Raw genomic sequence first — 121,896 nt, 5'->3', positions numbered from 1 at the left:
GGAGGCCAGGGGAAGTTGGTCCAGTTATGCCTCAGCCTTCCTTTCCATCCCTTAGGGTCAGGTCTGTTTTCTGGCCCTCCAGGCAGGCATTCTTGCCCGGGGTGGGAGGGGCTAGGAGAGCAGCCCTTCCCGAGCTGAGAGCCATGACTCACAGGTAATTACCTGTCCTTGGGCTCCCTGCCAAGGCTGCGAGGGAGCCTGAGGGGAGACATTTAGAGTTCATTCCTGTTTATTCCTCTTAAGCTTTTCTTGGGTGAGTTGGGCTTTGACCCCTTCCTGATGAACCATAGCGTTTTAATCCCCCAAGAAACAGGGATTTTCCATTTTTTTGTTTTCCCTTGGGAGGGGTCTGGTGCTTTCCAGGGTCCTGGATGTTTGCATCTTCTCCCCTTCCAGCTCAGTGACTGGTCTGGGGCTATAACAACTTATATAGAAGCCCTGACTCTTGTGTTCTCTGCTTGGTCTTCTGTCCAGGGTGGTCCAGGACACCAGAGGAGGCTGACCTCTATGGGCCTTGGGAAAGTACCAAGCGCAGTGCCTGTCACAAATGCCAGTGTCCTTCCCCCCACCACCCCCCTGCCAGGAATCCTGGTCTCCAAAGATCACTAACATTCCCCCCACAAGGCACCCACAGGCAGGCGGGCACTGCTGAGCTTGCTGTGAGGGCTCTGGGACCGACCCACCTGCCCAGTCTTGTCTGGGGGTGAGGGTGAGGGTGCAGTGACTACGGATGGGTGTGCCAGCTGCCAGATTCCTGAGTCCCGCCCTGCAGGGGGTGACGCCCAGCCAGGGCGGCTCCAGAGGTGAGGCCGTTGTTTAAAACCTAGGAGCCAGGAGAGGGGACTCCCACATTCAAGGCGCGCTCTCAGAGAGGCGATCTGGAGAAAGAACCGCGGCAGCACAGAGTGAGGTATGTTACCTGCCTTCACCTGCCTGGTGGGGGCTGGATGCGGGACAAGGGTTGTGTATCTGGGTGTCTGGGGCCTGGTCGCAGGGCCTGATTCATTCCTCTTCCTGGGAGCTCAGCTGAGCCAGCTAAGATCCAAAGGCTAGGTTTAATGTCTGCCACTGTTTGGATTTCTTTTTCACATCTGATAAGCATCTCAGTGACTTAGAAGAAAGCAGGTTCAGAGCTGGGGCTGAACACAAAGAGACGAAGAGAGGGTGGGCTGGCCCGGCTAGAGCTCTTCTAAGGACTGCGCAGGATGCCTAGTTCCGGGTGTGGGTTTGGTTCCAGCCCCAGGATGGGAGAGCAGAGATAGCGCTGGAGGAAGCCAGAGGACGGGTCTCCCTCTTAGGCCACAACTGGCTGTGTGACCTCAGGCCACCTGTCTCTTCCCTGGGCCCCTGACTCCTCTGGTAGGGGATTGGAAGGAAAGATTTTGAAGCGTTAGGATGTAGGATTTAAAGTTGTAGGAGTGTCCCTGGTCCCCCCCTGCCCCTGCCTTGCCAACCCCCAATCCTTCCATCCCGGCCAAAGGAGTTTGTGGCCGTCATTGGAGCAGAGTGAGCAACTGATCCAAGGCAGAGGTGGGCACTGCATGAACAGGGTGGAGCATTTGCCTCTAGGACCCTTCGAGTATCCACCCCTAGCCTCCTTCAGAATCCTTGCTCTGTGGCCTCCCAACCCCCAACCCCCATGTCTCCTGTACAGCCCCAGCCCATCACTGGAGACATTTTGGGTTGCTTCCAGTTCAGATGAAATCCTCACTCACTTTTTTTTTTTTAATTTTCTTTTTTAAAGACTTTATTAGAGTATAGTTGCTTTATAATGTTGTGTTAGTTTCTACTGTAGAGCAAAGTGAATCAGCTATCCATATACATATATCTCCTCTTTTTTGGATTTCCTTTCCATTTAGGTCCTCACAGAGCACTGAGTAGAGTTCCCTCTGCTATACAGTAGGTTCTCATTAGTTATCTATTTTATACATAGTCTCAATAGTGTATATATGTCAATCCCAATCTCCCAGTTCATCCCACCGCACCCCTTTCCCCTTGGTATCCATACGTTTGTTCTCTACGTCTGTGTCTCTATTTCTGCTTTGTAAATAAATCGTCTATACCAGTTTTTTCAGATTGCACATATATGCGTTAATATACGATATTTGTTTTTTGCTTTCTGACTTACTTCACTCTGTATGACAGTCTCTAGGTCCATCCACATCTCTACAAATGACCCAGTTTTGTTCCCTTTTATGGCTGAGTAATATTCCATTGTAGATATGTGCCACATCTTTATCCATTCCTCTGCTTACTCAGTTTTAAAGACTGCTAGGCCTGCCTCTCTTTCCATCATATTCCACTACCTGCTCAGTCCAGAGATGTGGCCACCACAGCCTCACTCTCGGGGTGGCTCTGTGTGGTACTGAAGACCATGCCAATAGCAGGAGAGGGCTCAGCTCCAGGTCCTCAGCCTCTTTGACCCACTCATCCTTGCGCCTGTAGGTGGGCCAGGCCCTGAGAAAGGACACTCCTCTTTCCTGGGGAGGCATCAAGGCCCCAGACTTCTCCTGCAAAGGGTCCAGCCCTTTCCTGCTCCCCACGTTGTCCTTCTGACCATGTGGGGTAGGGCTGTGTCGACCCTCCTCCCCTCCATTTCAGAGGGGGAAGCTGGAGTCAGGGAGTGAGTGGCGTTATCCCAGGGCACCCTGGGAGTCACATGCCAGCTGGGACAGGGGGCCAGGTCTCTGGCATTTTCAAAGTTTTTGGCTACAGATGCACCTGCTTCTCCGAAGTGTCCTAGGTCAAGACCCTAGGCAAAGCCTTCTGAGAAAACATGAGTCCAGAAATAGAAAAGGGCTGGTGCACCCTAGGAGTCTGCATGGTTTCACCCAGGCTGCTTTGTTCTGTCCCAGGTGAGATCCTGGGTGGGGATCATCCCACTGGCTGAAGATGAGGCCGCTCCTTCTCCTGTATTTTGGTAAGTATCCCTTCCCATCCTTCCAGACCCTGTTATGTACCAGGGAGGGGACAGCCGTGGGTAGGAGGACAGTCTACCAAAGTGTGAGCATCACCAGTCACCCTGGGGTCTTTAAGTTTGGGACACATGTCTACCGGGATGTCCATGAGGTTTCTCTGTCCTGGGGGCCTTTGAAGAAGATGATCTTGAGAGGCTCCCAAATGTCTTCTTCCTACCTGAGGGTGGTCTGTGGCTCCCCCAGTGCCCTGCATGGTTTATTTCCCATCCTCTCACTCTCAAGCTGGTCCCAGAGCCATCATGGCTTGAGTTCTCGATGTTCAGTGAATTGCAGCTGGGTACTCCCAAAGTGTGGCAGGGTCACCTTTACAGATAAAGGAGCAGACAGAATGCAGGTATCTCCCAGTGTCCCACGAACAGCCAGCAGCCAGCGCTACTCTGGGCTGTTGACAGAGGCCACGCTGCAGGTGAGGAGAGCTGTGGGCCGTGTCCTGGTGGCTGAGCGTGTGTCTGCAGCTCTGTTCTAAAAAGCCACATATGGATGCTACATTTCAGGATCATCCCGGCTTTTTAGTTGCCGGTGTTTCTCCTCCTTTCTTTTTAGATTGGGGGCTACAGACTATAAAATCAGCTTTTTTAGCAAACAGCATCAGGATTGCGATTATTCCCACAACCAGCAAGTGGGAGCATGAAGAAGGTGGAGAAAAGGGTCTAGTCTTGCCGATCGACGTCGGCTTCCCTGGGCACGCTGGGCTGGCCGGCTAGACCCTCTTCTCTCTAGGCTGCACCCCTGTACCCCCTGTGATTTCAGTCCTGCCCAGCGTCCTGTGTGCCCAGCAAGCCTGCTCCCGTGGGGCCTGCTATCCACCCGTTGGGGACCTGCTCGTTGGGAGGACCCGGTTTCTCCGAGCTTCATCTACCTGTGGCCTGGCCAAGCCGGAGACCTACTGCGCCCAGTATGGCGAGGTAGGCTCTTCCTCCATGGCCTCCGGGGGCTGGAAGAAGGCGAGCTGGGGTGGGGGTGGGGAAGCCTGCCATCTGTTCACGGAATACTTACAGTGGACTTGCTATCGGCTTAGATCCATGCGCTGTGGGGAGTGCAAGAAAAGCGTATGACCGGATCTCTGCCTCTAAGGAATTTTCACCTTTGTTGGGCAAGAGAAAACGTACTCAGAACTAGCGAAATAGCTCCCTTCTCTCTTTTGCTTGATAAAGCTGGAGTTTTTCTCAGCCCTTGGGCCTGGGCAGGACAGTTTTCCAAGTCTCGGGAATAAGCAATCGGATAGATAGGGATCCTTTAGGTGTGTGGAGTGTAAGGCGCCATCTCTGGCGGACAGCGTCAAGGCTGGTGGAGCACAGATGCTGGGACGTGTGCAAGGCTTGTGTTCTTGCTGAAGGGGGAACCGAGCTGTGCCATGGCCACTCTCTTGCTGCCATCTCTTTGGCTAGTGTTGGGGAAAGGGTGTGGCTGGAGCTACCAAATGATTATAGGCTGGAGTTTATCCTTCTATGTTTTGCAGTCGTCACGTATGACTTACCTCTCAGCCTCTGCATGTTTGGTCCACATGTTTTACCACTCTGGAAGAAGTGGGAGACATTTTTTTTTGCAGAATTTTTTTTTTTTTGTTTAATTGATTAATTAATTAATTTATTTTTGGCTGTGTTGGGTCTTCGTTTCTGTGTGAAGGCTTTCTCTAGTTGTGGCAAGCGGGAGCCACTCTTCATCGCGGTGCGCGGGCCTCTCACTATCGCGGCCTCTCTTGTTGTGGAGCACAGGCTCCAGACGTGCAGGCTCAATAGTTGTGGCTCACGGGCCTAGTTGCTCCGCGGCATGTGGGATCTTCCCAGGTCAGGGCTCGAACCCGTGTCCCCTGCATTAGCAGGCAGATTCTCAACCACTGCGCCACCAGGGAAGCCCTGCAGAATTTTTTTTAATTAAAAAAAAAATTTTTTTGAAGTATAGTTGACTTACAATGTTGTATTAGTTTCAGGTGTATAGCAAAATGATTGAGTTACATTCTTTTTTAGATTCTTTTCCATTATAGGTTATTATAAGACATTGAACATAGTTCCTTGTGTTATACAGTAGGTCCTTGTTGGTTATCTATTTTATATATAGCAGTGTGTATCTGTTAATCCCAACCTCCTAATTTATCCCTCCTCCCGGGGAAATATTCAAATTGCTGTTAAAGGACACAGATCACTGAGACAAAAGAGGAAGTGACTTGAGGTTAGCAAGGAGGTTCAGTGGCTCAGCTGATAAGGAAATGAGCTGAGCAAATCCAGGCACTGGAACTCTTTGACCTACGTCAATTATCATCACCTATTTAGGCAACTGATTTTTTTCAAAGAACCTTTGTGATTTTTCTTCTACTTTGCCTCTGGACCTTTCTGGTAGGAACTTTGGTTTTCTTTTCTTTTCCCTTCAACAAGGTTGAGGTCTTTCCTTGCTCCTTGTGTTTACCAAGGTGGAAATCACTCAGTGTTTTCTTGTTTCCCAGCTGCCTGTCTCATTTGGCCATTTTCCTGCCCTCAAAACACAGGTTTGGACAAAGGGAAGAGTGAGGGAGTGGTTTTCCCTTGAGCCTCTGCATCTCTTGGGGTAAAAAGACAGAGAGAGAAAGGGAGTGAGAGAGATTAATGGCCATGAAGGAGGCTTGGGTTGTCTGTGGTTTCCTCTTTCTGGGTGGTCCTTGTCCTCAGGACCATGGAGATGGTATCTGATCCCATCTCTGGCCTCACTGCCTTTCCAGTCCCCAGTGTTCTTTTGGCCACTTTTTAATCATAGGTGGTACCGTATAGTGGCTTTGGAGGTGCTGAGCAGAGATGGCTGTGGTTTCTGCATCTCACCCACTTGGATGTGGGAAAGCCCATTTGACAGTGTTGGGTAAGATGGCCGGCATCAGGCGAGTCCTCCCTGTGAGCCCAGATTACTCCACAAGCATCAGGGGACCTGGCAGTATTGAGCTTTCCAGGCAACAGAATGGTTTTAGTTGCTGCTTTCCCACACATCCTCCAATCTTGTGCCACTGAGCCATGTCTAAAATTTTCAGGGAGTCCTCTGCTGATTCCCTTCCTTGGGCTGATCCGTATTCTGGGATGGGAAGCAAGGAGAGATCGTAGGCCCCTGTGTTGGGATGTTCCTCGGCCACAGCCCTTTCTGGACAGCCTCTTTCCCTCTAGGCTGGGCTTTTGGCTTCATCCTGACCTGCCCTCTGCCTCTCTCAAATGCCCCAGTGAGCCAATTGCTTCCCTTGCTCTTAAGCAGCCCCTTGAGAGAAAAACTGGGTGCTTGCAAAAGAGAAGTCTAGACTTTTGCAAGCATGGGGATGGATAAATCTCAGTTATTTTGGTGCTGTGAAAGTTGAGAAGCATTGGTTCTTTTTTTCCTTTTTCTATAAGGGGGAATAAATCCATGTAACCTCTCGCAAGAGTGGAGGATAGGGCATCTTGAGTGCAGTGTGTAGCCCCAGGTCTGCCACTAACTTGTGGTGCGATCGTGGGCAAAATATTACCCCTCTCTAAGTCTTGCTTTCCTCTTTCATGAATGAGTGTTAGAGAAATGGTCTTTAGGGTCGCTCTTTGCTCCAATTTTCTTTGGGAATGAGCTGCCTGCTGCGAACCAACTTCTCTCCCCCACCTGTCTCCTCTCTGCCTTTTCTGATTTCTCTTTCCTTCTCCCTTCCCTACCTAACCACCTAGAGGCCACTGGTTGCCAGCAGTGAAGATACACGCTAAAGGCACAGATACTCCTCTATACAGGTGTACCCTGAACCCTCACTTGGTGCAGGGGCAGCTGTGTGATGAAAATTAGGAATCCAGATTTAACTCTGATGAGTTCCAATTTCAGTTTTTAAGTTTATTTTATTATTAAATGATATTATAGTAACTATAACTTATTAAGCACATATTATATGTATCAGACACTATACTAAGAGTTTTATATAAATTATCTCAATTAATTTTCACAATACTCCATGAGGTGGCTCTTATTATCCCCGTGAGCTATTGGGAAAGTTTGGGTGTGTGCTGGGACTCCCAAACTTCTGATGGAAACACATAGGTATTGAGTTTTCTGAGTAGTTAGAGATGGAGGTGCAGTGGCCAGCCCCAGCTGGAAGGGAAGGTGGCATGGTGCAGAGGTGCATTCCTAGGGCCTGCCCCTTCAATCCCCCTGCATCCCTCTCTACCAGCTTCCACCTCCATATACATACCTTCCTTGAGTCATAGCCTCTGGTTACTGCCTCTGTTCTATTTTCACGCAGAGGTGACATGGTGAGCCCTGAGCCCAGTAAAAATCACCCAGCACCTGCTGCCTGCCTGTCTACTGGTATGGCATGAATGTAAGTGCATTAGGGATTTATGACTCTTGGACATTTTAGCATTGCTCGCTGCCCCCTGCCAACCCTGAAGAAACTCAGGAGCAGTGGGGACTCCTTCCTGTTCAAAAATTGTCTCTCCCAGCTCCTGATCTCAGAGTGCGGCTCCTTTCTTGTGGGTCAATCTTAGCCGGTTAACATGTCACCTCTTCTGCCTAATTTTGTCTCACTGGCTCAATCCTATTGTCCTTGAGGCCCGGCTTCTATGGGTTTTGGGTCCATATTGCAGCCTTTACAATGGACATACGACTCAGCCAGCTTTGCCTTGTGCGCCCACCCCAACCCAGCTTTGCCCTTCTGGGCCCACCTGCCTTGACTACTCGTTAACTGTCCAGGCTTGAACCCAGGCTGGTCTTTATCAAAATGGCCCGAGGCTGCAGTCCCACCGTGTCCCCTGGCTCTCTCTCTTCCAGCTCCTAGGTAAGCTCGGAGTAAACTCATTGCACCATTTTCCCCTAAAACCCAAGGCATGGATGAAAATGTCTGTGATGTCTCCCTGCCCTCATTCTCATCTGTGCTTCCTCTGAGTCTTAGTTCTTCATTTGAAAAATAGGAGTAATGACAGCACCCACTTCCAACAGTTGTTGTGAGGACTGTATAAAGGAAGGAGCCAAGTGACCACTGGGCTGGTGTCTGGAAGATGCTAAATGTCCCATCCCCCTCTCCCCACCTCCCGGGGACCTGTGTCTGCACGCAGGGGCCTCTGCATCTGTGAATCATGCTCCTGAGTGTTTCTTCCTGGACCAGGACACACACTCGCATACTTATTGAAATCAAACTGCCCTTGGGCCAGCCCACTTTCTGCTTCCAAGGCGACCGCTGCCCATCTGATTTGCAGTGAGCTGCTGGGAAATCTGGAAGTGGTCGTGGTTAATGAAGTCACCCGACTGGGGGTGAAGACTCTCTAGGTTTGGTCCTGGCTCTGACACTTAGAATAGGAACGTGACATCAAGAAGGTCATGGTTTCTGTCTAGACCACCATTTCCCCATTCATGAAATGAAGGAGTTGGGTTAGTCAGCCTTTGTCTGTTCAGCTCTAACATCTCTGCCAACTTCTGGCTGGGCTGTATGTGACCCTGAGGGTTGACCATCGTCTCTGTCAGGTGGGTGCTGGCAGGGGCTGAGCCATGACCTTCAGTCATCTCCGGGCTGGTGCACGCTCCTTGGGAACCAGTGGGTTTCACCTGGAAGTTTTCCAGCCCTGATTTCTGCTCCTGACAATGTCTTCTCCAATGTTGTGTCTGTTCCCTTAAATGCTTTATTTATCCCCCAGTCCCTCCCTTTCTGGGGGAAAAACTTAATTACCCAGCTGCCTTAATAACAGTCTTACACAGTGCATTCCTCAGGTTAATTAGCTGTGTAAACCAAACAGCTGTCATTTTTATCTCTTGGAAACAAGCTAAGGAGCAGTAGCCAGTTGACGTCCCCTCCTCCACACACACACACACACACACACACACACACATGCACAGAAGCACACTCACACCCACAGGCACACACCCCGACAACCACTGCCTTTCTGTGTTTGAAAGTCATCTGTTTTCTTGACGTTTTGCATGGCTAATGTGTAGGCAGAGGATGTGAGGATGTGAGGATGCATTCATATCCATCCTGAGGTCCTTGTCCTCCGCTCACAGAGGACTTTGAGCCTGTCTCTGACCAAAATATCTGCCCTCCTATTTCCCAGAAGTTCTTAGCATGTATGAAACTTTCAAAGCTCCTACCATTGGGGATTTATTCTTTTGGATGAAGCATCATTGAGCTCTTTGTTTAAAATGCAGACACCCTTGGGAAAGGCATCTTGTTAATCTATTATCATTTATATTTCAGGAAGGGTTTGCTTATCAGAAAATTAGCTGTGGCTTTTGCAAAGGGCCCTAAGAGAATAAGACCCAGAATGAGTATGTTTTGAGGGGATAGAAGAAAATGAAAAGGGATACTTAGAGAAAGAGTTGCTATCAGAGGGGAGCAAAACATGGGGTGTGGAATGTGAGATTTTTGGGTCCTGGTTGTTATGGGTTGGGGATTGTGGCTTGTGGGGTTAAAAGGAGGGAAGAGAGTGGAAAAGTGAGATGGAAACCTGGACACAAATCTGGGTGGCCTCACGACTTTGCTGGCCTGGCTTCTCACCACCTTGCTCCTTGGGTCAGGTCCCTAGAAGCTCTCTGGGCAGTGTCTTGCAGACCTACCTTTCTTCTTTGCTCTCAGGGGCTATAGGAATCATTGTCACTGGTAGAGCTTTCAGAGGTCCAGGAATGCAAACCAACCGTCTGCAATCAGGTCTAGGGGGATAATTCTGTTTCTGTAGAAGTCTGGGCTGAGGTTGAGGCTGTCCTTACTAGGGGAGAAGAGAGGGAACATCCTGAAAACCAACTCTAGTCCCTGCAATTTCCCATGGTTGCCACGTGACCGCTGTGTCCCTTGAAGCAGAGTACGATGAGAAGGTTTGGAGGCAGAGAGCCTGGGAGAGGAATCCCTCCTTCTTCTCTTCCTAGCCCTGTGGATTTGGACACATTTCTTAGCTTCTCTAAGACTTGCTTTCCTAATCTGTCAAATGAGGATACCCACCATTTAATATAATACACCTACCTCAGAGATTTTGGAAGCATAAAATGAGATAAGGTATGTATAGTGCTCAGGACAGAGCCTGGTGCAGTGTAATTTTGGGGTGTGTGGTATTCATCATCTCTGTCATCAGCTTTAGAATTGAGCTATCTAAATTTAGTTTAGATGGAGATAAGGGCTCTGCTGAGTTAAGGCTTTGGTCAAGATGTTACTTCATGACAGTGCCTCCTAGCACTGGGGACCTCCTCCCACCTGGCACCACAACAGGTCTCGATTTTTAAAATTTGCTGGCAGTATCCATTGACATAGAAATGGGAAGGCTTGTGGATCATAGTGCGGTCTAATGGAGGCCTTGCTGACCAAGGTCTGAGGGTCCCCTCTTCCCCTGCCCACTTTGCTGGGAAGAGTGTTTCTTTAGTACAGTGTTTGGCCAATGTCTTATTTTTCTCTTGCTTCTTTTGCATTGTTGTTTGGAGTGTCTTTAACCTCTGAGCAGATAAGCTGGAGTGGGGGAGAATTGTGATGCATGTTAAAACAAGAAGGAACTTTATTATCTCGTCCCACCCCTGCATTTTACCAATGAGGAAGGTGAAGTGGAGGGAATGTCTTTCTTGTAGGCAGCTGCTTTTTTTTTTTTTTTTTTTTTGGTGCTGGCTTTTTTTTGGCCCTGGCTGGCAGCCATGACCCTGACTACAGCTCCTTAGATAGACACAGGCAGTCTCTGACTTGCTTGTGGGAGGGAGTTGGACCACGTATAACCAGAGCCTGTTTTCCTATTTTCCCCCAGAATTAGCTCCATGTTCTGCAAAGGCACAGAGCTTTGATTTGCATTGCTTTCCTTTTTCCACCCTCTCCACTGTGATTCAGGCTCCCACTGGCTCTTGCTCTCTCCTTTGCCTCCCCCATAGCTCTCTGGGAGGGTTTGTCTTCCGGCCAGACTGCTGAGCTTCTAGAAAGCTCCAGGATAAGGGAAAAGGCCCAGTCTTTCCAGACTGAGGGGAGCAGGAGCCAAACTGGCTGGAAGCCTGACAGGCTGAATAGATAATAATGCTGTGTCTCTGAAGTAGCACAGCCAGGGGGATGCTGGCCAAATGACCCCAGAGAGAGAGGCAGCTGCAGCTGGGAGTGACAGAGGAATGTAACACATATGAAAGGAGGAGCCTCATGTTGAGAAACACACACACACACACACACACACACACACACACACACTCTTATACACATACTACCTATAGACATACAAGAATAAAATAGGAAGGGAAACTGAGGCCCAGAGAAGAGAGGGAAGAAATTGGCAACTTGCCTTCATGTGGGCTTCTGCCATAAGCCGCACTATTTCAGGCCTCCATCCCTCTAGCTGATTGACAAGCAGAGCTACTTAAAATACCTGTCCCAAGCCTTATGGCTTAGCCTGTCTCTGAGGATTGAGATAATCCCTCCTTTAGCTATGTTACTGTGATAAGCGGCACGTAGATGTTAAGCTCATGAGGCCATCTGATCCCTCCATCATTGTCTGTGCACGTGGAAGGCAGGTGGAGAAGGCGTGGGGTACCCCCGACTGACTGTGAAGACAGGGTGGAGGCAGGGTAACAAGCCCATGCTGAGTACCCTGGGCCTTTTTAGTTTGTTTTGCTTTACAATAATGCCTGAATATAAAAGTTAATATATATCCAAGGCATTAAAGTTTAAAATTTTTTATTAAAAAAGAACAAAGAAAAAAAGTTACCCGTAATGCCATTTCCCAGAGATATTAGGTTAAACTGTATGCAGTTGCCATTTTTGTTGGTCAAGATGGCTGAATATCAACCATTTCATTTGGTTCAACCTAATATATTGGTGTATTTCCTTCCACATATTTTCTATTCCTTCAAGAATATATATTTGTGATCATGACATGTATACAAGCTTATGCCCAACTTTTTTTCAGAGAACATGATAATTTTTTTCATAAAACATTATAATGTAAGCATTTCCCCCATGCAATGAAAATCTTTCTCTCAACAGTCTTTTTAATGGTACATAATATTGCATCATTTGGGACTATCAACGGCATTTCCCCAGTCCCAGGTTGAGTTGTTCCAGCTCCTGTGTCCCATGGCCCAGGGGGAAAAAACAGAGCCTTGTTTCTGGCATTCTCCTGGCCAGGGAACAGGCTGGGATCAGTTCCCAACAGAGCAGGGGGGTCTCTGGTGACAGGTCACCAGAAGGCAGCTGGCCCTTGTCTCTCTGCAGGACATTTGCTGAGTGCAGATGGAAGTTGGGGAGTGGAAAAGTTTGCCTCTGAGAGGCTGGCCAGAATGGGGAGAAGGGCATGCTTGCTGCCAGGGACCAAAATAGGATTCTGGAGGAGACTCAGATTCCAGCAAGAGGCGTCTTTTGCCCAGACAGGATTATTTTAAGTGCTCAGGTATTTATTTTAGCCACTGACACATCTGCAGTCTCCGAGTTAACTGAACTAGGTTAGCCTGACAAGCCAGCTTGCTTCCCAAAGTGCTTTCTCTGTCTGAGGCTAGGCCATGGTCAGCCTCAGGGTCAGACCAAGCCCTTTGGGTGAGACAGAGATTGTCACCCTTTACCGTGTTTCCCACAATGTCTGTGCACCCAGTTGGTTTCCTAGTGGAAATGAGAGGATGACAGAGAAGGAGGGAGGGAGAGAGAAAGAGAAGAGTAAGGAAGGGTTGGGGATGGGAGGGGTGGAGGAGAAGAAGAGAAGGAGGTAGGGAGAGATCCTGTCTGGTGCTGGTGCTGGCACTGGCTATCAATCAACAGGAAAGTCACATAGCCTCTTGGAGCCTCAGCTTTCTCACATGTGAAATGGGAATAATATTACCATGTAGGGTGGTTGTGAGGCTTAAATAAGTTATTGCACAGAAACTCCTGATACAGTACCTGGCACATGGTAAGTGCTCCAATCACTTAATACTGATGTTTGTCACCTCCTCACTCCCTCATCCCTCCTTTTAAACTCCCAGGAAGGGAGAGTCTAGTAATAATGTAAATGAAAATGCTAGCCTTTACTGAGCATTTACTATTCATTCAAAAAGTATTTATAGAGGGCCTACTAAGTGCTGGGCACTTTGCTAAGCACTGGGATACAGCATAAAGGAAAGTAAGTTCTGCCCTCATGGAGTCTACATTCTCACAGGGGGAGGCAGACAGTAAACAAACACTTTGAGCAAATAAATTGACAGTAAATGAACAATATGTCAAGTGGAGATAGTACCATGAAGAAAAGTGTAGCAGGGCAAGGGATGGGCAGTGGGTGCTGTTTTATATAAAGCATATGTGCCAGCCATTATAAGAGCATTGAACATCCCCCCAATATTGTTTTTTTATATTTCATAATCATTTTTAATTCTTTTTCGTATTCTTTTCCATTATAGTTTATTATATTTTATTTTTACAAGAGATTGACTATAGTTCCCTGTGCTGTACAGCAGGACCTTGTTGTTTATCTATTTTATATAGAGTAGTTTGTATCTGCTAATCCCAAACTCCTAATTTATCCCTTCCCCTCCTTCCTCTCCGGTAACCATAAGTTTGTTTTCTATGTCTGAGTCTGTTTCTGTTTCGTAAGTAAGTTCATTTGTATCATACCAAAAATTATTGTTTAATAAAGCACTTTGGGACATGATGAGGACACCTCCTAGTACCAGGAAGGGTGACAATCCTCTTGTTTTGCAGATTGGAGGTGGGAGCTGCAAAGTGGGGTGGGAAGCAGAGGCTCACAGAGCCAGGACTCCTGACTCCCCTCTTGCCTCCTCCACTGTTCCAGGCTTTGTCAACGGTGCAGGGGGAAGAGCGGTGTTGGGTGAGGAGTTTCTATAACTCAAGGCACAGACTCAGCGTGTTAACTTAATCCCTCTGGGACTGAGCTGTCAACTTCACCAGTTCAGCAGACATCACTCGTTCTGAACATCGGCTTCCTTAGCTTAGTGGCTTCCCTGGACAGGGCAGAGGTTCAGGGGCTAGAAGGCCTCAGAGAAGGCTGCCTGAGCTTTCCCCTGGCTCTGGTGGGTGGAGGCTTAGGGGAAAGCAGAGGCAGGAGGTGTGGGGAGGTACACTGGTCCCTACCCAAAGGAACTCACAGGTCAGGGAGGTTCTCGTCCAAGCCTTGCTTTTACATGTGGGTCAATTAGGAGCCCTCTGAACAGTGTTCTTTCTCCTGGGCACAAGGTTTGGGACCATGGTTACTCAGAGAAAATAGGTTTCATGTGTGTTGCATGAGGGACCTGGGGTAAGGTCATGGTGTCTCTGTGAGGTGTGCGCGTGTGCGCACGTGCACACACATTTGCGCACATATGTACAAACTGAAAGAACAAGGGCCATGTTCTCTGGTTGTGTTCTTTTTCTTGGTCATCTCTGCCCTGCTCTGGAGCCCATGGGGTTCAGTTCTGTCTCTTGTCTCCCTCCAGAGCATGGGCAGGCCAGGGAAGGTGAGATTTCGAGGAGACTTCCCCAGTGAGGCTGTTTCCTTCTTGGCTGCCCACTTTGACCCAGATCTTCATGGGGAAGAGCCTCTGCCTTCAGCCCCAGGACTGCAGACTTCCTCTGCCCTATGTCTTCTTGGCCTTGGGACACCTACCTACAGAGATCCATCTGTTTGGAGACCCTAGGCTTCTCTCCTGTGGGTAGGGGATGCCAAACCTGGGAAAGATCCTCAAGTCCCTGATGTCAGTGCTGGAAGGCCTTTGAGGTCATCTAACGTTACTAGAATGTTGGCTTCCTGATGGCTGGGTCTTTGTTTTGTTCACTATTATAACTCAACCCAGAGCAGGGTCCAGCATGTAGTATGTGCTCAATAAATATTTGTTGAATGATTGAATGACTCTACTTAAATCTCCACTCAATTTACAGAGGAGAGCTAGGACTGGAACCCCAAATTCCCTTGTTCATTTTTCCTGTCCCTTCTTCCTAACCCTTAGAAACTTGACTTTCCCCAGGCTGCCAGAATTAAGTGAGATGAGCTATAAAACTCTCTAGCCTACACATAGCACATAGCAGATGTTAAATTAATGTGAGCTTCTCTTTCTTTCTTCTTTTTGCTCTTAGCACCCTTTTCAAATTTCTCTTTGGAACAATGTCACATACGAAAATTAGTTTTTCTCTACCACCTCATACCACTTTCCCAATCACAACCTCTATTTACTATTTACTTAGCTATGTGTTAAGGGGGGGGACCCAAAGGACTTAAATGAAAAGATGAACAGTAACCTTGTTTTGAGAGGTTGATCCTTCCAAGTGTATTAATGAAATTAATGGATCCCCAAGGGTAGCATTTCCATGGAGAGAATGTTCTGGGCTCTCAGGATACAAGGGGGGAATTCTCACTGGTCCCACCTCTGAGTCTCTGGCATCTCCTTGTCCCACAGTGGCAGATGAAATGCTGCAAGTGTGACTCAAGGTTGCCTCACAATTACAACAGTCACCGAGTGGAGAATGTGGTCTCGTCCTCGGGCCCCATGCGCTGGTGGCAGTCACAGAATGGTAAGGACCTGCCACAGCCTCCAGGGGCCCAAACATATGGAGGCTCCCACAGGATGGGGAGGGTGCCCGGGAGCCCTTTGGGGTTCCCAGGGCTTTCTTATGGTAGTGGGACGTGGGTGGTTGACAAGCAGAACCTTCTCTCTTTGTATTTGAGGTCTTTCAGATGCTGTAGGTAGAAGAATTTATTGGAGGTTAATGAAAGGGTCAGAAGAGAGAGAAATGCCTTAATTTCATTCTACTTAGTCACAGTGGGCTTGCTGAAGGAACTGAGCTTTGGGAACAAATTTGTGTTGAACAGAGGAGTTGAAACTCTTTAAGGTTTTAGGGGCATCAAGTGATGGTGGGAAGGAAATTTGGCCAAGAAGAGATAGAATCTTGAATAGGTGATAGTAAGTAGAAACATACTGGTACCACTCCTCTCTGAGAGGGAAATTGGAAAATCAAGGTTAGAGAGTTTCTGATTTTCTAGAGCCTGGAAAGGTAGAAATACTCTGCTCTAAAGTTTCTACGTTTTGTCTTTCCAGATGTGAGCCCTGTCTCTCTGCAGCTGGACCTAGACAGGAAATTCCAGCTTCAAGACCTCATGATGGATTTTAAGGTGTGCTTCCTGGGCATGGCAGTGGTTAGGAGAGGGGGACTCTGGGCTATGTGGGCATGGACTCATGGGGAGCACAGGGTCCTTGTCTCCTCAGGCTGGAGGTGATGGTACCACATGCTGGGTGGGCCTCCCTTCCCCAGGCTGGGACGACACTTACCCTGAGCCTGTAGCATGGTGACAGCAGAGGTACCACTTACGGGAGAACAGTGGTGCCTCCACGTTCCCTGTCTTGGCTGTGTAGTGTTTATATATCCTCTCCCTCTTTGCATCCCCCACCCTTAGCCCATCTAATTTATTCAGCTCTGCCAAGACCAATTGTACAAAGCCTGGCCACTTATTATACAGTTGTGTTTTCTTGGTATACTCTGTTTTAATAACTTTGCTGATGAAATTGAGTTTAACAAACAGCCAAGAACTGGCCCATCCACATGTAAGATGTGCTTTTGGAGCAATCTGCTCATTCAGTGCTATTACTTCTCAGACTCTGCTTTTAGACTAGCCTTTGGAGATATGCCTTTTGGAGGGAACATTTTCATTCATTACTGACAGGTCTTTTTTTTTTTTCTTTTCCTTTTCCTAATATCTTATGTGACTGAGGAAGTTGCTCTAAGAACCTTGCCTCAAGAATAGGTCAAAAGTATTTTGAGACATTCTAGTGCCACTTGAACAAATGCCCAGTCTCTAACAGTGACAACTTCTAAGGGCAACATTCATTTGGATGGATACTGGTAGTCTCATTGCTTTGTCATCACTCACCCATTCATTTATTTGTCCATTCTTGCTACACACATATTGAACATTGATTATATGCTGTTAAAAAAGATGACTAGAACTAGATCACGATCCTCAAGTTGCTTTGGTATATGTAAGGAAGTCAAAGAACCAGTAGCAAGACAGTGGGTTGTGTGCTCTGATGTTGGTAATAAGAGGTGCTGGGGAGCCCAGGAAGGGGACATCCAGCTTGATCTGTCTTTGGGGGAGTGGATCAGAGAATACACCCGGGGAAGATGAAACTTCCTAGGCCAGTAATATCCAGGTGAAGGTTAAGTTCATTCCAGGCAAAGAGAACAGCAAAGTGCAAAGGCCAGGAGGCAAGAGGCAAGAAGGTATATAATTGGGGGAGGGGGCAAATGAATGCACGTAGGGTCTGGTGGGGCAAATGTGTATATGGTAGTGAGAGGTAGGGATGTGGAAGGTTACAAACTGACGAGAGATGAGTTTACAGATGTAAATGGGGAGGGAGGAAAGTAGGTGAAAGATTCATCTATTCATTCAACAGATGTACTAACTGCCTACTATGTGCTAGATGCTGGGGGTACACTGTGAACAAGACAGACAAGGTGGGGGAATTCCCTGGTGGTCCAGTAGTTAGGACTGTGTGCTTCCGCTGCACCACTGAAGAGGGCACATGTTCAATCCCTGGTTGAGGAACTAAGATCCCGCAAGCCGTGCAGTACGGCCAAGAAAAAAAAAAAACAAAACAGATAGACAAGGGGGTCTATGGTTTACTGTAGTGCTTCTCAAGCAGGGGATATTTGGCAGTTTATAGACAAATTTTTGGTTGTCACAACTGTCAGTATGCTATTGACATCTAGTGAGAAGAGGCCAGGGTTGCCGCTAAGCATCCTAAAATGACCAGGACTGACCCCATGGCAAGGAATTATTCACCTCCAAATATTAACAGTGTCAAGTTTGGGAAACCCTGGTCTGGTAGGAGGAAAATAAAAAGCAGGAAATCAACAAATAAATAATTGGAAATTGTGTGACATTTACGAAGGAAACAAATGAGATCCTGGAATAGGAAATGATGGAGTGGGGTGGGCAGAGTGTGGGCAGAAGAATGCACATTAGATAGGTATAAAAAGATCTCTGTGAGGAAGTGACATTTAAGCTGAGAACAAAAGATGTGAAGGAACCCACGAGGGGGAGGAGCATTCCAAGCAGAAGAAACAACGTGAACAAAGGCTCTGAAGAGGGAATGTGACTGAGGGCTTGAGGAGATGGAGGTGCACAGTGGCATGAGACGGGGTGAGGGAGCAGGGCCCAAGAGCATGGCCTCTTCAGTCATGGTCAGCAGTTCAGATTTATTCAAGAATAGTGGGCAGAAATTTTGTATCCTGCAACCTTACCAAATTCATTGATTAGTTCTAGTAGTTTTCTGGTGGCACCTTTAAGATTATCTATGTATAGTATCATGTCATCTGCAAACAATGACAGTTTTACTTCTTCTTTTCCAATTTGCATTCTTTTTATTTCTTTTTCTTCTCTGATTTTGGTGGCTAGGACTTCCAAAACTATGTTGAATAAGAGTTGTGAGAGTGGACATCCTTGTCTTGTTCCTGATCTTAGAGGAAATGCTTTCAGCTTGTCACCATTGAGTATTATGCTTGCAGTGGGTTTGTCATATATGGCCCTTATTATGTTGAGGTAGGTTCCCTCTATGACCATTATCTGGAGAGTTTTTATCATAAATAGGTGTTGAATTTTGTCAAAAGCTTTTTCTGCATCTGTTGAGGAAATACTCCCATTTACCACTGCAACAAAAGGAATAAAATACCTAGGAATAAACCTGCCTAAGGAGATGAAAGACTTGTACTCAGAAATCTATAAAACACTGAAGAAAGAAATCAAAGATGACACAGACAGATGGAGAGAGGTACCATGTTCTTGGATTGGAAGAATCAATATTGTGAAAATGACTGTACTACCCAAAGCAATCTACAGATTCAATGCAATCCCTATCATCAAACTACCAATGGCATTTTTCACAGAATTAGAACAAAAAATCTTACAGTTTGTATGGAAACACAAAAGACCCCTAATAGCCAAAGCAATCTTGAGAAAGAAAAACGGAGTTGGAGGAATCAGGCCCCCCGACTTCCAACTATACCACAAAGCAACAGTAATCAAGACAGTATGGTACTGGCACAAAAACAGAAATATAGATCAATGGTACAGGATGGAATGCCCAGAGATAAACGCACATACATATAGTCACCTAATTTACAACAAAGGAGGCAAGAACATACAAAAGAGAAAAGACAGCCTCTTCAATAAGTGGTGCTGGGAAAACTGGACAGCTACATGTAAAAGAATGAAATTAGAACACTACCTAACACCATACACAAAAATAAACTCCAAATGGATTAAAGACCTAAATGTAAGACCAGACACTATAAAACTCTTAGAGGAAAACATAGGAAAAACACTCTGACATAAACTACAGCAAGATCTTTTTTGACCCACCTCCTAGAGTAATGGAAATAAAAACAAAAATAAATAAATAGGACTTAATTAAACTTAAAAGCTTTTGCACAACAAAGGAGACCATAAACAGGACAAAAAGACAACCCTCAGAATGGGAGAAAATATTTGCAAATGAAACAACAGACAAAGGATTAATCTCCAAAATATATAAACAGCTCATGGAGCTCAATATCAAAAAAAATACAATCCAATTAAAAAATAGGTGGAAGACCTAAAAAGACATTTCTCCAAAGAAGATATAAAGATTGCCAACAAACACATGAAAGGATGCTCGACATCATTAATCATTAGAGAAATGCAAATCAAAACTACAATGAGGTATCACCTCATGCTGATCAGAAAGGCCATTGTCAAAAAATCTAGAAACAATAAATGCTGCAAAGGGTGTGGTGAAAAGGGAACCCTCTTGCACTGTTGGTGAGAATGTAAATTGATACAGCCACTATGGAAAACAGTATGGGGGTTCCTTAGAAAACTAAAAATAGAACTACCACACGACCCAGCAATCCCACTACTGGGCATATACCCTGAGAAAACCATAATTCAAAAAGAGACACATACCACAATGTTCATTGCAGCACTATTTACAATAGTCAGGACATGGAAGCAACCTAAGTGTCCATCGACAGATGAATGGATAAAGAAGATGTGGCACATATATACAATGGAATATTACTCAGCCATAAAAAGAAATGAAACTGAGTTATTTGTAGTGAGGTGGATGGACCTAGAGACTGTCATACAGAGTGAAGTAAGTCAGAAAGAGAAAAAATAAATACCATATGCTAACGCATATATATGGAATCTAAAAAAAAAAAAAAACAATGGTACTGATGAACCTAGTTGCAGGGCAGGAATAAAGATGTAGACATAGAGAATGGACTTGAGGACACGGGGTGGGAGGGGGAAGCTGGGGCGAAGTGAGAGTAGCATCGACATATATACGCTACCGAATGTAAAACATTTAGCTAGTGGGAAGCAGCAGCATAGCACAGGGAGATCGGCTCGGTGCTTTGCGATGACCTAGAGGGGTAGGTTAGGGAGGATGGGAGGGAGGTTCAAGAGGGAGGGGATATGGGGAAATATATATATATATATATGGCTGATTCACTTTGGTGTACAACAGAAACTAACACAGTATTGTGAAGCAATTATACTCCAGTAAAGATCTATTTAAAAAAAAAACAGTGGGCAGAGGACTTGAATAGGTAATTCTCCAAAGAAGACATACAAAGGGCCAACAGGTACATGAACAGATGCTCAACATCATTAACCATCAGGGAAATGCAAATCAAAACCACAATGAGATGTCATTTCACACCTGTCAGAATAGCCATCATCAAAAAGATAAGGAATTCCCTGGTAGCCTAGTGGTTAGGATTTTGGGCTTTCACTGCTGTGGCCTGGTTTCAATCCCTGGTTGGGGAACATCTTGCAAGTCCCATGGTGCAGCCAAAAGAAAAAAGATAAGACATAAGTGTTGGTGAGGGTGTGGAGAAAAGAGAACACTTGTGCACCATTAGAGGGAATGTAAATTGGTGCAGCCACTATGGAAAACAGTATGAAGTTTCCTCAGAAAGTTAAAAAAATAAATCTACCGTATGATCCAGCAATCCTACTTCTGGGTATATATTGGAAGGAAATGAAGTCACTTTTTCAAAGAGATATTTTTAACTCCCGTGTTCATTGCAATGTTATTCACAATAGCCAAGATATGAAAACAACCTAAGTGTCAATCAGTGGATGAATGGATAAAGAAGATGTCACACACACACACACACACACACAGAGGAATATTCATCCATGAAAAAAGAAGGAAATCCTGCCTTTTGGGTCAACATGAATGGACTTTGAGGGCATTCTGCTAAGTGAAATGAGACAGACAGAAAGACAAATACTGCATGTCTTCACTTATATACACAATCTTAAAAAGCTGAACTCATCAACATAGAGAAAAGGTTGGTGGTTGCCAGGGGCTGGAGGGTGGGGGTAACGGGTGGATGTTGATCAAAGGATATAAACTTCCAGGTTTATAAGATGAATAAGTTCTACAGATCTAATGTACGGCGTGGTGACTGTAATTAATAATACTGTACTAGACACCTGAAAGCTGTTAAATGACACACAAAAAGGTCATTATGTAAGCGGATAGAAGTATTAGCTAACCTTATTGCAGTAATCATTTTGTAATATATATGTGTATCAAGTCATCACATTTGATATCCCTTAAACTTACATATGTGATATGTTCATAATATCTCAATAAAGCTGGGAAAAAAAAAATAGTGGAAAGCCACTGGAAGGTTTTTAGCAGAGGGGAGTCATGGCTCACTTTACATTTTAGAAAGAAAGTTCTCTCTGTGTAGAGGTTGGTTTATGAACCCAAGGAAGTGTTCCAAGCTGGGACCTGTCAGCATAAAGACAACATTTAAAGCCATGAGAAATGGATGAAATCACTGAGAGAAGAAGTAGGGACATGACAGTATGTCATGCTAAGGGGCTCGCATTTTATCTTTAGGCCAACGCAGACCCATGGAAGGGTCTCATGCAGGGAGGGACGTGATCAGATAACCCTGTAGGTGAAGTGGGGAGCGTGGATTGGAGAGCCTGGACAAAGGCTGGGCTTGAGTTCCAGGCTGTTGCAGGAACCCAGACTCAGTGCAACTGGGACGTGCACTATGGCCACGGCCATGCGAGGAAAAAGAGGAGGGACAGAATTGGGAGCTAGTGGTGTTAAAAAATGGTTGGCTGTGGGAAGTGCAGTGGGAGAATTTTCTGGCCTGGCCACCTGGGTGGTGGGCTGAACTAGGGATCATGCCTTCTGGAACGCAGATCTGCCTTCTATCACTTTCCACGGCTCCCCTGGGGAAAACCTGCTGGGGCCGGTGGTTTGTCAGGAGAATTGGACCCGGTTACCCCTGAGCCCACTTGTCCCATGCAGCCCCCTTTCTCCCTCCTTACTGTGGTTCTCAGGGGCCACCAGCACCTCTTTAAGAGCCTCTTTCTGTGGTCGCATCCCCACCACGGGGTCACTCAGGCCCCAACCCTGTGTGTGTCTCTGCAGGGGCCCATGCCTGCTGGCATGCTGATCGAGCGCTCCTCCGACTTCGGCAAGACCTGGCAGGTGTACCAATACCTAGCTGCCGACTGCACGTCTGCCTTCCCCTGGGTCCGCCAGGGCCAGCCTCAGAGCTGGCAGGATGCTCGGTGCCGGCCTCTGCCCCAGAGGCCTAACAGGCGCCTGGATGGGGCCAAGGTAGGCAGAGGGGACCCTGAAAATGTAGGCACGGGGAGAGGTCTCTCCCATCCCATTGCTCACATGGTCACCAGGCTTTGGAGAATCTAGGAGAACCACCCCCTTCCCCAGGCAGTGAGCCCTGCTGTCTTTCCTGAGCTCCCCAATAATGATCCCTCTGGGCACGTCTTTGCTGCACATCCTCTTTGCTGCCCAGGAAGGATATTTCAGAAACACACTGAGTGTATTGCATAACCCAACCCTGCTCTCTCCTTGAATCTTCCCACCTGGGGTCAAATCCTTTCATTTCTTTCATCACTGCCCCCTCGCTCCCACCCACGGGGGCTGTATTTTGTCTCCTTTCTCTGGCTGAGGCTCAGGGGAGCCCTCAGAGCTGCTCGGAGCGCTGCCTTTCCTGTAGGCAGTGCATCTCTTTCCTTCCCTGCAACGACTCCTCCTTGGTTATTGCCGTATCTAGATCCACGTTAGCCACATGCCCCAGACCACACATCAGAACATGGGACTTTTCCCTGATTTGTGGAAGGTTGATGTGAAAACTCTTCCTGGGATATGCAGCTGAAGTTACATCCAATGAGTGTTTTTTTTTTTTTTATCAAGTAAGAACAACATAGTTGAAATTGGGGTTGTCTAGAGTGTGGTGGTCAGCACGTCCATGCATCCTTGGCTCTGGACCCTCTCACTCATCCTGGGTCTTTGGAAAATTAGTATCCCCTAAACCCTCATATGTCTATTATATATCTTACTGTAACTTCTGACCCAAGGAAATCAGGAAATTCTTGGGATAGCTATATTTTCAACTGGAGAGGAGAGGTTGTACACACACACACACATACACACACGCACACTCATCTAAGGCCCAGTGATCATCTCCCTCCCCCAGAGTGATTGGCAGACCTCACATCCATGGTCATCTCAGGCTCCAGGTAAGAAAGACCTTAGTATGAGAAGGTCAGGGCATTGAATGGAAAGGAGGACCTCTGGGCTTGGGCCACAGTTCACCTCTACCTCAGGTCTTCCATTTCCCCTCTCTCTGCAGGTCCAACTTAACCTTATGGATTTAGCCTCTGGGATCCCAGCAACTCAAAGTCAAAAAATTCAAGGTCAGTGTGGCTACTCCTCTAGCCTGTGGGACTGTGGATGGGGAGCAAAACATGGTTGCAACCCAGATCATGGACATTTCCTAGTCTTTCCTACCTCTGTCAACACGGTTGGATTGAACACTTGCCCTGCTCAGCCCATAGGGGTATTGTGGTGGCCCCAGAGACTCAAAAGGCCTAAGCCAGGGTGGAATGGGTCTTTTCTGTTGGGGGAAGTTTGAGGAAGATGGAATGGTGCAACCAGAATTCCTTTCCTTATCATCCTGCCCTAGGAGTCTCTATTTGCCTCTAACTTCCCGTTCTTTATTTTCCCATCTCTACCCCCTCCCTCCTTGTTGTTTGTCCCCCTCAGAGCTGGGGGAGATCACAAACTTGAGAGTCAACTTCACCAGGCTGGCCCCTGTGCCCCAGAGGGGCTATCACACTCCCAGCGCCTACTATGCTGTTTCCCAGCTGCGTCTGCAGGGGAGCTGCTTCTGTCACGGCCATGCTGACCGCTGTGCCCCCAATTCCAGAGCCCCTGCCGGCCCCTCCACCGCTGTGCAGGTGACAGCCCAGGGAGGGGGAAAGGAGAGGGGAGGGGCAAGACCCGGGCAGACTGACGTCTCTGGGGCTCCTATAAAGGAGGGAGGGCACTAAATTTAAGACTCGAGTACTTAATATTTTAGCAATGGTGAAAATGAGTCTAAATTATTGTCATTTCAAAGGTCAGATTTTGCAGCACTTCTTTGGACCTGCTTTATGGTTTGAGATGATTTTTATTCAGTAACATAGAAGTATATGTAAGTATAAGCATACATATAAGTAGAAGTATAAGCATGGGTGTTGGTGGGGGAGCTTAAGGCATTGATTTTCAGCACTGGCTACACATTGTAATTTCCTGGGGAGCTAAAAAACATTGCCCAGACCCACACCTTCATACACTCCGATTTTATTATTGTTATTTAAAGCCCCGGGTGATTCTAACATCCTTCCAGGGTGGTTCTGACATCCTGCCATAGAGCCACTGGTTTGGGGACTGTAAAGTCCCATGTAGAGGTGAGATATGGGGCAGGGTGAGAGAACAGAGTCTAACACAGATGCTAAGTCCACCCCAGAGCAGTTGAGTCGGATGCGTCAGGCATGGAAGAGAGAAACTCCAGCTTAACAAGAAACCCAGGGGATTTCGCTGTGAAACCAAGCTTGAGAACCATCAGTAGAAGAGAGAGAGCCTAGGACCAAGAAGCTGAGGGAGTTGTCATTTCACTTCTCTGGGGTTTCGGTTCTTCTATTAACAGATGGGACCATGATATTTGCCCCAGTGATAGAGGCGCACGATGAAATCATGTAAAGTGACCCTCGAGGGAAATACAGGTGACATGAGCATCGGGCAGCTTTATCCTTTCCACTTCTGGGCCAGCGCTTGCCCCAGGCTATAGAGGAAGGCAGAGCGAGACCAGTGCCAGAGATGTGTCATCCATTAGGGTCCATAAACAAAAGACCAGAACACAGGCTGAGCAGGATTGCTGGCATATGAGAATGTAGAGGAGGGCAACGGCCTGCCCAGCCCCGGTGGTTCTCAAATCTGGCTGCACAATGGAATCACCACTTTCTAAAGTACCGATGCCTGGGCCTCGTCCCTGAGATTGGATTGAATTGGGCCTGGGCATTGGTATTTTTTAAAAAGCTCCCCAGATAATTCTGAAGTGCGTGCAGAGTTGAAATCCATGGAATTAGAGGGACAAGGCAAGCCTGGTGAAGGACATGCCAGTCTAGCTGGCAGGATTTTGCTGGTGAATAGAGAGTGAGGGGACTTCTAGTCAGGAAGAAAAACATCAGTACAGGCCAAAAGGTGGGGAAATGTAGGGCTTGTCCTGGGAGCCACTAGTTCAGCCAGCCGTGCTGTTAGGAGTGAGTAGGGGATGAGGATGGAGCAAACACAAGTCCTAGATGCCAGCCTGAGGGTGGTGAGCTTAATATGGAAGACAATTAGCACACAATTGCTATTCTATTTTTATACCTTAATGAGTCTAGTAACAATTCATCATTGCAGTCTCATTAGCCAAACAACTGCAGTCATAGATTGTTGGAATATAAATCTCCAGCGGGCCCACAAGCTTCTAGAACCACAGTTTACCAACAAGGCTGTCTAAGCACTTTACAGGTGGTGCTTTGGACTGGGCAGCATGGGGATGGCCAAATGCAAGGGCTGAGCTTTTAAGAACCTAACTGGAGGAGCAGTGCAGGTGTGCATGCACACACACACACACACACACACACACACACACACACACACACACACACCACACACACACCACACACACACACCACACAAGCCGGCATCTGGGAGTGTCATAGGAGCTGAGTGAAGGCTGGAGGAGCTGGGGTCTGAGCTGGACCCTGGGGACAGAACGGAGAGGGCAAGTCCACCTCTGGGACGCTCCTGTGATAATTATTCATGGTGTCCTCTGGCCCCTCTCCTAGGTCCATGAGGTCTGCGTCTGCCAGCACAACACCGCCGGCTCCAACTGTGAACGCTGTGCACCCTTCTACAACAACAGGCCCTGGAAACCCGCAGATGACCAGGACCCCCATGAATGCCAAAGTATGAGCCTGGGATCACCCACCTCCCCTGCAGCAGCTGGGTGGGGTGCTGGCCCATCAGGGACACAAGGAGAATCTAGTCTTTATTATTTAAATCTAAACCTAATTGCATTCTGTAATTTAAGCTCTCCTTGCTCTTTGGGGAAGGAGAGGGTATTTGAGAAAGTATTTGAGTTGCATCTTCCCACAGCTCCTGGCCCTTCTCCTCAGCCAGGCCTGGAGGGACCACGATTTGGTCCATGCTTCTGATGCCACGTGCCTTTCGTGCTAACCACAGGTCCTCCTACTTCTGGCCTATCCAGTGTAGGACATACGTGGTTCCCTGTTGTCATTCTTTCTACTTCAGATGTGCATCCAGAGTAGAAATCCATGGAATTAGATTCCTGGAGGCAGGGCCCTTCCCTGCATAAATGAGGGCAACAAAGATCCCAGCCCAGAGAAGGGCAGTGACCCAGCAGGAGACCCAGCAGGTGGCAGTGGGGGAGGGTTGGCATGGGACCATTCAAAGGGCTCTCTCTTTGGCTCAACATGGGTATTATTCTTGGGTTAGTCCCCACGCTGGGAGTCAAGAGGCCTGAGTTCTCTATTTTCCTTTCTTACTGGCTATATAACCTGAAATAAATTACAAAAGCCTCCCTGGGCCTCAGTTTCCCTGTTTCCCAGACCTGAGCATCTTGCAGAGTTGCTGGGGATGCCAGTGAGTTAGTGTGGAACGTGCTTTGTACATGGCAACGATGCTGGTCAAATGTCAGCCCTAGTAATCTCCTTTTGCAGGGTGTGACTGCAACGGACACTCAGAGACATGTCACTTCGACCCAGCCGTGTTTGCCGCCAGCCAGGGGGCACATGGAGGTGTGTGTGACAACTGCCAGCACCACACTGAGGGCAAGAACTGTGAGCGGTGTCAGCTGCACTATTTCCGGAACCGGCGTCCTGGTGCTCCCATTCAGGAGACCTGCCTCCGTGAGTAGGGGCTCCAGGGAGCCAAGCCATCATCTGTCTGTTAATCCCCATCTATTCTGGGCTAAACAGAGCACATGTCCCTAAGGACACACAGGAAGCGTGAAGACTTGGTTGTGTGTCAGGACTTGTGGGCAATTGTTTTTAACTTAGCTGTGCCCTTCTAAGCAAGTCAGTGTGGTTTGCTCTTTATTTTTGTGCTTCCTCCAACATTCAGGACCCCTCCATGGCAGGGGTTATTCTTGTATCCCTGGGCCCTAGCAAAACCACGGACAAATAATTGATGCTCCAGGAATGTTTATTAAATGAACATGTAAGTCACCCAGGAGTGACCCAGGAGGTAAGACTTTCTAGGTGAAGGAAGAGTCTTCATTTTGAAAGCCATGAAAGGGGCTTGGGTTTTGGGGTGGGAGAAAGTTGGTTCACTTCCTGTTGATATTATCTATTTATGGAAAGAGTGAGAAAGTCTTGAGTTTGACTTCTGTTTCCAGCACTCGCTTGCTGTGTGACCTTGTGTATGTTCTTTGAACACCTCTGAGCCTCAGTTTCCTCATGTGTGCAATAGGGATAAGCATCCTCACCTCTCAGGGTTATTGTGAGGATTACATAAGGTGAGAGGCAAGAGTGCCCAGCTCCGTGCTGGCCACAGGGTAGCTGTTCAGTCAATAATGCCAACCAAAACTTTTATAGTACTTAACATGTGCCAAGCACTGTTCCACCTGCTTTACACTTACTCATTGATTCCTCGTAAGAAGCCTATGAGTGTTGTATAATTACCCCCATTTTATAGATGAGAAAGCTGAGGCACAGAGGGATTAAATAACTCAACTAAGGTGGTAAGGTTGTAAGCCAGGAAGTGGTGGAACAAGGATTTGAACCAGGAAGCCTGGCTTCTAGAATGTGCTCTCTGCTTTTCTTCTTTGTCCCTCCTGCCGTGGCTGCCTTTGTCTCTCAGCCTGCGAGTGTGATCCAGATGGGGCAGTGCCAGGAGCGCCCTGTGACCCAGTGACTGGGCAGTGTGTGTGCAAGGAGCACGTGCAGGGGGAACGCTGTGACCTGTGCAAGCCGGGATTTACAGGACTCACCTATGCCAACCCGCAGGGCTGCCACCGTGAGTAGGGGGCCCAGCCTGCCGTGGTGTGGGGCAGGTGGCCCAGCAGCCAGGTGCGGGGACTGGTGGGAAAGTGTGGTGGCCTTATGAGTCAGCCAGGTTATCTGGAGGGAACGGCCCCGCCTCGTTCTTTCCCCAGGCTGTGCCCCTCCCTGATGCACATCCTCTGGGGGTAAGATTTGGGTGGCTCGGCCCCCCGGCTCAGCAGCCCTTCCTCCCTTGCAGGCTGTGACTGCAGCATCCTGGGTACCCGGGGGGACATGCCGTGTGATGAGGAGAGTGGACGCTGCCTGTGTCTGCCCCACGTGGTGGGCCCCAAATGTGACCAGTGCGCTCGCTACCACTGGAAGCTGGCCAGTGGCAGGGGCTGCGAGCCATGTGCCTGCGACCTGCACAACTCCCTCAGCCCCCAGTGCCACCAGGTACATGGCAGGGTGGCCCATGGGCCCCTCAGCAAGGGAGGGCTCCCGCCCACCGGCCTCTGTCTCCCCTCCGCACTGCCCTTCTGGGTCTTTCTAAAGTCAGACTGGGCTGCTTCTGTCTGCCTTCCCCTGGGGAGGCTGCCAAATGTCCCTCCGTCCATGGCTCTCAGCCTTTGGCAATGCCACATTCGCACATCTTCTGCAGGGCCGTCCCGGGCTTTGACTTCAGAGCTTGTGTCCTCGTGGGAGCCCTTGCTTTGGGGTGCACTGGGGAGTTCTGCTCCCTGACCGGTCTCTCCCCGCACAGTTCACAGGGCAGTGCCCCTGTCAGGAAGGGTTTGGTGGCCTGACCTGCAGCACTGCAGCCGTCCGCCAGTGTCCTGACAGAACCTACGGAGATGCAGCTATGGGATGCCGAGGTGTGCTCACTGAGTGGGGACGCGGAGGGCATGGGGGGGTTGTGTGCTCGGGTGGGCTCGTGGTGGGGACACGTGGGTCTGTGGTGTGGGAGGGCACCCTGTACTGGTGCACGGGGCGGGGGGGGGGGGCCCTGGCAACCCATAGGAGCGCTTGCTCCCCACCGCTGCCCGGGGCTGACACCAGGCCGTCCCCGTGTCCCCATGTGCGCATGACAGGAGGGCTGCTTTGCTTCCCACTTCCCTGAGAAACCATTTCCCAGAAGCCATCTGCAGGAAACGTCCTCCTCTCCCTCTTCATAGACGGAGAAAGTGAGTCCTGAGGGGTGGTCAGTTTGACGAGTAGTGACAAGGGCACGCAGACCTGAGTCTGTTCTCAGCTCTGTGACCTCGGGAGGAGTTGCTCCCCTCTTCAGGCCTCAGTTTCCTCATCTGGGGAAGGGGCACATTGCCTCAGAGGCTTCATCTGTGAGAATGGGAAAACAAGCATGTTAACTCTGCCACAGAGTGTGTGGTGAGGGTCAGAAGCGTAGGCGTGTGCCTGGTGAGTGAGGCTCAGAACAGTGCCTGGCACGTCGGAGGTGCTACGTAAGGGCTTGCTGTCGTTACCATGATTTCATTCTGGCCTTGACAGTCTTATTCTAAGTGTGAAAGACCCTGAGGTCAGACCTCTTCTTTGGGCTTTCCCCACCAAACACCTGATCTTCCTGCCCCCCCGCCTCTGACCATCATTTCTCCCGCCTTAGCCTGTGACTGTGACTTCCGGGGAACGGAGGGACCAGGCTGCGACAAGGCCTCGGGCCGCTGTCTCTGCCGCCCTGGCTCGACCGGGCCACGCTGCGACCAGTGCCAGCGAGGCTACTGTGACCGCTACCCGGTGTGTGTGGCCTGCCACCCCTGCTTCCAGACCTACGACGCCGGCCTCCGGGAGCGGGCCCTCCGCCTCAGCAGCCTCCGCAATGCCACCACCAGCCTGTGGCCCGGGCCGGGCCTGGAGGACCGCGGCCTGGCATCCCGGATGCTGGACACAAAGAACAAGCTGGAGCAGATCCAAGCCATCCTCGGCGGTGCCTCGGTCACGGAGCAGGAGGTGGCCCAGGTGGCCAATGCCATCGTCTCCGTCAGGTCATTCCCCCTCCCTGCCGAGCCACGTGGCAGAAAAATAACTCCACGTGCGTCCACATGGGGGCGCACTGGCCCTTCCTTACATCGGTTACAGCCCTTTACCGTCTACCAAGGCTTCTCACAGGCCCCTCTCTTTTCACTGTCACAACAGCCCTGGGAGGTTGGCGGGGTTATTCCTTGCGTCTTGCAGATGGGGAAACAGGCGCAGATAGGTGGCGTGATGGAGTCACGTGGCCACCGAGGGGCAGAGCGGGGGACCCGGAGCACAGGCACGAGCCCAAGTCCCGAGTTCTCTCAAGTGCCCGGTGCCGCCCGTGGGGGAGTCAGCTCTGCATTAGTCAACCTTATGGAGGGCATCCGAGAGGCAGGGATCTAAAAATAACTTGCGTTTGCCTTTGGAATGGGAGCAGTCCCACCCACAGTCCCCTCCTACCAGCAGAGGTGCTTTCTCAGTGAGGTTTCGTTCTGAAGTTTGTAGGAGTTTGTTTCCCTGAGCACTTGTTGACTGTGAGGGCCTGAGCCACCTATGTGTGCCATTGACCTCGGTCTCAGAGCTGAGTAGGGAGTCCGCAGGCAGTTGGTGGGCTGGGTGTGCAGGCCTGGAGGGGCTTTGTGGAAGGACGGTCCGTGCTGAGCAAAGCCCGGCCATGGAGAATGCGAGGCTGGTGGAGGGAATGGTGGTGGGTGGAGCTGCAAAGGGCCTGGGAGGGAGGAATGTCTGAAAGCTCAGCCGCGGTGGGTCAGGGCAGGTGACCCCCTTCAGGTGGAGACCACCAGTGGGCAGCAGCTACGGGAGCTCCGTGGGGAGGTGTGGGCTGCAGAAGAGGGACTCGGGAGCCTGGGGTACAGGTGGTGGCCGACGTCAGCCTGTAGGCAGCGGAGGAGGAGGAGGGGCTCAGGGGATCCTCCTCGTGGAAGCCGACGTGGGGAGGTGGAGGAAAGCTGGGACCGTTAGGGTCACACACGCCAAGGAGGGAGAGATTTCTACGGATCTGCCTGCGTAGGGGTGGAGGGAGGTTGTGCTAGCTTTTGCCCGGCAGGATCCTCTCCAGCCTGTGGAGGCTCCCTTCTGCGGCTTTTGCTGACGGCCTCTCTTTTTCCTGACTCGGTAGCGATCTCTCCGAGGGGATGGCTGGCTCTGGGGAGGAAGCCCCCCTGCTGTATTTTAGTGGAAGCTTCTCTCCCACTTCAGGCAGACTCTCCAGGGCCTGCAGGTGGATCTGCCCCTAGAGGAGGAGACCTTGTCCCTCCCAGGAGACCTGGAGAATCTGGACAGAAGCTTCAATCGCCTCCTCGTTATGTATCAGAGCAAGAGGGAGCAGTTTGAAAAAATAAGCAGTGCCGACCCTTCAGGTGAGGAGGGGTTCACAGACGCCACGCTGGGCCAGGCTTCATCTCCGTCTCCAGGCCTCTGGGTCCAGGGCCAGCTTGGTGCCCTCTCTTCTTCCCACAGGAGCCTTCCGGATGCTGACCGCGGCCCACCAGCGGTCGTCCCAGGCTGCTCAGCAGGTCGCGGACAGCTCCCGCTGGCTGCTCCAGCTCAGGGACAGCCGGAGAGAGGCGGAGAGGCTGGAGCAGAAGCTGGGAGGAGGAGGAGGAGCCGGTGGCCCCCAGCTCGCGGCCCTGAAGCTGGAGATGGCTTCCTTGCCTGATCTGACACCCACCGTCAACAAGGTGACTCCTGTCATGGAGCCCCGCTTCCAGAGGCCCCCTGCCCCAGCTTGTCACTCACCAACTGTTGCTCCACATTCCCTCCTGCGGCCACGTGGACCTCCCACACCCCCGCCCATCCCGACCCTTGACCCCACATAGTGTGTTCAGCAGTTACCAAGGAAACAAGTTTCTGGTGCCCAAGTTGCCGTGGAGATGTCTGGCTGCTTGTTTCCCAGGTGTGGGAGGGGAGTGATCACTGAGGAGTCTTGGGGACCCCCTCTGATGCCCCCATCTCTCCACAGCTCTGTGGGGGCTCCAGGGAGATGGCTTGCACCCCGGGAGCATGCCCTGGGGAGCTGTGTCCCCGAGACAACGGCACGGCCTGTGGCTCCCACTGCAGTGGTGCTCTCCCCAGGGCAGGTGGGGCCTTCCGGACGGCAGGGCAGGTGGCCGAGCAGCTGCGGGGCCTCAACGCCCAGCTCCAGCAGACCAGGCAGATGGTAGGTGTGGCTGAGGTGGGGTGGGCCCGTGTAGGAGGAGGCAGGGGGGACAGAGCCCCTGAGCAAGGCAGAGCTCCCATTTTGCAGCCAGGAGTCGAAAGCCCAGAGATGTCAGGTGACTTTCCCGTGGCCCTACAGCAAGTGAGAGATGGAGTTTGAGGCCAGTGTTTCTACATCATTTCTTCCGGGGCCAAACCGAGCTAGTTACAAAAGTTTCCTAGGTAGATCTTGGGTAGCAGGTGCCTACAGAACCCTCGGGGGCTGCTGAGAGGCCCTCCTGGGGCTTTAACCACTGCTGACCCATAGTGTGTGTCAGCAGATCAGGGCAGCCGAGGAAGCCACCTCGCAGGTGCAGTCGGATGCTCAGCGCCTGGAGATGCAGGTGAGCACCAGCCGCTCCCAGATGGAGGAGGACGTCACACGCACGCGGCTCCTCATCCAGCAGGTCCGGGACTTCCTCTCAGGTGAGCTGGCCTTCACCTTTCCCTGGGCTGATGTTTTGACTTCTGCCTGTCCTCAGTGCCCCATTCCCCGTCCCTCATCCCATTCATCAGTCAGCTACTTCCTTCCCTGGTCTCCATGCCCCTGGACCAGCCCCCGTCACTCACCTGGATGGCTGCACGGCCTGTAGGTGACCCCCCACCTCCTTCCTGCTCCCTCATAGCCCATTCTCAGCAGAACAGTCTGAAACATCTTTGAAAAATGTGTAAGCGGGGTCACATTCCGCTCATGCCTAAAATCCTTCACTGGCTTTCCCTTGTTCTTGGGATAAACTCTCAGCTCCTTACCATGGCCTCTGTTACCTCCTGGGTATGGCCTGTATCCTCTCCACTTTGCTCACAAACTGTCTTTGAACAGGCCAGGCTCTTGCCAGCCTTGGAGGCTCTTGCTGTTTGTTCCTCTGCCTGCGATGCTCTCTCTAAGGCCGCTGATTCTTGCCCTCCAGGTCTGAGTTTAAATATCTCCCTCGAGGGGCCTTTTCTGACCACCCCATCTGGTCATCCCCCTCCCCTGTATTCCCCTCTGGAGTCTGACCTTCACTCTTCACCTTCACTCTACTCCGAGCCTGTGGTTGTTGAGCTCACCTGTCTACAAGTGTAATGTTTGTCTCCCCACTGGACTCTAAACTCCAAGAGGGCAGGGATGGCTGTCTGTCTTATTCACTGTGTCCCGGGCACTTAGCATAAGTCCAGGCCCAGAAAAGCACCCACTGTTGATTGAATGAATAAATGAACCCGATCTCCTCCCTTGCCACCTGGGGAGTGGGAAGGTCCCTGGACAGGACTCAGGAAATCTGTGGGACTTTGGGCAAGTTGTTTTCCTCTTTGCCTCATCTTTCGCTTCTGCCAACGGGGATGATAGTATTTTACAAGTTTATTCCGGGCGTCAAGCAACTGATGTAAAATGTGTTTTGAAAAATTAAAGATGCCTCAGGAATATGAACTGATATTATTAAATTTCTGGTCCCTGCCAGGGAATTTGCTTGGCTGGGAGCCCAGTTAACATGAGCTGAGGGCCTGGTGTAATGACAGTCGTTCTTCCTGCTACTATTGCGGTGCCTTTGCTTCAAGAGGCCAGAGCCCCCTCCTGGGTGCCGGTGGCAGGTTGGAGAGAAGCAGAGACAGGCCAGAGTTTGGTGATGGGACTCACAAATAAGGAAGACTTTCCCTGAGGGAAGCCGAGTAAGGCAGGCTAGGTGGCCCCCCCTCCTGCATCAACCCCAGCTAGGGGGTGGTGGGATAGGAAGCCTGTCCTTGGGGTGCAGTCCGGGCTCCAATGAATGGGCAGGGAGTGGATGGGCTGCAGGGCCCCTGCTGTCCCCTCAGTTATGCTTGTGTCTCAGGTTGAGTCTTTGGACAGGATGAGGGGCAGAGAGAAGGAGCAGGGCCTGAGAGAGGCCTGGCCCCTGGGAGGGACCTGGGACAATTCTTACAGTCTCCATGGCTGTGGATTCTGATGTCTGGAATCCTGCTGCAGGAGGCATGGGTACCAGCTGCTGTGGGCACGCAGGGTCACAGCGAGGGCGGGAGAGTGGAAGCCCAGTGGAGGAGGGAGGAGACACCATCTTTCTCAGGTCATCAAAGGAAGTGACAAAAATAATAGGTCAGGTTTACTGAGTTCTTACTAAGTGCCAGGCACTGTTCTAAGTGCTTCACATTATTTAATCCCGACTGCCTACCACTTTGCCTGTGAGGACTCCAGATACAGGGAGGTTAAGAAACCTGCCTAAAAGCATCCAGCTTGGAGGGAGTACGGGTAGGGTTCACCTCACTCCGGAGTCCACACTCTAGATTATTGCGTTATGAGATGGACCACCTCCCAGCACCCCACCATCCATCTTGCTTCTTTGCCTTTGCTAATGTTTGTCCTCCCCCTGCATTGTCTCCCCTGCCCTGCCCCACCCCTCCCGACCTGGCTAATTCCTACACACCCTCTAAGGATCCCCTGGGTATCTCATTCTCCAGGAAGCTTTCCTGGACCTGTCAGACTGGGTTAGGTGCCCCTGTAACAGCCGTCCTAGCACCCTGAGCTTACCCCCGTCACTCAGGGTTGTGCTTCCTTGTCGCACTAGATTTCAAGCTCCATGAGGGCAAGGACCAAGTCCAATCTGACTTGCAGTCTCAGCTCCCCACATCCTGCTGCTCAGAGCAGTGAATGTTTGCTGAGCCCACCCTGAGACTCAGAAGCCCATGAAACTGAGTGTAACTCAGACCAAGCCCACGGGTGCAGCTGAAGTGAAGCAGAACAAAGGAAGGGCAGGTGCTAGGTGAGGGTGTGCTTGCCCTAAGAGGCTTTCTAGGGAAGGCACATACAAGCCGTGTTGAGAGTAGGACTCTGGGTTAGGTGAGAGGATGGTGGTCTCTATGGGGAGGTCCTTGTGAAAGCTTGTAATTGGGGAAAAGCCCACTTCATTCAACTCAGCTGCAATTATGCCTTGCACTCCTGCGTTGTGCTGCTCTGGCCCCAAAAGGACATAGCAATAAACAGGCATGGTTTCCACCTTCCAGGAATGTCCTTCCACCTGGCATGGGGAGGGGACTGGGTCTAGGACCTGTGTAGCCAGCTGATGAGGAAACCTTTGATTGCAGAATAAGGCTGGGTGGGCCCCAGAGGAGTTAAGTCCCAGGGCAAACTATCTGGGTGGGCGGGTGCCCCTTTCCCTACCATGTCAGTACCAGTGGAATCTGTAAAAGTGACCATGGGGAGGAGATGCCATCTCTGTACTTCTGACCTTACTCTCTGACCCAGAGTTGGATTGTGAAATTCCTGCTAAATTGATTGTTTCATATCATCCCTTGAGGTTGGGCATCGTGATTCCCATTTCACAGATCAGGAAACTGAGCTCAGCGAAGCCAGTTGACTTGTCCCAGTTTGCTTGAATAATAAAGAGGAGGCCTGAGACTAGAGCCCCTCAATCATTCATTCAATGTACAAGCAGAGTGCCTCCAAGTGCCACGCACTGTGCTAAGGGATGGGCTATAGCTGTGGATGAAAGCCAGTCCCTGTCCTCACGTTGTTTACATCCTAGTGAGGATATGACAGAAAACCCAATAAATGAGTTAAGTGTTCAGCACGTGGGTGGTGATAAATGTTAGGGAGAAAGATAAAGCTGAGAAGGAGGGTAAGGAGTGTTGGCAGAGGGTGGAGTTTGCGATCCTAGATTGGATGGCCTGGGCTGGCCTCTCTCAGAAGGTGACACGTGAGCAAAGCCCAGGTAATCTTGATCCGCCTTTGCAAAAGCGAGCACTCTGCCCCAGAGGAGGGGCGCGTGGAAGGGGTCTTATTGCCAAGGAAGCAGTTGCAGTTCCTGGCTGGTCTCCCCGCTTTAGGGCTGATTATATCTGTGCTCCAGGCATTGTTCAGTACCAGCTGCCTGGTACCACCTCCTCCTCCCCAGCCTGCAGCTTCCTGTGGTGCCACTTAGTTGCCACAGCTGTGCCGGCAGCCATCCTCCAGCGGCAGCGAGCCCGGAAATTCTCAGAGCAGGGCGCCTGAGTGTGCCTGGGAGGGAGCGGCAGCTCCTTGGGCAGCCCGGGCAGAGGTGGCATGGAGGTGCTGCCCACGGGGGCTGCTCAGCCTGGAGAGGCCTCTGATCTCTGGGGAGGTGGCTGAGCTCCCCCATTCCGACGGATGGTTTGTCTTCCAGACCCCGACACCGACACAGCCACCATCCAGGAGGTCAGTGAGGCCGTGCTGGCCCTGTGGCTGCCCACAGACTCTGCCACCGTCCTGCAGAAGATGAATGAGATCCAGGCCATCGCAGCCAGGCTCCCCAACGTGGACCTGGTGCTTTCTCAGACCAAGCAGGACATCGCTCGGGCTCGCAGGCTCCAGGCTGAGGCTGAGCAGGCCAGGTGTGGCCCTGGGCCCTGAACTTCTCCCAGGATCGGGCTGGGGTTTTGCCCCCCAACTCTATTGCTGGAAGCAAGAAAGGAACGTCTGCAAGTCAGAGGGGTGCCGAGGGCTGGGAGACAGGAGGCGGCGCTTACCGTGGCGGGGGGATGGTGAAGTGATACACAGCATCCAGCTTAAACTTTACTCGGCACGGCCCCGTCTTCCTTATTGGAAACCGTCCCCAAAGGCTGCCTCAGGCAACCTGCTTGGTGGGGTCCTGGGATGGAAAAGCTACTGAGTTAATACTCGGCTTCTTATCTTGGCTGGAAAGGATATTCTCTGGACTGGGGAGTGAGTTGGACCCACATCTCTTCATTCACTGCGCACCCATTCCACCCCCCACCCCTTCCATTCCCCCGGCCCCAGGAGCCGAGCCCACACAGTGGAGGGCCAGGTGGAGGACGTGCTGGGGAACCTGCGACAGGGCACGCTGGCACTGCAGGAGGCCCGGGACACCATGCAAGGCACCCGCCGCTCCCTTCAGCTTATCCAAGACAGGGTTGCTGAGGTAGGCATTATGGCTTCCTTCCCCCACTTGTGGGAATGAATATTCAGACTCAGGAGCAAGGCATAGAAGATGCCAGAAAGTGACCTGGGTGGAAACTGAGCTGGGGCCCTAAAGAAGGGAGCCTATGAGCCTTGGGCCTGGCTTTGAGCCTTTGGTTTTCTGCTCTTGTGTCCGGTGCGGAAGCCAGGGTGGGCTCTGAGCTGCTGCAGGAGTGGGCGGGGAGGTGGTCAGCTGAGCTGTAGAAGGGAGAGAGGCCTGGATGCCAGGGGGCAGATAGAGGATTGGGATGGTGGTGATAGTGATGTCCTGGTTGTAGAGAGTTTTTGCGGCCTGATGAGTTGGAGGAGAGAAGAATGAAGGTCACTGCCTATGAGACCCACCCCAAACTCCGGGTCTCTTTTTCCACAAAGGTTCAGCAAGTGCTGGGGCCAGCAGAAAGACTGGTGACCGGCATGATGGAGCAGCTGGGTGGCTTCCGAGCACGGATGGAGGAGCTCAGCCGCCGGACCAGGCAGCAGCGGGCGCAGGCAGCCCAGGCCCAGCAGTTGGCAGAGGAAGCCAGCGAGCAGGCACTGAGTGCCCAGGAGGTACCTCGAGGGCAGAGTCAGCCCAAGCAAGCATGGCCAGTGGGAGCAGGAGACGACTCTGTACACTTTATAAGACCAGGGGCTCCAAAGCACTTCGAGTAACAGTTATTCTGAAATATCCAGCGGGGGCTTCAGGATTAAGGCACGCCTGGCCAGGCATCTGAATTCTCCCTCTGGCTGCCTTTGGTGGAGCTGGTTCAGGGATGCTGGAAAGAGCCAGTCCAATCCCTCTCCTTTCACAGATGAAGTGGTGACTCTGTCCAGACCTAAAGCTCATCTACAAAGGAGGTCTCTTGACACCTGATCCAGAGCTTGTCCCCTGTCATGGTTATCCAGCCCAGACAGAAACTCTTGACTTAGCCCAACCTGAGCCCATCACTGTCAGAATTAGATCAGAGAGAAGGTTGAAGAGCCACTTTCAGTGTCTCCAGGGTACTGGTGGTCCCGGTACCATGGCCAAGCTGCCAAGCATACTATTAAGTGACAGCTGTGTACCTGGCCCTGCGCTGGCACTGCACATGAAGGGAGGGAAATACAGAAGTTAAGGTATGGCTTGTGGCCCGGGGGCTTTTATAGGCAGAATCAACCCATTGGGGATATTAGGAGGCACCTCATCTCTGTGTGCTGATTTGGGTTACATCAAGTCCTTTAGCCAAAGGTCTTCAGGACTTTGGATGATGATGATGTGGAGACTGTTCTTCCTTTTTCAGGGATTTGAGAGAATAAAGCAAAAATATGCTGAGTTGAAGGACCGGCTGGGTCGGAGCCCCATGCTGGGAGAGCAGGGCAGCCGGATCCTGAGCATCAAGACGGAGGCGGAGGAACTCTTTGGGGAAACCATGGAGATGATGGACAGGATGAAAGGTGAGGGAGTGGTCCAGGGGCTTGGACTTCAGGGCATCCCTGAAGGCTGCTCCCAACCCAGGGTTTCTGAGGCCTAATGTTTGGAGCTAGCAGTGCTAAGGCAGTGAGATCAATTGGGATTTCCTGAGCACCTACTAAGTACAAGGCATATGATGTGGCTTTGAGGTGTGTGGACATGTTCACAAAGACTAGGCCTGCCCTCAAGAGGCTCGCAATCCATTTTTCCTATTGGCCACCAGCTTCATGAAACTGTATTTAATAGCACAAGGAGGACTGTGATAAAAGCCCGAATGATAGGAGCTCTAGGGGCTCAGAGGATAAATAACGTCAGAGAGAAATATTCAGAGAAGGTAATGTTCAAAAAAGATAAGATTTGAGGTGGGCCTGGGAGGATGTATAAGCCTGGAAGAGGCTGTGCGGAGGAGGAGAGACATCAAGACATGTTCTGAGGATGGAGGCGGGACCACCCAACTGGAGAGGAGGGTTGATGAGGAGAGAACAGGTGGGGGAGAAGTAGCATGGAGCCAGTGTGGCTGGTCCACGTGGCTGGCCCTGATGCCAGGAGGAGGTGGGTAGAGTCAGCCCTGGAGGCAGTAGGAAACCATCCAAGGGTTTTGAATATGGCAAACCATAATGAAAGAAGCTTTCAAAAGGGTTCTGAGGTTCCTCGGAAAGGAGAACAGAGATTTCCAGGCTTAGTCTCTGAGATGTGATGATGGAGTCACTGCCCTGTGAATGACACAAACAGAGTCTCTTTGAATTTTAGAGAAAGCTTTTGACAAAAATCTGTTTGGCTAGCTAGATGGACACTATGGAGAAAGGTGGGCTGGCAAGTTGACAGTGGCTGTGGCCGGCCGCAACTGGAGGGGGAGGCGAGAAGAGCTGACCTAGATGGAGGAGCCCAGGGCTGGGTCAGTGCACGCCCTGGCCCTGTCCATCAGCGTCTTGTATGAAGATAAAGAATTTGCTAATCAAATCTGAGGATGACAGGTAGTTAATACACTAGATAACAGAACCAGCATTCTAAGGCAGTCTCAGAAGTCTAAAAGGATGGGCTGAAACTAACAGGATAAAATTAAGTAAGGAGAAAAATTCTCTCTCACTCTGGTCTTGTTTGGACCTAAACTCACAAGTATAGCTCAGGTGAGGTCTGGCTTCTCAGTGGATAATGTAGCTAAACACTTTATAACCAGTTAGTGATAAACATGTATGAGTTGCTACTCACCTGAAAAAGACCCAAGAGTTTTGAGTAACTGTAAGCTTGATATAAGTCAGAAGTGCCTTGCTCCTGCCAAAAGAGCTAATAAATGCAAAGCAGCCAAGACAAGGGGAGTAATGGTTCCCCTTAAAAATATTTAGTAACTGGTGTGTCCTGCACCTAACCAGCCAGAAAGGCTCAGGTTGTAGCACTGGAGCAAGCATTTACCTGCACCTACCAGCCAGAAAGGCTCAGGTTGTAGCATCGGAGCAAGCATTTACCTGCACCTACCAGCCAGAAAGGCTCAGGTTGTAGCACTGGAGCAAGCATTTACCTGCTTGCAGGAATTTACCTTTAATTGCAGGGTTATGGGGAGGAGCATGCTTAGGGAGCCTCTGGGGATGGGAGTCGGGGAACAGAAGAGCAACTGTAAAAATTTCAGTATTTTATTAACCCATAGGTCCATGTGGGCACCCACTGGCTGAATGTCAGTCTGTTAATAACCCTGTTACACTCTGCTGATCTCCCAGGTGAGATCGAGTTCAATGGAGGCTACTACATCTTCAAAAGGGATATTGATGAACCCACACACTTGAGAGGGAGGGTGGCCAGGGTTGGGATGTAGGGAAGGCCTGGTGATTATATCAGATGAGGATTGGATGAAGGAACTAGGGTGGTTTCATCTGGGGAAGATGGGGCCTCACACATGTGAAGGACTGCCATGTAGGAAACAGAAAGAATAGATTCCTACACCCCAGGAGACAGACCTGGGACAATTGGGTGGCAGCAAGATGTGCTCAGATTCTGGCTTAATGAGAAGACTTTTTAACAAGCAGAACTGCCTAAAGTTGGAGCCTTGTGAGACAGTGCCCTCTGGCCCTATTCCTGGAAAGTTCAGGCTGAGACTGGGTACCAGCTCTCATGAATGTGGTACAGGGGACTCCTGCCTAGGATGACAGTGGGGACAGGCTAGATTAGATCACTTTGGAGTCCTTCACATCCTCCACACATAATCTGGTGGCGGTATGCGGAATGGACCGGAGGGGGAGGAATAGATTTATCTGGAGTGGCATTTTTGGGGAGAGACAATGGGGGGGAATTCTGGCCACCCAGCTCTTTTGCCCTGGTGCCCACCTGAGGAGTCATTGGTGGGATGGCAGCTGTCTGGGTCCAACATAGTGGGTTTCTAATCTTGGTGCCCGTGGCCTCCCTCATCAGCCTGGGACAACTCTGCCTAGAGCAGAGGAGAAGAGTAGGGGCAGAGGATCCTTGGGGTAAGGCCTTCCTGGGTCTGGCCCCTGCCATGTTTCTCTAAGAGTGGGATGGGGGCTGGAGAGGCCTGAGGCTGGAGAGAGCTGCCTTAGGGGCCAGACTCCCTCAAGGTGGAGGTGATTTCTCCCGCAGATGCTGCATCCAGGTGGGTGGGAGGAGAAGGAAGGGTTGGGAGTCTTCAGGTTGGGAGTCTTCTCCCCAGCTCCTCTTCCTCCCCCTCCTGTTCCATCTGCCCTCAGACATGGAGTCGGAGCTGCTTCGGGGGAGCCAGGCCATCATGCTTCGCTCGGCGGACCTGACGGGGCTGGAGAAGCACGTGGAGCAGATCCGCAACCATATCAATGGGCGCGTGCTCTACTACGCCACCTGCAAGTGATGCGCCAGCGTCCAGCCTGTGGCCCTGCTCATCTGCCCTCTTTGCTTCTGGGGGCCAGACTGGCTTGGAATACTTTCCAGCTCCAGGAAAATTTTATGCAGCCTAAAGCACAGCCTGGACCACCCTGGTGTGCAGTTGTTAGGATTACTCTGGGCTGCAGCTGAGCCTGGGCTGGTGGGACAGCTACCGTTGAGGGACAGAGATGGTGGAGGCGGGCCACATCATTGTAACCAGGAGCTCTCAAGTGGAGGGCGCTTGGCTGGGCAGTGTCCTTGCCCTTCATTCACCGTTGAGGCTGAATCCTGGACCAACACAGAAACATAACTAAAAATGATGTACAAGTGAGAAGCCCAATAAAAATCTATAGAAAGGAGCCTGGACTTTCAAAGAGGGGAAATAGTCTGTCTCCCTGGGAAGTAAACATTTCTCATTTGTTTCTGTCTCCCATCTGGGGTTCCTGAGTGCTCCTCTGCTCAAGCCCGAGGCCTGGTGGTGGGTGAAGAATAGGCTGCCCCCACTCTGCTCAGTCTAGCGACTCATCACCCAGACTTAGGGAGATGGGGCCCCTTTGCTCCAGCAACTGATGGATTCTATCCTTAAGAGACCAGAGGAGGCGTTTTCACCTCTGAACATCTATACAGTTTCTCGTTTACAGAAGAAAATGTAGAAATCCAGAGACGGGAAGCATGCTGTTCAAAATCACACAGCTCCTAGAGACAGAACTAAGACCAGACTCTGTGTCTCTAGAGATCTCAAAAAGAAGCTGTAAATGGATGTGTGTTTGTGTGTGTGTGTGTGTGTGTGTGTGCCGACAGATATGGAAATGGCACGAATGTTTGTGTGCTAACTGTGGCCCAGACACTGTGCTAGCATTTTATCTACATGAACTTCTTGGTCTTTATTGATCATAGTAATTATTTATTGAGCTCTATGCTAGATACATCATCTGCATTATCTCATGATGTAGGTGGCACTGTTGTCCGCAAGTGAGGAAACCAAGGCACAAAAGGTTGAGTGACTCCCCCAAGGTCGCAGATGTGGCAGGCAGGGCAGAGCTAGGCCTCAAACCCAAGTTCATCTATTACAGGCATTAGGAGGATGGCTGCTCGGGCTGGGCTGTCTGGGTTCCGGTGGCACCTCCCCCAAGGAGTTGTTCTGAGAAGGAAATGAGTTGATGCGTGTAGCTCATGTCACCAGGTGCCTGGCCCACTGTGTGTCCCCCGACCACTCCTACCGTCGCTAGGTCCTACCTGACCTCAAGCTCTCCGTGCATTTTCCACTCCAGAAGGCCCAGAAGCCCCTGAGCTGCTTCTGACTTAGAGAAGAACCAAAGGAAGCCTCATAGAAAAAAATATGTTCATTTTATTCAGCACAACACAGAGCATGAAGCTGGAGGGAGCGGGAGACAAGAAAACTGGGAAGGGAGAAGAACAATGTGCCTGATTTTTCAGGGAGGGAAAGGGGAGCAGACCTGGATTTGAATTACTGGCTGAACGAACAGTCAACTTCCAATTTTTACTTAACTGAGTGTGTGTGTAGAGGGCATCCGGCCAGGATAATAATTCCTTAGGGTACCTTGCCTCGGGTTTCTTTCTTTTTCATCTTGGAGGGTGTGGTCCTGCTTTCGAACGGGGGCAGGGAGGGAGGTGATCAGAAGAGTGCTGGGCGTAGGCTGGCCGGGTTTGGAGCTAATCTCGGAGTTAGGATTTGAACTTGGAGAGCTCACAAGCAGACCACGAAGCTGCCTGTCATTCATGCAGATGCGCAGGCCACTCCATTAACGAGCCCGTTCTGGCTATGAGGACGGAGGCTGGAGAGGCAAGATCCAGCGTGTGTGCTGAGCGGGGAGTCTGGGTAGATGCTCCATATGGCTTTGCTCGGAGATGGTGACGCAGCTTGGCCAGCCCATTAAGCTTTTCACGACAAACGACACAGACCTGGGTGACGGCTATCTACGGACACTGTGCAGAGCCACGGCACGTAGGGCTGGGGGCATGGAGCGGGCAGGCCAGGGAGACCTGGAAGCCTCGGATGCCGCTCCTCCCGCCCACAGCTTCGGTGAGGCCTCCACGCTTGGAGACTCACTCCTGGGCCTTCTGGGAGGGTCTGCCCCAGGTGGCAGCTGCCTGCTGCTTCTGATCAGACCTTGCTCGGCTGGCTCTCCCTTCTTCCCACTGCAGCGTAGACTCCAGGTTTGGAAAGGCAGAGAAGAGGTGAATAGCTATCTCTCCTGCAGAAGAAGGGGGTTCAGGGTTGGGGGGGTGCTGTCACCTCTGGTACCCCTCGGACCCCATCACTGAGACTCTGTGACTGCGATTTCCCCCTGAACCCACGGCCCTGGCCCTCCTCCCTCTAGTTCCCTCACCTGAAAATTGTAGTGACACAGACACAGGCCCCAGGGATCACATAATGAGACAGACTCCCGTCTGCCCCACCCGGCAGTGGGAGCTGCCGCTGGCTTTAACTGGCACCATGACCTCCGATTTGAAGTTCCTGGAAAGGAAGTGGAGTAGCAGGCTATAGAGTATTTGAGGAGGAAGGAGAGCCGGGATAATTCTCTGTGCCTGTGGCTGCTGCTCAGCACTCCCTTTATGAGCTTCAGAAAGTAGGAGCCTTTATAGAAAAGATGAATGAGATAACCAAGCCCCCAATGTCCCCCCAATACACAGAGGCCCTGGAAACTCAAGGGATCTATCGCCCACCACTCACACCTACCCAGCTTTCTGCAGGCATTTATAATCCCTGTTGCCTCACTAAACTTTGACAGTACCTCTGTGGGGCAGGCTGAGCAGGTATGATCCAATCAACCCATTTTACAGATGAGCAAACTAGAAACAGAGATATGGATTGAAATGACAGTGGCCGCGCAGCTGGTGAGGGGTGGGGACAGGACTGGAGGCGTCTCCCTTGACCCCCTCCTCCCCCCGCATCCAGAGCTCTTCTACCCTACAGAGCTGCCCCCAAATGGGAGAGGCTCTCTGGTCAGTTTCTTTCAGCTCCATTGCCTGAGTTCTTTCAGACCCAGGCTGAGCAGGGCTAGGCCTTGGGCTTTGGCTGAAAATACGTACTGTTTTCTGTTGGCCCTTTTGAGGAGCGTGGGCTCAGAGCAGTAGGAGGACTTCCCTTTGGTCCCGACGCTCAGGCAGCTGGAACAGCAGCCGCAGGGCCCGACGGCCAGGGGCCCCTGCTGCATGGGCACGAGGCTGCTGCTGATGCGGAGGGAGCCGTGGATCAGGCAGTTGAGGGACCTGCCCCCAGGGGCAGTGGGCAGGGGGCCATGTTGGCAGGGCAGCCGGGTCAGGGCAGGGAGGGCCACACTCTGGTCCAGGGCGGGTGCCTCGGTGATGGTGATCTCAGGGGAGCTGGGTCTTGATGCTTCAGAGGCTTGAGTGATGGGCGGCCTGTGCTCCACCTCCGGGCGGACACCTGGGCTGTGCAGGTTCATGTGCAGCTTCCTCATGTGGTGGACCACGGCTGCTGCGTTGAAGGCTTGCTGAGGAGATAGGAGACCAGTCTCTGGCCGTCTCCATCCTCAGAGGGCCGTGAGGCTTAAGCTTTCCCTTTGCCCTGCAACCTCTTGAAACCGACGTGTGCACTTCTCATTTCAGAGAGGGTTCAGGGAACTCCAGGGTCTGCTGGGAGACCCCAAGGAAAGCCCCTACCCCAGCTGCCCCAGCCCAGCCTCCAGGGCCTAGACAGCCTGCCCACCTCCAGGAGAGGACAACTCACCCTCCACTTGCTCTTGGCAAAGTTCTTCTGGATCTGGAGGCTGACTGACGGGTAGATGTCCCGGTGGAGGGCTGTGTTTCCGTTAATCCTGTGGACGTGGAGGGGACCCCTGGTTAGTGGTGGTTACAGGGACTCAGCCAGGGGTTGGGCAGGGGGCTGGGCATAGGGTAAACTGAGTGGACTGCCTCAGGACAAGGGCAGCCGGAGCAAGGAAAGGGCTGGAGCCAGGGCTCCTCTTTCCGCCAGGCAGGTCATAGGGGGCCTATGCTTTAGAAACTTGCTTTAGAGCTGGGTGGGCAACCTATAGCCTGTGGGCCAAATCTACTCATTGCCTGCTTTTGTAAATAAGATCTTGCTGGGACACAGACGTGCCCATTCATTCAGCTATGGGCTATGCTGCTTCCGAGCTGCAATGGGAGGATTGAGTAGTTGCCATGGAGACGATATGGCCAGCAAAGCCTAAAATATTTACTATCTGGCACTTTACAGAAAAAAAGTTTACTGACCCTATCCCCCCACCCCATGTCAGAGGGCTTTTGGGCTGTCACCATCCTTTGGCTCAAAACTTTGCTCAGAACCCACCTTCTCCTGCAAACTTTCCTCAGTAAGGCCACCCAATACAGGCTGCCCTTTTCTTGTCCCCTCAGCCTGTTATTCATCCATCTCTAAGTGTCCCTCAGACACTTGCCACGTACACAGTACTTTCTAGGTACTAAGGGACCCAGAGAAGTAACAGACGTGGCCCTGATCGCTAGGGGCTTACAGTGTAGGTTTGAAGCCTTGTTTCATTCCATGAACTAGAGTAATTCATGGTGAGCTGTGTAATGGATAAGGAAAGATGGGGAGGTCTGTCCAGATTGCAGGAGGCAGGGCTTTAGAGAAGGACAAAAACTGCTCTGGATCCTGAAGAATGCTACATCCAATGCAGGGTATTCGATGTGGTGAGAATGGTACGACCCAAGGTATAATTTGGGAAAAACTTGGTTTAGAAGGCGGGGGAGGGCAGGGAGAGAAATATAGCTATTAGGCCTTTCTGGAATACAGAAGGTACGCTGGGAATCCTGAGAAATGAAGTTGGAGGTAATGGGTCAGGCCAGATTAGGGAAAACCGAGATTTGCTGTGGTGGGAATTGGGGAGCTTGTAAATTTTCCAGCAGGGGTGTAGCATGAAAAAAGAAGAGTTTCAAGACTTTATTTACCTGCTTTACCAATTGGTTGCTTTGTGATTGTTCTCAAAGCACCTTGCATGGAACAGACTTTGACCCCAGAGTAAAATGATGCTCTTAAGGACAGGGCAAAGTTACCGGTCTAGTTGCATCTGCCTCCTGAACTTGACTAGATGACCCAGCTGCCACCATTGGGTCAGAATCCACTTAATTAAATGATATTTTCTTCTCTAGCTGGGTCTGGTCTGTGCCCTTTGGATGTCACACAGTAAACAGCTAGGGCAAGCAGACTCCAGGGAAACACGCTGTGAATGAGTGAGTCAGCATGGTGTTTGCGGACCGACAGGTGAGGGTCTAGAGCCCATACCCCATTCCTCACTCACCAGGGGTGCCTCAAGGCCTTCTCACAGGTGTACCGCTCATTCGGGTCCTTCTCCAGCAAGTGGCAAATAAAATCCTTGGCTAGGGGGAGCAATCAAAGATACAACAGATAAGGACCAGATTTCATGACTGATGGAAATTCACTTCCAGGCTGGTGGGTGGCACTGAAAGCACCTTTAGCTCATCTTCCAAAGAGGCAATTTTAAGAGTCTTGAAAGAGAGAAAAAACCAAACCACCTGACAACAACCCACCACAAACCACCAGAAAGGCTCTATGCAGCCGTGTCACCCACCCAACACTGTAGATACATCTCTGGGCACGAGGCACCAACGTGCCTGATGCCATGTGGGTGCACATTTGCACCAGTCAGGTGCCAGCACCGCACATGGGCACACGTGTGAATGCTAGCTTATTCCAGCTCTGATCCCCACTTAATGGACCCAACAACAAATACTGATAACCTTCCCATACACAGACATTGCAGACTCCTGATCTTGATATGTGAAAGGCAAAACTTGGCCTTGGTTTTGCCATTCCTGCCTGGAACACTCCCCTGTGCCTGGCTCTGCCCTCCTGGCCCCTCATCTGAGCCACCTCCCCTGCTTTTACCAGACATACTGCGGTTCTGCCTCCAGGAGAACAAAAGCATGAACCTGAGATGCGAATCACTTCCTTGGCCTTTGACCCAGATGAAGATTTCTCCACTTTCCTTGGAGGCTGTTCTGTTAGATTCCCCAGGGACTGTCAAGAGCCAGGACTGTCATCCTTTGTTAAGCTCTTGTCTCTTGGCAGCCTCTGCCTTGAGCCTGTTATTTTGTCCTTCACACTGGCTGGTCTTACCTGACTCAGAAATGTCATCCCAGAACGGAGACTCAAACTCATAGTAGCCCTCCTTGATTTTCTCAAAAAGCTTAGACTCAGTGTCTTCATAGAAGGGGGGATACCCACACAGCCTGCAGTGGAATAGGAAGGTACATGTTGCTGAATGACCCCATCCTCCCTGGGCCAACCCCTCCCCTCTGTCCAGCCTCCCACTATATACACAGGCAGGCAACATAAAGGTCCCCACCAGCAATGTGACCAGGACATGGGTCTGCCTCTGATTCAGGAAAGATGCAGGTTCTATCAAGTGTTTATGCAGGAGTCAAAGCTTGGAACAGGCCACCCTGAAAGGCCTCTTTGTACATTATATCCCCCAAACCCTCACCACCTCTCCACATACTTCCCCTGACTCTCAGATGATATATAAAATATTTTTAAGAAGGATGGTAGAAATGTCCACTTGAATGTAAGTTTCGTGAGGGATGTTTTAGGCTCCTTTGTTCGTCATTCTTCAGTACCTAAACCACTGATTGGCACAGCAGACAGTCAATGAATATTTGTTGAGTAGGTGAATGAAGAGAAGCATTATTCAACATAAGCTGAGGAAATAGAGAAATGCATCCACACTAAGGTGTAAATGACTAATCGCAGGTTATTTTCCTAAGAGCAAAGTTTGCTATAGGTGAGAAGGGATGCTGGGGAAGAGGCGGTGAGCGGGTTTGGAAGGGAGAGCCTGAGAATGTGTGGAGAGGAGCGGTGACAAGGGTCGGGTTCATCCAGGCCATCATTTTGCCTTGGGCTGACGTTGCCAGGAGAGAAATCTGAGATGTGAACATTTTGCCCACTTGGCTTCTAAGCTTAGCTTGGCTTCTCCCTCTTTTATTGCTCATTCCACAGAGTGGGACTCAATACATTTATATACAGTAAATGGGGGTGGGGTGCTTAAAGAGGGAGTGCCACGTGGCTGAACAGTGGGTTCACACTGAGCTCTGTTTTTATAACCTGGTGGAGATCAGGACAAGAGCCTTTGGAGCTGTGTGCATAAGTGTGTGTGTGTGTGTGTGTGTGCGCGTGTGTGCATGCATGTGTACATGCACGTGCTTTGGAGGTGGATGCTGTTCAAGGAGCTGAGATAGGGAGGAGAGAAGAAAGGGTGAGCAGGCTCTGAGGTTCCTCAGGAACTGAGCCAATGCCAGCTTCTACTCACAGTATGTAAGTGATGACGCCAATGGACCAGCAATCCACAGCCTTGCTGTAGGGTTTCTGGGCCAACACTTCCGGAGCTGCAGCAAACCAAAGGCAGAGTCAAAGCTGAGCAGGGGTAAGAGAAAAGGCTGAGGAGTGAGGGACAAATGTCAGGAAGCAGCTTAGCGAAGAGTACTAGGGTAGCGCCTGGGATAGTGTTGTTTTTTAAGACTGAAAATTCCCCTAGGGGCAGGGACTGTGTCTTTCCCAGCAGACTAAATCTTCCTCCATCAGACTGAAAGTTCCCATGACAGTGCCTATGACTCCCCCATCAGACTGGGGATCTCCAGGGCTATGTTTTCCCCATTAGACTGAGTACTCTCTGGAGGCAGGGCTTATATCTCCCCACTCAGATGGGGGACCCCCAGTACAGGGACCTTGTGCCTCCTTTCAGACAGGGAAATCTGCAAGGTGAAGGCTGTCTCTCCCACTAGATTGGGATCTCCCTGAAAGCAGAAGTTCCATTAATTGAGGACTTCCATTGAGTAATAACTGTCCCATCAGTCACTGTTACCTTCTGAGGGCAGGGCTTAGTCTACCTCATCAGATCAAGAGCTCCGTGAGGGAATGGGCCATGTCTTCCTCTGATTGGGAGCTCTAGGGCAGTAGTGAGCTGCCGTCTGCATTTATCCCAGATACCAGGGATTTGTATCCAATGGACTCAGTACGTGCTGGTAAGTGACCAATCTCTCTTTTGCGGAGAGAGAAGATTCCCTCTGTTGAGTCAGGGTTCTGCTTCCCACTCCCAGCCCCAACCAGGTGGTGAGTGGCTAAGAGGGAAGGGGCAGTAGTGGATGCTCTGAGTTTTGGCTTTCTCCTTCCTAGATCCCATGAATGCTCTCTCCTGGTACCCTGACTGCTCTCACCTTTTGGGGGGCCCTGGGAGCCTACAGGGCTGTTAGGCAGGAGGCCCCACTTCTGACAGTTTCCTAGGGTATTTTCTTGGGTATATTTTGGGACCCATATTTGAGTCCCTCAGATTCAAACACAACACTGTGCCTCCAGGATACCATCAGTTGGGGGGTTGAGGTCTTCTCCAGACTAGGAGAAAGTAGAAGGAGGTCTAGTGGCCAACCTCTCAGCAATTTACTGATCTCTGGGTTTGTGATCCTTTTTCTGTGCCTGGCCTAGATAAAGGCAGGAAGTCTATCTGCAAAAGTGAGAGCAAAAGTATAGACAGGAGGAGTGGGAAGGCTCAGGGGTAGGATGTCTTTGAAGATGTAGGATTTGTGATCAGGAGGGGTAGTTCCAGATGGATTGGCTGGCCCTAAACCTCATAAGTGACTGTACTACCAGGATCACCCCTGAAATTGAACCCTGTCTCCTTACAACAATCCTTCTTCATGAATAATGTCCATGTGGTGGAATGTAGTCAACTGGTCAACCTCCCTTCTGTTCCTAGACTCACCCACGTAGCCTGGGGTCCCACAGGCAGTGGACATGACACCATTCTGCTCCATCTTAGAGAGACCAAAGTCTGTGATCATGATCTTAGAATTCTCCTCAGGGGTGAGGTACAGCAGGTTTTCAGGCTATGGGAGAAGAGAAATATCATGTAATGCAGGATATAATCACTTGAAACAAGCATCACTTTCCTTCCCCCGATATATAATTTCTTAGGGAGCTGCATCCTGTGCTCCTGACTTCAAAGCCAGACTAATCTCCCTCCATTCTTCCTTCCTTCTTCCTACTGGAACTTCAACCCCTCTAACCCAGCACCTTGAGTTTTGGTTTTGGCCCTGACTTTGCTTAGTTTTATAACTATTAATGTACTAACCCTTTCCTCTCCTCATCCCTAACTACCCTAAGACTGTTTTGCTTGTTGAGGAAACCAACCCTTAGTTTATTTTCTCTGATCTCTCTAAAGTCTGGTAGGTGTCTGTTGCAATGTTGACTTTCAATAAGTGTTTATTAAATTTGACTGTGGCTAAATTCAAGAAATGTGTGGATTATTTTGGTATCCTAGTAGGGTGAGGCTTCGTGAAAAGTTCAGGAAAAGGCTGAGGTGCAAATGAACAATGATTGTTCAGTCACCCAAGATTTGTTTTAAAATCTGAGGGATGAACTAGTCTAACCCTCTCATTTTACAGAGCTTAGACTTCCCATGACTCATGCAGCTTCCTAAAGGGTCATTCCCTGTTTCCCACTGAGGGCCCCGCCTTGGCACCTTTAAGTCTCTGTGGACGATGCCATTCTCGTGGAGGTATTTCACTGCTGACAACACCTGCTGGATCACCAGGCTGGCATCCTTCTCTGTGTAGACACCCCTTTCCAGAATCCGGTCAAAGAGCTCCCCACCAGAAACACTGTGGGCACAGGGGCAAGTGCAGGAATCCAGTACTTATTTCAGGTCAAAGGGACACGAATTCATTTGTTCTGTAGCCCTGGGGACACAGCTGTGGTGGAACAGGCAAGTGCCCACAGACTGTGATTCAAGGGGTGCAGGGAGAACTACTCCAACCTCAGAACACATTCTTTGGGTACCTGGAATGATGTCACTAGGGAGTCATTTATTTGGGCCAACCATTGACCTCTCCCTGGGAACTTTTTTTAAAATGCAAAATGCCTCTGGTTAGGGTTTTGCAAGAAGCCAATAATCAACTAACACAACATTGTAAATCAACTATACGTCAAAAAAAAAAAAAAAAAGGAAGCCAATAATTGCTTCCTGTGGACACATTTCTTAGCTGTCTTCTTTCCTGGCCTAGGACACAGGAAGCCATGATGCAAGGGAGAGGTGAAGCTAAAATCAGACAAAGTAGGAAAAAGAAGGAAGTGCAGATGAGGCTAACTGGCCTTATGCCAGGATTTCTTTCCTCATTTTGGAAAGTTGAGCTACCTAAAGCTGAAATTATGAGGTAGAGTCATATAGTGACTCTAATAGTAATAGTGTTTTTAGGCTCACATGGTATGGTATCTGAGGATTCAGGGGAGCTTTAAGGTCAGGTCCAACCCCCATGTCTTGAATGTTCTCTCCACTATTTTTGCCAAGTTTTCTAGACAGTACTGGAACACATCAGTGGCAGAGAACTCACTCCCTCCTAAGACAGACTGTTTTATTTTTTGTCACTTTCTTACTATTTCTATATATTATGATGCAACCTGATTCCCTGTAGTTTCTGCAAGTGACACTGGTTGTGAATATGCACACGTGACAGCACCATGCAGCAATAAGGAAGTAGAATTTCTCTAATCAAAATGCACACCATCCTACTCCTTTTGTTTCTGTCCTGAAACTCTGGGCTCTGCTATGGGAGCTAGAGTTGAGAAAGATACTCTTTGTACACAGGTATGAATTCCTGACTCAGACTGGCCTGGGTCCTGGAGCTGGTGCTCTAGGAGGCTTGACATACTTTGGTGACATCTAAACCTGCCCACCTTCCTACCTGGATGACTGTGTGCTAATTCTGTTGACTTGGCCTCATCAAGGTGACACATGGTCCCTGCTTACTTGTTAGTGCTGCTCTAGGCCCCTCCAAGCTCACTCCCTTGACTGCTTGCTACCACTATTCACTGGGCCTCAGGTGAGCCCAGGAGTTAATAGCCTGCGTTAGCTCATTAAAATTTCTGAGGAATCAGCCTATCAGTCAAAAACATTGCATCCAGCTGTGCTGAGATTGCCAGGTGATGTGTGTGTGAGTGTGAGTGTGTGTGTGTACTTTATACACAGAAGCATCTCTGAGCTTAAGGCTGAGCCCTCAGGAGCACTGGCCAGCCCTATAGCAGTCACTCTCAGGCATCGCTCTTATTTGGATATGACAGTGACATGGACACCTTTCTAATGGGGTACCATTTCTGTCCTACACATGGGTACACACACAATATCAGCTTATTGTTAACATTGGGTGCCTCTCTTTTGAGAAAGTCATTCTTTCTATTGAATTGATATCTCTCTACCTGTGGCTTCTACTCCCATGGTAATTTTACCCTGGAGGATGTTGAAATATTTAATGCCCGGTTAAGAGGACATAGACTGACTGGTCAAAATGGACTCAAGCTATGGTGCCAGAGAAGGGTTCTGGAGGCCTCCTGCTATGTCAGGCATTACCCCTTCAATTGTAGGGTTGTGGTGAGGTCCAGAAAGTTTGGGGTATAGGGAAGCAGGGTAAGATGGACAGGTTAGGGCCACAGCTATTTGCTGACCAGTAGGAAATATTTTAACGAGTGGTAAGGTTACATTGGTACATACCAACTCAATCATCAGCCCTAGTTTTACCCCTCGGCCCACTCAGAACACATCCATGACCAGAAGGAACTCTTGGCATTTCAGGGTCTCTTGCACTAATTCTTGATTTGTCTTTTAATCACCATCCTTCCCTCATCACCGACCAACCTCTTCTAGTCCTCTAAGGCCCCGCAAGACATGTGTGGAGAAGAAGGTCACCTTCTACTTACAGCTGCATGACCAGGTAGTAGTGAGTGGTGCTCTCATAGATGTCCTCCAAGGTCACGATGTTTTCATGCTTGATCCTGAGGAAGAGTAAGGGTAATGGAGAAAGGTATATGGTTCAGGTTGTCCAGACAAAGAATGCAGATCTAGCCCAGCTGGACTTTTATTTCTTTCAGAGACTATTGCTGACAATGTTTAGGAAGATAGGGTCCTTGTGAAGCCTTCCTAATAAGTAGGCAGTCACAAAGAAATTCCAGAGAAAAGATTCCCAGAATGGTGTTCAGTTCATATTTTTGGATAGGTAATTGATCCTCGTGCCTTCAGGGAACAAATACTTCATTGTTACTCCAGGAATCTCTTTAAACTTTACCAAAAGAGAAAGTTAAAAGAACTGAGGGAGGCTAGGGGAGCATCGATCACTAGGTTATTCTACAAAATGGGTATCCAGGTCTCCTTCAGAAACATCACGTGAAGTGTGATCCCTCAATGGGTGGGATTTTGGTTAGCTAAGCCTCCTCATGGGTAACCACGGAGGAAGTGCTGCAAAATTATTGTTCCAGGATATTGTGAGAAGTAAGACAGATGCTCATTTTGAGGGTCAGTTCAGTGGGATGCCTTAGATCAGTGATTCTTAAGCAGGGGCTCTTTTGTCCCTGAGGGGATCTTTGACAATATCTAGTGACATTTTTGACTGTCACGATTGGGGAGGGGGGAAGTGCTCCTGGCGTTTAGTGGGTAGAGACAGGAATGTTGCTAAACATCCTACAATGCTCAGGAGAGCCCTCAACACAACAGAGATAAGCTGGTTTAACATGTCGAGCAAAGTAAGAGAGTAGCACTGACATATATACACTACCAAATGTAAAATGGATGGCTAGTGGGAAGCTGCTGCATAGCACAAGAAGATCAGCTCAGTGTTTTGTGATCACCTGGAGGGGTGGGAGAGGAAGGGTGGGAGGGAGACGCAAGAGGGAGGGGATATGGGGATATATGTATACATATAGCTGATTCACTTTGTTGTACAGAGGAAACTAACACAACATAGAAAAGCAATTATACTCCAATAAAGATATTATTAAAAAAATGTCAATAGCACTGAGGTCAAGAAACCCTGCCCTAGATTACCTTTGTCTGGGATTACTCAGAGGCTGAGGCAAGCAGAATAATCATATTAGCTATGGGGTTGGTTTCTAGGCAGCATCTCTATGCATGCCCATCCAGGAGAAAAGTCTCTAAGAAGTTTTACTCAAGGCTGTGCAGCACAAGGGTTAACTTAGACTTGGAGTCAGTTGGACCTGAGTTCAGGTCTGACTCAGGCACTTACTAGCTGGGTAACCTTGGCTGGTTTACTCAAATCTTCTAAGCCTCACTTTCCTTGTCTGTAAAGTACATCTTTCCCATAGAATTATATCAGGATGAAAAGAGATAAGACGTGTAAAATGCTTAGTACAGTGTCTAGGGAAATAGAAAACACATAATAAATAGTAGCTAACATCTTTAAGATATTAAAAAAAAATACAGACCCCATGCAGTGGCTACATGATGGATTCAACTACATTTATAATCTGACGATGCTAACTAATTTATCGATGATTTACTCACTGAACAAATATTTATTGAGCACTTATGCTGTTAGGGACTGGTGATACAATGCAATGATAAGAAAGACCATCTTAGTCCTTGCTCTCAATGAGTTTACAGTCTCTACCTTAATCTCCCTGAAGCCCAGACCTACATCTCTAACATCCTACCAGACACCTACCTCTATGTAGAGATAGGTGGATATTTATTCAATATGTGTAGAGGTAGGTGGATATTTATATTCAATATATTGTAACCAATTTCTATTTCCTCTCAGCCTACACACCCTTTTCATTTGTTATCCCAAGCAATGATATGACTGTCCACATAACAGCTCAATCTCAGGGTCTTTTATTTATTTTTTCTTAAATTATACATATATATTTTATTTACACTTAGATATATTTCATGATAAACAATTTTTTTCCATCTTAACCATTTTTTAAGTGTACAGTTCAGTGGTATCAAATACATTCACGTTGTTGTGCAAAAATCACCTCTGTCCATCCTCATAACTGTTTTCATCTTGTGAAACTGAAGCTCTATGCCCATTAAACAATAACTCCCCATTATTCCTTGCTCCCAGCCCCTGGTAACCACCAGTCTACTTTCTGTCTTTATGATTTTGACTATTCTAAGTACCTCATATAAGTGGGATCATACAGTATGTATCTTTTTCTGACTGGCTAATTTCATTTAGCATAATGTCCCCAAGGTTCATCCATGTTGCAAACATACTGCAGAATCTCCTTCCTTTTTAAGACTGAACAATATTCCATTGCATGTATATCCACATTTTGCTTATCCGTCCATCCACTGATGGACACTTGAGTTGCTTCCATGGTTTAGTTATTACGAATAATGCTGCTATGAACGTGGGTGTACAAATATCTCTTTGAGATCCTACTTTCTCAGGATCTTTTTAATGCTTTTCTTTTTTACACTCCTACCAGCCAACCCCCAAACCTAATCACTTCTCTCTCTGAAAAATTTCTTGAACCCAGTCTTCTTGCCACCACACGATCTTGCCACTAACTTTGCTTGCATCCTCATCCCTTGCCCCGATTGTTGAGAAAGTCTGGCAATTGGTCTCCTGTTCTCTAGGCTGGCATCCTCCAATCCATCCTCCACCACCATGCTTAAGAGGGATGGCTCTAAAATATAAATCTGATCATGGGACTTTTGACTTAAAATCCTTTGATGACTTTTCTTTGCTCACAGAATAAAGTCAATGCTCTTTATCATGGCATCTAAGACCCTTTATTATCAGATTCCACTTGACCATTTTAGTTTCATCTCCTGTCCCTTGATGGTACTCACTCTCAGTTCAGGGGCTTCCAATTCTAACTCTCCCCTAACATCCCTTGCCCATCCATGATTCTATGTTAAAGTTTATGCTACTCTTAGCCGGACTTCCCTTTCTGTACTGTCCCTCCTGCCTCCACAAAATTCTACTCATCCGTCAAGGTCTGTCTTCTTTGAAAATGTACCTAAAACACATACTCGTGAAAACACACATATAGGCAACCTGAATCTCTGTCTCCTCTGAACTCTGCCTTTTGCTGTGTGGCTCACATCCAGTGGGACTGGTGCTACTTATGGGCACCTTTGACTCTGTTCACAAAATGCGAGCTCCTGAGGGTAAGGAATTTTGTTGGTTTCATCCTTGGGGTCTTGATGCCTAATAAACTTTCGGCTCACCATAGGGGTTCCACAAGGGTTTGTTTTATGAGTCCCGCTCTAAACATTTGATGATTTGTTAGTGACAGCTCCCTCATGATAGTTGGGGTGCTGAACCTGCATTTGCTTTGGAAGAAACTGAGGCTCATTTCCAAATCTTGTGCTGCTTCCTGAATTATTGATTCTTCCTGGTGTTGGCCCTCAATTGATTTTTGGTCCTTTGAGCTAATTACCCTGTGGTTTATGTACACAAATCAACTCTGCTATCAGTTGATCACTAGTTAATTTGCTGAAAAAAAAAAAAAAAAAAAGAAAATCAGCCAAGACAGCTGTCTGGCTAATATAGCTGATGGATCAAACTGACCCATTAGCTCAATCAAAGGGAGTAATACCTTTGGGTGTGGAAATTCAGCCCCAGTCCTTCTCGAAGGTAATTTGTGAAGGAAATGTTGTGATCCCACGGTTGCACTCGACCAACCCTAGGATCCACTCACTTTTTCAACACAGCGATCTCATTCTCCAGGCTGCTGTCCCGGAAGGCAGGCGACTTTTTGATGCACTTCAGGGCAAAGAGCTTCCCAGTTACCCTTTGCTTCACCAGGAAAACTTCTGAAAAAGCTCCTCTGAGTAGAAGACACCAAGAGTTAGAAATTAGTACTGGCTGGTAGAGAGCATTGCTGGAGGCAAAATGGGTAGATGAAAGAAGGTGTGACTGGTAATTCGTTTCATTGTCATCGTGGGCACCCCGAGGAGCCGTTTCCATGGCAGACCCCATCTGACATGCCCTTGTGTTCTTTCTTTCACCTATCACGTGGGAAAGAAAAGATTCTATTACAGACTCAGGGTCTAGGCGGCTGCTCTTGCCTAGTTCCATAATTTGGGAATGGTTCCCAGAAACTGCTTTAGCTCTGGAGATTTCTCCACTTGGCAAACCCATTAAAGAGAGGCCACTGCTGATCTTAGCGAGGCGGCAGTGATAGCACTTGCTCTCCCGGCTTCACTATGCTGCCCAAGGACGACAAGAAGAAGAAAGATGCTGGAAAGTCGGCCAAGAAAGACAGAGGCCCAGTGAACAAATCTGGGGGCAAGGCCAAAAAGAAGAAGTGGTCCAAAGGCAAAGTTCGGGACAAGCTCAATAACCTAGTCTTGTCTGACAAAGCGACATATGACAAACTCTGTAAAGAAGTTCCCAACTGGAATCTTATAAGCCCAGCTGTGGTCTCTGAGAGACTGAAGCTTCCTGGTTCCCTGGCCAGGGCAGCCCTTCAGGAGCTCCTTAGTAAAGGATTTTAAAGCTGGTTTCAAAGCATAGAGCTCAAGTAATTTACACCAGAAATACCAAGGGTTGAGATACCCCAGCTGCTGGTGAAGATGCATGAACAGGTCCCACCAACTGTACATTTTGAAAAATAAAATTTTATTAAATAAAAAAAAAAGAGAGGACACTGCAGAGTCAATTTACTTGGCTTCTCCTAACGTGGTGTTCTGTGTGGTCACTGTGTGGCAGTTGGAAGTAGCACTGGGAGACAGGGCTCTGACAGTGAGAGAAAAAGACTCTTGTATCTGTTTTAGATAGTGATGATTGCCCTGAACCAATGATTAGTGGCAAGGGAGGTGAACATCCTCTCGCTCAGTAGGATCTGTGAAGACAAAACGGAACTCAGCAGCTCTGGGCAGGCTGTCTGAAGACAGAAAGGATGGAACCCAATGGGAACACAGGGTAGGATTCCAAATTGCAGGCTTCTTGGTTCAAGGGGGTCCTCTGGAGACAAGGCCATAACAGCAGTTAACAAATAGGTGATGCTGGAGCCTGATGGCTCAAGTTAGAACCTCAGCTTTTTGGGTAACAAGTCACTTAACTTCCATATGCACAGTTTCTTCATCTGAAAAGTGAGAATGTCAATAGTATCTGATTCATAGGGTTGTTTAGAAGAGTACCTGAGTTATAGATATAAGTGCATAAAAGTTTTCCTGAGATCTAGTAAACTACATGTGCTAGATACTATTATTCTTATTAGTACTATTATTATTTGAATACCAGTAGGGAGAACACCTGATCGTAACAAGAGGTGACAGAGTTTAGGTGAGGAAATAGCTGAGCCATCCTCTCCCCTGCCATCTGGGGATTCTAGCATGAAGCCCCAATAGCAATCAAGCTTGTGTAAGGACATTCAGAATCTGCATTAGAAAATACTTGGTGTTTCCTGTTTCCCCCAGCTGCACTTGGAACTGAGTTAATTAGAGCCTTCAGAGCTTGCTCTCTTCATTCATTCATTCATTCACTCGTCCCTCTAATCAAGATTTATTGAGCACCTACTGAATCTTAGACACTAGAGATAAAAAGGGAAGTGTTTCTGCTCTCAAGGAGCCTGTAAATTAGTGAAGAGCGCAGACAAATGAGCAATTAACATTCACTTTGAAAAATGTTATTAGGCATTACATGAATGCTTGTTGAGCTGACAGAACCTCTATGTGTTAGGCACTGGGATTAGTTTTGGTCTAGCTTAGAATCTAGTGTGAGAGACACAGATCAGCGGGAAATATTATGAGACCACAGAAAATGGACGCTTAAGACAGGGCCTCTGCTATGGTTGGGCGGGTTACACACTGTACAATTCCAGCAGATGCCATCACCTTGGAGCCACTGTGCCTTTTCATACAATAATTATAAGAACATTTTTGCTCTGGACAGCAAGCTAGAGAAAAGGGCGCTTTTCCCTAATGTGTCCAAACTGACCACTTTGGGATGGCGGAGAAGCACATCATTTGTGGCCCTCTGACTTAAGAACACACTGAGCTCAGTTTTAAGGGATCAATGAGAGTTAGCCTAGGGAAAAAACAAGTTGGAAGTGATGTTTCAGGTGGGGGTGGGGAAGAAGCATGAGAAAAAGCCTAGAGGTGCAAAACAGCAGGGAGAGGCAGGGTTGCCTCGGGTAATCCAGCCTCTTTTGCTAGAGTGTGGGGCAGGGAATGAGGGAAGAAAATGTGGATGGGCACCAGGTCCTGTGCCTGGCAGCATACGGAAAATAGTCAGTGTTTGTGTGATGGATGGCTGGGTGGATGGGTGGACGGGTGGATGGATGGGTAGGACGTTTGGACTGGGATTATCTGTGTGTTCTACTCATCCTGAGACCCCGCTTTCCTTATTGTAAAAGGAGAGTTGAACCACATGGCCTTAAAGGTTCCTTCCACCTGTGATGTTCTTGGGTCCACCTTCAGATTTCTCCCTTTTCACCTTTATCTTTAGAACCACACATGGATGGTCCCCTGATTTCAAAGCTGACACCCACTCTGGGTCCACTTGTAAAATGAGATCAAACCTTCCTGGGGGATCCTGCAGTGTGTGGTTTCTCCTAGGGTTGTGCAATGTTGTGGTAATTACTGCTCTTTTGGCTCAGGCTGACTTACGCATTGTGTGTGTGTGTGGGGAGGTGGGAGGTGTGGTGTGGTGTGTGTGTGTGTGTGTGTGTGTGTGTGGTGGGGGGGTGGGAGGTGTGGTGTGTGCACACGCGCGTGTGTGTGTGTGTGTGTGTGTGGCAGGGGCGGGGGAGAGGGATTAGAAGACTTAATTGTGCCATCTGTCAGGCTGGGGATCAGAGAGCTAGTTTTGAGTGGCCAAGGTTGCTTGGGTCAGAAGGCAAGATGGGCAGAGGCTTCAGAGCCAAGAGCAAGCGCTTGCTGCAATAGATCTTGATTTGTGTTTCCTGCTCTGAATAGCTCTCTGCTCTTGCTGGGAGCCTGGGTGATGGAGGAGGAAGGGAGGAACCAAGAAGAAAAATCTCTTCCTTGGCAGTGAACGGAGGAGGCCTGGGACTTGGGTGATGTACCCTCTGTAATGGACGAGTTTTGCCCAGTGTCCCTACAGCTGCCCAGGGCCCTGGAATTGTGGGTGGAATCTGGGCAGATTTCACAAAAGCCTGTTTTCCCTGGTGGGTTGTTCCAGAGGAGCTGAGGACTAGAGGAAAGGGGCCTTTGTCATGGGATTCTGGCACTTCCTGAGCAGGGGAATCAGCTCTGTCTAGCTGCCCCCTCTGTGGAGAGCACCTCACCTGGGGAACTCTGTGGAGTCTGCAGCCTGGGGCTGCCTGTCCCCATCCTGAGCACCACAGAGGTGACTTCTTCTTAGCTTTTGTTCAGCCTTAGCTGCTGCAACAGCTGTGACTTGCCCTGTCTTGTCCACCTGCTTCCCTCAAATTAGTGCTGGGCTGGGTACATTAGAGTCACCAGCAACACTTAAAATATAGATGCCTGGGACTTCCCTGGTGGCACAGTGGTTAAGAATCCGCCTGCCAATGCAGGGGACACAGGTTCGATCCCTGGTCCAGGAAGATCCCATATGCCGCAGAGCAACTAAGCCTGCAAGCCACAACTACTGAGCCCATGTGCCACAACTACTGAAGCCCACACACCTAGAGCCTGTGCTCCACAATAAGAGAAGCCACTGTAATAAGAAGCATGCGCACCACAACGAAGAGTAGCCCCTGCTCACCTCAACTAGAGAAAGCCCGCACGCAGCAACGAAGACACAACACAGCCAAAAATAAATAAATAATTAATTTAAAAAATATATACATAGATGCCTGGCCACTGGGTCCTAGCCCCTTAAATTCCAGCTTAGTAGTCTGGGACCAGGAACCTGTATTTCTCAAAATTCCCTAGACTAAAATGATTTTAGAGAATTATTCATTTTCTTGAGTGTGACAATGATATTTGTGAACATAGAAGAAAATGCCCTCATTCTTAGGCAGGGCTGACAGGCGACTCAGAGGTGTTGTGTCATGATGTTCGCAAGTTGTTTACAAATTGTTCAATGCAGTGTGTGTGAGTGTGTGTGTGTGTGTGTGTGTGTGTGTGTATGTAAAACAAATTAGTAAAATGTTAACCACTATGGAATTTAGGTGGTGGGTATATCGGAGTTCACTGTGCTATTATTTCACCTTGTCTTTACTTAGACATTTTCACAGCTAAAAGTTAGAGGCATAAGCTCCCCAGGTGGCTCCGATGTCCTCCTGGGTTTAGAAGCTGCTTGGCAGACCTCACTGAACTCTGTAAGGGTGGCATGTGCTGCCTCTCACAATCCTATAGCACAAATCTGAGCAGAGGGTGAATACGTTCTTGTCAACCTGGGCTTATTTCTCTCTCTTTCTCTGGATTTTTGGGCTGCTTAGCAAATCATTTTGGATTCACTCATGAATGTTGTCTCCCTCTCCTGCCCAAAACCCCCTCTCTAGCCAACCCCGTCTTGGCAATGGCCCTCCATGGAGGGTGGAGGCTCTGATGACCAGGGCGGCCACTGAGATCCTCCTGCGTGCGGAGTGTCACCCTCGCCTGGGATGGGAGGGCTCAGAGGCCTCCTATCAGGGCCGAGCCGGCTCCTTTACGGCTGCAGTGAGAGTGTAGGCAGCTGTCGCTGCCTGAGGTCACTGCCTCCTAGCCAGGCGGAGGGGGCTAAACTTAGCCAATTTGGCTAAAGGGAAAGCTGGCTTGAGTGGACAGCCCACTAAGGGCCCCTCATGTCCCTGGCCCAATTAGCCCAGACTAATTAGCTGACCAGCTTGGGTTCTGAGGCCCTGGGAACCGGTGGCCTGGAGTGGGTGCCAGCCTGCGTCAGAGGCTGTGACCTCTCGGAGGAGGGGGTAGGACTAAGTGGAGAGTCAGTTCCAGACAAGCTGTCTCTGCTCCACCAGCCATGTAATCATTGTCAAGGGGGAAGGAACAGACACCCCAGAGGCTGGTAGGAGTTTGGCTACAGCGTGACTTTATTTTTCCAACATGATACTTAAATATGGAGCAGAGAGGATGGTGGTGGTGGGAGCCGATTCAGGTGTGTGTAACCCATCCACGCTCCAAGCCTCAGAAGCTCCTTTTTCTGTCTATAGCAGACAGTGGGTTTGACCTGTTTGCTGCAGGGGGGAAATGAGGAAGCTGGGTGAGGACGCCCAGGAAGGTTCTAGGGTCACTGCGTCTCCAGAGATGCTCCAGAACTCCTCTTTCCTGCAACCAGGGCAGGACTCAAAAGTTGTCACAGATCTGGAAGCAGGGCGGGGGCCTCTGGGAGTAAGGAGGCAGAACCCTGGGGAAAGGGCTGGATTGTTTTCTGTATTACCCCAAGGTGCCTTTCCCTAATCTACCCCCTGAAGCCCCTACTCTATTCCCTGAGAGCTATTGAGATAGTGTTACAGCAGCCTCAGCCCAGTTTATCATTCTCTGCTGGTCCAGGATGACTCTTTTCCGACTCCCCACAGCAGGCAGTCCAGCCACCCTATCCTCAGCCCCAGGACTCACGATCCCAGCACTTCCATGAAGATGAACGTTTTCCGGATGTTGGTGGTCTGTTTCTTCCAGGAACTGCAGTCATCTTCTTCCTTCCGACCCATTGCCTCCAGAGTTGAAGCTTCTGGGGATGCTTGGTTTGAGGAAGGAAAGAAAGGGTCTGATCAGATAATTCCTCCAATAGGATGAGAACAAGTTGTAAAAAGAATCTAAAATACATCCTGCATGTCACAATTGGAAGGAAAGACTGGGAGCAAAACCTGGGTAATTGGCAAAAATAAGACTTATTCTCTCCACTTGCTTTTGAAACTACCATGACAAATTTTATTGACCGTCTACTGCATGTCCATTGTGCTTGCCCCATGCTCATGGAGTTTAGAGTCTAGTAGTGGAAAATCCGCTTTGTACAAACGTACGTAAGGGCAATAAGACATACACGAATGATTAACATGGGACTATCCACCTTGAAGGCATCTGGGCTGTCTCTTAAGATACCAAGTGATCGCCCAGGTATTTATTCAGACTACCGGGTCAGCCGCTCTTCTTTCTATTATCACAGCGCTGATGCCACCTCCAGTCATTACTGTTCTTAACTTACGGGTTAAATGAATGAATATTAGATGAATGAGCATTGTGTTTCCTTTGCAACTCCCATGACATTTAGCACAGTGCTGGAAAAACAGTTAATCGTTAAAATCTGAATTGAATTGTGTCCTGAGCTTGTATGAGTTCTCTCAATACCATATTTATTCAACAGTCAACACCTATGATGTGCCAGGGGCTGTATGTACCCTGACTGTATCCCTCTAAATAATACCTTCGGTAAACTCTCCTTGTCGATCGATGTATGTCATCTGCTTCCTGTTGGGACCCTGATTGATGTAATGAGAAATGGGGAACCAGAAAAGTGGTCTTAGCTTCTAGTGAGGTAGATAGAGCAGATCTCAAATCTTTTATAAGGATGATTCAGAATGATTATCTGAAGATCAGATAATCTAGCCAAGGTTATAGAGCTAATTGTTTACAGTCTAGATTTCTTAGTCAAGACTAGGAACAGAAGCTATGCATCCCTCACTGTATCACACTGCATTCTAGCCTCCTGACACCTAGTTCTAGTGTCTTAATTAATGTTTTTCAATACGTTTTTAGACAAATGAGTTCCTGTTACATTTCATTGCAAGGTAAAATTGCTTATGGTACTTAGTGTATAACCCGGCGGTCAGGTGAAGAGCACAGGTGATGGCTCTGCCTTCCTAGGTCCAGGAGGCTGGAGGGGTCAGTAAGCGAACAAGTCAGCTAACATGTATACAGTGACAAAGTGTGGGTAGATCATAAAAGAACAAAACCCGAGCTTGTTAGAGGGATAATCAGGAAGGGTCTTATTTAGATGAAGGTCAGGGGAGGACTCACATCATAAAATAGGTTCTGTGATACAGGGGGAAACCTTTTCTGCCTTTAAGTGACAACTGTGAGGCTTAAGACCCTGGAAATAAGAAGAATGTGACACAAGGATGGTCCTTGCTAGGAGGAAGAGGTGTGGAAAGACTGACGATTTTGGCCCAAGTGGATCCTGAGGAGGAGATGGGGAGACAGATGGCGTAGTTGTCAGAAACACACATCTTGCTTTCACCCTCTTGTAGTAAACATCCATCTAGGAATGCGGGAGATCGGTGACATGGATGGATGGGCTCCCCAGGACTCTCCTGGTGGGAGACCCTAAGCCTTGGAGGAACTCTGACTTCAACACATTTAACAGTCATCACAGGACAGGCCCAGATGGGGGAGGTGAATGAGTCAGTGTCACATGACCTGCAGGGAGTCCAGAAGTTCCTCAGGGCCTGTGGGGGCTGGACCCACGGCTGACCAAACTCCATGCTCAGTGGCCTCATGTTGTTAGCTTGGAATTGACAACAGTGGGAGTATTTACACCATGGGAACAGGCAAATGCTACCATCAGGGCTTCTCCTCCACTCCTCACCCCATCCCCCAAGAACCAGACGTTAAACGTTTACCAGCTCACCTCTGCCCATGGCCCTGGTGAGGGATTATAGGGTTGCTAGGGCTCCTGTCAACCAGGGTCTAGAAGAAGAGACGGCTACGATCAGGGCTTCTCACGTGGAAGCAAATGTCTGGGGTCAGGCCTTTAGTGGAGGATGTCGGCCTGATGCCCCAGGGGCAAGATGGGACCAGGCGCACCTCAGAGGTCGCTAGTCAGCCTCTGTGAGTTCTCAGAGAACTGGGATCTGAGGTCCCTGATAGTAGGGGGCCCCCTTCTCCCCTGCCACAAACAGGTCAAGTAAGTACCTTATAACATAAAAGGCTACCTTGAAAATGGAACAGGAGGAGAAAAGACCATCTCAAGGCTGTGTTTTCCTGAAAGATACTGGATCAGTCAAATGAGACTCTTTATTAAACCTGAGATGCTATAATGGACAAGTTCAAATGTAAAGTTGCCCTTTGTACCCTTTTTGCTGCCTGGTAGGGTGGGAATTCATGGGGAAGATTTTATAGGAAATAAAGAAGCTACATCTTCTTTGTACATTTTAGTCTAGTGTGTAAATGTGCAACCGGGCTATATAATAATTGGTGGCTATTATTATGAAAAACACATGTGGGAAATGTTAAGCATTCTTCAGCATTCAGTACAGCTGAATGTAGATCTGGTGTACTCTTGTATCTTCAGGCCCATTTGTTGATTTGTTCCTTTTGGCATGATGGCAGCCCAGAGGGACCACAGCAGTTCAGGGCCCAGGCACCGGCCAGAGGAGGACTCGCCAGGCATGCAATGGTGGGCTGATCTTGAACTTCGAGGGCACAGTCTACAAGGTGGAGACAAATGAACCCTGACTGGCAGAGATTGCTTTGGGGAAGATGAAATATTAGAACAGAGGGCTATCTTTAGCCAGATACTATTCTGCAGATTCTTAGCCCCAAATCTAGCAGCTTCCACTTATCAGAGCTGTGCTTGGACCAATTGCTTCTTACTATATAGACACAGGACAACTGAGAAGTCTTGAAGAATGTAGGGGATGAGGGCCAGGGGCTGGACCTTAAAAGGAGCCTATCAACAGGATTAGTTTGAGTGACTCCCTCTCTGTTTCTCCCCTCCACAGAAGAGCCAATCAAGGGCCTTCTTTCCAGCACAGGCCCATCAGTGGGGCATGCATCACTCCCGCTTCTGAAGCCCCCACGGAATGATGGGTCCACTTTCCAGGAAGCATCACCACCTCATTAGCAGATCTGTACTCACTGTTCCTTCTTTCCCATTGCTCTTAAATAGCTTAAAAACATAGTATTCTTAGCCCAAGCTCGGCTATAAGAAAACATCTTTCCCGCCCACCCCTCCTCCCATACACTCAGCCCTAACAATTTAGTTCCATCTTCAGAGCCACATGGAAAGCTCAGGGACCCTGATCTGAAACTCCACTTCATTCCCACCCCTCCTTGACCTTGGAGAAACCTCAGGGCCCCGGTGCCCTGTGTGCTAGGGGTCTAACTGTGGGCTCTGAGGTGGGGGGTGGGGGTGTTCTATTGCTGCAGCCTGGCTTCTTTCCCTGAAAATCCTCCCTCTCCTCTCTCGACTTCTGTAACTGAGGCCCTTTCAGAGAAAAAGAAAAATTCCGAGAAGGTTGAAACTCCAGTATTGCTCTCACTTGGTTCTAAAGTAATCCCCACAGGGCAACACCAGGCTCCTAGTTGCTGCTCTGTTGTGTGGTCTTCCATATGACAGATGGCCTGCCTGATCTCTTGGGAAAAAATTTCATAGCTGGGGAGGAGACTACAGCGGGAAAAGTTATTCCTAAAGGGCAGGCTGCACAGCCTTGAGGTGGACGCTACCCCTGAGTGGGGCGCTTTCTGAGCTTCTGGAAATAGGCGGGTGGCATCCAGCCTGCCTGTTTATGACTTGCTGGGGAGAGATGCTCAGGCTGTGAGCCCAGGAGGCAGGCACGCTTCACATGCTTCTTTCACGGAGCGTTGCTGTCCTTCTCTCCTTCCCAGGCTCCAGCTGGTCACAGGGGCAGCCACTAGCCCCAGGCAGAACCCGAAGGCACGTGACATGTATCTTCAGGGCCCTCCTCATTGCCATCACCATATTATGTAGGTACCAAGTCATGTTATGACCACACCCTTCCCAGGACCCTCTCTCTGGACACTCACTCCTGCCTGCCCTGGTCCACATGGCCTGTTTAGCCAAAGTTTACTATCTTGAGTCATAGACACTTAAGACTCTGCTCTGAGGTGCTTTTAAAAAATTAATCAGCAGGACTAATTGCTTCAGAGTGTCACCCCACCTGATGAGATGTCCCAGAATCTCGGGGGCACCATGTTTGAATCCAGAGGCATTCAATTCGGTCCAATCCAATGTATGTTTCCCAAACCCACAGTAGATTCCTAAGCTGGATACGAGTAAACTAGAGGAGATGGACACATGGAAGGGGAGAATCTTCGAGTAGCATCCCTGCAGCCTACAACTCCAGATAATGGCTCTCAACCCTGCCTATGGGAAGAGCCTTCTCCAGTGCTCTCACTTGAGGCTTCTGAGCAAGGAGGCATGAATGATTTGGAGGCATGGTGGGCAGGCCTCAGAGCCTTCCTGCAGGACCAGGTGTGGCTCCTTTACTGACCCCAGAGGAATTAGCCCACCCTAAGACCACATCTGGGGTTCTCCATTCCTTGAGAGCATGACTCAGAAAGGGCTGTGGGTCTTGGGAGGGAGGTTATCAGTTGTCTTATAAGCACATAAGAATGTGCTCCCTGTCTCCAGGTTGGGACACACAGAATCATGGCAATATATAAATTGTTTGGTTATAAAGGTGCCTAAAGACTAAAGCTGGGACATTTTCTTTCCTGGGTCCCACAGTTTCCTGGACTCTGGCCTATACTGGACTTCTCATCATCCTCTGGATTGAGAGGAACACTGGAAAGAGGTCAAATTCTGGCTCCAGTCTTGGCTCGGCACCAAGAAGTGTGCAGCCCCAGGCAGATCACCGTACATCTCTGGGCTTCCACCTTTCTCCTTAGTAAAAAGAGGAAAATGGACTAGATTAGGGTTCCTTGACATTTGCTTTTTAGAATATTAGTCCTACAGAGACTCTCTGTAAACAAAGCAGATTTGCTAACTGCCTCTTCTTGGAGATTCATGTTCTGTGTTAGCGTATTAAAGGCTCTGGGGGTTGCTAAAGACACCTGCTTAATGCTCTTTAACCTAGTGTCCCTCAACTTTACTAGACTGTAACTGTAAATTCTTTCCCTTTGCAACACCTACTAGCATCCAGAGGATCTATGGTTGCTCAGAGCCTACTGGGGAAAGTGGGGACTAGGCCAGCTCTGATGTTGTGTGATTGTATAAATGAGCAATAGATGAAATTTCCAGCAGCCTGCTGTCATCACTCACAGCCCTGCTCTCCTCCTGGTGCACAGGCACGTGGCTGGGTCTGTGTGTGCCATCAGAACCTATTTCCAATTCATAGGCTGCAGCTGAAGTGGCTGGTCAGCTTGCCAGAGCTCGGGCCCTGGACCTGAAAGTTTCCTGGAGACTTCTGGCGGACAGACCCTCCCAGGAATACCGGCTCCATCCCCGGCCCTCCCCCTTAGTCTGTCATCTCCAAGGCCAACTCTGCATGCCAGTTTCTGTTCCCAAAATCACTGAGGAAGGTCGTTTTTCAATTGCCTCCTGCAGTTTATTTCAGGCTCAAACCCACATTTAAGTTTAATCAAACCCTGCTGCAGTGACAAGCCAGAATTCTGTGCTGCTTTGTTTGGCGGCTGAGGGGTCGACACATAAGAGTCACTGGAGAGAACTGGGTGTGTTAATTATTCTTAATGCGCTCATTTTCCTCATCTGCTGAATGGGACTAATGATCCCTGCTCTGTCTATTTCCCAGGATTCCTGTGGGCTTCCAATACATCAACAGGCATGAAAGCATTCTGTAACCTCTAAAGTGCTGTGCAGTGAGCCCACTTCATAGGCACATGGATTAAACACTGGGCAGAGAGAGGGGAAACAAACAGTTTAAATAGGGGTGAGCACACAGCAGGAGATGTGAATCTGCTGTTTCCTCAGCTGGTCTTGGCTCTCAAGTGTGTGCCACATGCCTCTCAAGTGTGACCCGCATCTCACTCTGATTCTAAAGTGTTTGAAGACGTATAATTTTTCATACATGTAGCCCTGAAATGCAAACCAACTACTTTATCTGCTATTCAACCAAGAAGGCAGAGATCTGTTGGAGCACAGAGTTAACACTGCCTGGGCTGGGTTTCTCCATGGGCTGGTCTCCACTGGGGTACCTTTCTAAGCAGGGTTCAAGAGTCATAGGTTTAACTGTGTGTCCGCCACACGCTGCCTTTAAGACCCACTCCCACGCAAGAGGCTCACTGTACTGCGCCCCTTGGAAGGTGAGAGGAGGGACCTCCACCTGGGGAGAGGGAGCAGGAGGAAGGACGGGCTGAGCTCAGAATGGCTGTGGCAAGAAGCTCTGAGTGCCCAGCCCCCCCCTCCCCCTCCCCCTGCTCCAGGACACCGGTGTGACAGTCATCCACAACCCGTGCATCTCCCCGGCACCATCACCAGCTTGCTTTCCACGGGGGTAGCTGCTCACCCCCAGTCCCCTTGCCCTTGACCATGCCATGCACCAGCACTTGTAGGGCTGGCTCGCAGCCCGTTTGCAGACAGCTGCCCACCCCGCCCCCCATTCATGCTGCAGCCCATTCACTCCGCTGCCTCTGACAGGCTGCGGCTGGGCCCCGTCACTCAGGGATGGCAGCTTAGTTCTGGCTGCGTGTGCGTGCGTGAGTGGGGCACAGGGAGTCAGGGAGGTGCTGGTCTCTTGGAAGGGGACTCTTCGTAGACACAGCCAGAATTGCAGAATTGCTCCCAGGCCCTAAGGTATTCGCTGCCTCAGACTGATCACCTGAGTGATCCCTGTGCTGGGCGCTTTACCTGCCATTATCTCGTTTGATGTCTTTGAAGGTAAGTATCAGGTATCGTTAACCCCATTTTATAGTTGAGGTACTGACAGGTAGAAATATTAAGAAAAATGCCCCAAATCAAACAGATAGTAAGTGACAGAGCCGGACATGAGCCCCAGCCCATCAGACCCCAACAGCAGTCTCCCTGTCCCCCACCACGTAACCTGTTGCCTCTTTCCTGGGGGTGGTTTTTGGGATTTCACTTACCTCCGCCCTCATCCTCAGGATGCTCTCCTGTAATCCCACCAACAAACTGATTCCCCCTGGAACGCATGGCTGGCTCGGATGATCTGGGAAAGGCTGGATCCCGGGAACACTCAGATTTCTCAACATTGAGTCTGGGGCTGGCCATCTGTCTCTTGCCTAAGTGGCTCCTGGCTCCAGCTCAAACCTTTTCTCACTCTAACCTTGAGCTTCTTTCCCAAAGTTTTGCCCTATCTTTCTAAAGAGCGCTCTTAATACACATAAAAACACCCACACTCACACCTGCACCATAGCTATCTGTAGTATCATGGAAAGGTCACCGATTATGTCAGAAGATCTGGGTTCAAATGCTATTGTCATCACATGGATTTCGCCAGTATCCAGCTTTGCCTTGTGGAGTCTCAGTGGAACCACTATTTGCCCCACCAGCCCAATGGGCTTGTCTTAAAGATGATTAATTAAAAGCACATTACTCACTGTAGAGTGTGGTTCCCATATCAGGTATTACTAAGCACTTTGTGTTATGGCCTATTGGGTCTTGTCTTTGGCCCTAGTTAAGCTTAAGTCAGTAGGACTGCCAGGGGCCGGGCTGCTTCCAGCCTCTGATCTGGGAAAGATCATCTCCTCACCCAAGATGGAACCTGCTTGACTTTCTTGACCCTTCTCAGAGATTTTCCTCCTCATCAATTGATCTGGCTCCAGAACAAGCCGCTGGTCAGCCACGCACTGCTGCCAGAACAGCAGCGAGAGCCCTGGCAGCCGTCCCCGGGAGCCTCAGGGTTAATGTTTGTGCGTCAAAGTTACGTGGAAAGAAGGGGCCACAGTGCGGATGGGGGTGGTGATGAGTCCAGACCTCCTTTTACCATTTTTACCTGAGAACTGAACAAGGGAAGTTTAAAGACAGAAGGGAGAGAGACCTGCCCCTGGGGAAGGTGAAGGAGGGGGCCTCGTGCGTGACTGACAGCGGTGTCCCTGCTGAGTTCTGCATCCTAACGCGGCGGGGGACAGGAGAGGGAGCTGGGCCATGGACCCTGCCAGGAAGGACTGAGGCTGGTCTGCCTGCCTTGGGTCTGCAGAGCCACTGACTGCTTACAAACCTCCTTTTTGCCCACTGACTCTCCTAATCTTCACAACAACCTAGACAGGTAGGCAGAACCAAAACAGGGCATTGCCCCATTTGACAGATGGGGTCTGAGAGGTTAAGAGATGAAGGCTGAGCAGGAGGGAGGGGTGCAAGGGCACTGGAGGTCCTGACACCCTGCAGATGGACAGCCCCTCCCAGGCACAGAGCCCAGAGGGCTGTCCCTAAATGCAAGCAGGCATGGCAGGAGGGGCACATACAGATATTTTGCTCCCTTTTCTTTGCCCAGGAGTGCGAAAGGTTCCCACTCAAGCCAACCCTGAAGGGATGGCCAGATAATCCCCGCAGAGGTCCCACCCGGACACCCATTCAGACTTATCTTCCAAGGCAGCTACAACTTCCTCTTGATACCTCGAGAGTCAGGCAAGACAGGAACTGGGGCTGAAATAAACACCCAAGTTGCTTGCAAGAGTGGCTCTTCAAACCCACTCTCTTGGTGCCAGGAGCCTCCCGCTAAACAAAGAAACCTCCCCAAACCAAATAAAGAAGCAGGTTCGTCTTACCCAGGGAATCCGAGAGAACGGTGCTCGTGGTCCTGCCACTCCAGCTCCTACAGGTCTGTGAGGATTAGCTGCTCCAGCACTTCAACAATAAGCTGAATTAAAGGGGAGGAATGCAGGGGTTTTCTTTCCTAGGACTGTAACCAGGCAGCCTTAAAGGGGAGGAAAAGTAGCTAGGGCGGCTTGCATCTCTCCTTCCTTTCCTCTGCCTTTCCTTCCCTCTGAGCAGATCCAGAAAAATCCTTTTGCAAAGGGGCTTTTTTATGCTGTGTGTGTGTGTGTGTGTGTGTGTGTGTGTGTGTGATTGTATTTGCATGGAGGTGTGTGATGGAGAGAGGGAAAACATAAAGGGCAAAAACAAAACATCAAATTAAAGGTTTCCATTGACCTGAATGGGGTGATGATAGAAAATCAGAGACTGCCTGCCTCCGTTTCCCTCTTAACCACTCAGATGCTGGTGTATGTTGTTTAAAATACCTTCCTGAGCAATAGGATATCTATACTGGCTGAAAGCAGAGACTACAGAACCCTCAGTGTCTTATAAAATGGGAGAAGCACTTGGATGTCCCTCGGGGGGCCCAATGCTACATGGTTTCACCCCTCTCACCTGTTCCTAAAAGCAAAGTGTTCTGATCCCCAAATCTACCATCCTCTTCTCAGTTCTAACCCATTGGACCCCAGGAGACCATTCCTTTCCTTCTGGAAACTCTTAGCTTTTAAATTGTGCCTTTCCATTTTGTATTGTTTGTGTTTTTTTGAATAAACAACACATTCATGTGGGTCAGAAATCAGAACTCTATTGAAAGCCATACATAGAGGTGTCTCACTCCATCCACTCCCCACCCACCCCTTCCCCCTGCCCTGCCCTCTACAGGTGGCCACTTTTATTAGTTTCTTGTGTATCTCTCCAGTATTTCACGCAGAAACAAACAAAATAATATATATATTCCCTGGCCCCCTTTCTTACACAAAAGACAGTAAGTAAATGCTGCCTCGTTTATATTTTCATCTCTACAATCTTAATTCAGGCCCCTCTTCTCTTCTCTTGGGTACTATTGTAATAGACTAGACTAGACTAGACTCTAATTGGTTCCTGGGTGAGGTAGTCCCCTGGGATAGTTAAGCAAGGCTTTGGAGAAGATTTCTAGGCTGGACTCCTGGGCTGTCTTTTTTTTTTTTTTAATTTTTATTTATTATTTATTTATTATGTTTATTTTTGGCTGTGTTGGGTCTTCGTTTCTGTGTGAGGGCTTTCTCCAGTTGCGGCGAGCGGGGGCCACTCTTCATCGCGGTGCGCGGGCCTCTCACTATCGCGGCCTCTCTTGTTGCGGAGCAGAGGCTCCAGACACTCAGGCTCAGTAGTTGTGGCTCACGGGCCCAGCTGCTCCACGGCATGTGGGATCTTCCCAGACCAGGGCTCGAACCCGTGTCCCCTGCATTGGCAGGCAGATTCTCAACCACTGTGCCACCAGGGAAGCCCCCTGGGCTGTCTTTTAACTGGGTGTGTAGCCTTGGACAAGTGGCTTAACCTCTTTGTGCCTCAGTTTTCTCAATCTGTCCAATGGGATAATCACTGAATTTATTTCACACACTAGTGGGGTGGAGCGAGACAGAAGGCAAATTGCTTAGAACAATGACTGGCACTTGGTAGGTAGTCAGTAAATGCGAGCTACTATTATTCTCTCTCCAACTTTCATTTTTGCTAGAATTATCGCAATAAGAAAATTGCCTCCACCTCAAAAATATCCATTCCCTACAGAATAAAATCCAAACACTTCATCCCATCATTGAAGGCATTACAAGATCTGGTGCAAAAGTATCTTCCCTCCCCTGAGGCCCTCCATCGACCCAGCTGACATTCCAGCCATATCACAGGAGACACTGATTTCCAACATGCCACTTGTTTCCAAAGCTCCTGATCTTTGCTTATGCTGATCTATCAGTGTAGAATGCCCTTTCCTCATTCTCTGCCTATGGAAATACTATAGATTTTAAAAGTTCACATCAAATACCATCTCATCCATGAAGCCTTCCATGATTTCTTCACCCCGTTAGAAATAATCACTCCTTCCTTTGTGCTGTTCTCAAAACTCTCTGTCTACAACTCTCCTTAGTTCTTAATCTTTTTCTGCCTTGAATTCTAGTTTGTGTTTCCACTGCTGTCTCCCTTCTTGAATTGAGAGTTCTTAAGGCAGTGATTTTTGCCTCTCTTCCTGCCCTCTTGTCTTCCTTTCCCTAATCTTCCTCCTGTGTCCAGCACAGGGTAGGCACTCAGCCAGTGTTTAGTGATGAACCAGATAGGTTCCACCAGAAGTGGAAGGGCCTCTGAGAGTCCAATAAATAAGAAATGATTTGCTCATGGTTGGTATACATAGTAAGTACTCAATAAATGCTAACTCATTAGTATTGATAACAAGAATAATAACATATTATTGTTATGGGTCTAACATCTTGTTTATTGCTTAGATTCTCTGGGTATAGCATCCCTGACCTGACGAGCAGCTGTCCTCTTCCTGTTTAGATGCAGGAACTGGGGAGTTTATCACAGCCTGACAATGTCAAGTAAGGCTCATGGACGTCAACAAATGTTAGAGAGTTTATCTCCATAGGGAGCTGAATTCCACCTCTCTGAAGTCGCCCCCAACACATGTGTATGTACACTCATTCCTTAAATATTTATCAAGCACTGACTATGTACTAGGGGTTGAGGATAGAAGCCAGGCTCAGACTCAACACTCACAGAACTTCTACTGTCCAAGTGCAAGGAATAAGTCAGTTCTGTACTCTGTAACTCAGAATGTGTTACTTTGTGATGTAGAGTACTTTGTATTCTGTTACAAGTTTGAATTGGGCAAGGAACTGTCTGTGAGCGCCAACCCACCAGCATCCTCTTGCCTCCTCCCCCTTCCCTCCCATCCACCGGCACACTGCTGGTCCTGGCGAGCCACAGTGCTGGGAATGAATTCTCAGCTGTGGAAACAGAAGTAGGTTCAGCAGATGTTGGGTGGCACGGGAGAAAGTGTTGCCTCTTTATGCTGAATTCAGAAGGCGGATGTTTTTGCAGGTACTGACTGGGTCATACGCCAGACATCAGAGGCCGAGGCGGGGAGCAGCCACTGCTCCGGTATTGATACAGGTGACTAGAAAATGTTTCCCAAGGAGCTGGAAGAGAGCTTTTGGCTTGATAACACATGCACACACATGCGTGCTCACATACACCCCTGTGCTTGCATTTTGGCTTGGTTCAGATTCTTGTAATGGCCGTATCGCTATGTTTTCCCCAATCAACAGTTCAACCAAATATTTATTACACATAAACTAAAACACAGAGAACAATCGGAGATCAATCAATAGCTAAATAGGATGCTATTAACTCATGTTGTCATCAGAGATGAGGCCATGTGGAGCCGGCTGTGGGCTGGAGATGTCAGGAAAGGTTTCATGGAAAAGTTTCATGGGAGTCAGCCTGAGCCTTAAGGATGAGTAGGACCAGATTTGGGAGGTGTGGTGGGTGGGATGGGATTAGGAAAAACCACAGAGCTTGGAACATACAAGATGTGTGCTGGATACGACGACCTGCAATGCAGTGAGAGATTAGAGTGTCTAGTGTTGAAGCAGCGAAGGGCTTTGGACTTGCCCGCAAAGGCAGTAGAGTGTCATTGCAGGTTCTTAAGCAAGGATGTTGATGGGAACCCAGTGGCGATGTGCCTGACGCTGGGAAAGTCGGAGACTGGAAAATCAGCAGACAACCTTGCAGTCACCGAGACCTGAGGGGGTGAGGGCTGGCTGGAACCAAGAGGGAGCAGGAGTGGAGAGAAGAAGGGAGTGGCCTGAAGGGGGTGCCATTGCCCATCAGCTTCCTCCTTTCACCCCAAAATGATTGGTGTGGGTTTGAGCTTATCAAGCTATTATTTAGTTCACAGGTGATGCTGGCAAAAGGAGAAGTGGCTAAGTGTATTCACCAGGTCCTCACCTCTGCTGCTCCCGTGTGGTCATACTTATCCCCCAAATAAACAAAATAAGGGGTCTTCCTGTGGTTGGGGTAAGGAGGAGAAAAGGGAGGTGCACTTATGAGGACAGAGCGATCCTTTGTCTGTCAAAGAGCACATTCTTACCTCCCCTTGGTCTGTGCTGTCTTTTACATTCAATTAGATCTCAGATTGAGGTTTCTGGATAGGAAATGACAAGACATAATGAGGTGCCAGGGTGGAAAAGGGAAGGGAAAACAATATCCATTAGTTCATTCATGCAACAAATAGTTGTGAGCACCTACTGTGTGCTGGGCAGTAAGCTGGGCTCTGAGCACACAGTAGTAAACACAATAGGCACAGTCTCTGTCCTGGTGAGTGTTGTGTTCTAGCAGTATTGTCAGATTTTAAACAAATACAGATCATTACAATTGTGATAAATACTATGTACAGTTTAGGGCATTAAGAAAGTATATGATAGGGAGATCTTACTAGCCCCAAGGAAGTGACTTTCAAACTGGAATCAGAAGAAAGGAGAATTAGCTACAAAAACAGTTGGAGACACCAAAGAACAGCAACTGTAAAGGCCCTGGGGTGGAAAGGAGCCATACCTATTGGAAAGACAGAGAAGTGCATTGTGGCTGGGCAGTGGGAGCAGGAGAGAGAGGAGCCCCAATTGCTGCTGGTGAAGCAGGAAAAGGAGAAAATCATGCAAGGCCTTCAAAGTATCATGGGAAAGATAATGAGAGGGGGAGGGGCCACCAAGGAACAAATCCCACTGTTGTCATAACACGTTTCCCACTGAAGTTGGTTAATAGAGAATGGAATGGGCACAGGGAGTGAGGATGGAGGGAGAGAATGGAAATGACAGGATAGCAGAGACAGGCTGGCACAGTGTGATACTTGCTACTTTAGTGTTTGTTTTAAAAATAAGGCACCAGATTTCTAGTGCTTCCAGGAATAAGCATGGTCTGCATTGTTCCTGCAGCCTGTGATGTACTCATCTTTTTATTTGAAGTGAACCTGTAAAGAGTCTCCTCTCCTAAGCACCCTTCCCTGGGTCCACAGGCGAAATGGACCACCCTCTCTTCTCCCAAAGCCCGTCTCTACAATGGCGTCCACCCTGCTCCACTGAGATGGAAATTGGTCTGATGCATGTCAAGGTTGCCCATAAGTGACAAGTTCTCTAAGGGTACAAACCATGCCTCAATTACCTCTATAACCACCATATTGCCTGGCAGAGAGCATGTTCCACAAAGGTTTGCAAAATCAAAGTCCTGAATAAAACCTAAAAGGAGAGTTTTCTGGTGTGTCCTGAGTTTGACACCATTAACAGTAGGAGCAGGAATTCAGTCCATTAGTAACAGGCTACCATGGGCTACCCCTCCCCCCAGAGAATCCAGAAGAATATATAAAAGAGTTCACTTCTTCTGGTTTGCGTTGCATCTTCCAACTTCTTTAGAGTCTGCAGAGTTGGGTGTTGGGTGGGCCATTCAGTCAGCGTCTCTGGCTGCTTCCCCATGGCCCCTCCACCTAGGGAGGAAGGTATCAGCCCATGACACCTGAACTTTCTCTTTCTTCTCTTCTTTCCCATGATTCATCCTATATACCCTTCCTGCACATCTTCCTATCCTACTCAGTCTCTGCCAAGGTTCAGCAAGCATTCAGCTATATCCAGCTCTACTCTGGGTGGGACCGGGAGTGGCATTGGATCCTGCAGGTTGGATGCCCTACAAGGTGAGTAGATTTTCACCTGATCCCCTCCTCTTGTGTTTGCTGTGCTTCTATGGCTAGGAGAATATGTCACCTTTGTTGCCTTGAGTCACATTCCCAAATGAGCCCAGTCTTGGTATATGCCATGTTCCAGGAAGAAACAGGGGGCAGAATAAGCCTATCACCCTGGGCTTTGGATTTTTGGCTGATGACGTAGTCAGTTTCTATGTGGGAACCTGCTTCTGGTCCTCGGCAGAGATTGCTGTACTTTTCTCCTCCGTGTCCATCATTATCTGCATGTATTTCTGTATCCATAGCTGGCGGAATCAGTCATGACTCTCCAAGGTCACCAGTATGACCTTGAAAGACAGTGGGGGGGGGGCAAAGGTGTTGGGTGGGCGTTCATGAGTATCACTTGCCTGATCCAAACTTTTGTTAAGGCTACTTACAAAGTACCTGATTGTCCAATTTGATTTTAATCTCCTTTTTCTGTTTCTTCCTAACCCTCCAGGGAATGAACAAATAAAGAGACTGGCCTATAAAGGAAAAATTATGATGGTGAGAATTTCACTAAAGAATTTAGCCCACATCACCATGTTTACAAACATATTCTCCCCAGACAGGGGTTTAGGTGACCTAGCGTTTGCCCCCATAACATTTTTTCTATCTAAACAAACTGGGATGAGTCGAAACCTCAAGGATCTTCCTGTTCTGCTCTGTCAAATTGGGCTAACAATGTCAGTCTACCCCACAAGTCTACTGGGGCCAAATGACATGTAAGGATGTGTATGAAACATGAACAGTAATGTTGCATTTATTCCCGGTTGAAATCATGTGTCTGGCGCCCGGTCCTGCCCCCGCCTCGGGCAGAGTTACAATGCTCAGGACTGTTCTTAGCTTCTCCGGAGAGAAAATAGGCTAGCAGGGATTCCTCAGTCCCAAGAAGGAGCTGCCACTGCCCTCTAGTGACAGCCTTCTGCCCAGACCTGGTGCCTGCGTCCACCCCTCTGGCTGACGGGGAGAACAGACCTTCTTTCTGGCAGGACTGTTTCTGACCAACCCTTTCTCAAAAAAGCCTGGCCTCGAAATTCTCCATATTCGTGCTATAGGTGGTGAGTGCTGCTGTTTTTTATACTATGCTAAGAACTAACAAATATTTGTCAGGGGTCTACTATGGTGGGTGGGAAGTGTGCCAGGCATGGAGGGGACCCTCCTCCCCGCCCCCGCTGACTCATCTGTCTCAGGAGGAGAAGATCTCACACCAGTCATCCGCAGGATGTCAACCTTCTGGAAACTTTCCAGCGATGATAACTGAGCCTCCCACCCTGTCCCCTCGCCCCCCAACACTGAAAGGACACGACAGGACCACAGAGACAGCCTGCTAATTATCTCTGTTCCCACGGTGCCCAGCGCAGAAAGACATTCTGGAAGGATCCACCTATTGAAGAATTTGTCTACTGAATGCATAGTTGACCTTCAGAAGTGCCTCCCCTGATAGATGCTGAAATTCTGTAATATGTATACATCTCTTTGAGAGTCATAGTGAAGAGGTTAGGAATCAGACAGGAGAGCAGACTTAGGATTGAATTTGGGGTGTTCTATTACTAGCGGTGTGATCCTAGGCAAGTTTCTTAACATTTCTGAGTCTGTTTCTCACACGTAAAATGGGCCTAAGGGAACATCTTCCTCAACAAGAGGGTCCTAAGAATTAAATGAGATAATGTACGTGAAGTGCTTGAGAAACAATCTGCACTCAGGAAGTGGACCCTTTGGGGGTGTGACTCAGTTTGAGACACGGCAGGGAACAATACAGAGAGTAAGGCAGCTCCAGAGAGCTAGATGGAGGGGTGGAGGCAGCAGATGGGGTCGGGGAAGGGGCAGTGTCCACATGGATGGGGAGTGTGGGTACGTGTGTGCATGCCTGCAAGTGATGTCTGGGATAGAGGATTTCCATGTACAGTGAGGTCTCAGCTTAAGATCCTAAGGTGTAGCAGTAACAGGTCCTCTCCTCTCTTGGGATAACTCTCTTTTCCAGGAAGAGGAGCAGTGCGGAGCTCCAGAGCACTCTAGTACCCGGGCAAGTCAAGTGCACGCCCTGGTTATGGACTTAGTCACAAGTAGGGGGAGGGCAGTGAAAGGACCCAACCTTTCCTTAATAATGGGTTAGGGAGAGTGAAAACCAGGACTCTTGAGCAACAGAAATGTTAGGAACTAAGAGCTAGACAGTATTCTGGGGACACATTCACCTCTGGTGCCCCTGGGGAAAGTAGCCACAGTGACCCTCCCACCACCCCTCCTTCCAGTGGCCCTCCCTCCACCCCTGCTGAGGGCAGGTGAACCCCTCCCCTGCCATCCAAGTTTCCAGGATGAGGAGGGCTCCTGAGGCTGCTGGTAGCATCACCACCAAAATGGTCTCATCTCCAATTGTTCCTGAGATAGAACATTTAAATAATAGAACTGATGATAAGTAGAAATCAGCAGAAATCATTTACTCCTGAGGAAGAAAACAACTGCTTGCTTTAGTTACCAGATCTCCTGTCTGACAGTTTGCAGTGCTGTGGTCCAAATTTGACCTTGGGAGATGCATTGAAAGAACCTTGTGGAGGGAGAGAATGCAGGCACGAGGCCTCCAGGGCCAGGTCTGTGGGCTGAGAACAATGGCCTGCATTGGGAACAGACACAATACACTCCACGTCCAAGGCTAGTTCCTGTACCTTGTATTGGAGGCAAGTCTGCAGCACCGGGATGGGAAGCAAGCTGGCATTGACACTTCAGGTTATGCATTGTTTTGATCTCAGCTTTCAGCATTGCTACCTCCCCCAAAAGGTGGGAGGAAGCAGAGAGAAAATGGTCTGTCGAGGCTTTTCAGAACCCTGGGGAAAGCAACCAAGCTAAAAGATTATCAAAAGAACCAGAGATTATCTTCTTGCAGTGGTGGCAAGGCCAGTGTACTCGGTAGCACTAGAAAATCATTGACTGACCTTGGGGTGCAGAGGTCCTAGATGAGACTACTGAAAGGGTCATGTTTGGAGCTCAGACCTGCAAGATGGTGTGTTTAAGGGAGAGCAAGGGGGAGGAGGTATTTCTTCTATTCTCCTCCTGGACGAGGGGATAGCAGATACCAGGGACAGAAGGAAAGAGCAGCACCAAAGGCGGACCCTGTTCCTTTTCCAACCTTAGGAAGCTTTGGAAGTATCAGGTCAGTCATTCTGGACATTTCTCTGTAAGGTAAGGTTGACTTTATGGGAGCCTGTAACTGGCTGAGAATGGAAAGATTAAGGGCCAGACAGAGCTCAGTATCTGGAGAGAGGGCTGATGGGTAATAGCTGGTACATCATATCCCGCAAGAAGTAATGGGGTCATCGCAACAACCGTGCAGGAAACCGCAGTGGGGGGTCCTGGAGAAGGCAGTATTCTGAGACTGTCCTGCCATATGCCTTCGCGTGGGCCGCCTCCCCTGCCCGGAGTGTCCTCTCCTTTTCTGATGAGATTACTCACTATGCTTTAAAAATAGCTCACATCTTACCCCTCTACGAAATCCTCCGTGACAAGGTGATTCACTCCCTCCACAGTGTCTGGCAATATCTTATTCATTTTGCCATCATTTTCAAAATTTTAAATTATTAAATTAATGTATTTTGCGAAATACTGAGCCCTTAGAGTAGATACTTGGTCTTTAAGTGCCTCGCATATAGCAGCTAGTAATTTATTAATTCAAGAAATATAAATTAGGATTCAGGGAGGCAGGCTGGTGGGTAGCATGGGGGTGAGATTTGGTGGGGGGGATATCAGGGTGAAACCCCAAACTCAAAGTTAGTGTAGAAACAAAGGCAAGGAAGTGTCCTTGTCCCAGAGGAATTGGGGACTGGGTGGAGTTTTAATGAAGGGATCCCAGCAGAGGAATCCAGGTTGGAAATGGGATTCAGCGAGGAGAATTCATTGCAGGAATAAGGTGTGGACTCAGTCACAGAGTTGAATATTCACCCTGAGAAAGGCTAGCTGCTGACCAAGTCGCAGGAACATTGAGCAAAAGGGTCTTCTAGGCTCCTTAATGGAAGGCAGTCCTGATGTCCATGCTGGAATGGGGCTGAGTCTGCAGCTGGGGGCACAGGGTTGAAGGGGTCTCTCTTGTAGTTGGAGGACTGATGATGCCATGCATCAACAAGGCAACAAGCCAGAGACCTGGGCCATTGCTTTGTCCTCTCTTCTCCACAAAGGGCAGAGCAGGCAGCACTAGCACACCTGATGGGATCTCCAGAGAATCAGCCTCATGCCACCATTAGATATTAGACACGCTCTGTGCAAAATGTGGAAACGAAACTTGCAGAGATGCAGATGCACCATCCATGCACGTACTACCTGTTCATGTTTTCCACAGAGCCTACTTCTAGTTTTAAAATTCAAGAACAGTTCTGTGGCTTTTCTCTTCCCATGGGGAGCATCACACGGCTTCTCGCTCCAGGAAAGCCTCCTGGGAGAGAACCTTTTTCTAACCCATGGATTGGAGAAGGGTGGGTTACAGCTTAGGTATGATAAACATGTCTATGGGGGGTGTTCAATCATCACGAAAACAACCAGAAAGTGAAGTGCGAAAGTCAAGTAATCTTAGGTCTTAGAATAATGACAGTTCAGGTCCTAGCGGCCCTTTGCAAATTCTCATCTCATAGAAGAGGTTTTCATTCTAGATTTGAGTCCTTCTGGGGTGACTTCAGATAAATCTGAGCCTCAGTTTTTTCAACTCTATGATGGAGGAATAATCTTGCAATTATTGTAAGTAATCTTGTAAGTAAGTATTTGTAAGTAAGTAATCTTGACTGCATTTGGGTTCTTATAAGCCTAGTGGATAACTCCTGTGGGGTCTACACAGCCCTCTTTCCCCTTTCTGGGTACATGCTTCCACCCCTTTTCTGCTGGGAAATTCTCATTTTCTTGTCACATGGCTCCAATGGGAGCCATCATGTCTATGTAGAACCTACCCTTGGCCACAGTTGATGGGTCAAAGGTGAGCTCTGTTTAGTTTTGTTGTCAAATGAACTTACTTCAAATTTATTAAAACATTTTCTTCTTTTGGATTTTCTGGGCTTTTTCGATTTTGGAATTGTAGATAAAGGGTTGTGGAATTGTACGTAGTCGAGTCTAGGCATATTTAGATCATGCATGTCTATTTTCTCTATTAGAATGTGAATTCTTTGAGGACAGGAATGAAGACCTCCTCTAGGGATCCTAGAATCCCCTCAAGTTCAGCATGTCTAATGTGAAGTTGGGAGTAGGAAGGGTCAGGGGTGAGGTGGAGCCAGAAAACTGAACATGACATGTTCTCCCCATACTGGATCCTCCACCTGTATCCTGTGTCATCCAACCTGGAAGCCTGAGTCACTCATGACCTCTCAACCTCCTTCACCCTTCCACATCCAGCAAATCTCGTAGTCTTACTGATTTAATTTCCTAAATATTTCTTGAACTTGCCCCTTCTTCTTCATTCCTTCATGGTTTGACTTCATCATCTCTTGCCTGGATTATAATAAGAGCTCTAAATTGGTCTTATTTCCTCTAGTTTTGTCTCTCTCCCATCCCCATTCTTCACTAGCCTGGCTAAAATGATTGATCTGTAATGCAAATCTGAACATATCACTCATTTAAAATCTGCCCAGGGCTCCCCATTGCTTGCAGGATCAAATCCAAGCTATATGGCACAGTACAGATCTGGCTAAACTCCCTGCATACACCTCGTTTCATGCTTCATGGGCTTTTTCGTGCTGGTGCTCTCCTTTTGCTTAGGAATACCATCTTGTATTTCTTCACCTTTAAAAGCCATCTAAGACTTCAACTGCTTGAGAAGCCTTCTTTGGATTGGGCAAAAAAAGTCCTGTGACACCCTATCACTCGATTTATGTGCTTTTATCACTCAGTACATGATTTTGTGTTGAAAATATTTTCTTAACGACTGTCTCCTCAGCTAGACTGCAAATCCTTTGAGAACAGAAACCGTGTCAAATTCACCTTTGTAGCCTTAATTCTTACTCAGTTCATGATTAGAACTTAGTAGATTCTTAAGAAATGCTGAGTGTGAGAAAGATTCTTCTGGGCTCATCTAGGAAACTGAGGAGGTGGACCTGCCAGAAGTCTATTTGCATGGATGTTGAGTAGACTCTGGGAAAGAACCTCAATATATGTCTGCTGATGGGGTTTAGATACAAGAGGCCAAGTCTTAGGAAACCAGGAGTGTTCTATAGAAACCAGTGTGCAGGGGATCCAAGGAACACTGTGGGAGAAGTCATTCTGAGGCAAGATGAACCTGTTCCTGGGGAAGACACTACCTGTTAGATGGGAGGGGTAGAGCTTAGTGGCAGTTACTTGAAATCACCTTTGGCTCAGTGCTAATACGTTCTCTCCAGGAGAAAAAGTGATTCTAACTAAAACAAGAAAGTGTTGCTTCAGGAAACCCTGTAAAGCATTAGGGCACAAATAGCCTCTTAACAGTGTTCCATGAAGGGGAAAAAGACGTTTCCACCTAACTCTACTTCATTCTCAAACTGGCCACGCGCAACAGTATAGGTAGTGAGAAGGTCAGGACATTAGTGGTAGCGCATGATGGATCAGTGACAGACATCAGGGAAGAACTGCACGGCTCCAGAGAAAAGCAGGTGAGACCAGAGTGGCAGGTGGAGAATCCCGAGGGATCTCAGAGTAGCAGCAGAGAGACTTGCTCAAGGGCAGACATGAAACAGCCCCTGAGGATTTACAATAATACTTGGGGCAACTTTGCAGAAGGCTCTAGGTTTGATGTGAATTCAAGGGGTGGGGTGGAAGAGATAGGGACATTTGGGTTATTACTCATTGAGATTTTCAATCTATACTGATAGGCTAGAAAGCTGAAGAAATTAACTCTAGAATCTAGTTAATGAATTATTTCGTTTTCTCTTTATACCCTGGACATTGGCATCCCCATCTGGCCTGGCAGATGGGTTGGTGGTTGTGAGAGGGTATACCTTCCTGTTATAGGTTGAATTGCATTTCCCTCAAATTCATGTGGTGAAGTCCTAACCCCCCAATAACTCAGAATGTGATCTTATTCAGAAATAGAGTCATTGCCAATGTAATTAGTCAAGATGAAGTCATTAGGGTGGGCACTAATCCAATATGACTGGTGCCTTTATAAAAAGGGGAAATTTGGATACAGATATGTACACAGAAAGTGAAGATGAAAGCAGAGATTGGGAGGATGCCTTTATAAGACAAGGAACACTAAAGATTGTTGGCAAACCAGTGGAAAGTAGGAGAAAGGCATGGAATGGACTCTCCCTCATGGCTCCCAGAAGGGATCAACACTTCTGACACCATGATTTTGAACATATAGCCTCCAGAACTGTGAGACAGTACACTCCTGTTGTTTACGTCCCCCAGTTTGTGGTAGTTTGTTACAGCAGCCCTAGCAAACTAATACACCTTCACAGAGATGGATAGGACTGAACTGGGGATAGGAACCTTGTGCAGCTGGGCAGTGCTGCAGTAAGGAAGTGCTGGGATCAGCTTGCCTCTAACACACAGGCTGGAATGCAAGCTATGGAAGATCCCATGTCAAAATTAGCTGACAAGTGAGTGGTTATTGCTTGTTTTTCACAGCACAATTCCCACTGTTGGTCCATCTGACTCCTGCAAGAAAGGAAAGACATGCTTCCATGTCTATGATCACCTGTAGACTTGGTCAGAAAGAATTGCTTTAGTCACTGCTCGACAGCACTGTGCCTTGTGAATGCCAAGTAGACCCCTGGGCAAGCTGAGACCCTTCACAATACAGACCTTCAATACAGAATAACAAATCTGAGCACTTAGTTAATTCCCAGTCATTTGTCTTCTCAGTCAGACCCCAGGTTGCAGACAAAGGTTTGAATTGTCAGCAGAAATTGTGACTGTTGAGTGAATATGTGGCTGTGTATCTCTCTCTCTCTCTTCTGTCTCTCTCTCTCTCTTTCTCTCTCTCTCTCTCTCTCTCTGTGTGTATGTGTGTGTGTGTGAGAGAGAGAGACAGAGAGAGAGAGAGAAAGAGAGACAAATGGATGGAATAACTGACCTTGGATCTTTGATAGCTATCTAAACAAAATAGCCAGTATTTTTAGATTGCCTTGAAAACTGTACTGTTTCAAAATCATTGCCAGGGAGATTTTGAACTTTTATCAAGAAAAACAGGAAAAGAGAGAATTGTAAACCCCAGAGAAGAAATCTGAAATTTTGAGACCAAAGACTGACTCCCTTTGATGCACTAACAAGGATCATTGAATATCCTGTGTTTCTGGTTAAACAAATCCCTCTTGATGATGTAACATTCCTCCAGAAATATCACGGAATGACCAGAGAGATAACACACCAAAGCTCATGATTTGAAGCTCTCTAAGGATAAGAACCTGGCAGTAGCTCACCAGTAGTGAGAGGAGGTGCCGAGATATCAGGTGGAGGCACTGCAGCTGGACATGTTCCTCCAGATGCAGTAGGGTCAAGGGGAGGGGTTGGGGGGGGAAGATGGAGGAAGTGAGCTTAAGGCGATTCCTGGGTCCCCATTTAAGGAGGACCCGTAAGATCTGGGAAGCAATTCTATAAGTCGAGAAATGTCTTGTCCCATCCTCCCGATTGCTGATCAACTACTACGAAGATTGTGTTCTTTCTTAGAGGCATGGACACTACCTGCATGACCTTCTGGTCATTGCGGGGCATCAGTGAGGGGCCTTAAAGACCCTCTGCTGGAACTGGATCCCATTTTAAATATCTGGCTTGAACTAATTCCTTCATAAATCAGTAGAGTTATTGGTGTAGGGTTGCTCTCTGTAGAACTGTTTATATTTAGAATAACTAAGTCTGAACTACCAGCTTATCCAGAAACCAGGCCTTCCCACTACAGTCTCCTCTACTCTCTCTTCAAAAATAAAATTAATTGCACAATGATGGAGCAGAACAGTGGTTGAGAACATGGACTCTAGTGTTGGACTGGCTAGATTATAATCCCAGCTGTGTCTCTCACTACCTGTGTGACCTGGGAAAACTGCATAACCACACATTGCTTCAATTTCCTCATTTGTAAAATGGGAATGTAAATGGTACTTACCATTAGGGTTGTCATGAGAGATAAATGAGTTAATACACAGAAAGCACTTAGAACAGTTCCTGGCACATAGTAAGCACTCAGTGGTTATTGCCTATCATCATCATCATCACCATCATCACCACCATCATCATTGCTCTATGACCAATATGTAAGAGGCTGAACGTGTGTCCCCCATAACCACCATTCCATTTTGACTTGGTTGCACTTATTCCTGTGAGTGAGAAGAGATATGCTTGGGTGGCAGGGTTACAGTACAAGTGCTCCAACATCTAGTTCACCTCTCTCTCCTAGGGACATGGAAGGCTTCTACCTGGAACGTGGGCAGGGCCGTGCGAGTAGTTGTGGTAGATGAAATGTGAATGGATATGATTAGTGCCATCACTTCTGGGCTGAGACAGTTAAAAGCCCAAATGTGATTCTTCACTATCTTTTCCTTTGTCACAGCAGCTTAAGAAGGTCAGATGTTCTAGAAATTGCAGCTGTAAGATGATGGGTCGTCTGTTGACCTGGGTCCTCCAGTGACCGCATGTAACAGAGATGCACTACTCTTATTCCATATGCAGCATGAACAAGAAGTAAACTCTCATGGTGTGAAGCCACTGAGATTCAGGAGTTATTACTGCAGCACAGCCTGGCCCAGGAGTTCTGTCCTGTCTGCTTATCTGGGATCATGTTAGAAATGCAAATTCTCAGGTTCCACCCCACACATACTGAATCAGAGACTGAGGGTGGGACCAGCAATCTGGGTTTTAACAACTGCCTCAGGTGAATATGACACAGGTCAAGTTTGAGAACCACTGCTCTAACTTATCTTAAATAAAACAGGTGACATTATCTTGAATAAAACCGGTGACAAAGGCCAGGGAGAGATCCTACTCTCTCAGCTCCCAGTTACCCAGGGACTTTGACCCCATAGGTGGCCACAGTTTGGGATGATCCATCCTGCTTTACCCCTTCCCATTGGTTGAGATATTTAAGCATCAGCTGTCTTAGAATAGTTAACATCAAACAGATCAAGGCCCAGGGTTTTTACTTGAAGTCAAAAAATCACTTGGAAATGGATTCATGGTTGCTTTAAGAAGGCTAATGCTTTCTAGTTCTTTTAGGTGTGTCTGAAACCACAAGGGTTTATTGCTCTCTTTCTCACTCTCTGCTCTATAACCCCTCTTTTTCCCAGGGAAGACAGTCTGATGGTCCCCATTTCACGTAGGAGGAAAATGAGGCTCCGAGTGGTCAAGTTATTTATCCATGGCACAGAGCCATAGCTTTGCACTACAGCCCTGGTGCTTGGCCTCACGCAAGCAGGTACTCAGCAAACGACTGTAGAATAATGAAGATATAAGGACATTAGCTGGCCTAATACATTGCTTAATTGTCTGAGCTCAGCTGCATCTCAGTCCTGGTACTCACCCCTGTGCCTGGGTGGGTCCCAACAGCACTAAGGAGGCATCTTGGCAAAGGGCAGACACAAGAGGGACAATCTGATCCAGCCCTTTCTGAGCCCTTTGCAGAAGAGCTGTCCCAGAGAAGTGAGAGCCTGTGGTCAGCAGAGGGCAGTATTGTTTTAACAAACACTTTGTGGGGAGCAGGATGCTTTGGCTGGCAATATTGATGGAATGGACAGAGGCCAGAGGGTCTGGTCCACTTAAAGAACAAAAACAGCCAAAAAAAAAAAAAAAGGACACCTATATACCTACCATATTATTAGACGATTAGCATTTCCTATATAATTCAAATTTTCTCTCTGAAAATTTTCGTATTAAAATGTTAGAAGAAGAAAGAGGATAAAGCTCTAAGCTGTGCCACCGCAGTCCTAGGGCTAGTGAGTAGCTCACCCATCTGGACCAGTTCCACAGCCACTGGATGTGTGCGTTGGTATCAATATTTATTAAGCATCTTATTCTTAATATTCATCATATTCTCGCTGCTCAGAGACCTGTCCCCAAGAGCTCCCTTGCTCTCTCTCTTTCCCTGTCTTTTCTTCCTCTTTCTCTCCTTTCTCCCTCACACTCTCTCCTTTACCCCTGGTGTGAGTCTAGGTGGATGGCTGATGAGTTAGCAGGCCAGGTACTGGGACCAAGGGGGTAGATGTGAAGGACACAACAGATCCCTTCCCTTAAGAATTTACAGTCTTGGCAAGACAAACCCACAGAAGCAGAACTTCGAGGAGAAAGGCAGGAGAACATTTAAATTATGTTCTCTGAGCCACAGGAAAAACACAAGTTTGAGCCTTGGACTCAGACCTGAACTTCTTCAGGACTTCTTCATCATGAGCTTTCGAGAATGCACCTCTTCTATATCTCCACACATCCTGCAAGGTCTTCCAAGGTAGAGCTCATCCCTATATCCAAAGGAAAAAGGGACAGATTCCTTAATATGGCTGTGAGAGGGCATCTGAACTCATCCAAGGGGTTGCAGATACCCCTCCCCCTAGTATTGCTATAATCCATTCTTAGGCCCACCTGTATCATTCCAAGGCTCTGTGACCCATGTGTGACCTAGAATTAGGTCAGGCCTCCTAGGACCACTCTAGCCAGAGGCAGGGCTTAGCCAGATTCCAAATCAGCCTAGCTCCCCGTCCCCAGGCACTAGCTGAGACTTCTGAGAAGGACGCTGTTTCCTACTGCTCTGCTGCCAGAAGGAACCAGGATGCCCCCTGGGAACTGGGTGCTGGGAGGTGAGAGGCACCATTAGCAGCCGCGGCTGCACTAGCATTAGGAGATTAATGAGCCTCTTTGAATAACCAATGTAGCTAGAGCCAACTGTTGGCAATTAGTTAGAGCAAAGCCATGCTGTGCTTCGGATCTGTCAGCTGGGACCCCCAAAGAAGCAGAACAGCAGGAAGGGCTAGACAGTAAGGAAGAGCTGAAATTCCACCTTCCCCCTCTTAGGCTAGTGCTCTAGCTGTAATGACCCTGAGCTAAGCCTTCCATGATCATAGCAATCTAATATAGGCCATGTTGATTTGAGACACAAGTAAGGCTATGAGGGTCTTTAAGAGGTCATCTTGTCTACTATCCCGCCGCCACTTAGGACCACATAGCAGCACTTTTCAGAGTCGAATCTGGGTCTAGATCACCTGGGATCCTGGAAAAATTGCTCCCAGGTGACTGCCGATGCTTCTGATGCAGGGACGGCCCTTTGAGTAGCAAGGCCTATAGCAAGGGAGGGGGAGAGAGAACACTTATTAAGTTGAGATCTTAGTGTTTATACTTCATTCATCATTTATTTGTTGACTCAACAGTGTCCACTCTGTGCTAGGCAGCTGGATTCACGTATAGGCACAGAGGGGAGTAAAAGTACCCTGGAGTAACCAGCACGATGCCCTGAGGCTAAGAGGAGGAGACTGGGTCACGCCAGGGTGGGCTGTTGACTCTACAAGAGCCTGTGCCCATCCTCCCTTCTGAGAATGCCTTCCTAAAGTTGCATTGACTGCAGCCAACAGCCAGGCAGGCAGAGGGGAGAGAGAAGTGATGCTCACATCATCTTCTCTTTAAGAGAGAAAATGCATCTTAAAAGCAGTGGGAGTGGGGGCCCTGAAGCAAGATGGTGGAGTAGAAGGACGTGCTCTCACTCCCTCTTGCGAGAACACCAGAATCACAGCTAGCTGCTGGACAATCATCGACAGGAGGACACTGGAACTCACCAAAAAAGATACCCCACATCCAAAGACAAAGGAGAAGCCACAATGAGATGGTAGGAGGGGTGCAATCACAGTAATATCAAACCCCATAACTGCTGGGTGGGTGACTCACAGACTGGAGAAAACTTATACCACAGAAGTCCACCCACTGGAGTGAAGGTTATGAGCCCCACTTCAGGCTTCCCAACCTGGGGGTCCGGCAACAGGAGGAGGAATTCATAGAGAATCAGACTTTGAAGGCTAGTGGGATTTGATTGCAGGACTTCAACAGGACTGGGAGAAACAAGAGACTCCACTCTCTGAGGGCACACACAGAGTAGTGTGAGCATCGGGACACAGGAGAAGGAGCAGTGACCCTAGGGAAGACTGAACCAGACATACCTGCTAGTGTTGGAGGGTCTCCTGCAGAGGCAGGGGATGACTGTGGCTCACCATGGGGACAAGGACACTGGCAGCAGAAGTTCCGGGAAGTACTCCTTGGTGTGAGCCCTCCCAGCGTCCGACATTAGCTCCTCCAAAGAGCCCAGGTAGGCTCCAGTGTTGGATTGTCTCAGGCCAAACAACCAACAGGGAGGGAATCCAGCCCCACCCATCAGCAGTCAAGCAGATTAAAGTTTTACTGAGCTCTGCCCACCAGAGCAACAGTCAGCACTACCCACCACAAGTCCCTCCCATCAGGAAACCTGGACAAGCCTCTTAGCCACATCCACCAGAGGGCAGACAGCAGAAGCAAGAAGAACTACAATCCTGCAGCCTGTGGAACAAAAATCACATTCACAGGAAGATAGACAAGATGAAAAGGCAGAGGGCTATGTACCAGATGAAGGAACAAGATAAAACCCCAGGAAACAACTAAATGAAGTAGAGATAGGCAAGCTTCCAGAAAAAGAATTCAGAATAATGATAGTGAAGATGATCCAGGACCTCAGAGAAAGAATGGAAGCAAAGATCAAGAAGATGCAAGAATTATTTAACAAAGACCTAGAAGAATTAAAGAACAAACAAACAGAGATGAACAGTACAATAACTGAAATGAAAACTACACTCGAAGGAATCAATAGCAGAATAACTGAGGCAGAAGAACGGATAAGTTTCCTGGAAGACAGAATGGTGGAATTCACTGCTGAGGAATACAATAAAGAAAAAAGAATGAAAAGAAATGAAGATAGCCTAAGAGACCTCTGGGACAACATTAAATGCAACAACATTCTCATTATAGGGGTTGCAGGAAGAGAAGAGAGAGAGAAAGGACAAGAGAAAATATTTGAAGAGATTATAGTCGAAAACTTCCCTAACATGGGAAAGGAAATAGCTACCCAAGTCCAGGAAGCGCAGAGAGTCCCATACAGGATAAACCCAAGGAGAAACACGCTGAGACACATAGTAATCAAATTAGCAAAAATTAAAGACAAAGAAAAATTATTGAAAGTAGCAAGGGAAAAACGACAAATAACATACAAGGGAACTCCCATAAGGTTAACAGTTGATTTCTCAGCAGAAACTCTACAAGCCAGAAGGGAGTGGCAGGATATACTTAACATGATGAAAGGGAAGAACCTACAACCAAGATTACTCTACTTGGCAAGGATATCATTCAGATTCGATGGAGAAATCAAAAGCTTTACAGACAAGCAAAAGCGAAGAGAATTCAGCACCACCAAACCAGCTCTACAACAAATGCTAAAGGAACCTCTCTAAATGGGAAACACAGAGAAGAAAAGGACCTACAAAAACAAACCCAAAACAATCAAGAAAATGGTCATAGGAACATACATATTGATAATTACCTTAAACGTGAATGGATTAAGTGTTGCAACCAAAAGATAGGCTTGCTGAATGGATACAAAAACAAGACCCATATATATGCTGTCTACAAGAGACCCACTTCAGACCTAGGGACACATACAGACTGAAAGTGAGAGGATGGAAAAAGATATTCCATGCAAATGGAAATCAAAAGAAAGCTGGAGAAGCAATACTCATATCAGACAAAATAGACTTTAAAATAAAGAATGTTACAAGAGACAAGGAAGGACACTACGTAATGATCAAAGGATCAATCTAAGAAGAAGATATAACAATTATAAATATATATGTACCCAACATAGGAGCACCTCAATACATAAGGCAACTGCTAACAGCTATAAAAGAGGAAATCGACAGTAACACAAAAATAGTGGGGGACTTTAACACCTCACACCAATGGACAGATCATCCAAAATGAAAATAAATAAGGAAACAGAAGCTTTAAATGACACAATAGATCAGATAGATTTAATTGATATTTATAGGACATTCCATCCCAAAACAGCAGATTACACTTCTCAAGTGGGCACGGAACATTCTCCAGGATAGATCACATCTTGGGTCACAAATCAAGCCTCAGTAAATTTAAGAAAATTGAAATCATATCAAGCATCTTTTCTGACCACAACGCTATGAGATTAGAAATGAATTACAGAGAAAAACACGTAAAAAACACAAACACATGGAGGTTAAACAATACGTTACTAAATAACCAAGAGATCACTGAAGAAATCAAAGAGGAAATCAAAAAATACCTAGTGACAAATGACAATGAACACATGACGATCCAATACCTATGGGATGCAGCAAAAGCAGTTCTAAGAGGGAATTTTATAGCTCTACAAGCCTACCTCAAGAAACAAGAAAAATCTCAAATAAACAATCTAACCTTACACCTAAAGGAACTAGAGAAAGAAGAAAAAGCAAAACCCAAAGTTAGCAGAAGGAAAGAATTCATCAAGATCAGAGTAGAAATAATGAAATAGAAACAAAGAAAACAATAGCAAACATCAATAAAACTAAATGTTTGTTCTTTGAGAAGATAAACATAGTTGATAAGCCATTAGCCAGACTCATCAAGAAAAAGAGGGAGAGGACTCAAATCAATAAAATTAGAAATGAAAAAGGAGAAGTTACAACAGACACAACAGAAATTCAAAGCATCCTAAGAGACTACTACAAACAACTCTATGCCAATAAAATGGACAACCTGGAAGAAATGGACAAATTCTTAGAAAGGTATAACCTTCCAAGACTGAACCAGAAAGAAATAGAAAATATGAACACCAATCACAAGTAATGAAATTGAACCTGTGATTAAAAATCTTCCAACAGGGCTTCCGTGGTGGCGCAGTGGTTGAGAATCTGCCTGCTAATGCAGGGGACATGGGTTCGAGCCCTGGTCTGGGAAGATCTCACATGCCGTGGAGCAACTAGGCCTGTGAGCCACAACTACTGAGCCTGCGCGTCTGGAGCCTGTGCTCCGCAACAAGAGAGGCCTCAATAGTGAGAGGCCTGCGCACCGCCATGAAGAGCGGCCCCTGCTTGCCGCAGCTAGAGGAAGCCCTCGCACAGAAACGAAGACCCAACACAGCCAAATAAATAAATAAATAAATAAATAACAATTAAAGGTGCTAAAAAAAAAAAAATCTTCCAACAAACAAAAGTCCAGTACCAGATAGCTTCATAGGTGAATTCTACCAAACATTTAGAGAAGAGCTAACACCTATCCTTCTCAGACTCTTCCAAAAAATTGCAGAGGAAGGAACACTCCCAAACTCATTCTATGAGGCCACCATCACCGTGATAACAAAACCAGACAAAGATACTACAAAAAAAGAAAATTACAGACCAATATCACTGATGAATATCAATGCAAAAATCCTCAACAAAATACTAGCAAACAGAATCCAACAACACATTAAAAGAACCATACACCATGATCAAGTGGGATTTATCCTGGTGATGCAAGGATTCTTCAGTATACGCAAATCAATCAATGTGATACACCATATTAACAAATTAAAGAATAAAAACCATAAGATCATCTCAATAGATGCAGAAAAAGCTTTTGACAAAACTCAACACCCATTTATGATAAAAACTCTCCAGAAAGTGGATATAGAGGGAAACTACCTCGACATAATAAAGGCAATATATGACAAACCCACAGCAAACATCATTCTCAATGCTGAAAAACTGAAAGCATTTCCTCTAAGATCAGGAACAAACAAGGATGTCCACTCTCACCACTATTATTCAACATAGTTTTGGAAGTCCTAGCCACGGCAATCAGAGAAGAAAAAGAAATAAAAGGAATACAAATTGGAAAAGAAGAATTAAAACTGTCAATGTTTGTGGATGACATGATAGTATGCAGAGAATCTTAAAAATGCCACCAGAAAACTACTAGAGCTAATCAAAGAATTTGGTAAAGTTGCAGGATACAAAATTAATGCACAGAAATCTCTTGCATTCCTATACACTAATGATAAAATATCTGAAAGAGAAATTAAGGAAACACTCCCATTTACCATTGCAACAAAAAGAATAAAATACCTAGGAATAAACCTACCTAGGGAGACAAAAGACCTGTATGCAGAAAACTATAAGACACTGGTGAAAGAAATCAAAGATGAAACAGACAGATGGAGAGATAAACCATGCTCTTGGATTGGAAGAATCAATATTGTGAAAATGACTATACTAGCCAAAGCAATCTACAGATTCAATGCAATCTCTATCAAATTACCAATGGCATTTTTTACAGAACTAGATCAAAAAATCTTAAAATTTGTATGGAAACACAAAAGACTCCAAATAGCCAAAGCAGTCTTGAGGGAAAAAAATGGAGCTGGAGGAATCAGACTCCCTGACTTCAGACTATACTACAAAGCCACAGTAATCAAGACAATATGGTACTGGCACAAATACAGAAACATAGATCAATGGAACAAGATAGAAAGCCCAGAGATAAATGCATGCACCTATGGTCAACTAATCTATGACAAAGGAGGCAAGGATATACAATGCAGAAAAGACAGTCTCTTCAATAAGTGGTGCTGGGAAAAGTGGACAGCTACATGTAAAAGAATGAAATTAGAACACTCCCTAACACCATACACAAAAATAAACTCAAAATGGATTCGAGACCTAAATGTAAGACCGGACACTATAAAACTCTTAGAGGAAAACATAGGAAGAACACTCTTTGACATAAATCACAGCAAGATCTTTTATGATCCACCTCCTAGAGTAATGGAAATAAAAAGAAAAATAAACAAATGGGAGCTAATGAAACTTAAAAGCTTTTGCAAAGCAAAGGAAACAACAAACACGACGAACAGACAACCCTCAGAATGGGAGAAAATATTTGCAAGTGAATCAACGGACAAAGGATTAAGCTCCAAAATATATAAACAGCTCATGCAGCTCAATATATGTTTTGTTTGTTTGTTTGTTTTTAAACATCTTTACTGGAGTATAATTGCTTTATAATGGTGTGTTAGTTTCTGCTTTATAACAAAGTGAATCAGTTATACATATACATATGTCCCCAACCCAATACCTCTTCCCTCTTGCATCTCCCTCCCTCCCACCCTCCCTATCCCACCCCTCTAGGTGGTCACAAAGCACCGAGCTGATCTCCCTGTGCTATGCGGCTGCTTCCCACTAACTATCTTTTTTACATTTGGTAGTGTATATATGTCCATGCCACTCTCTCACTTTGTCCCAGCTTACCCTTCCCCCCTCCCAGTATCCTCAAGTCCATTCTCTAGGTAGGTCTGTGTCTTTATTCCCGTCTTACCCCTAGGTTCTTCATGACCATTTTTTTTTTCTTTTTTAGATTCCATATATATGGAAACCATTATATATGGAATAGCCATTCCTGGCTTGCTGTGGTGTTTTTGATTTCCATCCAGGGTGATTGATTACAGAAGAGCAAATTAGCTCCCACTGCTTTTAGTTTACATTTTTTTTTTGAATTTTATTTTATTTATTTTTTTATACAGCAGGTTCTTATTAGTCATCCATTTTATACACATCAGTATATACATGTTAATCCCAATCTCCCAATTCATCACATCACCACCCCCACCCACCACTGCTTTCCCCCCTTGATGTCCATACGTTTGTTCTCTACATATGTGTCTCAATTTCTGCCCTGCAAACCGGTTCATCTGTACCATTTTTCTAGGTTCCACATATATGCGTTAATATACAATATTTGCTTTTCTCTTTCTGGCTTACTTCACTCTGTATGACAGTCTCTAGATCCATCCATATCTCAAAAATGACCCAGTTTCGTTCCTTTTTATGGCTGAGTAATATTCCATTGGATATATGTACCACATCTTCTTTATATATTCGTCTGTTGATGGACACTTAGGTTGCTTCCATGACCTGGCTATTGTGAATAGAGCTGCAGTGAACATTTTGGTACATGACTCTATTTGAATCATGGTTTTCTCAGGGTATATGCCCAGTAGTGGGATTGCTGTGTCATATGGTAGTTCTATTTTCAGTTTTTTAAGGAACCTCCATACTGTTCTCCATAGTGGCTGTATCAATTTACATTCCCACCACATGCAGCTCCATATTAAAAAAACAAACAACCCAATCCAAAAATGGGCAGAAGACCTAAATAGACGTTTCTTCAAAGAAGACATACAGATGGCCAAGAAGCACAGGAAAAGCTGCTCAACATCACTAATTATTAGAGAAATGCATATCAAAACTACAATGAGGTACCACCTCACACCATTTAGAAGGGCGTCATCAGAAAATCTACAAACAACAAATGCTGGAGAGGGTGTGGAGAAAGGGGAACCCTCTTGCACTGTTGGTGGGAATGTAAATTGATACAGCCACTATGGAGAACAATATGGAGGTTCCTTAAAAAACTAAAAATAGAATTACCATATGACCCAGTAATCCTACTACTGGGCATATACCCAGAGAAAACCGTAATTCAAAAAGACACATGCACCCCAATGTTCATTGCAGCACTATTTACAATAGCCAGGTCATGGAAGCAACCTAAGTGTCTATCAACAGCCGAATGGATAAAGAAGATGTGGTACATATATACAATGGAATATTGCTCAGTCATAAAAAGGAACGAAATTGGGTCATTTGTTGAGACATGGATGGATCTAGAGACTGTCATACAGAGTGAAGTAAGTCAGAAAGAGAAAAACAAATATCGTATATTAACGCATATATGTGGAACCTAGAAAAATGGTACAGGTGAACTGGTTTGCAGGGCAGAAACTGAGACACAGATGTAGAGAACAAACGTATGGACACCAAGGGGGGGAAAGTTGGGGGTGGTGGTGGTGGTATGAATTGGGCGATTGGGATTGACATGTATATACTGATGTGTATAAAATGGATGACTAATAAGAACCTGCTGTATAAAAAAATAAATTAAATAAAATTTAAAAAAAGAAAGTAAGCTAAAAGCAGTGTGAGCTAATTTGCTCTTCTGTAATCAATCACCTTGGACAGAAATCAAAAACACACCACAGCAAGCCGAGAATGGCTAAGAAGAGATGCAAGACTGGCAGGCAGGGAGGGGTCCCTATGGAGAGGATATTTTTCTCTTGATGGGTTTTAAATAAAATGAATCTTAAGGGCATTTGGCATATGTGTGTGCATGCGTGTGTGCATATGTGTGTGTGTGTGTGTTTGGGGGGCCATGTCTAAAGTGGTGTCAATCTTTTCCAGACTTCTAAGCAGTCTCCAGCTTACCCCATTGTCCAGCCTCTTTTTTGATGCATATGTGGGCAGTGGGAAAAGATAACTTCAGGGAAGTCTTCTCTGTACTCCTGTCTCTGCTAAAGGTACCATGGAGGCAAGGAGCTTCCCCTTATCTCTGTCTTTAAGCTCATCACTGGATAGATTCTGTTTCCTCCTGAGCCTTAGTTTTCTTCCCTGTAGAATGGGGAGGCCCACATTGCTGGACAGAGGAAGGGAGCAGGGTTGTGACTAAAACTGGTGTAAGATAAACTCCAGGAGGATCTGGTGCTCTGGCTATTTCCATCTGGATCTTGTTGCTCCTTTGAGGGTGGGAACAACAGCCTAAGCTAGTCTCAATCTAAAAAGCACCCGCTCAGGAACACCACGTGGTACAGTGTGCTGTCTCCAGCTGCCCTGTCTCATTGCTCAGAGATGTGCCCCCAACAAGCTCCTTTCATTATTTGCTGTCTTTCCTTCCCTGTCCTTTCTTTCCTCTTTCTCTCCCTTCTCCCTCAAACTCTGTCTTTTACCCCTGTATCTAGCACAACCATATTTTTCAAATTGAAAGCCAAAATATAGTCTGACAATGGTTCAGAGTATTTGAAATCTGGACATTTATGAGCATTCTAGAATGTATGATCACTCTAACCACCCTTATTTATACTTTCTCCTTTGCTCTACTGCTGCTCTGGGCTATAACTCCATGGCCATAGGACAATCAGTTGGGGTCAATGAGATGCCAAATATCCAAATGTTTAGAAATGTCCAGATGGTAGATTTAATTTTTACAGTTTTGCTTATTCTGGGTGCTTGGAGCCCTGTGGACACAATTCAGTAAAAAGAAATAGATGAATAAATAAAGATAACCTCTATAACCCAAGCAGTGAGTTGTTTAGCATCTTGTTTTCAAAATCACTGGTAGACAGACGGGGATTTTTTCTTTCTCCTGGCATTGTTTGGGTGGTGTGCTGTGCAGACGTCACATAAGCTGTCTCTGACCATGCTCTCTGGGGACCTTTCTAGAAAAGAGATTCTTCCAGTAGAAGAACAGTCTGAGGAAGAAACACCATGGCTCAGTTTTCTGGAGCCAAGAGGACTGTGTAATAATGAGTGGAGTCCCTCATCCAAATCCTTATCACATCATCCGTCCATCCACCCATCTACTCATCTACCCATTCATCCTTCCTTTCATCCATCTAGCCATCCATCTGTCCGTCCATCCAGCCACCCACTTCCTCACCTACCCAACCTGCTTTTCTTTCCTCCCTCCCTTCCTCCTTCCTGCCTTCCTTCCTTATTTTCCTCCTTCAAAACTATGTGCCTTGCACTGTGCTTGGTACTAGTCCTTACCTGCTAGGACTCACAATGTACTGGGTGAGACAGATGTGCATACAGCTGTTAACACACAGTGGTAGAGCATGCACCTTTTCCCCCAGATCCATCTCTGGACAATCCCACCTTCTCCCCCTGGCCTCACACTTCCCCTCCTCTCTATAGTGGGAAGTTGTCTTCAGGAATTCACAGAGTCCTAGAGAAGGGCTGCTCCTTTGTTAGCTAGCTCTCCTTCCCAACAAGTATGCGTGTCTGGAAGAAGGAGCGATTTATACATAAAAGTTTGAATGGTTTCCTTTTCTCTCCTTTCCCTCTAGAGTTCTTAATTTATGTTTCTGCACAGAACAGCAGCCCTCCCATCAAAGAGTGCAGCAAACCTGTGCTGAGGTGAAGGACATTTCTTTCCTCTGAATGTCCTGCCCGCGCATCGCCACCCCCCAGAGGAAGCAGATGGACTGGGAGGCAGAGCCATTTATTTATTTCAGTTCTGGATGGGGTCTGGCCTGGTGGGAGAGTGTAACCAAGAGGAGAGAAGGCTTGTGGCTTTTGGAGCTTAATTAAACATATTTACAAAATCCAGGCTTGGCCAACTAGGGAAACAGAGAGACAGAGGCTTGTATTGCCTTATAAGATTAATAAACCAATTAAATAAAGACTGCAGCAGCCTGGCAGCCCCACTGGGGCAGGAGGCGAGTTTGACAGCTGCTCTTTTCTGATGATTGCCACACATTTTAGAAGAAAAGACAGCCTGGGCTTCCCACCTTCCATAAGAGAATACCCCAGGCTGTTGTCTTATCTAATCACTCACACTGCTAGTCAAGTTGTTTTCTAAGCCTGTAGGTCGAATGTCATGGTTAGCCAACTGGGGAAAAAGAAAACAAAAGCTATTTCTTCTCTTCTAATCCTTAAAAAAAAAAAAAAAAAAAAGCACCAGTATGAGACCATTTATTTCTCCCTGTGATGCACCATTCCTGGGAGCAGTGGAATGGGGTAAGCAGGAGGATTCTGGGAGTAACAGCAGGCAAACCACAGAGGAGTCTAGTCTTGCTTCCTTTCTGTCGATGTTAGCATGCTGCTCCATGGCTCAGGCTCCCTCAGGATCAAATCACTGTTTGGATTTTTGCATGTGTTATATTAGGTTTAAATGCCCCTCTCGCCCCCCACCCCCCCCCAGCCATTGCCTTGGGCATAATTAGTGGAAAAAGGCCCTTTTGCAAAGTCCAGTGAATACCCTTCCTTTCTGAAGCAATAAACCAAGTACCCCTATTCAGGGAGTTGCAGTGAGGAGTGAACTCCACACACCTCTCTTTTCCGAAGACCTGTAGGCCCGCCCTTCGTGTCTACTCCTGGCCCTGGGCCCAAAGGCTTCCAGATTAAAACTGTGAGTGAGACTGTGGACAGACAGGTCCCTCCTGATGGGACGTGTCAGTTTGGAGCCCTCGCCTACATTGATATCCAAGAGCATGAAGAGCGTGAAAGGCTTCCTACCCAGGCTCAGCTGTGCGAGCCCTGCGTGTTTTGGGGGCCCCGGTGTTGCATCAGCTGCCTTGGCTTAGTTTTCACAGCTGTCAGACATGCTCTGATCAGGAGTCTGTAAAATGCTGATGGGGAGGGGCAAGTCTCAGGAAAGATTCTGGACATTTTAGTTTTCTCATTTAAAATAAAAAAAGTGAAGGATAGTAATTATATAATTATGATAATTTAAAAAATCAATTATAATAAAAGAATTATTATAATAAAATCAATTCTGTCTGCTTTATGAAATTGACAAAGAAGCATGGTGAATAATGTATTTGGAGAATTCTAGGAAAATATGAATATCTATAGTTATCAGGAAGTGCTTGGATGCTCTTCTGGAACAAAATAAGGAATCAATCAATCAGACGGACCTGGGACTTACCAATTTCAATCTTCCCAAGTTGTTTAACGTCTCAGAGCTTCATTTTAAACGGGCATAACAACACTTGAGATAAAAAGTGTGGACTTTGGCATCATAATTAGGCTTTCTCACTTACTAGTTGTTTAACTTTGAAAGATTTCTTTGAGCCTTATTTTTCTCATCTGTAAAATGGGAATGATCATAATTCTTACCTCATAGGATTACTGTAAGGACTGATTACCATCATTCATATAAAGTTATAGCTTAGTATCTAGTACATAGTAAGTATTCAGCATAGTAAAAATAATTATATATCATAACCTTGTTTTTATTAATAAATGAGATTATGTATGTAAAGCGTCCTGCACAGTATCTGGCACATGGCAGATGTTCAATAAATAAATGTTCCCCACATTCTCTCCTTCCTAAACGAATGAACCAGACTATGCATTAAAAACCTGGCCCAACTGGGTTTCCTGTTGAACAGAAAGGCTGTTGTAACATTGAGTGGACAGAGACGGAGAGAGTCCCAAGCCTTTGATAGCTCTGGTCCACAGGGTCACTGCTTTCTCTAGGAGAAAGAATGGCCCTTAAGGGATCAGGTAGAAGGAAAAGTTAGGAAATCACGACTCTGCAGGAAGCCCGGAACTGGCCTCTGCTGCCAGGACCCCTCCTCACTTCCAGGCTCAAAGACAGTGCCCTTCCATTTTGCTCATGTGCCTTCCAATGTATCCTAAAATCTATGTAGCACCTCAAACATCCTTAAGTAATTATTTACAATTTTCTACATACGTTGAAATCATTCCAGAGGATATGAAACTATGAAACTCTTTAAAAAGAAACTATCATCACTCATTAAATGTATTCAGTGGAATCTAAATACCATAGTGATTTGATATCCATCATCGTCCATTTGAAAAGCCTGTGAGCAAACTGTTTCTTTAACACTGAAAACTTTTATTTCATTCTTTTTCTTAAACTTGTCTTTCTATTTTGTTTCTCACAGAAATTTATTCTAATGTAGTATATTTTTATGTTTGATAATCCTTTATTGACCACTGAATATGCATTTCTGAAATAATATTATGTATGTATTATGTAAAATGTATGTATCAGAAATTTTTAAAAATTATTTTAAATTCTGGTTAAAAAACAAATAAGATCATACTTGCTCTGCTCTGGAACCTGGAAGCACCTTCATCAAGAATTAAACTTTCTTGAAATGCGGTTTCGAGGAATCTAGCAACTCAGCTGGGTGTTATCTCTACTGCAAACCCAATGTTACCTGGCAACTTCCAGTGACATGAAAATATGATGTTTTAGACCAATCTTCTTTATTCAGAAAGAGAAAACAAGAGAAGGACATGCTCTCCCTCCCTCCCTCTGGGAGAACACCAGAATCACAGCTAACTGCTGAACAAACATTGACAGGAAGACACTGGAACTCACCAAAAAAGATACCCCACATCCAAAGACAAAGGAGAAGCACAATGAGATGGAAGGAGGGGCGCAATCACAATAATATCAAATCTCATAACTGCTGGGTGGGTGACTCAAAAACTGGAGAACACTTATGCCACAGAAATCCACCCACTGGAGTGAAGGTTCTGAGCCCCACATCAGACTTCCCAACTTGGGGGTCCGGCAATGGGAGGAGGAATTCCTAGAGAATCAGACTTAGAAGCCTAGCGGGTTTTGATTGCAGGACTTTGACAGGACTCGGAGAACAGAAACTCCACTCTTGGAGGGCACACACAAAGTAGTATGCACATCGGGGCCCAGGGGAAGGAGCAGTGACACCATAGGAGACTGAACCAAACTTATCTGCTAGTGTTGGAGGGCCTCCTGCAGAAGTGGGGGGTGGCTGTGTCTCACTATGAGGACAAGGACACTGGCAGCAGAAGTTCTGGGAAGTACTCCTAACGTGAGCCATCTCAGAGTCAGCACTAGCCCCACCAAAGAGTCCGGGTAGGCTCCAGTGTTGGGTCACCTCAGGCCAAACAACCAACAGGGAGGGAAACCATAACCCCACATCAGCAGACAAGGGGATTAAAGTTTTACTGAGCTCTGCCCACCAAAGCAACAGCCAGCTCTACCCACCACCAGTCCCTCCCATAAGGACACTTGCACAAGCCTCTTAGATAGCCACATCCACCACAGGGCAGACAGCAGAAGCAAGAAGAACTACAATCCTGCAGCCTGTGGAACAAAAACCACATTCACAGAAAGATAGACAAGATGAAAAGGCAGAGGGCTATGTACCAGATGAAGGAACAAGATAAAACCCCAGAAAAACAACTAAATGAAGTAGAGATAGGCAACTTTCCAGAAAAAGAATTCAGAATAATGATAGTGAAGATGATCCAGGACCTCGAAAAAGAATGGAGGCAAAGATCAAGAAGATGCAAGAAGTGTTTAACAAAGACCTAGAAGAATTAAAGAACAAACAGAGATGAACAATACAATAACTGAAATGAAAAATACACTAGAAGTAATCAATAGCAGAATAACTGAGGCAGAAGAATGGATAAGTGACCTGGAAGACAGAATGGTGGAATTCACTGCTGCGGAACAGACTAAAGAAAAAAGAATGAAAAGAAATGAAGACAGCCTAAGAGACCTCTGGGACAACATTAAATGCAAAAACATTCGCATTATGGGGGTCGCAGGAAGAGAAGAGAGAGAGAAAGGACGAGAGAAAATATTTGAAGAGATTATAGTCGAAAACTTCCCTAACATGGGAAAGGAAAGAGCCACCCAAGTCCAGAAAGTGCAGAGAGTCCCATACAGGATAAACCCGAGGAGAAACACGCTGAGACACATAGTAATCAAATTGGCAAAAAGTAAAGACAAAGAAAAATTACTGAAAGCAGCAAGGGAAAAATGACAAATAACATACAAGGGAACTCCCATAAGGTTAACAGTTGATTTCTCAGCAGAAACTCTACAGGCAAGAAGGGAGTGGCATGATATACTTAAAGTGATGAAAGGGAAGAACCTACAACCAAGATTACTCTACCTGGCAAGGATCTCATTCAGATTCGATGGAGAAATCAAAAGGATTACAGACGAGCAAAAGCTAAGAGAATTCAGCACCACCAAACCAGCTCTACAACAAATGCTAAAGGAACTTCTCTAAGTGAGAAACACAAGAGAAGAAAAGGACCTACAAAAACAAACCCAAAACAATTAAGAAAATGGTCATAGGAACATACATATTGATAATTACCTTAAACGTGACTGGATTAAATGCTCCAACCAAAAGACACAGGCTTGCTGAATGGATACAAAAACAGGACCCATATATATGCTGTCTACAAGAGACCCACTTCAGACCTAGGGACAGATAAAGACTGAAAGTGAGAGGATGGAAAAAGGTATTCCATGCCAATGGAAATCAAAAGAAAGCTGGAGCAGCAATATCCATATCAGACAAAATAGACTTTAAAACAAAGAATGTTACAGGAGACAAGGAAGGACACTACATAATGATCAAGGGATCAATCCAAGAAGAAGAAATAACTATCATGAATATATATGCACCCAACATAGGAGCACCTCAATACATAAGGCAAATAAAAGAGGAAATTGACAGTAACACAATAATAGTGGGAGACTGTAACACCTCACTTACACTAATGGACAGATCATCCAAACAGAAAATTAATAAGGAAACACAAGCTTAAAGAACACAATAGACCAGACAGATTTAATTGATATTTATAGGACATTCCATCCAAAAACAGCAAATTACACTTTCTTCTCAAGTGTGCATGGAACATTCTCCAGGATAGATCATATCTTGGGTCCATATCAAGCCTCAGTAAATTTAAGAAAATTGAAATCCTATCAAGCATCTTTTCTGACCACAACACTATGAGATTAAAAATCAATTACAGGGAAAAAAACATAAAAAACACAAATACATGGAGGCTAAACAATACGTTACTAAATAACCAAGAGATCACTAAAGAAATCAAAGAGGGGGCTTCCCTGGTGGTGCAGTGGTTGGGAGTCTGCCTGCCAATGCGGGGGACACGGGTTCGAGCCCTGGTCTGGGAGGATCCCACGTGCCACGGAGCAACTGGGCCTGTGAGCCACAACTGCTGAGCCTGAGCGTCTGGAGCCTCTGCTCCACAACAAGAGAGGCCGCAATGGTGAGAGGCCCGCGCACTGCGATGAAGAGTGGCCCCCACTCGCCGCAACTGGAGAGAGCCCTCACACAGAAAGGAAGACCCAACACAGCCAAAAATAATAAATAAATAAATAAATAAATAATAAATTAAAAAATTAAAAAAAAAAGAAATCAAAGAGGAAATCAAAAAATACCTAGAGACAAATGACAATGAAAACATGATGATCCAAAACCTATGGGATGCAGCAAAAGCAGTTCTAAGAGGGAAGTTTATAGCTATACAAGCCTACCTCAAGAAACAAGAAAAATCTCAAATAAACAATCTAACCTTACAACTAAAGGAACAAGAGAAAGAAGAACAAACAAAACCCAAAGTTAGCAGAAGGAAAGAAATCATAAAGATGTGAGAAGAAATAAATGAAACAGAAACAAAGAAAACAATAGCAAAGATTAATAAAACTAAAAGCTGGTTCTTTAAGAAGATAAACAAAATTGATAAACCATTAGCCAGACTCATCAAGAAAAAGAGAGAGAGGACTCAAATCAATAAAATTAGAAATGAAAAAGGAGAAGTTACAACAGACACCGCAGAAATACAAAACATCCTAAGAGACTACTATGAGCAACTCTATGCCAATAAAAAGGACAACCTGGAAGAAATGGACAAATTCTTAGAAAGGTATAATCTTCCAAGCCTGAACCAGGAAGAAATAGAAAATATGAACAGACCAATCACAAGTAATGAAATTGAAACTGTGATTAAAAATCTTCCAACAAACAAAAGTCCAGGACCAGATGGCTTCACAGGTGAATTCCATCAAACATTTAGAGAAGAGCTAACACCCATCCTTCTCAGACTCTTCCAAAAAATTGCAGAGGAAGGAACACTGCCAAACTCATTCTAGGAGGCCACCATCACCCTGATACCAAAACCAGACAAAGACACTACAAAAAAAGAAAATTACAGACCAATATCACTGATGAATATAGATGCAAAAATCCTCAACAAAATACTAGCAAACAGAATCCAACAACACATTAAAAGGAACATACACCATGATCAAGTGGGATTTATCCCAGGGATGCAAGGATTCTTCAGTATATGCAAATCAATCAATGTGGTACACCATATTAACAAATTGAAGAATAAAAACCATATGATCATCTCAATAGATGCAGAAAAAGCTTTTGACAAAATTCAACACCCATTTATGATAAAAACTCTCCAGAAAGTGGACATAGAGGGAAACTACCTCAACATAATAAAGGCAATATATGACAAACCCACAGCAAACATCATTCTCAGTGGTGAAAAACTGAAAGCCTTTTCTCTCAGATCAGGAACAAGGCAAGGATGTCCACTCTCACCACTATTATTCAACATAGTTTTGGAAGTCCTAGCCACGGCAATCAGAGAAGAAAAAGAAATAAAAGGAATACAAATTAGAAAAGAAGAGGTAAAACTGTCACTGTTTGTGGATGACATGATACTATATGCAGAGAATCCTCAAGATGCCACCAGAAAACTACTAGAGCTAATCAATGAATTTGGTAAAGTTGCAGGATACAAAATTAATGCACAGAAATCTCTTGCATTCCTATACACTAATGATGAAATATCTGAAAGAGAAATTAAGGAAACACTCCCGTTTACCATTACAAAAAAAAGAATAAAACACCTAGGAATAAACATACCTAGGGTGACAAAACACCTGTATGCAGAAAACTATAAGACACTGATGAAAGAAATTAAAGATGACACAAACAGATGGAGAGATATACCATGTTCTTGGATTGGAAGAATCAATGTTGTGAAAATGACTATACTACCCAAAGCAATCTACAGATTCAATGCAATCCCTATCAAATTACCAATGGCACTTTTTTACAGAACTAGAATAAAAAATCTTAAAATTTGTATGGAGACACAAAAGACCCCAAATAACCAAAGCGGTCTTAAGAGACTAAAACGGAGCTGGAGGAATCAGGCTCCCGGACTTTGGACTATACTACAAAGCTACAGTAATCAAGACAATATGGTACTGGCACAAATACAGAAATATAGATCAATGGAACAGGAAAGAAAGCCCAGAGATAAACCCACGAACCTATGGTCAACTAATCTATGACAAAGAAGACAAGGATATACAATGCAGAAAAGACAGTCTCTTCAATAAGTGGTGCTGGGAAAACTGGACAGCTACATGTAAAAGAATGAAATTAGAACACTCCCTAACACCATACACAGAAATAAACTCAAAATGGATTCGAGACCTAAATGTAAGACCGGACACTATAAAACTCTTAGAGGAAAACATAAGCAGAACACTCTTTGACATAAATCACAGTAGTATCTCTTTTGATCCACCTCCTAGAGTAATGAAAATAAAAGCAAAAATAAACAAATGGGAGCTAATGAAACTTAAAAGCTTTTGCAAAGCAAAGGAAACTACAAACACGACGAACAGACAACCCTCAGAATGGGAGAAAATATTTGCAAATGAATCAATGGACAAAGGATTAATCTCCAAAATATATAAACAGCTCATGCAGCTCAATATTAAAAAAAAAACAACCCAATCCAAAAATGTGCAGAAGACCTAAATAGACATTTCTGCAAAGAATACATACAGATGGGCAAGAAGCACATGAAAAGCTGCTCAACATCTCTAATTATTAGAGAAATGCAAATCAAAACTACAATGAGGTATCACCTCACACCAGTTAGAATGGGCATCTTCAGAAAATCTACAAACAACAAATGCTGGAGAGGGTGTGGAGAAGAGGGAACCCTCTTGCACTGTTGGTGGGAATGTAAATTGATACAGCCACTATGGAGAGCAGTATGGAGGTTCCTTAGAAAACTAAAAATAGAATTACCATATGACCCAGCAATCCCACTACTGGGCATATACCCAGAGAAAACCATGATTCAAAAAGACACATGCACCCCAATGTTCATTGCAGCACTATAGGCAGGTCATGGAAGCAACCTAAATGCCCATCTACAGACGAATAGATAAAAAAGATGTGGTACATATATACAATGGAATATTACTCAGCCATAAAAAGGAACGAAATTGGGTCATTTGTTGAGACATGGATGAATCCAGAGACTGTAATACAGAGTGAAGTAAGTCAGAAAGAGAAAAACAAATATCGTATACTAACGCATATATGTGGAACCTAGAAAAATGGTACAGGTGAACCGGTTTGCAGGGCAGAAACTTAGACACAGATGTAGAGAACAAACGTATGGACACCAAGGGGGGAAAGCGTGGGGGTGGGGTGGTGGTTGGATGAATTGGGCGATTGGGAAAGACATGTATACAGTAATATGTATAAAATGGATGACTAATAAGAACCTGCTGTATAAAAAAATAAAATAGAATTCAAAAATTCAAAAAAACCACATAAAATTTATCATCTTAACCTTTTTTAAGTAGTAAGTGTACACAGATTGTTATACATAATAAGAGTTTTTAATATTAAAATATTTCATAAAGTTCTAAATGTTAAAATTACTTCTTGAATGAGTGATCATTATAATTATTATCAGTGTACAAATAATCAAAACAAAATAAATATAACATAAATTTTGTCAATACTAAATTAAAGAGTAAAAATTTATTGTGATTACATTTCTTAATGAGGTTAATGGGATTTTCCCAATTGGATAACAAATATTACTTATTTTTAGAGTGGCAAAGAGTTCTTCGTCCATTCTATTCTTTTTTGAAAACGATTTTTTTTTTTTTTTAATAGATGTGAACACTGGCAAATCTTGCTAACATGAATAAGTTGATAGGAACAGGAGATGTTTTATTTTGTTAACTTCATTAATTATTTGAAATCTTTTTGGGTTAAACGCCCTAAATCACACAGTGACCCATCGTCAAAAATTATTTTCTCCTTCAATTTTGTTGAAAGAGAAAAAGCTTTGTAAGGGATTTGTTATCCATAATTAGAACCATTCACTTTCTCAATTTCTGGGAATATCCAAGATTTTCTAAAATTTATTCAATGACTATTAAGTACATCTGTTATTTTTTTCACCTTGTCTCTTTCAATTTATTTAAAAAAGATTGGAAAATTAAAGCATTGTTAATTTTAATCCACTTTTCCCAATGCAATTTTAAGAAATAAAATGCTTTTATTTTATTACATGCTTAAGTACCTTTTGGTTAAAACCTTAGAGTTCTGATTTAGTCCTTTCAGTTTATGGAAAATGCATAATCTATTTAGCAAAGCCTGTTTTTCTTGTCAAGCCAGTCTGCAAAACAGATTTTCTCTAAGAAAAAGTGTGACAAATTTTTAATTCAAATCAACATTACAATACATTTTGGAGAATATTATGAAACCCACCGTGTGAAGGATTACTTCTAATCTTGTAAAAAAAGGTTACTAAAAGCAAGATGAAGATCATGAAGAATATAATATAATTAATCTATTTCATGAAAAGTTGTGGAAACAGGAATAAATCTATATGCTGTTTTTCATCAGTTTGTCATAATTCAATGTTATGTGCTCAAAGTGAAGTCATTTATGAAACAAAAAGCATGATAAAAGGTGTGGCATTTTTTGAGTAAATGTGTATGTACTGAACTTTGGAATTAGCTTTTGGGAAAAATTAAATAAGAATCTTTTATGAAAACACAGAAGTAACTCCTTTAATTTCTTTAGACATTGAGATAAATTCTCTAACACTTTAATGAGGGAGAAAGGTATACATTGCTTAAAATGAGTTTGTCCAGCAGCTAGCATTGAATTTTCTTTCTTGATTAATAGGAGATGTAGGAGGGAAAATATTTAAACATTTTATAAGACGAAGTAGTCTCAGGATTGATTGTAATTGGAATACATATCTCACTATATTACTTGATAAAATAGATTTTAACAACCTACTGAATAATGCACACTGCATTCAAAAGAAATCACATAAAACTTTATCTGTGGGTTATATCCAGTACAACTTAGCAACTTTAGTAGCCCCTGAAAACGTCTCAGTTGTGTTTAAAAGAATCAGTGTTACAAACCTCTGCTTGTGCGGCTGTTCAAAGGTTTTGTTGTTTTTTGCTGTTTGGGTTTTGGCTTATCCTAGGATTGAATATTGAGAATAGTTGAAAAGAATTGTTCTTCTTTGATATGGAGGGAGAAGGAAAGCCATTTTTAGTTTTCATTATTCCTTACAATGTTGTCTTTTCTTCATTCTCCCCAGACCCTGTCAAAAGCAATGCATTCTTTGACAAGACTTGAAGAGTGCACAGCTGCTGTCCTTACCCGAAAATGCCAACACACCCACCACCCATACTCTATAATACATCTGATTAAAGGCCACTTCTACAAGGGTCCATTACCTAGGATGTGGCTTTCTCTTACCTAAAGAATGGATGAAACAGGGAAGGAATGGAAGTTTTAAGAAGGGGTTATTGTGCCTTAATTCATCAATACGGAGACCCACCCCAAAATAATATTTTTAATTTTCCTTTTTGTTTGGTGCCCTGAAGGATTTTACATCCTGGAGAGTACACCATAATAGGCCTGGGAATGGGTGAAGGAAACACCTGTCTTCTGTAAAGTTGGAGAAAGGTGATTAAAAAGGGGGGGGGGAGTGAAAAAAGGGAACCCACGTGACACCAGGGAGTAGTGTATGTAGAATTTGAGTACCTGAAATTGATAGAATTAGCCACATCTGCAGACCCCTTGGAAAGTCCTCACGTATGGAATGTTCTTCTCCACCAACCACAAACACACACACACACCCTTACAAGCTTACATCCACTGTATACTCCCAAACACACTTTCACACACCTTCACACTTATACACTCTTGCACTTGTACACATATAGACTCACGGACTCACACACACGGAAACATCCATACACACTCATGGTCACTCACTCACTGCCTTACATACCCACACACATCTGCACACACCTACACTCACACACAGTACAGAGATTGGTACTAGGCCCAGAGAGGTCTTTTATTTGCTTTAGGTCACACAGCACAACCGTGTGCCCCAGTTTTAAGACTCCTTTTCTAAGACATCACCTATAACTCCCCTCACCCCGGCTACGAGTCCTGCTTTCCTTCTAGGAGAATGGGAGTGATCTGATTTTCTGTTGAGATGTCCAGCCCCTTGCTCTGCTAGGATGATAAGATGCCAGGTCTTGGCAAGTCCACCCTAATTCCCTGACTGCTCAGTGTTGTGTCAGCAAAGCTCTGCTTGCCCTGGGAATCAGTAGCGTTTCTCTCAGAGGCAGTGCATCCAGGGAGATCTGTCCTAACAGAATAAAAGTCCAAGAATGTACCTAATTGATGATGGGTTCTGGCATTAGTCGCTGGCAGGCAGCAAACAGGAATCATTTTTGATGCACCCAGATACACTTGTCCAGCGAGAAGCAGCATGGTTGCCCGAATGGGGATGGTCACCTTGGGATATGGTTCCATGCCTGTCCCAGTTGTGCTGTGTGACCTGGAGCAAGTAAAACACCTCTCTGGACCTCCCACCAACCTCTGCAATATGTGTGGGTGTAAGTATGTGTGAGTGTAAGTATGCAATGTAGGTGAGTGTATGAGTGTGAGTGTGTGGATGTGTGTGTGAGTGTGAGTTTGTGTGAGAGAGTTTGAGAACATATGGCATGCATGCTTGTGTTTGTGTGTGTGTATGGGAGTATGTGAGGGTATGTGTATTTCAGTGCAAGGGTGTTTGTAGGTGTGAAGATTTGTGAGAGTGTGTGATGAGTGTGTGTTTGTGTACATGCAGATGGTGTAGAAAGGGAGGGTGAGGCAAAAGGGAATATTTATTTATTTATTTAAACATCTTTATTGGAGTATAATTGCTTTACAATGTTGTGTTAGTTTCTGCTGTATAACAAAGTGAATTAGCTATATGTATACATATATCCCCATATCCCCTCCCTCTTACATCTCCCTCCCACCCTCCCTATCCCACCCCTCTAGGTGGTCACAAAGCACCGAGCTGATCTCCCTGTGCTATGCGGCTGGTAGGGAATCTTTAAAGAAATCTTAAAGCATCTTAGTATCACCCAGTAATGAGTGAGGACACATGAGATTATTCTACTTCCTTCAACAGATAATGATTGGTACATACAGTATACGTTTGCTGCTGGGCTCAGCGTTGGAATTCAATGATAAACCAGAAGAACGTGGTCCTTGTCCTCATGGAGCCTGTGGTTTTGGATTCAGATTAGAACACAGGCTTTAGCACTTCTGTGTGAGTTACCACAGGGGTTGTTAGGGACTGTGGGAGCGCAGAGAGGGGCACCTGGACGCAGCTAGTGGCAGTGCCCTTCCTGCTGAGACCTGAAGAGTGGGCACAGCGTCCTGGTGGAGTAGAAGCAGAATGGTCTGGGCGGTGCTGTCCATTTTATGGTAGCCACTAGCCATATGTAGCTGTTGAGCGCTTGAAAACGTGACGAGTTAAAACTGGCATGTGCTATAGGTGTAAAATGCACACCAGGTTTTGAAGACTTAGTATGAAAAAGAATGTAAATTATCTCAATATTTTATTATCCTAATTACATGTTAAATGATAACATTTTGCATAGACTGAATTAAACAAAATATATTATTGATGATAAGATCACCTGTCTCTTTCTACTTTTATTTCAATGTGGCTACTAGAAAATTTAAGATGGCATAAGTGGCTTGAGTTCTTCTGGCGTTTTTCTACTGGCCACAGCTGCTCTAGGCAACAAGAATGGTCTGTGCAGAGGCTCAGAGCTTCTGTGGTCTGTGCAGAGATTCAAGGGGTTTGGAGAACTGGAAGAGATTTCTCATTGCTCAGCTGGTGAGAACGGGAGAGGTCGTGGGGTGGCAACATGAAGGGTCCAGTGAGCCCCTTAAAAGCATCACTGAAAGGCACTTCCCTGGCAGTCCAGTGTTTAAGACTCTGTGCTTCCACTGCAGGGGGCACGGGTTTGGTCCCTGGTTGGGGAACTAAGATCCTGAATGCCCCGAGGTGCAGCCAAAAAAAAAAAAAAAAGCATCACTGAAGGCAACAGGAAGGATTTTATGCAGGAACATGCCCTGAGCAGACTGATGTGCTTTAGAAATTCTCTTCTGGCTTCTTCATGGAAAATGGAATAAGAAGTGGAGGCAAAACTAAAAGCAGAAAGACCACACAGAAGGTTCTAACAGTGATCAGTTGAGAGAAGCCAGTGGCTGGGCTTGGGTGTTCCCAGGGTGGATGGAGAGAAGGGAACCATCGATATGATTACATCTATTACAGACACAGAATCATTTTAGCAGAGAACGCTACAAGAACCAAAGTCTTCAGCTTTTGCATCTGATAGTCATGGAATCCTCAAACCACAGACTGAGAGGGCAGGAAGGTAGCTTGGAAGTTATCTGGGCATTCTTCTTTAAAGCTTCTGATAGAATGAACTGTTTGATCCCAAACCTGAAGAATTTTACAACAGGTAGGTTCTTTGCTTCCTGGGCTGGAGAGAGGAGATTTTCTTCCTCAGGGAGGTTTGTCAAAGCAGCAGAAGCTTGAGTGCCTCCTGGGGACAGGCTACAAAATCCATTAAGCCAGTCTTGCCTGCATCTCTAACAGGTGGCTCTGGAGGCTGCTGTCCCCCAGAACATCTGGGCCTGGCACTAAGTTCTCTTTCTGCAGAGGTCAGTGCTTTGGCAGATGCTTGGGAATTGATGGGTGCCTATTAAGACTGGCTCCCTGGTGCTGCCCATGTCTCCAGCCCACAGACCCTCAAGAATTTGATGCCTTGATGTAGAAAATTATCCAGTAATGGACTACTTGGCAGTTGTCATTAACATTCTCCTAACTGGTTCCCCCATTGATGATCTTGTTCACTGCCCCCAGCCTCTGAGTCTTTATTTGTGATGCTGAAATCCAGTTACTTTCCTCCCCTGCCTCAAAATCTTCCAAGATGCCCCATGTTCCATAGATGGTGGCTCAGCACTCCTTAACAGGCTCTTCAAGGCTCTCTACAATCTGGCCCTCTTCCTCTCCCACTTCATCTCCTATCATTCTTTCCAAGTCTCTAACCCTCTAATGACGCTGACCACCTGCTAGTCTCAGAACACACCACATCTTGACTCATGCTGTTTTTATCTGCTGTCAGCTTCCCACTTTCTCCCTTTAGATGAGTCTGTACATTTTCCAAGCTCATAAAAAACTATTGCCTTCTTCTTGAAGCCTTCTCTTCTGTCTCTCATCGTAATTCATCCCTGGCTCTTCTGCCCTTCCACATATACCTCTGTTGAGCACCTGTGCCAGCCAACTTTGTGTTCTCATTTCTTGTTTACATGTTTTCCTTCCCCACCATGCTGTGAATTCCTTATAGGCAGGGACTCTGCTTTCTTTGTGTTTGTAACCTAGGGATGTATAATAAATACTGGCTGAGTGTCTTCTTGGGGGCCTTGGGATTGATAGTATTTTACTTTTAGTCTTCCATAGGAGCCTGCCTGGCACAGTCATGGCAACCTGGGGGAGGCAGGGCTGGGACCAGAGTGAGTGAGGAGTCTAGGGTGCAAAATGTAAGAAGGCACTTACTCTCAGGTGCCCACCCTGCACTTGCCTGACCCTGGGAGTGAGTGCTTCCTAGGTGCCTTCCTTGCCTCACCCTAGTCAGAGCTCTGGCAGGAGGGGGGGATCAGAGAAGTCTTGGGATCTAGAATGAGTCCATCTACAGGGACAGGCCAGATTCCAGAGTCCAGTTCCTCCTCTCACACTAACACATGGAGCTGTCCGGATGAGCCCATGTCCAAGGGGCACAGAACTCCCAGCATGATTCCAGAGCCCACTGGCACCCAGTGAGTGACAGGGTCCCAACAGATGGGAAGGTCTAGGGAATCTGGAATGGCTGATGTTTGGAACACTCCAGAGATAGGCAGGAGGATAGCCCTCACCTGCAGCCTCTCTAAAAAGAGCAAGGTACCAGCCTGTGGGCTGAGTCATGGAGCCAGGTAACAGTCTTAAGATACAGAGCCAGTAAAAGCATGTAGACCAGCAGGGTCCCCAGGTAGTAGGGTTAGATCAGGTCCTACAGGGACTTGAGTTACTAAGCTAATTAATTAGAACTGATGAGTGGCACCATATTTCCATGTGCCAGCCTCAGTGGGGTTGGACGGGGTAGAAGGAACAGGAAGAATTACATCCTGGTGGGAGTGGGGACAGTGAGAACAGTCAGCCTATGTACTGAGAGCACGATGCCCTGTGTGTGATGGCACCAAAGGAGAGTGGGGATGTCACATGAGGCCCAGCACTCAGCTCTGGAGCTCTGGAGCTATCTCTGAGGGTGTGGAAGACTTCAGGTCAACCTGAAGAAAGGAGAGATAGAGGGAAGGAGAGAAGGTGAGGCAGAGGCTGTTTAAATATGGCCCAAGACACATCAGGGTTATTTTGGGGATGAAGGCAGAGCTTTCATGAAAAGCAGCCAATAGGTCCAGTTATAGGGCTCTAGCAGTGGTCCTCTATTGCCAGGTCATTGGCTAACTGAGACAGAAAACTCAGGGAATCGTGTTATAAGTATAGTTTCATGGGCTTCAAACCTGGGAGATTCTGGTTCAGTAGGTCTAGAGTTCATTTTAAATGAGCTCTCAGGGTGAGATGCAGCCTGATTTGGGAGCCACTAACTAGGAGCTGAGTTGAAGGAGGTAAAGAGGCTGGCAGTTCATTTGGAGTTAGTTTCTCATTTTCCTTTAGGCCTACTTTAAGCTGTGAATCTCTCCAATAAGTGTACCACTGATATGTAAACCAGAATATTAAGGGCAAAATTCTAAGACACACTAAATGTTTCCAGCTGTTGTACTTCGCTTTCCTCTGTACCACCCTTTTCAGATGTCCTGATGATCATTTTCTTGCTTTAGTGCAATGGTTCTCAAACTCAGCATGCAAAAGAATCACCTGGAGGGCTTAATCAAACACACATTCCTCCCATCCCAGAGTTTCCAAATAAAAGGATCTGGATTGGAGGGGGCCTGACAACTGCATTTCTAACAGTGATGTTGATATTACTGGTCCAGGGACCATACTTTGAGAACCACTGATCCGGTGGAACAAAAGGTATAATACACACATAATTGGAATACCAAAAGGAGAAGAAAGAGATAAATGAGTAGAAGAAATATGTGAAATAAAAGTGGCTGGGAATTTGCCAAAATTAATGACAGACACCAAGCCACAGATTCAGAGAGCTCAGAGAACACCAAACAGAATAAGTACCAAAACAATTACACCTGCACATCTCATTTTAAAAAAAAAAATTATAATTACTTATTTTGATGACTTCATAAATCTACCTGGTTTCTTTTTTCAAAAAAATTTTATTTATTTATTTATTTATTTATTTATTTATTTATTTATTTATTATGACTGTGCTGGATCTTAGCTGCGGCATGTGGGATCTTCATTGTGGCATGCGGGATCTTTAGTTGTGGCATGCAGACTCTTAGTTGCAGCATGCATGTGGGATCTAGCTCCCCAGCCAAGGATTGAACCCGGGCCCCCTGCATTGGGAGTGCAGAGTCCTACACACTGGACCACCAATGAAGTCTCACATCTCATATTCAAACTGCAGAAATTCAAATATAAAGAGAAAATCTTAAAAGATGCTAGAAGGATGGAAACCCTTTCTTATGGAAGAAGAAGGATAAGAATTACAATGGACTTCCTGTCAGAAACCATGCCGACAAGGGGAGAGAGGAGCGAAATACTTGAAAGGAAAAACCCACCAACCTAGAATTCTGTATCCAGTGAAATTATCCTTCAGAAGTGAAGGAGAGAAAAAAGGCATTCTTCAGAGAAAAGGAAACTGGTATGAGTCAGAAATTTACATCTACAAAAAGAAAGGATGAGCATCAGAGAAGGAACAAGTGAAGGTAAAATAAAATCATTTCTAATCCTTCATGGATCTAATAGATAAGTGTTCAAAGTAATAATAGTGACAATGTACTGGGTGATTATAGTATATGAATAAATGAAGAGAATGATAGCAATGTTATAATAGATGGGAGGAGGAACTGGGAATACTTTGTTATAAGGTACCTATACTACCTGTGAAGGGACATATTGTTATTTCAGAGTAGATTTATATTAGTTGTAAATGTATATTGCAAACCCTAGGACAAGTGCTAAAATTGTTTTAAAAAGAAGTATAACTAACATACGAAGGGAGGAGAGAAAATGGAATCATATAAAATGTTTGATTAAAACCAGAGATTACAGAAAAAGAAGGGAAGGCAAAAAAAAAAACACAAAGTAATGAAGAACATATGTGACAAATAGTTTAAATTGTGGTAGATATTGATCTAGCAATGTCAATAATCATTTGAATTATAAATGGTCTACATGAGATTGGTTCAAGATGGCGGAGTAGAAGGATATGTGCTCATTCCCTCTTGAGAGAGCACTGGAATCACAACTAACTGCTGAACAATCATCGACAGGAAGACACTGGAACTCACCAGAAAAGATACCCCACATCCAAAGACAAAGGAGAAGTCACAGTGAGATAGTAGGAGGGGTGCATTCACAATAAAATCAAATCCCATAACCACTGGGTGGGTGACTCACAAACTGGTGAACAATTATACCACAGAAGTCCACCCACTGGAGTGAAGGTTCTGACCTCCATGTCAGGCTTCCCAACCTGGGGATCCGGCATCGGGAGGAGAAAATCCCAGAGAATCAGACTATGAAGTCTAGCAGGATTTGATTGCAGGACTTCAACAGGACTAGGGGAAACAGAGACTCCACTCTTGAGGGGCACACACAAAGTAGTGTGCACATCAGGACCTGGGGGAAGGAGAAGTGACCCCATAGGAGACTGAACCAGACCTACCTGCTAGTATTGGAGTGTCTCCAGCAGAAGTGGGGAGTGGTTGTGGCTCACTGTGGGGACAAGGACACTGGCAGCATAAATTCTGGGAAGTACTCCTTGGCATGAGCCCTCCCGGATTCCACCATTAACCCCACCAAAGAGCCTGTAGCCTCTAGTGCTGGGTCACCTCAGGCCAAACAACCAACAGGGAGGTAACTCAGTTCCACCTATCAGCAGACAAGCAGATTAAAGTTTTACTGAGCTCTGCTCACCAGAGCAACACTCAGCTCTACCTACTACCAGTCCCTCCCAATAGGAAGTTTGCACAAGCCTCTTAGATAGACTCATCCATGAGAGGGCAGACAGCAGGAGCAAGAAGAACTACAATCCTGCAGCCTGTGGAACAAAAACCACATTCACAGAAAGATAGACAAGATAAAAAGGCAGAGGACTATGTCCCAGATGAAGGAACAAGATAAAACCCCAGAAAAATAACTAAATGAAGTGGAGATAGCAAACTTCCAGAAAAAGAATTCAGAATAATGATAGTGAAGATGATCCAGGACCTCAGAAAAAGAATGGAGGCAAAGATCGAGAAGATGCAAAAAATGTTTAACAAAGACCTAGAAGAATTAAAGAACAAACACCTAGAAGAATTAAAGAATAAACAAACGAGATGAACAATACAATAACTGAAATGAAAACTAAACTAGAAGGAATCAATAACAGAATAACTGAGGCAGAAGAAAGGATAAATGACCTGGAAGATAGAATGGTGGAATTCACTGCCATAGAACAGAATAAAGAAAAAAGAATGAAAAGAAATTAAGACAGCCTAAGAGACCTCTGGGACAACATTCAATGCACCAACATTTGCATTATAGGGGTCCCAGAAGGTGAAGAGAGAGAGAAAGGACAAAAGAAAATATTCAAAGAGATTATAGATGAACAGTTCCCTAGCATGGGAAAGGAAATAGCCACCTAAGTGCAGGAAGCAGAGAGTCCCATACATGATAAACCCTAGGAAAAACACACCAAGACACATTAATTAAACTGACAAAAATTAAAGACAAAGAAGAATTATTAAAAGCAACAAGGGAAAAATGACAAATAACATACAAGGGGACTCCCATAAGGTTAACAGCTGGTTTTTCAACAGAAACTCTGTAAGCCAGAAAGGAGTGGCATGATATATTGAAAGTGATGAAAGGGAAGAACCTACAACCAAGATTACTCTACCTGGCAAGGATCTCATTCAGATTTGATGGGGAAATCAAAAGGTTTACAGACAAGCAAAAGCTAAGAGAATTCAACAGCACCAAACCAGCTCTACAACAAATGCAAAAGGAACTTCTCTAAGTGAGAAACACAAGAGAAGAAAAGGACCTACAAAAACAAACCCAGAACAATTAAGAAAATGGTAATAGGAACATACATATAAATAATTACCTTAAATGTGAATGAATTAAATGCTCCAACCAAAGACAGAGGCTTGCTGAATGGATACAAAAACAAGACCCATATATATGCTGTCTACAAGAAACCCACTTCAGACCTAGGGACACACATAGACTGAAAGTGAGGGGATGAAAAAAGATATTCCATGCCAATGGAAATCAAAAGAAGGCTGGAGTAGCAATACTCATATCAGATAAAGTAGACTTTAAAATAAAGAATGTTACAAGAGACAAAGAAGGACACCACATAATGATCAAGGGATCAATCCAAGAAGAAGATATAATAATTATATATGCACCCAACACAGGAGAACCTCAATATATAAGGCAAATGCTAACAGCTATAAAAGAGGAAATAGAAAGTAACACAGTAATAATGGGGGACTTTAACACCTCACTTACACATATAGACAGATCATCCAGATAGAAAATAAATAAGGAAACACAAGCTTTAAATGACACAATAGACCAGATAGATTTAACTGATATTTATAGGACATTCCATCCAAAAACAGCAGATCACACTTTCTTCTCAAGTGTACATGGAACATTCTCCAGGATAGATCACATCTTGGGTCGCAAATCAAGCCTTGGTAAATTTAAGAAAATTGAAGTCATATCAAGCATCTTTTCCAACCATGACGCTGTGAGATTAGAAATAAATTACAGGAAAAAAACATAAAAAACACAAACACATGGAGGTTAAACAATACACTACTAAATAACAAGAGATCAATGAAGAAATAAAAGAGGAAATCAAAAAAATACCTAGAAACAAAAGACAATGAAAACATGATGATCCAAAACCGATGGGATGCAGTGAAAGCAGTTCTAAGAAGTAAGTTTATAGCAGTACAATCCTACCTCAAGAAACATGAAAAATCTCAAATAAACAATTTAAACTTACACCTAAGGGAACCAGAGAAAGAAGAACAAACAACACCCATAGTTAGTAGAAGGAAAGAAATCATAAAGATCAGCGCAGAAATGAATGAAATTGAAACAAAGAAAACAATAGCAAAATAAAACTAAAAGCTGGTTCTTTGAGAAGATAAACAAAACTGATAAATCTTTAGCCAGATTCATCAAGAAAAAGAGAGAGAGGACTCAAATCAATAAAATTAGAAATGAAGAAGGAGAAGTTACAACAGACATCACAGAAATACAAAGCATCATAAGAGTACTACAAGCAACTCTATGCCAATAAAATGGACAACCTGGAAGATATGGACAAATTCTTAGAAAGGTATAACCTTCCAAGCCTGAACCAGGAAGAAATAGAAAATATGAACAGACCAATCACAGGTAATGAAATTGAAACTGGGATTAAAAATTTTCCAACAAACAGAAGTCCAAGACCAGATGGCTCCACAGGTGAGTTTCATCAAACATTTAGAGAAGAGCTAACATCCATCCTTCTCAGACTCTTCCAAAAAATTGCAGAGGAAGGAACACTCCCAAACTCATTCTAGGAGGCCATCATCATCTTGATATCAAAATGAGACAAATATACTACAAAAAAAAGAAAATTACAGACCAATATCACTGATATTATAGATGCAAATCTCCTCAACAAAATACTAGCAAACAGAATCCAACAACACATTAAAAGGATCATACACCACGATCAAGTGGGATTTATCCCAGGGATGCAAGGATTCTTCAATATACGCAAATCAATCAATGTGATACACCATATTAACAAATTGAAGAATAAAAACCATATGATCATCTCAATAGATGCAGAAAAAGCTTTTGACAAAATTCAACACCCATTTATGGTAAATACTCTCCAGAAAGTGGGCAGAGAGGGAACCTACCTCAACATAATAAAGGCCATATACGACAAACCCACAGCAAACATCATTCTCAATGCTGAAAAACTGAAAACATTTTCTCTAAGATGAGGAACAAGACAAGGATGTCGACTGTCACCACTATTATTCAACATAGTTTTGGAAGTCCTAGCCAAGGCAATCAGAGAAGAAAAAGAAATAAAAGGAATACAAATTGGGAAAGAAGAAGTAAAACTGTCACTGTGGATGACATGATACTATATACAGAGAATCCTAAAGATGTCACCAGAAAACTACTAGAGCTAATCAATGAATTTGGTAAAGTTGAAGGATACAAAATTAATGCACAGAAATCTCATGCATTCCTATACAGTAACAATGAAAGATCAGAAAGAGAAATTAAGGAAACAATACCATTCACCACTGCAACAAAAAGAATAAAATACCTAGGACTAAACCTACGTAAGGAGGTAAAAGACCTGTACTCAGAAAACTATAAGACACTGATGAAAGAAATCAAAAATGACACAGACAGAGGGAGAGATATACCATGTTCTTGGATTGGAAGAATCAATATTGTGAAAATGACTATACTACCCAAAGCAATCTATAGATTCAATGCAATCCCTATCAAACTACCAATGGCATTTTTTACAGAACTAGAACAAAAATCTTAAAATTTGTATGGAGACACAAAAGACCCCTAATAGCCAAAGCAATCATAAGGGAAAAAACCAGAGCTGGAGGAATCAGAGTCCCTGACTTCAGACTATACTACAAAGCTACAGTAATCAAGGTCATTCTATTAAACCATTACACACACCCTTGGCTCCTGCGACTGTGCTGCCACCTCACAAAATGGCGGCACCCATAGAAGAGACAGCAGCAGCCTCCTCCA

The 121,896-nt window shown here is 46.5% G+C and overlaps 2 protein-coding genes and 1 pseudogene across 6 annotated transcripts; 2 read left to right on the top strand and 1 right to left on the bottom strand.

Annotated features, from left to right (window-relative positions):
• Window positions 1–408: 408 nt before the first annotated feature.
• LAMB3 (laminin subunit beta 3) lies at window positions 409–41,909 on the top strand. 2 transcript variants are annotated; one of them, XM_082468772.1, is made up of 24 exons: window positions 492–910; window positions 1,860–1,899; window positions 2,856–2,920; window positions 3,729–3,883; window positions 15,234–15,348; window positions 15,873–15,946; window positions 22,278–22,469; window positions 23,506–23,569; window positions 23,919–24,112; window positions 26,030–26,150; window positions 26,924–27,112; window positions 28,065–28,220; window positions 28,446–28,642; window positions 28,950–29,061; window positions 29,805–30,183; window positions 31,376–31,536; window positions 31,637–31,857; window positions 32,139–32,336; window positions 32,656–32,800; window positions 36,484–36,691; window positions 37,098–37,239; window positions 37,650–37,826; window positions 38,537–38,690; window positions 41,400–41,909. In XM_082468772.1, the coding sequence occupies exons 3-24, from the start codon at window positions 2,893–2,895 to the stop codon at window positions 41,534–41,536; spliced, it is 3,519 nt and encodes a 1,172-aa protein (XP_082324898.1). In that variant the 5' UTR covers window positions 492–910; window positions 1,860–1,899; window positions 2,856–2,892; the 3' UTR covers window positions 41,537–41,909. The 2 variants fall into 2 exon arrangements, with proteins under 2 accessions (XP_082324897.1, XP_082324898.1); XM_082468771.1 differs by lacking the exon at window positions 1,860–1,899 and having other exon boundaries at window positions 409–910.
• Window positions 41,910–42,878: 969 nt separating this feature from the next.
• Window positions 42,879–72,783, bottom strand: CAMK1G (calcium/calmodulin dependent protein kinase IG; the record flags this gene model as incomplete). Of its 3 annotated transcripts, XM_082468841.1 has the most annotated exons (13): window positions 42,879–43,766; window positions 43,902–44,029; window positions 44,605–45,029; window positions 45,266–45,353; window positions 46,815–46,893; window positions 47,654–47,766; window positions 48,843–48,918; window positions 50,289–50,412; window positions 51,048–51,186; window positions 53,276–53,350; window positions 57,026–57,154; window positions 62,817–62,937; window positions 71,622–72,783. In XM_082468841.1, the coding sequence occupies 11 exons, from the start codon at window positions 62,906–62,908 to the stop codon at window positions 43,939–43,941; spliced, it is 1,431 nt and encodes a 476-aa protein (XP_082324967.1). In that variant the 3' UTR covers window positions 42,879–43,766; window positions 43,902–43,938. The 3 variants fall into 3 exon arrangements, with proteins under 3 accessions (XP_082324967.1, XP_082324968.1, XP_082324966.1); XM_082468842.1 differs by lacking the exon at window positions 71,622–72,783 and having other exon boundaries at window positions 62,817–65,913; XM_082468840.1 differs by lacking the exons at window positions 62,817–62,937; window positions 71,622–72,783 and having other exon boundaries at window positions 57,026–57,468.
• LOC309664040 (small ribosomal subunit protein eS25 pseudogene) lies at window positions 57,502–57,967 on the top strand (annotated as a pseudogene). The gene has a single exon. The product of its transcript is annotated as a small ribosomal subunit protein eS25 pseudogene (transcript).
• Window positions 72,784–121,896: the final 49,113 nt, after the last annotated feature.

The sequence above is a fragment of the Balaenoptera physalus genome, assembly GCF_965194825.1.
Source record: "Balaenoptera physalus genome assembly, chromosome: 1".
NCBI classification, from domain to species: domain Eukaryota; kingdom Metazoa; phylum Chordata; class Mammalia; order Artiodactyla; family Balaenopteridae; genus Balaenoptera; species Balaenoptera physalus.
Note: the sequence above shows the minus strand (reverse complement) of the source record. Positions and strands in the feature narration are given on the sequence as shown.

Coding starts and splice junctions, on each gene's coding strand:
- LAMB3 (XM_082468771.1), top strand. CDS start 2,893: ATGAGGCCGCTCCTTCTCCTGTATTTTG. Junction 26,151..26,923: donor GGACCCCCATGAATGCCAAA/GTATGAGCCTGG, acceptor CTCCTTTTGCAG/GGTGTGACTGCAACGGACAC. Junction 38,691..41,399: donor GATGATGGACAGGATGAAAG/GTGAGGGAGTGG, acceptor ATCTGCCCTCAG/ACATGGAGTCGGAGCTGCTT.